The sequence below is a fragment of the Dendrobates tinctorius genome, unplaced genomic scaffold (genome assembly GCF_039654945.1).
Source record: "Dendrobates tinctorius isolate UK_male_01 unplaced genomic scaffold, ASM3965494v1 ptg000011l, whole genome shotgun sequence".
Classification (NCBI taxonomy): Eukaryota; Metazoa; Chordata; class Amphibia; order Anura; family Dendrobatidae; genus Dendrobates; species Dendrobates tinctorius.
In genome coordinates this window covers 28,566,243-28,710,421 of record NW_027361679.1, presented here as the reverse complement: position 1 = coordinate 28,710,421, position 144,179 = coordinate 28,566,243, and positions in this window count along the sequence as shown.

Below are 144,179 nucleotides of genomic sequence, written 5' to 3'. Positions count from 1 at the left end.
AAATCAGGTCCCCTACTGTATGACACTAGGAACAGAAGATTTCAACTTCTTAATTTCAACCCAACCAAATGACAAGTGTGATATGGCAGGTTGTCTAACTTTTTTCAACTGAAAAATTTTCATTTTTTTAAATGTGTCTTAGGTCGGCATGCAGGTTCATATCACCGCCACAAAATGGCAACATGGGAAACAGCAGGCTGTTTCACATTTAGCAACAGAAAAAATATAAATTTCTTATGTGCCTTAGGTCTGTAGACAGTTTTATATCACCATTTAGAGGAATGCGGAGGGCACCATCAATAGTAAGATTAATTAGGAGGGATCCAACCACAGTATGTCAAAAAATTAACATATAAATCACCAGCAGAAGCAAAGAAGACATACATCAAAAGCAGGGATCACCACAGAAAAATTATCAATTTTATTACATGAGATATACAAGACACCAAAAAATGATTAAAAACATTTAAAATAGACAAAGGTTATTAGCATAACCTATAACCCTGGGAGCAATAACAAGCCCTACAAAACACCACCCGGTTATATACATTTAATGTGTGTGGCAAGTCCATATAACAGATATAATATGTATAATACCCTAAGCCCTATACAAAGGATCTAGATATATAATATGGCAAGGTACATCAATTTAAATACACCAAGAGCCAAATCCTAAATGCAGATATTTATGAGTATGCATCCGGGGGGCAAAAAGACACACAATGTGTATGGTTGGCTTTATGCAGCAAATGTAACCTACATGCAAATATTTAGGTATGGGGATGGAGGAAACAGGGTTATAAGTATATGAAAATACACACCATAAAAGTTCTAAATCAATCAGAATGGAGTATTGTGGCATCAAATAATGGTCCAGTATAGTGAACTATAATAAAGGTCACTATATTAACCCGTGTTCAAAAATTCAAAGAGGAACTATAGGGTTAATCAAAACCAGAGAGAGTAGCAAGATAAGAAATACACCTCCCCTCCCATATACTTTACCACCCAAGGCAGCAGGCAGATAGAATAATGACGGACATGCTCATTGAGTACAAATAACCATCATGCATAAAAATGGTGTAGGAGGACCAGGGATTGCTCCCATAACCCGACGCGTGTCGTCACAACTGTGACTTCATCAGGGGCACAATGAGGTGATGGCACTTGTAAATCCGCTGAGTTTAAATATGCACAGCGATACTCATTAGTTGTTACAGCTGCGGAGACTCACAGCAAGGAGGATGCTTCAGGTGGCAGCATGTAATCACTGAGGCGGAAAGTGCAGAGGCGCATATGCTAAACTAATACCATGGAGACCACAGATGCTATATGAAACCAGCGTCTGCCCGAGACAAAGGTAGTGAGTCTCAGTATCTTACGCCTGCACAACAGCGCTGGAAGGTCCTGTCTCTGTCTTTTAGAAGGTGGTCATGTGACCTATTCTGGCAGGTCCTAATGCTGAAAAATAACGCCGCTTAAACCACTCTATTCTTCCATTATAAACATGAAATAAAGTAGGTGAACCAGTTATCAAGAATTCCATGCATATGATTAAAGTGTGGCATTGAAATTATAACAGTTTTGCGCTACTTTGGCAAATGGGATTATCTGTTATAACCATATGAGACAAAAATTAGATAAGCACAAGTAGCGGCAGCATAAAACACTCATCTAACAATAGGTCAGAAAAAAAGAAAATTAGTACTAATTCTGATGGCTCTATGAGTATCTTTGACCCATACAAGCATACTGATTTAAGGAAAAAATCTAATTTTAATCCGTTACAAGAATACTCAGAAGCATTTGAAGCATTCCAGAATAATGTTATACATGAAATCAGAAAAGTATCCGATAGGAGATGTATTAAATTTAAACATAATCTGTCATATAAGGAAAGAAAAGCTACAGTCATATGTTAAAGTTTGGGCACCCCTATTAATGTTAACCTTTTTTCTTTATAACAATTTTGGTTTTTGCAACAGGTATTTCAGTTTCATATATCTAATAACTGATGGACTCAGTTATATTTCTGGATTCAAATGAGGTTTATTGTACTAACAGAAAATGTGCAATCTGCATTTAAACAAAATTTGACCGGTGCAAAAGTATGGGCACCCTTATCATTTTCTTGATTTGAACACTCCTAACTACTTTTTACTGACTTCCTGAAGCACTAAATTGGTTTTGTAACCTCATTGAGCTTTGAACTTCATAGCCAGGTGTATCAAATCATGAGAAAAGGTATTTAAAGTGGCCACTTGCAAGTAGTTCTTCTATTTGATTCTCCTATGAAGAGTGGCATCATGGGCTCCTCAAAACAACTCTCAAATGATCTGAAAACAAAGATTATTCAACATAGCTTTTCAGGGGAAGGATACAAAAAGTTGTCTCAGAGATTTAACCTGTCAGTTTCCACTGTGAGGAACATAGTAAGGAAATGGAAGAACACAGGTACAGTTCTTGTTAAGCCCAGAAGTGGCAGGCCAAGAAAAATATCAGAAAGGCAGAGAAGAAGAATGGTGAGAACAGTCAAGGACAATCCACAGACCACCTCCAAAGACCTGCAGCATCATCTTGCTGCAGATGGTGTCACTGTGCATCGGTCAACAATACAGCGCACTTTGCACAAGGAGAAGCTGTATGGGAGAGTGATGCGAAAGAAGCCGTTTCTGCAAGCACGCCACAAACAGAGTCGCTTGAGGTCTGCAAAAGCACATTAAGACAAGCCAGTTACATTTTGGAAGAAGGTCCTGTGGACTGATGAAACAAAGATTGAGTTGTTTGGTCATACAAAAAGGCGTTATGCATGCGCTGTATTGTTGACCGATGCACAGTGACACCATCTGCAGCAAGATGATGCTGCAGGTCTTTGGAGGTGGTCTGTGGATTGTCCTTGACTGTTCTCACCATTCTTCTTCTCTGCCTTTCTGATATTTTTCTTGGCCTGCCACTTCTGGGCTTAACAAGAACTGTACCTGTGTTCTTACATTTCCTTACTATGTTCCTCACAGTGGAAGCTGACAGGTTAAATCTCTGAGACAACTATTTGTATCCTTCCCCTGAAAAGCTTTGTTGAATAATCTTTGTTTTCAGATCATTTGAGAGTTGTTTTGAGGAGCCCATGATGCCACTCTTCATAGGAGAATCAAATAGGAGAACTACTTGCAAGTGGCCACTTTAAATACCTTTTCTCACGATTTGATACACCTGGCTATGAAGTTCAAAGCTCAATGAGGTTACAAAACCAATTTAGTGCTTCAGGAAGTCAGTAAAAAGTAGTTAGGAGTGTTCAAATCAAGAAAATGATAAGGGTGCCCATACTTTTGCACCGGTCAAATTTTGTTTAAATGCAGATTGCACATTTTCTGTTAGTACAATAAACCTCATTTGAATCCAGAAATATAACTGAGTCCATCAGTTATTAGATATATGAAACTGAAATACCTGTTGCAAAAACCAAAATTGTTATAAAGAAAAAAGGTTAACATTAATAGGGGTGCCCAAACTTTTACATATGACTGTATTAGACAACTTCAGGAAAACCGGGAGATTACTATCAGACCGGCGGATAAAGGTGGGGGGATAGTTATATTGAATACATCAGATTATGACAGAGAAACACTCCGGATTCTGGATGATAAGCAAACTTATAAACTATTAAGACATGATCCTTCTAATGAGTATTCAGTTGAGATGCGGGATTTGGTTAAGAAGGGTTTTGAAAAGGGCATTCTGAATAAAAAAGAAATGGATTTTATTAGTACACCCCATCCCAGAGTGCCCTACTTTTACTATCTACCAAAGGTGCATAAAGACATTAACAATCCACCTGGGAGACCTATCATATCTGCGATTGGAGGTTTAACATCAAATTTATCCAAATTTGTGGACTGTCATCTACAAAGATTGATACCTGAGCTCCCGGCGTATCTTAAGGCTAGCACCCATATTTTAGACATTTTAAAGAATATAAAATGGCGTGACCATTACATTATGGGTACACTCGATATCACTTCTTTGTACACTGTTATCCAGCACCAAAAGGGCTGTGAAGCAGTGAAATATTTCCTGACGATGGATGGCAGATTACCTAGTGATCAAATTGAATACCTTCTTGAGTGTATCAATTTTATTTTAACTCATAATTTTTTTCGGTACGGTATGAACTACTACTCCCAGCAGTGGGGTACAACCATGGCACCAGGTTCGCTCCTAGTTATGCTAATCTGTAAGTTGGGAGATGGGAACAAGAAACCATCTATCCTGACGGCAGGCTACGGGCGAATCTGGTGCTATGGCATCGATTCATAGACGATATTATTTTTATATGGTCTGGTGGTCCTCTTTTATTGGAACAATTTTTTAATTCATTAAATAAAAATTCTTATTTTTTAAATTTTTCTATGACCACTAGTTCAAAAGAAATTAATTTTTTAGACTTAAAATTTTTTATAGAAAATGATGTTATTGGCACACAATTATACCATAAGCCCACCGATTTCTAATAATTTTATTTCACTTGACAGCTGTCATTTACCTAGCTGGCTGCTGAATGTTCCAAAAAGCCAATTCATCAGAGCTTATCGCAATTGTTCTAGAAGGGAGGATTTTAATAGAGAGGCAGAGACAATGATGAGAATGTTCTCTAATAAAGGTTATGATCCAATTTCTTTGCAAAAAACAAAAGAATTAGTGGAGAAGATACCAAGGGATCAATTACTGGAACAACGGAAGATAAGAAATGATGATTCCATTATGGAAGAAATCCCCATAATTACACAATATAATGCTAACAGTATAATCCTCAAAAAAATTGTTAAGAGACATTGGAATATTCTGAGGAATGATAAAGTTATAGGGGAATCTCTACCACTACACCCTAGGTTTATTTTTAGGAAGGAGCAAAATCTGGGCAATATGATAGCCCCTCCTATCTCCAAGCCTCTGAGCAATGCTACATCAAACTCAGAAAAACTACCAGTTGGCTTTTTTCCTTGTAGAAAGTGTGGCCCTTGTAAAAAATTGGTTCCTAAGAAGCAATTAGTGATTACAAATAAATTTGCGGAGGTACAAATGAAAGATTTTATAACATGCGACACTACAGGGGTCATATATGGTATTACATGTCCCTGTGGGAAACTGTATATCGGGCGCACTATACACCCGATGCATGTTCGGATAGCTGAACATTTGTGTAACATTGGAAACAGATTTACGGGTCACCCACTTTCACATCATTTTATTAATTATCATGGTGGCTCTATTAAGAACATTAAAATAACCGGCATTAGAGTGGTTAAAAAAGTTGGAGGAAAGGGAACTTTATTCAACAAATGTCGAGGGAAGAAAGTAGATTGATATTTGAAATGAATACACTGGTCCCCAACGGCTTAAATAGTGAGATTGTATTGTTTGCTTTTAATGTATGAATATAGAGGCAGGACACCGTGGGTATATAAGCGCTCATCTAATTCCTGTGGACCATCTCTGAGGAAGGAATCCGATGATTCCGAAACGCGTAAGATAGCTTTTTGGTCTAATCCGCGCTTATTAGCCAGTCACGTGGTTTCCCACGTGACCGTGACATCACGCAAGGTCCTGCGGGCTCTGTTACCTTGCTGGCTTTGTACCTACACGCGTCGCTCCTTTTGCCGTTCACCAGCGGCCGCCACGTGGTTAGGTGGACGTCTGTTACCGGCCGGGACAACGTCCAGTACTCACGGTTCTGACCTGCGCCTCCAGAACTTGAAAGTCGTCACCTTCATCATCTTTCCTCCGTCTGAACTGTTGCCTATACATGGGGAACTGTGCTCCGAGGACTTGGAATACGGCTTCCTTACAACTGTTGCCGTATGAACTGTTGCCTCTGCATTAGGACACTATTGGAATGCAGGTACTGCTCTGTATGTTTTGTGACTAATTTTACTGCTGCTTTTTTCAACTATTGCTGGATGGCACTTTTCTTCTTATAAGAAGGGGAGGGTGTATTTAGCATATAAACATACTCTTATTTGCATCTTTTTTCCCTGGTTTACACTGCTAGCGCAAATAGTTATTACATATTAATTGATCTTTATTTTAGGACAAAGGAGGTGGCTTTGTCCATATTTGCAGCTGTAGGTATCGGCATTTACCGCTTTGCGCCTCTGTGTATATGTTTTTATTATATGAATATAATTTAAGTCACAACTTCTGCTCATTATATTATTTAAATGCCAAGACATGTCAAGTACTTTTCTTTATGATATTCACTTCACTTCATACATTACTGGTAACATTAAAATATCTATTTTTTATTAACGCAATAATATTAGAATTGAGCAAATGTGTTCAGTGATACTTGCATTTCACTGGAGTATCTTGGTTCTCATATGTGCTCGGCACTCGTCGAGCATTAGCCGTTGCTCAATTTCAAACTCAAATCCTCGCCTTGCATTTTTGGTGCTTATTATTTAGCCAGTAAGCATGTCGGGATTATCTGCGAGTCACTGTAAAGCCGTAGCCATCTTGGTAGTGGCATTACTGTGATTGGATGGCCATGTGACATCATCAGGGGTTAAAAGGGACAGACACCGCCATGCTCTGCACACTGACACCATTGCATAGCTCTGTGATACAAAAAGGGGAGAAGCCAGTGCTGCTTGTGGTCAGAATGCAATACATAAAGTGCATATGCACATATTGATTTCTAACTGTATTTCAAAATGAGACATTTAGCAAAAAAATTGATCAATATTTTAGCCACCCCACCACACCAAGGCATTCTCATATATTTGTTGTGCCATTATGGCCTCCTAAATGCATTAAAAGCAGGACCATATTAAATACAAACTGTACCTGAAGCGTTTCTGAATCACTCCCATGGAGCCAGAAAAGGCAAGTGCAGATAAAGGTTGACCAGGTCCGGACACAGACATTTCAGGTTTAACCTCCATACTGCCTGACCAGCACCACAGATGAAGGGTGATATAGGTCCAGACACAGGTGCACAATCAAACAGAGCCTGGGGCAGGGCAGGGCTGATGTGTGTGTGCCCAGCAGCCTGGATCAATCACAATGAACACAGAAAGAAGGGCGAACATAACCCAGCGCACACGGCAACAGTGGTGGTCAGACTCAAACGAATATCAAATAAAAAAGGGGAGAAGCCAGCACTGCTTGTGGTCTGAACGCAATACATAAAGTGCATATGCACATATTGATTTTTAACTGTATTTCAAAATGAGACATTTAGCAAAAAATTGATCAATATTTTGAGCCACCCTGCCATGCCAAGACATTCTCATATGGGGCAGTCCTACTCTACGTTTTTTATATTTGCTGTGCCATTACGGCCTCCTTCATCTGTGTTTGCTGGTCAGGCAGGTGTGGAGGTTAAACCTGAGATGTCTATATCCAGACCTGGTTGGCCTTTACCTGCGCTTGATCTCTCTGGCTCCATGGGAGTGATTCAGAAATGTTTCAGGTACAGATTGTATCCAATATGGTCTTGCTTTTAATACATTTAGGAGGTCGCAATGGCACAGCGAATATAAAAAACGTAGAGTAGGACTGCCCCACATGAGATTGCCTTGACACGGTGGGGTGGCTCAAATGATTGATCAATTTTTTGACAAATATCTCATTTTGAATACAGTCAGAAATTAATATGTGCGTATGCACTTTATGTATGGCATTCTGACCACAGGCAGCACTGGCTTCTCTCCTTTTTTTACTTGATGTTGGTTTGTGGTTGACCGCCACTATTGCCGTGCGCGCTGGGTTATGTTCGCCATTTTTTCTGTGTTCACTGTGATTGAACTAGGCTGCTGTGCACACACAGCAGCCCTGCCCTGCTCCAAGCTCTATTTAATTATGCACCTGTATCTGGACCTGTATCGCCCTTCATCTGTGTTTGCTGGTCATGAAGGTGTGGAGGTTAAACCTGAGATGTCTATATCCAGACCTGGTTGGCCTTTATCTGCGCTTGCTCGCTCTGGCTCCATGGGAGTGATTCAGAAATGTTTCAGGTACAGATTGCATTCAATATGGTCTTGCTTTTAATACATTTAGGAGGTCGCAATGGCACAGTGAATATAAAAAACATAGAGTAGGACTGCCTGACATGAGATTGCATTGGCGCGGCGGGGTGGCTCAAATGATTGATCATTTTTTTGCCAAATATCTCATTTTAAATAGTCAGAAATTAATATGTGCATATGCACTTTATGTATTGCGTTCTGACCACAGGCAGCGCTGGCTTCTCTCCTTTTTTTACTTGATAGCTCTGTGATAGTCATTATTGGAGGAAGCGAGTGCATTTTCAGACCAGTGTGTGCACAGTTTAACTAATCAAAGCCCTGTATTGATACTTTTGCTGAAGCTGAACTATCCCACTAACAGTCCTTTAAAGGCTAATTTTGTGCTTTGCTATTTGTATCAGATACAATCTGTATTTATCCTAGGGAGGGCAATAGAGTTGCAGGAGCAGGCAGAGTGGCTGAATACAGTCACTAGGCAGGGATTATGGCTTTGCAGTCGATCCTACAGATATAGCTGTGGCAGTTGAGCACATTTTTATTTTTTGAGTGAAAAGATTGATTATATTGTCATGCATAGTGTATTGGGTGCTTTGTGGTACATTTCTGTGTTATATAACACTCACAAAAAGAACAGAAACATTTTTATATATTTACTTACTAATCCATAAACTATTATGTGATCTATGGTACATTTTGGTGTTTTATAACTGTCCAAAAAAGCATTGAAAAATGCTTATATATTCAATCACTCATTCTTATACTATTATGTGGTCTGTGGTACATTTTGGTTTATAACAATCCCAAAAAGTTTTAAAACATTTATGAGAAATAAATTAATCATCCAGATAATATTTTATCATCTGTTGTATATTTTGATGGTGCATAAGACTCCAAAAAAGCATTGGAAAATTTGTCTGGATTCAATTAGTCATCCATACAGTATTAAGTGATTTCTGTTAAGTGTTGGTAGCATATAAGACTCCAAAAAGGAGTTTAGAAACTTGTCTGGATTCAATTAGACATCCAAAAAGTATTAGGTGCTCTCTGTGACATTTTGGTGGTGTATAAGACTGATAAAAAGCATTGAAAAATTTGTCTGGATTCAGTTAGTCATTCATAGAGTATTAGGTGCTCTCAGTTACATTTTGGTGATACATAAGACTACAAAAAAGCCTTGAAAAATTCGTCTGGATGCAATCAGTTATCCATGCAGTATTTGGTGCTTTCTGTTAAATTTTGGTGGCATATACGTAACACAAAAAAATGTAGAAAAATGTTTCTGTATTCAATCAGTCATCCATAGATTAGTAGATCCTCTCTGTTACAATGTGGTGGTTCATAAGACTCCAAAAAAGCATTGCTCTTTTATTATGCATAACACCGTCACTTATTATGTACCATCCTTGCTAGTTATACAGTGGGTACGGAAAGTGTTCAGACCCCTTTAAATTTTTCACTCTTTGTTTCATTGCAGCCATTTGATAAATTCAATAAATTTCATTTTTTTCTCATTAATATACACTCTGCACCCCATCTTGACTGAAAAAAACAAATGTAGAAATTTTTGCAAATTTATTAAAAAATAAAAACTGAAATATAACATGGTCATAAGTATTAAGACCCTTTGCTCAGACACTCAGCTGTGTTAAATTAAACTGATAGGACTTGATTTGTAAAGACACACACCTGTTTATATAAGACCTCAGAGCTCACAGTACATGTCACCAGATGAGAATCATGAGGTCAAAGGAACTTGCCCAAGAGCTCAGAGACAGAATTGTGGCAAGGCACAGATCTGGCCAAGGTTACAAAAGAATTTCTGCAGTACTCCAGAAGTTTTCCTAGACCTGGCCGTCCAGCAAAACTGAGCAATCGGGGGAGAAGAGCCTTGGTGAGAGAGATAAGCAGAAACCCAAAATCATTGTGGCAACTATCACTGCAGTCCTCTAGCAGTCGGGTCTTTATGTCAGAGTGGCCTGACGGAAGCCTCTCCTCAGAAAGACATAAGAAAGGCTGCAATGAAACAAAGAGTGAAAAATTTAAAGGGGTTTGAATACGTTCCGTACTCATTGTATATAATTCCGTTCCTAATTATATAGCTTCCTCTACTGTAATGCACAGTGCTGTCCCTTACATAGCGTATTCCTGTTATAATATATATATATATACACCATATTTTTCGCTTTATAAGACACACCTGATTATAAGACGCACCCCCAAATTTGGTGAAGAAAAAGAGGAAAATTTTTTTTTATGTTAAATGGAGGTGTGTCATATAATGCCAGGGTCCATCTTTCAAATCATATACCATATATGTCCCTCATCCTGGTATCTATATAACCCCCATACTGGCACATTGCCCCCTTGTGCTGGCACGTAGCCCCCCATCCCATCCTGGATATGGCCCCCCGGTCACTATATGCCCCTCTGCTGGCACTCACATGGCCCCTTTCTCTCTATATGCCTCCCTGCTGGTATGCACACTGCCCCCGCATCCCTATATTCCCCCTGCTGGTATTCACACGGCCCCTTCATCCCTATATTTCCCCCTGCTGGCACACATTGTCCCCCTGTCCATATATTCCCCCGTGCTGGCACACATTGTCCCCCGTCCATATATCCCCCGTGCTGGCACACATTGTCCCCCATCCATATATTCCGCCCTGCTGGCACACATTGTCCCCCCATCCATGTATTCCCCCCCGCTGGCACACATTGTCCCCCCATCCATATATTCCCCCCTGCTGGCACACATTGTCCCCCCTTCCCTATATTCCCCCCTGCTGGCACACATTGTCCCCCTCATCCCTATATTCCTCCCTGCTGGCATACATGGCCCCTCGTTCATATATTCCCCCCTGCTGGCACACATTGTCCCCCCGTCCTTATATTCCCCCTGCTGTCACACATGGCCCCATCCCTATATTTCCCCCCTGCAGGCAAGCACATGATAAAATAATAAACAGTTAACTCACCTTCTGATGATGGCTCCTGCTCCCAGCTCCCCCTGTGGCTTTCCTGTGTCTGCTGAGATCCTCCTCCTGCAAGGGCACACAGCTGCTGCTCATTCAGGCAGCTCATTGTAGCTACAGGAACTTCCATGATGTGACCAATAGGACCTGCGGTCACGTGACTCGCAGTGCACACTGGGAGTCACGTGATCGCAGGCCCTATTGGTCACATCATGGAAGGTCCTGAAGCGATGAACTGCCTGAATGAGCAGCTGCTGCCGTGCGCCCTGCAGGAGGAGGATCTCAGCAGACACAGGAAAGCCACGGGGGGAGCTGGGAGCAGGAGCCATCATCGGCAGGTGACTATAGTGACAGGGCGGGAGGGGGGGAGAGTGCAGGCACATGTAATATGCACCATTCCCCTGTCTGCCAACTTGGTGCTGTTTCAGCACCGAGGTTATGGACAGCAGGTGCAGTGAATATTACATGAACCTAATGAGTGGGAGCACTGATCACCTGCTGTCTATGCAGCCCGCAGCCAGCCCACCCCAACCCCCTGACACCACGACAGAGAAGCCCCCCCCACTCTATAGCACAGCAGCACACAGATTCGCATTATAAGATGCACCCCCCCACTTTCCCCCTAAATTTGGGGGAACAAAAGTGCGTCTTATAATCCGGAAAATACAGTATATATATATATATATATATATATATATATAGTTCTGGCAAAAATTAAGAGACCACTGCACAGGTTTTTTAAAATCAGCTTCTTTACATGTCTGACAGCCATTCCATATCAGTGTCAGTTGAATTCCAACCAGAGTACACCTCATTCTTCTTAATGTGCTTCTGATTAGGTGATCAACTGAACAAGATCTTATTTAAATACAGAAAGTTTAAAAAAATCCTGCTGTGGTGTTCACAATCCTCTTGCAATAGGACAAGCTGGATGGCAAAACAAGTGCTGGAAATATCCCAAAATTTATAAGATTAAAAATTTTTTTTAACCATGCCAAAGGAGTTGAAAAGAAAAGTCTCGAGTGAGGAAAAGAAGGGCTCAATTCTGGCTTTACTAGCAGAGGGATACAGTAAGTGTCATGTTGCCTCCATCCTTAAAATTTCTAAGAAGGCTAAGAAGGCAGTCTATTACAACAAGGTCAAGCAGCAGATATTGGGGACAACAAAGCTACAAACCGGCAGAGGGCAAAAACAACTCTTCACTGACCGGGATGACCGTCATCTTATTCAAATTTCACTCAGCAACTGCAGGATGGCTGACCTATAAAAGGAATGGAAATTGGCAGCTTGGGTGAAGTGCACGGCAATAACAGTTCCTAACAGACTCCTAGAGGCAGGGCTCAAGTCATGTAAAGCTAGAAAAAAGCCTTTCATCAATGAGAAGCAAAGGAGAGTCAGGCAGAAGTTTGCCAAAGACCTTAAGGATTTGACCATATAGGACTGGAGTAAGGTAATCTTCTCTGATGAGTCTAATTTTCAGCTTTGCCCAACACCTGGTTGTCTAATAATTAGACAGAGACCTGGAAAGGCGTACAAGCCACAGTGTCTTGCACCCACTATGAAATTTGGTAGAGGATCAGTGATGATCTAGGATTGCTTCAGCAAGGCTGGAATTGGGCAGGTTAAACTTTGCAAAGGATGCATGAATCAAGCCGCATACAAGGTTATCCTGGAAAAACAGTTGATTCCTTCTGCTCAGGCAATGTTCCCTAACTCTGAGGACTAGTTTTTCCAGCAGGACAATGCACTATGCCACACAGCTAGGTCAATCAATTTGTGAATGAAGGACCACCACATCAAATCCCTGTCATGGCCAGCCCAATCTTCAGACCTGAACCTCATTGAAAACCTCTGGAATGTAATCAATAGAAAGATCGATATTCACAAGCAAGCAAACAAAGAAGAACTGCTTATATTTTTGTTCCAGGAGTGGCATCAGGTCACCCAAAAGCAGTGTGAAAGACTGGTGGAAAGCATGCCAAGACTCATGAAAGCTGTTATTAAAAATCATGGTTATTCTTCAAAATATTGATTTCTGAACTCTTCCTGAGTTACCACATTAATATTGTTGCTTCTAAATGATTATGAACTTGTTTTCTTAGCAATATTTGAGGTCTGCAAGCACTACATTTTTTGTTATTTTGACCTTTTCTCATTTTTTGGAAAATAAATACAAAATGTAGTGCTTGGAAATTTGAAGACATATTGTCAGTAGTTTAGAGAATAAAAGAGCAATTTACATTTTACTCAAAAATATATCTATAAAGAGAAAAATCAGACAAACTGAAAATTTTGCAGTGGTCTCTTAATTATATATATATACTAGACGGAGGCCCAATGCTATCGCATCGGGAGGGTGGTAATGTAACAATGGGAGCAGGCTTTTCAGCGTTATAATTAGAGTTGAGCGATACCGTCCGATACTTCAAAGTATCGGATCGGAATGGATCGGCCGATCTTAAAAAAAAGTATCGGTATCGCCGATTCCGATACCGGAAGTCCCTTTCAAGTCTATGGGACTTCCGGTATCGGAATAAGAAAAACCCTGTTTTTGCCTTGTACAGCCTCTCTGGGGTCTGTACGGGCCTTTTGGGGGGCTGTGCCGGCCTGCCAGGGGGTCTGTGCAGGCTCCGGTGGTCTGTGCCGGCCTGCCGGGGGGCTGTGCCGGCCTGCCGGTGGTCTGTGCAGGCTCCGGTGGGCTGTGCCGGCCTGCCGGGGGGCTGTGCCGGCCTGCCGGGGGGCTGTGCAGGCTCCGGGGGGCTGTGCCGGCCTGCCGGGGGGCTGTGCCGGCCTGCCGGTGGTCTGTGCAGGCTCCGGGGGGCTGTGCCGGCCTGCCGGTGGTCTGTGCAGGCTTCGGGGGTCTGTGCAGGCATCGTCCGATGGGACTACAAGTCCCATCGGGCGATGCCTGCTACCATGACAGTGATTGACACATTAGCCAATGATAGGACAGTAGTAGTCCCATCATCCGGCTAATGTGTTGAATGTAAAAAAAAAAAAATTACATGCTACATACATGCTACATACATACAACATGCATACTACATGTAACATACATACTACATATATACTACATGCAACATGCATATTACATACATGCTACATTCATACTACATACTACATACATGCTACATTCATACTACATATATACTACATGCAACATACATACTACATATATACTACATGCATGCTACATGTATACTACATATATACTACATGCTACATACATACTACATATACACTACATGCATGCTACATACATACTACATGCTACATACATACCACATAAATACTACATACATACTACATACATACTACATGCATGCTACATGCATGCTACATGCTACATACATAACACATATATACTACATGCATGCTACATACATACTACATGCTACATACATACCACATACATACTACATACATACTACATACATACTACATGCATGCTACATACATACTACATATATACTACATGCATGCTACATACATACTGCATGCTACATACATACTACATACATACTACATACATACTACATGCATGCTACATACATACTACATACATACTACATGCTACATACATACCACATATATACTACATACATACTACATGCATGCTACATACAATACACACATAGACATACAGTACATATAACATAGAGTAACATACTTACCAATACTTGTCACATTGTTCCCCGAAGCCATTGTCTTTTACGGAATAAATATTAACATAACAAACCACAAAAATACTCACCCACGATCCGGAGCAGTCCACGAGTGTGTCCCATGACGATCTTGGGTATCCTTCCGCACTGTATTCCTCCGCCACTTAAAAAAAAAAAGTCCCACGCAGCAATGGCATAAAGTGAGACTAGGGACTTTTTTTTTTAAGTGGCGGAGGAATACAGTGCGGAAGGATACCTACCTTCCGTCATTGGATTCCTGCAGCCAGTAGAGAACGGCAGCATCAGCTGATTCTGCAGTTCTCTACCCAAGATCGTCGTGGGACACACTCGTGGACTGCTTCGGATCGTGGGTGAGTATTTTTGTGGTTTGTTATGTTAATATTTATTCCGTAAAAGACAATGGCTTCGGGGAACAATGTGACAAGTATTGGTAAGTATGTTACTCTATGTTATATGTACTGTATGTCTATGTATGTATTGTATGTAGCATGCATGTAGTATGTATGTAGTATATATGTGGTATGTATGTAGCATGTAGTATGTATGTAGCATGCATGTAGTATATATGTAGTATGTATGTAGCATGTAGTATGTATGTAGCATGCATGTAGTATATATGTGTTATGTATGTAGCATGTAGCATGCATGTAGCATGCATGTAGTATGTATGTAGTATGTATGTGGTATGTATGTAGCATGTAGCATGCATGTAGTATGTATGTAGTATATATGTGGTATGTATGTAGCATGTAGTATGTATGTAGCATGCAGTATGTATGTAGCATGCATGTAGTATATATGTATGTAGTATGTATGTAGCATGTAGTATGTATGTAGCATGTAGTATATATGTAGTATGTATGTAGCATGTAGTATGTATGTAGCATGCATGTAGTATATATGTGTTATGTATGTAGCATGTAGCATGCATGTAGCATGCATGTAGTATGTATGTAGTATGTATGTGGTATGTATGTAGCATGTAGCATGCATGTAGTATGTATGTAGTATATATGTGGTATGTATGTAGCATGTAGTATGTATGTAGCATGCAGTATGTATGTAGCATGCATGTAGTATATATGTAGTATGTATGTAGCATGTAGTATGTATGTAGCATGCATGTAGTATATATGTAGTATGTATGTAGCATGCAGTATGTATGTAGCATGCATGTAGTATATATGTAGTATGTATGTAGCATGTAGTATGTATGTAGCATGCATGTAGTATATATGTGTTATGTATGTAGCATGTAGCATGCATGTAGCATGCATGTAGTATGTATGTAGTATGTATGTGGTATGTATGTAGCATGTAGCATGCATGTAGCATGTATGTAGTATATATGTGGTATGTATGTAGCATGTAGTATGTATGTAGCATGCAGTATGTATGTAGCATGCATGTAGTATATATGTAGTATGTATGTAGCATGTAGTATGTATGTAGCATGCATGTAGTATATATGTAGTATGTATGTAGCATGTAGTATGTATGTAGCATGCATGTAGTATATATGTGTTATGTATGTAGCATGTAGCATGCATGTAGCATGCATGTAGTATATATGTAGTATGTATGTAGCATGCAGTATGTATGTAGCATGCATGTAGTATATATGTAGTATGTATGTAGCATGTAGTATGTATGTAGCATGCATGTAGTATATATGTGTTATGTATGCAGCATGTAGCATGCATGTAGCATGCATGTAGTATGTATGTAGTATGTATGTAGTATGTATGTGGTATGTATGTAGCATGTAGCATGCATGTAGTATGTATGTAGTATATATGTGGTATGTACACTCACTGGCCACTTTATTAGGTACACCTGTCCAACTGTGTGTTAAGACTTAATTTCTAATCAGCCAATCACATGGCGGCAACTCAGTGCATTTAGGCATGTAGACATGGTCAAGACAATCTCCTGCAGTTCAAACCGAGCATCAGTATGGGGAAGAAAGGTGATTTGAGTGCCTTTGAACGTGGCATGATTGTTGGTGCCAGAAGGGCTGGTCTGAGTATTTCAGAAACTGCTGATCTACTGGGATTTTCACGCACAACCATCTCTAGGGTTTACAGAGAATGGTCCGAAAAAGAAAAAAAATCCAGTGAGCGGCAGTTCTGTGGCCGGAAATGCCTTGTTGATGCCAGAGGTCAGAGGAGAATGGGCAGACTGGTTCGAGCTGATAGAAAGGCAACAGTGACTCAAATTGCCACCCGTTACAACCAAGGTAGGCAGAAGAGCATCTCTGAACGCACAGTGCGTCGAACTTTGAGGCAGATGGGCTACAGCAGCAGAAGACCACACTGGGTACCACTCCTCTCAGCTAAGAACAGGAAACTGAGGCTACAATTTGCACAAGCTCATCGAAATTGGCCAGTAGAAGATTGGAAAAACGTTGCCTGGTCTGATGAGCCTCGATTTCTGCTGCGACATTCGGATGGTAGGGTCAGAATTTGGCGTAAACAACATGAAAGCATGGATCCATCCTGCCTTGTATCAACGGTTCAGGCTGGTGGTGGTGGTGTCATGGTGTGGGGAATTTTTTCTTGGCACTCTTTGGGCCCCTTGGTACCAATTGAGCATCGTTGCAACGCCACAGCCTACCTGAGTATTGTTGCTGACCATGTCCATCCCTTTATGACCACAATGTACCCAACATCTGATGGCTACTTTCAGCAGGATAATGCGCCATGTCATAAAGCTCGAATCATCTCAGATTGGTTTCTTGAACATGACAATGAGTTCACTGTACTCAAATGGCCTCCTCAGTCACCAGATCTCAATCCAATAGAGCATCTTTGGGATGTGGTGGAACGGGAGATTCGCATCAGGGATGTGCAGCCGACAAATCTGCGCCAACTGTGTGATGCCATCATGTCAATATGGTCCAAAATCTCTGAGGAATGCTTCCAGCACCTTGTTGAATCTCTGCCACAAAGAATTGAGGCAGTTCTGAAGGCAAAAGGGGGTCCAACCCGTTACTAGCATGGTGTACCTAATAAAGTGGCCAGTGAGTGTATGTAGCATGTAGTATGTATGTAGCATGCAGTATGTATGTAGCATGCACGTAGTATATATGTAGTATGTATGTAGCATGTAGTATGTATGTAGCATGCATGTAGTATATATGTAGTATGTATGTAGCATGCAGTATGTATGTAGCATGCATGTAGTATATATGTAGTATATATGTAGTATGTATGTAGCATGTAGTATGTATGTAGCATGCATGTAGTATATATGTAGTATGTATGTTGCATGTAGTATGTATGTAGCATGCATGTATTATATATGTGTTATGTATGTAGCATGTAGCATGCATGTAGCATGCATGTAGTATGTATGTAGTATGTATGTAGTATGTATGTGGTATGTATGTAGCATGTAGCATGCATGTAGTATGCATGTAGTATATATGTGGTATGTATGTAGCATGTAGTATGTATGTAGCATGCAGTATGTATGTAGCATGCATGTAGTATATATGTAGTATGTATGTAGCATGTAGTATGTATGTAGCATGCATGTAATATATATGTAGTATGTATGTAGCATGTAGTATGTATGTAGCATGCATGTAGTATATATGTGGTATGTATGTAGCATGTAGTATGTATGTAGCATGCATGTAGTATGTATGTAGTATGTATGTAGTATTTTTTTTTTTTTTAACATTTAACACATTAGCCGGATGATGGGACTACTACTGTCCCATCATTGGCTAATGTGTCAATCACTGTCATGGTAGCAGGCATCGCCAGATGGGACTTGTAGTCCCATCGGACGATGCTTGCACAGACCCCCGGACATCAGCACAGCCCCCCGGCAGGCCGGCACAGCCCCCCCGGCAGGCCGGTACAGACCCCCACAGGGTGCACAGACCACCGGCAGGCCGGCACAGCCCCCCGGCAGGCCGGTACAGACCCCGGGCAGTCCACACAGCCCCCCGGCAGGCCGGCACAGCCCCCCGGCAGGCCGGCAGAGACCCCCGGAAGTCCCGAAATGACGGCGCATCATGATGCGCACACACCGCGCATCATGATGACGTCATTTCGGCTGTCAATCAACTTTGAACTTCCGATTCCGATGCCGACTTCCGATATTGAAAAAATATCGGAAGTCGGTATCGGAATTCCGATACAGCAAGTATCGGCCGATACCCGATACTTGCGGTATCGGAATGCTCAACACTAGTTATAATGCCTTGTAATGTTTTCATTTCCTGTTTTGTCCAGATGTCACCTTATCCCAGAATTCCAAGCGGAGGAAGTTCACCGACCGCCATATTGTGACACCCAAGTGATGGGTGTCCCAATATGGAAACTGCTGCTGGTACCAACCTATTGCGTGGTACCACTAGCAGAACACCATCGCACCACATACACACACATACTTTATATGCCGTACGCACCACACACACTCACACTCACACAATCATATTCACACACTCTCACACACACTCACATTCACACTCTCACACACTCACTCTCACAGTCACACTCACACACTCACACTCAATTACACTCAAGCAGCCTCTTGCGCGGTACCACCAGTGGAAAACTGTTGCACTGCGCGTGCGTGAATTCCACACAGGCGCAGTGAATCATTTGGCTGATCCCGGCGGCAAATGCATGACATGTCTACAGGCAGAGGAAGCCGGTCACAGTAAAGTAGTTTTCCCATGAACGAAAGTTCATTTTAAAAATTGTCTGTGTCTGACCGTGTACGGAGCATACCAATCTCCTGGGCAGGGGAGGAAGCAAAAGACAATACTGACATTACAGCAGGGGATCTCAGAGGATACATTTTGTGAGGTAAAATATTTCACTGACTGTTGTTAAACAATATTTTACCTCACAAAATGTATCCTCTGCAATCTCCTGCTGTAATGTCTGCAGAAGCTGTGGTATCTTATGTACACAATCAGACACAGGGGTGAGAGAGAGAGAGCACATGGGGGGACAGATCAAATGGGACAGCACATGAGGGGAGAACACAGCACAGGAAGGAGAGAGACAACAGACAAGGGGAATAGCACATGGGGTAGACAAGTCAAAGAAGAGAGCACAGAGAAGAAAGAAGTCAGCACATGGGGAAAGAGAGAGTGTATAGGTGGGTGCACACATCGTGACTAGTGTTGAGCATTCCGATACCGCAAGTATCGGGTATCGGCCGATACTTGCTGTATCGGAATTCCGATACCGACTTCCGATATTTTTTCAATATCGGAATTCGGCATCGGAATCGGAAGTTCAGTTGATTGACGGCCTGACGTCATCATGATGCGCGGTGTGTGCGCATCATGATGCGCCGTCATTTCGGGCCTTCCGGGGGTCTCTGCCGGCCTGCCGGGGGGCTGTGCCGGCCTGCCGGGGGGCTGTGTGGACTGCCCGGGGTCTGTACCGGCCTGCCGGGGGGCTGTGCCGGCCTGCCGGTGGTCTGTGCACCCTGTGGGGGTCTGTACCGGCCTGCCGGGGGGCTGTGCCGGCCTGCCGGGGGGCTGTGCTGATGTCCGGGGGTCTGTGCAAGCATCGTCCGATGGGACTACAAGTCCCATCGGGCGATGCCTGCTACCATGACAGTGATTGACACATTAGCCAATGATGGGACAGTAGTAGTCCCATCATCCGGCTAATGTGTTAAATGTTAAAAAAAAAAAAAAAAATACTACATACATACTACATACATACTACATATATACTACATGCATACTACATACATACTACATGCATGCTACATACATACTACATACTACATATATACTACATACATACTACATACATACTACATGCATGCTACATACATACTACATATATACTACATACATACTACATGCTACATACATACTACATACATACTACATGCATACTACATATATACTACATACATACTACATACATGCTGCATGCTACATATATACTACATGCTACATACATACTACATGCATGCTACATACATACTACATATATACTACATGCATGCTACATACATACTACATACTACATATATACTACATACATACTACATATATACTACATACATACTGCATGCTACATACATGCTACATACATACTACATACATACTACATACATACTACATGCATGCTACATGCATGCTACATGCATGCTACATACATACTACATGCATGCTACATACATACCACATACATACTACATGCTACATACATACCACATATATACTACATACATACAATACATTCATACAATACATACATAGACATACAGTACATATAACATAGAGTAACATACTTACCAATACTTGTCACATTGTTCCCCGAAGCCATTGTCTATTCCGGGATAAATATTAACATAACAAACCACAAAAATACTCACCCACGATCCGAAGCAGTCCACGAGTGTGTCCCACGACGATCTTGGGTAGAGAACTGCAGCATCAGATGATGCTGCCGTTCTCTACGGGCTGTAGGAATCCAATGACGGAAGGTAGGTATCCTTCCGCACTGTATTCCTCCGCCACTTAAAAAAAAAAAGTCCCTAGTCTCACTTTATGCCATTGCTGTGTGGGAATTTCCCACACAGCAATGGCATAAAGTGAGACTAGGGACTTTTTTTTTTTAAGTGGCGGAGGAATACAGTGCGGAAGGATACCTACCTTCCGTCATTGGATTCCTACAGCCCGTAGAGAACGGCAGCATCATCTGATGCTGCAGTTCTCTACCCAAGATCGTCGTGGGACACACTCGTGGACTGCTTCGGATCGTGGGTGAGTATTTTTGTGGTTTGTTATGTTAATATTTATCCCGGAATAGACAATGGCTTCGGGGAACAATGTGACAAGTATTGGTAAGTATGTTACTCTATGTTATATGTACTGTATGTCTATGTATGTATTGTATGAATGTATTGTATGTATGTAGTATATATGTGGTATGTATGTAGCATGTAGTATGTATGTGGTATGTATGTAGCATGCATGTAGTATGTATGTAGCATGCATGTAGTATGTATGTAGTATGTATGTAGTATGTATGTAGTATATATGTAGTATGTAGTATGAATGTAGTATATATGTAGTATGTATGTAGTATGTATGTAGCATGCATGTAGTATATATGTAGTATGTAGCATGTAGTATGTATGTAGCATGCATGTAGTATGTAGCATGTAGTATGTATGTAGCATGCATGTAGTATATATGTGTTATGTATGTAGCATGTAGCATGCATGTAGTATGTAGTATATATGTGGTATGTATGTAGCATGCAGTATGTATGTAGCATGCATGTAGTATATATGTAGTATGTATGTTGCATGTAGTATTTATGTAGTATGAATGTAGCATGTATGTAGTATGTAGTATGAATGTAGCATGTATGTAGTATGCATGTTGTATGTATGTAGCATGTAATTTTTTTTTTTTTTTTTTTTTTACATTTAACACATTAGCCGGATGATGGGACTACTACTGTCCCATCATTGGCTAATGTGTCAATCACTGTCATGGTAGCAGGCATCGCCCGATGGGACTTGTAGTCCCATCGGACGATGCCTGCACAGCCCCCCGGAGCCTGCACAGCCCCCCGGCAGGCCGGCACAGCCCCCCGGCAGGCCGGCACAGCCCCCCGGAGCCTGCACAACCCCCCGGCAGGCCGGCACAGCCCCCCGGCAGGCCGGCACAGCCCCCCGGAGCCTGCACAGACCACCGGCAGGCCGGCACAGACCACCGGAGCCTGCACAGACCCCCTGGCAGGCCGGCACAGCCCCCCGAAAGGCCCGTACAGACCCCAGAGAGGCTGTACAAGGGCAGGAAAGGGTTTTTCTTATTCCGATACCGGAAGTCCCATAGACTTGAATGGGACTTCCGGTATCGGAATCGGCGATACCGATACTTTTTTTAAAGATCGGCCGATACCATCCGATACGATACTTTGAAGTATCGGACGGTATCGCTCAACTCTAATCGTGACATTACCGCCCTCCCGATGTGGTAGCATCAAGCCTCCATCTAGTATTGACATAAGGAACATCTCGACTAGCTACTGAATCTTGACCTGAAATTGCTTTGATGATCAACCCCTGCAACTACATGGTCAGTAAACTTTAACTTAAAGAAAGTAAAACGTTATTCAGATAGTTAAGCAGAAAGTAAGCTGCATAGAAAGAGGACAACATAAGATTTGGTGCCTAGTGTTTCAACCTACATGAAACACTAGGCACCACAGATTGTGACACCAGTGCTCTCCCCTACACTGTCAGCACTGTCCTCCAAGTATGATTGGCACAGTATAAGTAGGAAAATATGGAATGATACTAGGTAGTATATCACAACTACAGTAAAGTTTTTAAAATCCATTAGAGAATGGCTGTCTGATCCTGATATTAAAATGTGCATTTTATGAGTCCTGCTAAAAAGTAAAAGAGCTCATGAGAAAAAACATTTTCATCTTCTGCCCTTCCAGACTGACTGAGAAGATGCAACTTGTTTTGAGCATTGTAAGCTTTCAGCTGCAGGAGAGGCATTGATGAGATTTTCAATCAAGGTAGGTGGCAAAGACTGAGTTTCATAAAAAAGTTCACAGCTATTCTGACATGGATTGTCAAGCCAAGTACACCAGGTGTAATAGGGTGCTGTGAAATCTTGTTCATATGGATTAAGGACTTGATAGTATAGCATAAGCTACAAAGCCATAACTAATAATGAACACCAAAATCAAAGTGGTTCATATAGTATTGTAATTGCTAGAGATTGTTTGACAGAATCTGACTCCTAGCACTCAAGTAAACTGAATTTCTAACAGGAATCAATGTTCCGCCAGACATTTCCTCTACAGTGGCACTAGATGAATGTTCATGCTTAGAATGCTTGCGCAAAAAGTCTTTCTGTTATGGCTCATATGTAAGGGTCCAATAAACAATTAGTGACTGAGCCAATTTTGACCTTAAAGACTAAGCCAAATTTTACAATTCTGACCATTGTCACTTTATATGGTAATAACTCTGGAACACTTCAACGGATCCCACTGATTCTGAGAAAGTTATTTTGTGATATATTGTGCATCTTGATGGTGGTAACATTTCTTTGATATTACTTAGGTTTATTTCTGAAAAAAAACAGAAATTTGGTAAACATTTAGAACATTTTGCAATTTTCAAACTTTTCATTTCATCATTTCAAACATTTCAATTTACAAAATCATTTTTTAGGGACCACATCACATTTGAAATGACTTTGGGGGGAATCATATGACAGAAAGTACCCAAAATTGACCCAATTCTAAAAGCTGAACTCCTGAAGGTGTTCAAGACCACATTCCAGAAATTTATTAACCCTTTAGTTGCTTTTTGAGAAATGAACAATATGGAAGCAAAAAAATTAACTTTTTTCACGCAAAAAAATTACATTAGAAATAAACTTTTTTTATTTTCACAAGGGTAACAAGAGAAAATGGATCTCAAAATTTCTTGTGCAATTTCTCCTGAGTATGCCAATAATCCATTTGTGGGGGGAAATCTAGTGTTTGGGCACACAGAAGAGCTTGTTTGAGAAGGAGCACCATTTGACTATTTGAACACAAAATTCGCTGTAATCGAGAGCGGATGCCATGTCACATTGGAGAGAGTGGAAACCCCACACAAGTGACCTCATTTTGGAAACTACATGTCTTATGGATTTTATTCAGGGGTATAGTGATCATTCTTAACCCACATATATTACAGAGAATTTGATAACATTAGGTTGTCATATTGAATATGTCATCATTAGTGTGGAGCTCGTTACTCCAGTTTGTATTGGGTGCTCAGGTATGCACTGAACATTGTGGGTGCTTGAGTGACATGTTTGAGTCCCCCGCACCCAAAAATAAACATGAGGGAATAACGTGCATACCCAAGCACCTGATGCAAACTCAAGTAGCGAGCACTTGCGCTTGACACTAACCGTCTTATCGTCATCATTTTTTATACTTTTGAAAAAACTCGAATTGTAACTCCAACCCTAATACAACTCTAACCCCAACCATAATACAAACCTAAGCCCAACTGTAACCCTAGCACAAACCTAGCGCCAATCTTAATCCTAACACAACCCTAATCCGAACCCCTAACCCTAATTCAACTCTAACCACAACCCTAACTTTAAGACAATCCTAACCCTGACACAACCCCAACCCTAACACTAATCCCAACTTCAAAGAATGGAAAAAATTAAAAAACAATTACCTTAGCATTTTTATCTAACTAAGGAGGTGACAAAGGGGATTTGGTTTACTACTTTTTTTATTTTGATCACCGTGATAAGGTCTATCATAGTGACCAAAAGAAGCCAATCGGAAAAATTCCCGACTGTTGCCAGGTAATGGCCGGCAGATTTTTTTTGGGGGGCACACTGTGCATGTGCCTGCAATGTTTTTTCCAGGAAGATTATGCTCATGGCCAGAGGACAGATCAGAGGAGAGAGAAATTAATTGCAAGTCAGACTTTTCTTTTGTGATCACCATTATTAGGTGAATAATGGTGATCACATGACTAGGGACAGTAAAAAGCAGCCCTGATCATTTTCTGATGCTGGAGGGCATTATACCCTTATTTCCCAGCAGTGTTAAAAAGCAGTGCTAAGGAATAGCTACCCTTAACTTAGAAGGCGTATTGGCAGTTGTTTCCTCATTAATGAATACACAAATAAGGGTGTTCTCCATTATTTTGACAATGTTTAATATATAAACATGTATTTCCAATCATCCCCATTAAATTAAAAACTTTCATACTTTATTAAATTACTTCATTTTTTTCAAGCTTCATTCCACAAGAATAAGAAAAAAGCTAACAATGGAATGGAAATGTTTGGTGACATTAAAAGACCGAGTTTTGTGCGTAAGAGTGTCAAAAGAATACTGAAAGACATTTACCTTAGAAAAATGTCACTTTGTAAAGAAACCAAAGAGAAGTGAATAGCAGTGATAGGAAAATGCTGAAATGAAAACTGCAACTAAAACTTTTCACCTGTGACTAAGGAAAGGAAACAGAATACTTTAGGAGGCATATAAAATGTGTATTTCAATATATTCTTGCTTTCTCATTGTCATATACTAGCAGTCATAATTTTTTTAATTCTACCTATTTTTTGTCAATGGTGTAGTGTGAGGGCTTGTTTTTTGGGGTTTGAGTTGTATTTGTCAGTGGTACTGTAACTAGTTATGGGAGAGCAACAAGTTCCACAGACTCTAAGCAAGGGCAACTTAGTGAAGTGGGGGCATTTTAGGTGTGGGGTGTAGCTAAGTACATAGATTAAAGACAATTTTATAGATTAACATATGCATATGGTTTGGTGTTTCCCTTACTACTAGTGATGAGCAAGCACTAAAATGCTTCGGTACTAGCTAGTTGAGTAGAGCAAATCGTAATCCTCGTGTGCTCAACCCAAGTAACACATATAATAGAAGTCAATGGGAAACTCAAGCATTTTTCTAGTGGCATTCCATTGAGGTCTGGAAGGGGTCTAAAAATGGCTGAAAAAGATTGACACATCCCTGAAATGGCATGAGAATAGCATGAGAAAGACCCCTGGAAGCATCTCTGAATCCCAGGTTGCTGCTGGGAACAATATTGTCAGAGTATTGCGCCACTTTTACGGACTAACAATAAAACATACAAAATCACAGTTAAAATGAATTTTACTAGAAAAAAATGTTAAGAAACATTCTTTCAAAGATAATGACTTGTATATAAGGCAAAGTAAATAGAAAAAAATGCTCCTCCACACTTTAGGCTGTTTTCGTACGTAGAGTTTTTGCTGCATTTTTTGATGTTTGGTGTAAAAAATATTCTACAGGAAATTTAATTTTATCTTACTACTACCTGAAGAGCCCGACATTGCCCAGGCGTAGTAACTAACTGTGGTTACTTATAACAGATTATAATGATTATATTGCACATAAATTGTAGCTATACAGTATGTCATCTCCTCTGGTGTATAGTGTATACCTGTGTGTCATCTCCTCCTGTATATAGTGTATACCTGTATGTCATCTCCTCTTGTATGTAGTATATACCTGTATGTCATCTCCCCTGTGTATAGTATATTCCTGGATTTCATCTCCTCCTGTAAATAGTATATACCTATATGTCATCTCCCCTGTAAATAGTACAGTCATGGCCAAAAGTTTTGAGAATGACACAAATATTAATTTTTACAAAGTCTACTGCTTCATTTTTTCTAATGGCAATTTGCATATACTCCAGAATGTTATAAAGAGTGATCAGCTTAACAGCAATTACTTGCAAAGTCAATATTTGCCTAGAAAATGAACTTTATCCCCCAAAAACACATTTCAACATCATTGCAGCCCTGCCTTAAAAGGACCAGCTAACATCATTTCAGTGATTGCTCCATTAACACAGGTGTGGGTGTTGATGAGGACAGGGCTGGAGATCAATCTGTCATGATTAAGTAAGAATGACACCACTGGACACTTTAAAAGGAGGCTGGTGCTTGGCATCATTGTTTCTCTTCTGTTAACCATGGTTATCTCTAAAGAAACACATTCAGTCATCATTGCACTGCACAAAAATGGCCTAACAGGGAAGAGTATCGCAGCTAGAAAGATTGCACCTCAGTCAACAATCTATCGCATCATCAAGAACTTCAAGGAGAGAGGTTGCCTTGTTGGCAAAAAGGCTCCAGGGCGCCCAAGAAAGACCAGCAAGCGCCAGGACCGTCTCTTAAAAGTGTTTCAGCTGCAGGATTGGGCTATCAGCAGTGCAGAGCTTGCTCAGGAATGGCAGCAGGCAGGTGTGAGTGAATCTGCACGCACTGTGAGGCGGAGACTCTTGGAGCAAGGCCTGGTCTCAAGGAGGGCAGCAAAGAAGCCACTTCTCTCCAGGAAAAACATCATGGACAGACTGATATTCTGCAAGAGGTACAGGGAGTGGACTGCTGAGGACTGGGGTAAAGTCATTTTCTCTGATGAATCCCCTTTTCGATTGTTTGGGACATCTGGAAAACGGCTTATTCGGAGAAGACCAGGTGAGCGCTACCACCAGTCTTGTCTCATGCCAACTGTGAAGCATCCTGAAACCATTCATGTGTGGGGTTGCTTCTCAGCCAAGGGAATGGGCTCTCTCTCAGTCTTGCCTAAAAACACAGCCATGAATAAAGAATGGTACCAGAATGTCCTCCAAGAGCAACTTCTCCCAACCGTCCAAGAGCAGTTTGGCGATCAACAATGCCTTTTTCAACATGATGGAGCACCTTGCCATAAAGCAAAGGTGATAACGAAATGGCTCAGGGAACAAAACATAGAGATTTTGGGACCATGGCCTGGAAACTCCCCAGATCTTAATCCCATTGAGAACTTGTGGTCAATCATCAAGAGACGGGTGGACAAACAAAAACCTTCAAATTCAGACAAAATAAAAGCATTGATTTTGCAAGAATGGACTGCTATCAGTCAGGATTTGATCCAGAAGTTGATTGAGAGCATGCCAGGGAGAATTGCTGAGGTCCTGAAGAAGAAGGGTCAACACTGCAAATATTGACTTGCTACTCATTCTAACTGTCAATATAACCTTTTGTTACTCATAATATGATTGCAATTATATTTCTGTATGTGATAAAAAAATCTGACAAACACACATAAAAACCAGAGGGCAGCAGATCATGTGAAAATATAATATTTGTGTCATTCTCAAAACTTTTGGCCATGACTGTATATACCTGTATGTCATCTCCCCCTGTATATAGTATATACCTGTATGTCATCTCCCCTGTATATAGTATATACCTGTATGTCATCTCCCCTGTATATAGTATATACCTGTATGTCATTGTTCCTTGATATAGTGTATACTTGTGTCATCTCCTCCTGTATATAGTATATACCTGTAAGTCATCTCCTCCTACATATAGTATATACTTGTACGTCATCTCCTGTATATAGTATATACCTGTATGTCACCTCCCCTGTATATAGTATATACTTGTATATTATCTTCTCCTGTATATACAGTAGTATATACTGTACTTGTATGTCATTTCATCCTGTATACAGTATATACCTGTGTGTCATCTCCTTTTGTATATAGTATACAACTGTATGTCATCTCCTCCTGTACATAGTATATACCTCTATGTCATCTCCTCCTGTATATAGTATATACCTGTATGTCATCTCCCCTGTATATAGTATATACTTGTATGTCATCTCCTCCTGTATATAGTATATACCTGTATGTCATCTCCTCCTGTATATAGTATATACCAGTATGTAATCTCCCCAGTATATAATATATACTTGTATGTCATCTTCTCCTGTATATAGTATATACTTGTATGTCATCTCCCCTGTATATAGTATATACTTGTATGTCATCTCCTCCTGTATAGGGTATATACTTGTATGTCATCTACTCCTGTATATAGTATATACCTGTATGTCATCTCCCCCTGTATATAGTATATACCTTTGTATCATTTCCCCTGCATATAGTATATATCCTCCTGCATGGCAGCGAAGTCTGGGGTCCTCACACCTACCCAGATTGGTCAAGGTGGGATTCCAGCACAACAGAAATATTCCACCTGGAATTCTGCAAGCACCTTCTCCAAGTCCATCGGAGCACCCCCAACAGTGCCTGCCAGGCCGAGCTGGGCAGATTCCCTCTATACCTAATGGTTCTAAAGAGGGCACTGTCATTCCGGGCTCACCTACGTAGGAGCAATCCAAGCTCCCATCACCATAAAGCCCTGACACATGTAGGTGAAACAGAAAAACCAGGACCCTTGGAACAGCACACCCAAACCCAACCTGACCAGAACACCAATCACAACAACCTGACAACAGCCAGAATCAGGAAGATGGTAGATGAAGGCCAGGAGAGGTACGTAAGTGACTGGAAGAATGACATCATCAGCTCACAGAAACTGACCATGTACCGGTGTCTACAGAGAGACTACAGACTGGCCTCATATCTGGAGAAACTCCCAGAGCCCAGAGACCACAAGATCCTGAGCCAATAAGACTCAGTGCCCACAGTCTGGCCATCGAATCCGGCCAACACAGGCTGAGCTACAAGCCCAGGAAGGAAAGACTGTGCCAATACTGTGACCAGGAGGACCTGGAGGATGAGACCCACTTCCTGCTACACTACCCCTAATACTCAGCAGTGAGAGACACTCACTTCAGGAGACTCTCACATCTCTTCCTGGATTTCATCACCATGAAGGAGGAAGAGAAAACATATATCCTGCTGGGGAAAAAGAGAGAGCAGTGGAGATAGCAGTGCAATATGTGAGCGAATGTCATAGACTGCGAGAAAGAGAACTATGATATGCCATGGACTTCTATGGCCCCCACTCTGGATCTGCCTCATGCCCCCCATCCACCTTCCCTATGCCATGGACTTCTATAGTCCCCACCCTGGATCTGCCCCCATCCCCCTTCCCTATGCAATGGACTTCTATAGCCCCATCCTGGATCTGCCCACATTCCCCCATCCACCTTCCCTATGCCATGGACTTCTATAGCCCCATCCTGGATCTGCCCCCATCCACCTTTCCTACAGCCCCTACCCAACATCTTACAGTCCCTATCCCTATTCCCTTTTGTACACTTGCTTTCTGTGCACAGATCACAATACAAAAATTGAATCTGTCAATGAGTCCATGGAAAAAAGAAGAAGCAAGGCTTGGAAGTTATAAGGCAATAATCCTTGACTAGATACCTATCATACACTATACCTATTTCCACACCTCACCCTACACGAAATGCAGATGAGAGCCATATTATTGTACAATATAGAAGGAATTTTAACCAGCCCTGAAAAGATATTTTTTCTTGTGCGTGGTGTGGATGCCATCACCACTAGGGGGGTACGTGTCTTAATTGTCTGTGGCCAAATCGAATCTCAGAGAGATTGTATGTGCATGGAGAAGGAAACACAAAGTCAAGAGAAAGTTTAGTCTCAAATGATTCTTCTGATTTATTGGTTGAACAGCTTCAGTATTTATACAAAAAAATTGAGAGGATTCAGCATTACCTCATTTGTTAATTATTGCAAGTCATTATTGATTACACATGCACTACGTTATTATCTTTATTGATATAAGAATTATCTCTCTAATGATTATCATGGTATCAGTTATTGCTGTGATGGCTATAGTTCTAATCGCACATAGTTAGGTCAAGCAGACATCTTGCATTTGCACGTACTACGTTGATCTTTGGCTTATGAAGGGTGCCATATCCCTCGTATAAAGGTACTTTTACTTCTGATAAGCTCAGATTATACAACCATCTCATAACCTGGTGAAAAAGTGCAATGAGTCTTGTGACAGATGAATCAGAAAACATGAAATTACATGTCTTAGCAGACATTTCAGCAAAGTGTCCATTTCTGAATAAAAGTTTGATTTTAAACACATCTTCATATATCATCCTTAACAGTGGCAGCAGCAAACTCTGTAGGAACACAAGTAAAACTGGCAGCTTTGATGAATTTCTGAGTACAAATCACTGAAAAGAACATTAATCGGTCAATGAATCCATGGAAAAAAACAACAGCAAGAATTTATTAAGTAATAATTCCTGACTAAATGCCTATCGAAAGCTATACCTACTGCTAAACCTCACCTTAGAGGAATTGCAGATAAGAGTGGTATTATTGTAAAATATAGATAGGATTTGAATTGGCCCAGAAAATATAATTTCTTCTACGTGGCAGCAACAAACTCTGGAGGAACGAAGGTAACAAAGGCAGCTTTGATGAATTTCTGAATACAGATCACCATAAAAAATGTTAATCTGCCAATGAGTCCATGGAAACAAGCAACAGCAAGGCTAAGAATTTATTATGAAATATTCCATGACTTTATGCCTGCTATATGCTATCCTTACAACCATACCTCACCATAGACAAAGTACAAATAAGAGTAGTATTATTATAGCATAATAGAATCTATTTATATTAGCCCTGAAAAAAGTGATTAGTTTAATGTAGAAGCATCAAGGACTGTTATTTCATCAACCCTGCTGGATAATATAGTGGAGAGTTTCACATCTACTCTGCCTTATATGGAGGAGACCAGGATCTTCTGTACTTACTGTACAAACTCTCTTGTCCCAGCTGTGAAATGCTGTATGCTGTGTGAGAACTCCCTATGTAATGACCATATGAAAGCCCACAACAAGGCACTGGATTTTATACTAATTGAACCCATTGGCTCTTTCAGTTTCCAAAAAATGTACTTCAACTAGATGGTGAATCGACAAAAAAATATTTTTTTCCATTACTAAGAAATGAGTTTTCTAGACTGTTAATGTGCATGCATTAAATGCATGGGCTGAAAAACATTTACCCCTAGGGATATACATATATATAAAGGAATGATAGAGATAAACCTCTAAAAATTGTTAATGCGGGCATTATAAACACCCTTAAAATTTTTATAGCGAGGATAGCATGATCACCCTGTTGATATGGTGGTGGATGACACTGATGTAGTTATTTACCAATAACTGGATTTCTCAGAGCCCATGACAGCACCACGGAGAGAGGGGATCCACCCATCAAGGACAGGAAACCTACAGATAAAAAGGCTACAGATCTCTCCCGCATCAGTTGTTTACAGAGCATGAGAGGACCTCCAGATTAATAACATAAATATTTAACATTACTATGAAGCTTAACAGAAGCATTTCATAACTACCTTTAAGTAACAACATTAACAAAACTAAGTGTGAATACCCACATGTGAAGGGAGGGTATGTACGGTGCCAACATGGGCTGTGAGAAATACCATTATCAGTAAGTAACTACGTCTTTCTCCTTCCTCCATGATGTCACCAAGGAGAGAATTGCAGAGATTGTACTTTAGGGAGGAACTACCGCTTCCAGAACCCTTCTCGAAAAGGTAAGGTCTGAAGAAGAGGCTAGATCCAGCCGATAGTGATTAAAGAATGTAGAGGGGGAAGACCACGTAGCGGCTCTACATATCTGTTCTACTGAGGTACCTGCTCTTTCTACCCAGGAGGCTGCGACTGCTCTTGTTGAAGGAGTTTTTAATTTCTCCAGGGCGGCCGCCCCATACGAGGAGTATGACAGGGTGATGGCATCCCTTATCCATCTTGCCAGCATGCCTTTAGAAGTTTTCTGCCCCTTTCGAGGACCCTGAAAGCACACAAAGAGAGACCTATCCTTCCTACACTCCCATCTAGCCACTAAGTACTGGACTAGGCACCTTCTGACATCTAGTTTGTGTAAGATTTTCTCTTCCTTAATTTTGTGGTTTGGACAAAAAGAAGGGAGGGAGATCTCCTGAGATCTGTGAAATCATGACGCCACTTTTGGAAGGTAGTCCGGGTCAGTTTTAAGAATAACCCTGTCATCTAAAATTTGCGTGAAGGAAATTCAGGCCGATAAAGCCTGAATGTCACTGACCCTACCAGCTGATGTGAGGGCTACGAGAAGTGATGCTTTAAAGGACAGGGCTCTCAGCAAATCCTCTGACAGGGGTTCAAAGGGAGGTTTGGTTAGGGCTGTAAGGACCAAGTTTAAATAACATGGAGAAGTACACCGAGAGGGGATGGGTCTAGACCTGGCCAACGCTTTGATGAACCTGGATATCCACCAATTCCTAGCCAGGTCATAATTGTACAAGGCCCCTAAAGCCATGACTTGAACTTTTAAAGCACTTGTGGCCAGCCCTGGTTCCTATCCCTTCTGCATAGATGGCTGTTAGTGGAACCCCCTTTCTAACTTGGAGCCTGAAGCTGAAGGGAATTTCCTCCAGGTCTTCCCATACAGTTTGGTGGTCACAGGCTTTCTACTTTGTAGCAATGTAAGACTAGATTTGGTCCAGAAGCTCCTGAAGTACCCAAGGGTCGGAGATGGACAGCATTGTCAGCCAAGAAATCCATGTCCTACTTGGTCAGAAGGGGGCTATTCAAATCACTCTTCCTCTGTCCTCGTGTATTTTCCTCAGAACTGCCAGAATCAGGGCAATTGGAGGAAAGGTATATCCTAGATGGTGGCCTCATGAAGACGTTCAATGCGAAGGGGTCTATTGAGCAGAAAGCATCTACCTTCCAGTTCTGACTGTTGGTGAACAGATCTATGGCCGGGTAACCCCACCTTTCTGCAATCTGATCAAACACTGCCTGATTCAGTTCCCACTCACCCTGTCTCAGCTGGGTCCGACTCAGGAAATCTGCCCTGCGATTCTCTACCCCCTTTATATGGAGTGCAATCAGAGACCTCAAGTTGTCCTTGGCTAACTGGAAAATGGACCTTGTTACTTCCATAAGCGGGTTCCTCCCTGGTGATTTAACCCTAGAACGCATAACCATAGAAATCTACACTTTCACATACCTGGGGCTTTTAGGCCTGTGTGCAAATAACATGGAATAACTCAAATAAAAATACTTTTCAAAGTTTATTTGAAAATTGCAAAGTAAGGATGAATTCTCACTAGCGCTGGGGTCCGCCAGGAGGGGATCCGTAATGGATCTGACCTCCTGGTGACCCCAGCTAAGGCTGGCGGAATCCCTGCATTCCGGCAGCCTTAACTGGAGTTACCAGGAGGTCAGATCCATTACGGATCCCCTCCTGGCGGACACCAGTGTCAGTTGGAATGCAGCCTAAGATGTGAATATTTCAAAACATTATAATTATGTGCAAAAAACAACAAAAAAGTAAGTACACGGGCTTAAAACGCCCAATATATGCATTCTATATAGTTCTTTATAATAACGATTTTTTTGTCTAAACGTTTTTTATATAAAAGTTGTAGTAAACATGGTGCAGGAATATTTCTTTTCAAACCTTCCTTTTCAACTTTACTGATGACAAGAGATGAGCGACTTTGCCTTTTTTCGGGTCGAGTCGGGTTTCATGAAACCCGACTTTCGCAAAAGTCGGGTAGAGAGAAATCGGCCGATTATCGTGAAAAGTCGAAGGCCGACTGAAACACGAAACCCAATGCAAGTCAATGGGGAAGAAAAGTCGGCAGTGAGTGGAGGACAGGAAACACACCTACAGTGCCCATTTTAATGCCAAAAACATCAATTCTTATTACTTATGCTTGTCAACCTTAATTTACTTTATAATAATAGTTAGGCATTTAAGAACTGGGAGTTATTTGGCTAAAGTTGTGGGGGGGTAGGGCTGGCTCCAGATTTTCGTGGGCCCAGGACCAAAGAGTGTCAATGGGCTCCTTTAACACATGCCACAATTCATGATCCTCTGATACAGCTGAGAAATCGCGGTATAGTACAATGAAAAATAATTCACTTCTTACATCACATGACTGATATCCATTTTAAATTCTCCAATAGCTCCAAAAACGGACAGTATATTACTCCATACAGTATTATGGCCACCGCATAGTGCGCTATACAGAGTAATGAGGCCCACATATTTCTCCATACAGAATCATTGGTCCCATATAATGTTCCATACAGTATATGATGAGCTCCACATAATGCTACAGTATATGTTGGTCCCCCATGGATGAAGCTCCACTGTCTTATGGGCCCAAATAATGCTCCATATATAATGGGCCCCATTTCTAATGCTCCAGTGTATAATGTGCCCTGTAAATGCTGCTCCAGTGTCTGATGTCCATCTTTGGAATGCTCCAGTGTATGGTGGGCCCCATATATCATTCCCCAGAGTATAGTGCTCCCCAAAAATTGCTCCCAACCTTTAAAACATTTAAATAAGTCTCCTCGCTAGGGAATCCCTGTACTAGTCTGGACTCCTCCTCGTCCCATCTTCCATCTCTCTGCACTTGGACTGTTTAGGCAGAGGGCGTACAGACGTGATGTCATCGCGCTCTCTGACCAGAATGTCACTGTCAGGAAACACGGAACACGTCACGGCGGTGGAGCAGGGAGAGGTAAGTATTTCAACTTTGCAAGTGCTGTGATCCTGAGCAAGCAGGGGGGACCACTCGTTGCCAACGGCACTGGCACAGGGCCCCTCATAGTACGGCAGTGTGTCTGACAGCGGGTGGTGGGCCCTCCCACCGGCAGAGACACTTTTGTATACTATGAGGGGCCCTGTGCCAGTGCCATCGCCCATGAGTATGCCCCCCCACCTGCTCAAGCAACCTGCACTTTCATCTGCATCTTCCTCTTTGTCACTGTGTAAGGTAGTATAGTATGCAGGAAAGAGAACCTGAGTTTCATCATGGTCAGATTCTGGCTGTGTAGAGTGCGAGGGGAATGTAGTGGTCTGGGTCAATGTACCAGAAGAATCATCTAGCAGTGGCTGGGCATCAGTGACTTGTGGCGCCCTCAGGAGTACGGTCACCACAGTGGCATTACCTTCCTCCTAGGGAGTGTGATGTCATGCTTGGGAGCAACAAAGGATCTCTCTAGCAATTAAACCAACACACAACACAGTTCCCACTCCAGGCCAGCAGGGAGACCTCTGAACCTGACTGCTGAGGAGCTGCTCTCTGTGGTCGGGAGGAGGGAAGTTAGGGCAGTCTGTGAAGGGAAGGGGAAGTGTGTGGATGTGAGAAGGGGAGCTGGAGGATGAGCAGAGTTAAGGTTCACTCCTAGCTGGAGCGCATGGTCTGGATTCCGGTATCTGAGTTTGTAGGTACACTGACGGTCCTGCAGCAGAAACCGGAGAAGTAGCTGCTGTAAATGCTCAGTTCCCAACTAAGGCTCGGAGGCCCCAGCAGCGACTTGTGTGAGCCAGAAGGAAAAGGCTATGGCAGCCTGCCATACGAGAAAGTTTCAAAAGAGAGTCAACAGGGGGAACTTTAGTGAACTCAGTATTGCGAGTACCTCAGATAAGCACTAGATTGGAGGCCACACTACCTATCTGCAGAGACAAAATTCCTAATTTGCTTCCAGGCTGACCAACTCCTTCTCCATCTGTACTCTGGGTCCTGTACGGCAATTACCAAGTACAGGTAAAGGAACTGCATGACTGTGTCTGTCATCTTTCTCCTGTACCTGGCGCACGGCTCTGCTACATCCTGCACTGCACACCATCTACCAACTCTTTCATCTGCCCTGCAACTACGGCCCTACCTGTGCAGGGCTTCTACATCTTAGCTGCACCACAACACCTGTCCCAGAGAAGCGACACCGCAGCGCTGGTCAATCTGATCAGAAACCACAGGTGGCGTCACGTATCATTCACCTATAAACGTTATTCACCCCTTTACATGGACGCCCATGCCCACGGACCGGGTCACCACCACCGTGACACATCCCTCTGAGACACCGGCCCGGTACCGATTAACCCCACTGCCCTGGCTGTCCACTCACACTCGATGTCAGATTCATCTTGGACTGGGGAATTCACAATTTGACTTGATAACCCAGGCATGGTATGTGAAAAGAGCTCCATGGAGTAATCTGTAGTGTGGCCTGCCGCATCCTTCACTTTTGGTAGGGGTGAAGGACACAAGGAAAGGTGTTGTTCCTGATCAGGAGCCTCCACTGACGACTCAGTGCTTTTATTTTTTGAAACTTCAGAAGTGGAGGCGATAGAGCTGGAGGCTGTGTCAGCAATGTAAGCCAAAACTTGTTACTGAAGCTCCGGCTTTAAAAGCGGTTTATCTACTCCCAGAAAAGGGGGCCTTCGAGGCCCTGTGGAGTCAGACAGTGACACAGGCTCAACACCTCCTGCCTTAGGTGCTATTGTGCTTTTCCCACTACCAGCAGATGCACCACCACCCCCACCACCATCAGTACCAGCTGGCAACCCCCCCGCCCACTTCCACAGCCTCTTCCATCATACTTCCTCATTTTTGGAAAAATGTACCCAAAATACCACCAGCTATATGGTACTGTAAAACAAGGTACAAGGTGTATATAGTATTGTGGAGAATTTGAATCTCCCTAGAGATTTTAGGAGGCTGAACTATTATCTCAGGCCCACTATAGATTACACCTCAATTTAACAGGCTGAAATTGGCTGGTGTATGACAAAGTACAAGGTGTGTATATAGTATTGGGGAGAATTGGAAGCTCCCTAGAGATTTTAGGAGGCTGAACTATTATCTCAGGCCCACTATAGATTACACCTCAATTTAACAGGCTGAAATAGGCAGGTGTATGACCATGCACAAGGTGTGTATATAGTATTGGGGAGAATTGGAAGCTCCCTAGAGATTTTAGGAGGCTGAACTCTTATCTCAGGCTCACTATAGATTACACCTCAGTTTAACAGGCTGAAATTGGCTGGTGTATGACAAAGTACAAGGTGTGTATATAGTATTGGGGAGAATTGGAAGCTCCCTAGAGATTTTAGGAGGCTGAACTATTATCTCAGGCCCACTATAGATTACACCTCAATTTAACAGGCTGAAGTAGGCAGGTGTATGACCATGCACAAGGTGTGTATATAGTATTGGGGAGAATTTGAATCTCCCTAGAGATTTTAGGAGGCTGACAATGATGCTCTCAGTCCAAGTATGGCAGCAGGCAGCCTAATAAGCAGGACTGCTGCACACAAAAGTGTGGAAAAATGAACGCTTCGTAACTGTGCAGAAAAGAGGAAGAAAAGTATTTTTGCTTTTAAAAAAGCAGTTTTCACAGCAGTGTGCAAACAGCAATGCAGCTATCAGGAAGCCTTATAAGGCAGCCTAATAACCAACAGAGCTGATGCACAAAAAATATAGCCTCCCCTGTCACTGCACACAAACTGTTGCATTAAACAGTGGAAATCACTAACAGCAGAAGCAGTTTTTTTGTTCTTCTTCCCTGCCTAATGCTCTCCCTTATTCAGAGTCAGCAGCTGCAACCTCTCCCTAATGCTAATATCGGCAGAAGTAAGATGGAGGGCTGGCGTGCATGCCTTTTTATAGCCCCTGTGACGCCACACAAAGCAAGCCAGTCACTTGCATGCCCTTCTCAAAGATGGTGGTGACCGATGCCCATGTCATCGCATTGCCCACAGTGTGCGTCCTCCATCATTGGCTGAGAAAGGGCGCTGGAAGCATCATTTGAAACGCGACTTTGGCGCTCTGGTCGCCGACCTCGTGGCCGACCTCACGCTATGGTTGGGTTTCATTTCATGTAACCCGACTTCAGCAAAAGTCTGCGACTTATGAATTTGACCGACCCGTTTCGCTCAACTCTACTGATGACCCCAACAATTTTCACATGTTATCTATTTGGAATAATGTTCCTTGCAGACATTTTGTCCACAAGTAGTACAGATACACTCAGATTTCCTTTCCTTCTTTGCTGGACAAATATAACAACGCTTTCTTTTTTTTTCTCTTGGCTCTGGATGTTCTTGAAAATGTATATCACATCGGATCATAGCTTCCATAGTTTGCCTTGGCAAGCATTTTGTGTTGCTTCACTCCATCATGGCAGGCGATAAAAGTTCATAGCAAAGTTCCATCAAGAATAGGCGTCTCTTGTCCTTCCTGTTGGCATGGAATTCTGGATGAGTTTCACTATAAACAATATAGGTATTGAGGGCTGACACATCAAGCATATTAGAAAAAATGACTACAGGCCAACGTTTTGTCTGCCTCTTGCACGAATACTCACCAATCATTTTGTCCATCTTGTCCATACCTCCTTTAGTTTTATTATAATGCAGGATGATTTCTGGTTTCTGTTTCCTGTCATTGGTGTCAATACTTCCATCATGATGCATGGTACTCAGTAATATCACAGATTTTTCTATATTTGCTTTATAAGGCACCATTGTCCCTTGATTGCAGAAACCAAAGACACTCTCATAAAGTGTTCACTGTGGATTGTGCTTCATGATTGGAAGAATTTCTCGGCGGTTTGGCTTCCTAGTACCGAAATGCTTGTAAAATAAAAATTTAGTAACAACTGGAAATTACTAGAAACTATATACCTGAGGAATACCTAGAGTTTCAGAATTCTAACTAAAGTAATCTTGCAGAAAATAGAAAACAATTAACCTAGCAGGCCTGCAAGGCCTCAGGTATGCATTCTATGGTTAAATAAGCTACCACAACCCGGTTGTCCGAAAATCCTCTCACATGGTTTGACTGAAGGGCGCTCAAGAATTCTAAGAGGGCCAACTTCACTGCCAATAGTTTCTTCATGTTTGAAGATGCTGATCTTAATTCTTCTGTCCAGACCCCCTGAGCTATCTGGTCATTCAGGTGAGCCCCCCAACCCCTGAGGCTTGCATCTGTTGTCAATACCAGAAAGATTGGAATTACCCCCCTGGGTTGTCTATCCTCATGCACCATTCTAGCGAGCATGCTGTTTTTGATTATATGGTTAAATGACCTTCTAAAATTTCTTCTAGAGAGTTATCTGCTGACAATATTTCTCACTGTAACGCTGGTGTCTACCTGAGTCCATTAAAAGGCCGGAATACAGGATGTCAAGGACCCTAGGAGGGACATCGTCTTCTGCAAAGTTGTAGAGGAGAGGTCCTTTGCTCAAGATACCAGCCCCACGATTTTCTGAACCTTCCCAGTCAGGTGGCGACACTCCTGTTTGCTTGAATCTAGTATGATACCCAGGTATACCTGTACCTGGCTCGGCACAATTTTGGATTTCCCTAGATTCAAAAGCCAGCCTAAGTTGGTTAAGGAGCTCATGACTCTCTCTAATTCATTCTTGCAATGTCGGGGGGAGTAGCCTATTATCAGGAAATCATCTAGATATGGGTCAATCAGGATATATTGTTCACTTATTGTGCCATCACCTCTGCCACTACCTTGGTGAATACCTATCAAGCTATGGCTAGACCAAAGGGAAGGGCTGTGAATTGATAGTGTCTTATCACCCCCTGTATTGGGACCGCCACCGTGAGGAATTTCCGATTGTCATTGTGGATGGGGACGTGATAGTATGCGTCTTTTAGGTCCAGAATAGTCATGAAACAGAATGCAGACAGCATTTTCACTGATGCCTTTATCGCTTCCATCTTGAAGGTTTGAATCTTCAGAAGCTTGTTCAGTTTTCTTAAATTTATGATCATTCTGAACGTTCCATCCGGGGTAGAATCCTTTGCCTTTTTCTTGCTGAGGGACCTCCTGAAGAACTGCTTTCCCTACCAGACCCAGAATATCCTGTTCTACAGCTAGCTGTTTGAGGATCTCCACAGTGTCACTATGAAAGATGGATGGGTAGGAGACTGGAAACAAAGTCTTAGACCTGATTTTTGTCAGGTCCAATATCCAAGAGCTGTTGGATATTTTTTTCCCAAGCTGGGAGAAAGAGAGTTAACCTTTCCCCCACCTGGGGAAATTGCGATGGCTTTTTATTGTCATTGGGGCCTCTGTTGAACAGGAATCTCTTGTTCTTACTTCTATCTTCCCACCTATCCTGGGTTCTTGGGGGCTTTCTCAATAAATTTCTTACTCCTAAGAGACCTCTTGTAAGATGGATTGGAGAGGATAGGGAAGTGCTGCTTTTTGTCCCCCGCTTTATCCAGAATATCATCCAGCGTGGGGCCAAACAAGAATTCGTCCTCGCCGGGGATGGAGTACATCTTTGACTTTGCCAGGAGATCTCCAAGCCAACACTTAAGCCAGAGGGCTCGCCGGGCTGCATTGGAGAAGGCTGCCGATCTAGCAGCTAGCCTGACCGAGTCCACTCATGCATCTGCCAGAAAGGCAGCAGCCCCCTTTATTCTAGGTATAGAACCTAATATAGTGTCTCTAGAGGTTTTCTCCCTCAGCTGTGATTCCAGCTAGTCCAGCCAGATGATTAGAGACCTGGCCATACAGGTGACAGCTACGCAGGTTTTAGCCCTCTTCTGGTGGCCTCCCATAAACCCTTCAGGAATGGATCTGCCTTTTTGTCCATGGAATCCTTTAACCCCTTTCTGACATCTGACGGCCCCTATGCCCATGGATGGGATAGTACGTCATAGCGATCATCGGCCGGGTGTCAGCTGATTATCACAGCTGACACCCAGCTCTATGTGTCAGGGGCGGTCATGGACCGCTCCCAACACATTAACCCTTGGCACACTGCAATCAAACACGATCGCAGTGTACCGGTGGTTTATGGAAGCATCGGCAGGGAGTGGGATCCCTCCGTGCTTCCCTGAGCCCCCCGGGCAGCGCGATGTGCTGCGCTGTTATGGGGTCCTCCTTCCCTGCAGGCCCCCGGAACCAATATGGCGGCAGGGACATTCGAGGGCCTGCAGGGAGCCGGCTTCCTCTGTGCCTGCAAAGCGCAGGCATGAGGAAGCCTTCTGCAGTGCCTGTGTCAGATCGCTGATCTGTCACAGTGATCTGTGATGTGTCAGATCAGCGATCTGTCACATGACAGTGATGTCCCCCCTGGGACAGTATAATAAAGTTAAAAAAAGTGTAAAAATAATTTATAAAAAATCGCTAAATAAATTAAAAAAAATATTCCCTAAAAAAAAACCCAATAAAAGTACACATATTTAGTTTTGCCACGTCCGTTATGACCTGTCCTATAAAACTGTCCCATTAGTTGACCCCTTTAGCGAACCCCTTAAAAAATAAAAATAAAAAACAAATCGAAAAATAATGCTTTATTATCATACCGCTGAACGAAAAGTGCAATAACGCGCAATCTAAAAGACGGATATAAATATCCATGGTACCGCTGAAAACATTATCTTGCCCCACAAAAAAAAGCTGCAACACAGCATCATCAGCGAAAAAATAAAAAAGTTATAGCTCGCAGAATAAAGCGATGCAAAAATAATTATTTTTTATATAAAATTGTTTTCATTGCATAAAAGCGCCAAAACATAAAAAAATTATAAATGAGGTATCGCTGTAATCGTACTGACCCGAAGAATTAAACCGCCTTATCAATGTCACCTTACGTGGAACGGTGTAAACGCACCCCCCAAAAAAATTCTTGAAATGCTGGTTTTTGTTCATTCTGCGTCCTAAAAATCGGAATAAAAAGCGATCAAAAAATGTCACGTGCCCGAAAATGGTACCAATAAAAACATCAACTCGTCCCGCAAAAAATGAGGCCTCACATGAGTTGGTGGGTCAAAATATGGAAAAATTATAGCTCTCAAAATGTGGTGATGCAAAAAATATTTTTACAATAAAAAGCGTCTTTTAGCATATGACAGCTGCCAAACATAAAAACCTGCCATAAATAGTAAATCAAACCCCCCTTAATCACTCCCTTAGTTAGGGAAAAATAATAAAATTAAAAAAGTATTTATTTCCATTTTACCATTAGGGCTAGGGCTAGGGCTAGGGCTAGGGCTGAGATTTGGGTTAGGGGTGTGTTGGGGTTAGGATTGGAGTTAGAATTGGGGGGTTTCCACTGTTTGGGCACATCAGATGCTCTCCAAACGCAACATGGCATCTGATCTCAATTCCAGCCAATTCTGCGTTGAAATAGTCAAAAGGTGTTCCTTCCCTTCCAAGCTCTGTCATGCGCCCAAACAGTGTTTTACCCCCACATATAGGGTATCAGCCTGCTCAGGACAAAGTGCAAAACATCTTTTTGGGTCCAATTTCTCCTGTTACCCTTAGGGAAATAAAAAATTGGGGGCAAAAATATCATGTTTGTGGAAAAAAATATGATATTTTTTATTTTCATGCCCGGGCTTTATAAATTTCTGTGAAGCACTTGGGGATTCAAAGTGCTCACCACACATCTAGATAAGTTCCATGGGGGGTCTAGTTTCCAAAATGGGGTCACATGTGGGGAGTTTCAACAGTTTAGGCACATCAGAGGCTCTCCAAACGCGACATGACACCCGCAGACCATTCCATCAAAGTCTGCATTCCAAAACGTCACTACTTCCCTTCCGAGCCCCGACGTGTCCCCATACAGTAGTTTTCTCCCACATATAGGGTATCAGCGTACTCAAGACAAATTGGACAACAACTTTGGGCATCCAACTTCTCCTGTTACCCTTGGGAAAATAAAATAATTGGGGACTAAAAGATTACATTTGTGGAAAAAATATGATTTTTTTATTTTCACACCCGGGCGTTATAAACTTCTGCGAAGCATTGGGTGGTTCAAAGTGCTCAACACACATCTAGATAAGTTCCATGGGGGGTTCTAGTTTCCAAAATGGGGTCACTTGTGGGGAGTTTACACTGTTTAGGTACATCAAGGGCTCTCCAAAGGCAACATGACACCCGCAGACCATTCCATCAAAGTCTGCAATCCAAAACATCACTACTTCCCTTCTGAGCCCCGACGTGTGCCCATACAGTAGTTTTCTCCCACATATGGGGTATCAGCGTACTAAGGACAAATTGAACAACAACTTTTGGGGTCCATTTTCTTCTGTTACCCTTGGAGAAATAAAAAAATTGGGGACTAAAAGATCATGTTTGTGGAAAAAATATGATTTATTTATTTTCACGCCCGGGCGTTATAAACTTCTGTGAAGCCCTTGGGGTTCAAAGTGCTCACCACACATCTAGTTAAGTTCCTAGTTTCCAAAATCCTGTCATTTGTGGGGGGTTTCCACTGTTTAGGCACATCAGGGGCTTTCCAAACACGGCATGGTGACCAATCCCAATTCCAGCCAAAAAAGTCAAATGGCGCTGCTTCCCTTCCGAGCTCTGCCATGTGCCCAAATAGTGGCTTACCCCCACATGTGGGGTATCATCATACTCAGTACAAATTGCACAATAACTTTTGTTGTCTTGTTACCCTTGGGAAAATAAAAATTGGGGATGAAAAGATCATTTTTTGTGGAAAAAATATGATTTTTTAATTGTACGGCTGTACGTTATAAACTTCTGTGAAGCCCTTGTGGGTTCAAAGTTCTCACCACATATATAGGTATGTTCCTTGGGGGGGTCTAGGTTCCAAAATGGGGTCACTTGTGGGGGGTTTCCACTGTTTAGGTACATCAGTGGCTCTCCAAACGTGACATGGTGTCCGATCCGAATTCCAGCCAATTTTGCATTGAAAAAATAAAACAGCGCTCCTTCCCTTCTGAGCTCTGCCATGCACCAAAACAGTGGTCCCCCCCCCACATATCAGGTATTAGCGTACTCAGGACAAATTGCACAATAACTTTTGTAGTCCAATTTCTCCTGTTACCCTTGGTAAAATAAAAAAAATGGACGTGAAGTAACTTTTTTGTGAAAAAAAGTTAAATGTTCATTTTTTTTAAACATTCAAAAAATTCCTGTGAAGCACCTGAAGGGTTAATAAACTTCTTGAATGTGGTTTTGAGTACCATGAGGGGTGCAATTTTTAGAATGGTGTCACTTTTGGGTATTTTCTATCACATAGACCCCTCAAAGTGACTTCAAATGTGATGCGGTCCGTAAAAATAAAATGGTGTTGCAAAAATGAGAAATCGCTGGTCAATTTTTAACCCTTATAACTTCCTAATAAAAAAAAATTTGGTTCCAAAATTGTGCTGATGTAAAGTAATCATATGTGAAATGTTACTTATTAAGTTTTTTGTGTGAAATTTTCAAAATTTTTGCTAAATTTCCGTTTTTTTCACAAATAAACACAAGTTATGTGAATGAAATTTTACCACTGACATGAAGTACAATATGTAATGAGAAAACATTGTCAGAATCAGTAGGATCCATGGAAACATTTCAGAGTTATTACCTCATAAATGGACAGTGGTCAGAATTGTAATAATCGGCCGTGCAAACCACCCTTGGGGATAAAGGGGTTAACACCCCCATATCCTTTTGGAGGCTTTGGCAATTGCAACATCAAGTTTAGGCACCTTCTCCTAAAAAGAATACGCTGAGTCCTTAAATGGATATTTCCTTTTATGGGCAAGAAGGTCCTTCCTTTCTGAATTTTCCACTCCCTTTTAATCAAGGATTGGATTTTCTCATTTAGTGGAAAGGACCTCCTCTATTTTTGCTGTAGCCCACCAAACATAATGCCCTCTACCTATTTTTAGGGTGAGGGTCTACCAGTCCCATGGTGGCTCTGACGAGGCTATATGTTTCCTCTAAAAGAAAATAGCTGCGTCCACTTCTACCCCAGGAGGATGACGAAGATGATTATGATGATGAACTGGATGTATCTGAGTCCCCTCACTCACTCTTCATACTACTAGACCCGGGTTCAGGGGACCTGTGTCTGGTTTTCCGTCATTTTTCCCCACATCCTGAAGGGACCTGAAGGTGTTTTCTACCTGCATTTTAATTAAAGACCTAAGATATGAGGAAAATCCCGGGGTCTCTTTACAGATTGTCTGTTCTAGGCAGGAGTCTTTTTTCCCATGTAGTGGGTAACTCTCCCATACAGAGTGCACAGATCATATGCTTAGTTTTGCTTAATTACAAAGTGGACTATCGCTTAGATCACTTAACATGCTGACAGCAGGAGGGGTACAGGGTTTGCAGGAGGAACAATTCTTGTAGATGGATTCCTCTTGCACTCAATGCCACACTGGAGGAGCCCTTGATGCGCTGGGATCCCAAATACCCACTTCCACTGTTACAACATTTTTTCCAGGACAAGCATTCTGGAAATGTGGCCATTTAGTATTGTAGACTGTATGTGCATGGCTGTGTATTTGCGCTTGCGTTCCAAGGACTGGGGTATGGCCAATTGAAAGCTGCCCTGGGACAAGGACGTGGACATTGCTGCTGATGGTGGTTGCAAGTGTGCAATGACAGGTGCAGGATGGAAGGCATCTTCACCTACATCATGGACAGGGGATTGCGTGCACGTAGAACAGGGCTAGAGACAGTGGTGACACTCGCAGACACTGTTTCTGGATCCTGGCATTCGGCCCAACTAGTCAGGTGTTTTGCTGTCAAGAGCCTGATCATGCTGGTAGTGGTCAGGCAGGTAGTTGTGCTGCTCCTGCTGATATTGGCTTGGCAGATATTGCAAATGGCCTTTTTTGGGTTAACTGGACTTTCTTTCAAAAAGTTCTACACTTGGGAACACCTAACCCTTGGCTAGGCAATTTCCCCCGTGTTGGTGCTCAAGGGAACAATTGCCCAACTTGTATTTCTAGCCTCCTTGCTGCCTCTTCCTGTCTGTTTTGGTGTGGGGAATACTCCCCTATGCACCACTGTCCTTACTTTGGGGATGTAACATCCTCAGGTTAGGTCAGTGACTTCATCGTCCACCAAATGGTCCTCCTCCTGTCTTGCTGACATAACAACACCACTTTTTGGCAATTGTCTCATCTTCATCCAGCTCTTCCGACAGTAATTGCATTTTCCCACCATTGCCTTCTTATGAACGTTGCTGCTCAAATATTTGGGCATCGCTCATGCGATCTCCTCATGTCCTGCTTGAAATAGGCAGGGTTTGAGGCTGGAATCTCTAAATGGAAATGTGAACAGCTCTTCGGAGTGTTTAAGTGTGGAATCACTTATCTCCAAGCACTTGCATGATGGGAAGGAGAATCAGCGTGCGAATTATGTGGTACAAAATTGTGGTTACTGAGACTGGACTGTGTGGAAGACAGGGTGGTGCCTGCAAAGTGTTTGGAAGCATTATCTGCTGTTCATCCAACAACATTTTAACACTGGTCTGGCTTCAAGTGAGACAAAGTGAGACAGGAAGCTATATCGACATGATGTATGTGTTTGTTGTGCTCCCACAACACACACAGTTTCACCTTGCCCACGGCATCGGTCTCTGCTCTCAACATGAACATCACATCCACGTCCCCATCCCTTACCATGCGCCTTGCCCATTTTAAATTATGTATGATTTATCCCTGTTTAGAAATTACAATTGCAGTATTAAAATGGCAGGAAAATTTGCCCATTTCAGATGGACATCTTAGTCTGCAGCATTAATATACCAATGCTATTTGCAACCAAACAATATTTTTTTGTTTTAGAAGCACACATGTAGCACAATAAATGGCGTATAAAATTTCACCGCTGAAAAAAATTGTAGTATTACAATTACAGATGAACGTATAAGACTGCAGTTTCAATACAGTGATGTTGTTTCTAACCAAACTACTTTTTTTGAGGCACAACCGTAGCATGATAAATGTATAAAATGTAACTGCTAAAAAAAAATTTGCAGTATTACAATGCCAGCAAGATTTTCCTACTTCATATGGAAGTATAAGACTGCAGTATCAATATAGCAATGCTATTTGTAACTAAACAATGTTTTTTTTGGTGTTTTGAGGCACAACTCTAGCACAATAAATGCCATATAAAAGTTCACTGCTGAGAAAAATTGCAGTATTACAATATCTGGAAAATTTGCCTGCTTGAGATGGACGTATAAGACTACAGTATAATTATAGCAAGACGTATGCATGCCTTGAACAGTCATTTACGTGAGAATATACCTGCTCTAGATGTCAGTGACTTATATATTTGAAAACACAGATAATGGCTCTAAATATGCAGCTTGCAGCACTCTGGAGCATTGCAAACCTTGAGGGTAGTTTAGAGCTCACTGAGCATGCTATGGCTGGGACCAGTAACATAGAGGAGGGTGTAGATGGGGAAGATCAGAACCCAGAAGTGTCAGGGTGCCTAGTCCTGATCTGGCACAACCTAGTAAATATAGCTTCTTTGGCTGATATAATTGATATAAGCTCTCGACTGAAATCACAATATCAGGATGTTGCTCCTAGCAATCAGGAAAATGATTGCTATGGGAAGGAGGGAAATACAGATGCAGCAAAGGTCAGACAGATTTAAATCAACAAGGAGACATGATCCATATATTATAAAGTGCTAATACAACATAATAATCCATATATTGCTGCTTGTGAGGAGAAAACAAGTGATCAGAAATAAGCACAATGACTAGTGATGAGCGAGCATGTTCGCCACTACTAGGTACTCACCCAAGTATCGTTGTACTCGCGGTACTCGGCACACACCGAGCATTTACGGGATTATTCAGGCCTCCATAGAATTTGTTTTGTTGTGTCTTGTCTTAGCCTATTTGTTGACACAATTTAGCTGGGAAAAAAAATTAAAAAAATACAGGCCACATATTGAACAGTCTGGTATCTCCGTCAGATGCCTGATCTATCTGTGGGCAACAAATTGTGGCATTTGAGGCCTCCATTCTCCTTTTTTGGCTGTGTCTTACTGTAATAGTATACAGTATTTTTCTGTAAAAAAACAAACATACAGGCCACATAATGAACAATGTGGTATTTCCGTCAGATGCCTGATCTCTCTGTGGGCTACAAATTGTGGCCTTTCAGGCCTCCATTCTACTGTATTAGTGATGCCCAAATATTTAGGCAGCCACGGTCACACGAAGGCGGCAGTGGGAACGTGTCACAAGAGTTGGACGATGATGAGACACAATTGCCAGCAACTCAGGAGGAGGACCAGGGTGCAGAAGTGGAAATCGAGGTGGTGGATGATATAATAACTGACCCAACCTGGCAGGAGGACATACAGAGTGAGGACAGCAGCACACAGGGGGAGGGAGGCATAGCACCCCAACAGGCAGGAAGAAGCAGTGCTGTGGTCACAGACAGAAGGCGGGCAACCGTTAACCGTAACACCAACACAACGGAAGTTGGCAGTACAACGGTTAGGTCTTCCCGAGTCTGGTTGCCTTTAAAAGACTCTGCCGATAACCCCAAACAGGCCATTTGCACCACCTGCCATGCCCACATCAGCAGGGGTAGCAAAACTAACAGCCTGACCACCACCAGCATGATCAGGCAGATGGCAGCAAACCACTTGACTTTGTGGGCAGAACCCTAGGCTCCAGGAACAGTGTCTGTGGGTGAAAACACTGCTTCTTCCACTGTTGTGCGTGCAAGCCAATACCCTCTCCAAGATGCATGCGAATATGCCTCCAGCCCTTCACCTGTCGCTGTCCACACTCAACTACCACCATCATCAGGCAGGTCCACGTCTTAGTCCCAGCACAGCCTTCTGTTGTCCATACCCCAGTCATTGGAATGCAAGTGTAAACACACAGCCATCGCCCCACAGGCCACAGTACTAAATTCACTAATTTCTTGTCTGCTGCCGGTCAAAAAGTTGCCTTTTAGGCTTGTGCAGACAAAAGCTTTCCACAACCTGATGGCGGCGGCCATCAACAAGGTACTGGGTCCCCAGCCGTCACTATTTCTCCCGGTGTGCCATCAAAGCATTACACAAGCACGTCTTCTTCAACATAACCCATGCCCTGAACAATGCTGTTGCTGGGAAAGTCCACCTAACCACGGAAATGTGGACAACTGCTTGTGGGCAGGGATGGGACATCTCGCTAATGGCACACTGGATTAACATAGTGGAAGCCGAGACCCAGACGGACCTTGGAATGGAACACGTCCTCCCGACGCAGAGGATTGCAGGCCCTACGTAAATCATGGTTGCCCCCACAGTCTACAGTTCCTGCACCTCATCCTCCTCCTCCTCTTCAGCCTCCATCTCCAAAATGACCACATCAGTCACAAGCTGGAAGCACTGCAGCACTGCCTCAGCCAAGCATTAACAGGTTGTACTGAAGCTGATATTATTAGGTGACAAACTGCACAATGTTGAAGAGTTGTGGACAGCTCTGAAAGAGCAGGCAGATGTGTGGCTGACACTGCTGAACCTACAGTCAGGCATGGTCATGTGTGACAATGGTCACAACCTGATGGTGGCCCTGAGGCAAGGCAAGCTCACAAACATACCATGCCTGGCCCATGTGCTTAACCTCATCGGTCATCGGTTTCTCAAAAGCTACCCGGAGCTGCCTGATCTGCTTGTCAAGGTACACCACCTGTGTGCCCAATTTAGAAAGTCAGCTCTAGCTTTCGCCACCCCTGCCGTGCTTCAGCATGATTTGCAGCTTCCGGCTCACCAACTGGTATGTGATGTCCCCAAGCAATGAAGCTCAACACTGCACATGTCGGAAAGGATTTGTGACCAGAAGAGTGCAGCTGTTGACTACCAGAATCAACAAGGCCATTGATATTCAGTTCAGAATTCACACATAAGATCTCAGCAGTGGACATGGATGTCAGACCTATGTAGCATCCTACAAAACTTTGAGGAGTCTACCAAGATGGTGAGCGGCGATGATGCCATAACTAGTGTCACCATTCCACTTCTCAGTCTTCTGAAACGCTGTCTGCTCACAATCAAAGAGGTTGCATTGCAGGCTGAGCATGATGAGATGTAGCAAGGAAGCATACAGGGTGATTACACACTGCCCAACCTCATGTCATCCCAACATGGATTGGTTGACAATGAGGAAGAGGAGGAAGAGGAAGGTCAGGAGCTACTTTTATGCGCTATAGATGGTAACTGTTATACCATCTGTTCACCATGTATGGCAAGAGGACAGGGAGGAGGAGGAAGAGGAGAGCATGGTCAGTCATCCACTTGGTGAGGACACAAAAGTCTTGCCTGTTAGCATTCTGTCACGTATGGCTGACTTTATGTTGCACTGCCTTTCGCGTGACCCTCGTATTGTCAAAATTTTGGCTGACAGTCATTACTGGTTGGTGACACTTCTAGGCCCACGCTACAAGGATAGCTTTCAATCTCTTCATCCAGAGGCAGACAGGGGTACTAATTTGGTGCAGTACCAGAAGGCCCTTGTTGCAGAATTACTAAGAAAATTCCCATCTGAAAACGCTGGTGGTAGAGGTCACAGTTGGTTGGACAACCAAGGAGTACAGGCAAGAGAGACACAAATCCAATCCAGCAGAGGCAGGGGAACACTGGCAATGTTCTGGGAAAGTTTTCTCAGACTCTGCCATTGTAGTGTCCATGATGCGCAGCATACTTTCACAAGGAGTGCAAAAATTTGGGAAGATGGTGAGGGAGTACCTTGCTGACCATACCAATGTCTTCCAAGATTCCTTTGTGCCTTTTAATTACTGGGTCTCAAAGCTGGATATGTTGCATGAACTGGCTCTCTACGCCTTGTGGGTCCTGGCCTGTCCTGCCGCTAGCATTTTGTCAGAGCGCGTTTTTTAGTGCCACTGGTGGAATTAAAACTGAAAGTGCATCTGCCTGTCAACGGAAAATGCGGACAGACTGACTCTTATAAAAATGAACAAGGGCTGGATTGGGGCAGACTTCTCTACACCACCACATGAGAACAGTGAAACCTAACCTCAAATCCAGTGTCTTTTTTGGGAGGTATATTCTGAAGCAATTCTTCACACCCACACATGGGTATAAGCTTCCTGATTTTGGATATTTGCTGTTATTCTCCTCCTCATCATCATCATCCACCAACATTAGATCACCATGGTGACTGTGGTCCATTATGCAACAGCCTCTAGAAATTTTTGCAAGGGTGTCTATGATGTCCATTCCAAAAATGTTTACACTCTATGTTGAGGTGTCCCAACAGGGGAAAATGTTTTTCTGCCCATACACTAAGTGTATGGGCATTAGAAGTATAGGAGACTCGCTCCTGTACTGGGAAAACAGTTTTAGTAGGTCATCCTCCACGTCTATTCTGACATCACCACAAGATCACCAGAGTAGTCATGATCCATGATGCAACAGCCACTATACTTTTTTGCAAGGGGGTTTATGATGACCGTAAAAAAAATATTTACAGAGTAGGTTGATGTGTACCCCCCAGGGAGAAATGTTTGTCAGTCCATACATTTAGTGTATGGCCATTAAAGTATACGAAACCCGCTCCTGTAAACTGGGAAAACATTTTGCTGAGACCATCGTCGACATTTCTTCCATGAGGGATTGGAGTGTGTGCAAATTTTGGGCACACCTTGTATTCACTTCATGGGCAAACTTTAGGTGACTTAAAAAAATCAGAATAATGAGAACTTTGGTTTCATGTGGTCATCCAGTACGTGTGTTCAAAGGCTTATTGGGGTACGTGTAACTTTGGTGCAGAGCAGGCCTTGCATTCAATGCATAAGCAAACAGAATGGGAGTACCAAATGAATACTGGGAACTATGGTTGCATGTGGCCATCCAGTATGTGGCTTCAAAGGCTTATTGGGCTGCATGTAACTTTGGTGCAGGGCAGGCTTTGCCTTCAATGCATAAGCAAACAATATGGAAGTACCAAATCAATACTGGTAACTATGGTTGCATGTGGTCATCAATAACGTCTGTTCAATGGGTTGTTGGGGTGCATCCAAATTTTGGGCAGCCCTGCCACTCACTGCATACACAATAACAGTATAAGGGACCCACTGTTTAATAATGGGAACAACAAAGCATAGTCGGCTGATGGCTCTCTAAGAAAATGGAGGGCCGACTGCTGGCCCTCTAAAAATAGACTTTGTGACTTTCAGAGTTCCTCTTTCATAAATGAAACAGGATGTGTTTGATGATGTGTCACACACCACATGGAAAAAGAAGGTTGTAAACTGTTAAAATGACATTTCCAAGTGAATGCATTTGTCGTGATTGAAAGCAATGCTAAAGTTGAAAAACGCATCAAAAACGCTATGTGTGAACACAGCCCAAGTGGTTGAGGACATTTTTTGTTTTGGGTTAAATATTTTGCCTTATGTAAAAGTCATTATCATGGAAAGTATGTTCCTTAACCTATTTCCCAGGAAAATACATTTTTGTTTCGTTTTTGTATGTATTTTGGTGCGCCTGTAAAAATGGCGTAAGACTCTGACAACATTGCACACAGCTGTGACATGGGAGTCAGAAATGCTTCCAGGGGCATTCCTCATGATATTCCCATATTATTTAAGCACTGTTTCTATCATTTTCACACATTTTTAGACTTTATAAGGTCCCACGGGGGGTGGTCACGGAAAAATTGTTGGTTTTCCCATAGATTTACATTAGGTTCTTTGCTCTGGCAGAGTACCCAAATATTCCAATTGCTTGACCCAAACAACGAGTACCCGACAATTTTAGTGCTCGCTCATCACTAACAATGACCAAAAATTAAGAAAAATATCAATTACAATCTATATAAAAACACAAATACACAAAAAATGTATTGAAATAAAACAAATGCCTCTAATGCAATTGACACATCAGGCTAGGGACCCCTTTATACATTTAGAAAATATTATTGTGAAGCATAGGCTTTTAGAGGATGAATAAAGTGCATAGTGGATATGAGGTAATTTAGACCAATTGCATATTTATGTGAATATCTTCCAGAAAATTATATATCACTGAATAATATAAAGAATTATAGTAAAGTGTTTTGTGCAAAGGAGGGGAAAATCACCATATATAGGCTATCAAAATAATGATAAAGTATCTCTTGTATTATGTATATATGGGGCTTGTATTAAATCCTTATTCCAGAATAGCAACAAGCCAAAAAAAATCCGGGGGTTAAAATGCATAAAAACCCCAAGTGTAAACAGCACATTGAATTCTCCCATAGAAATCAATAGGAAGAGTTTTTCAAAAATAATTTTTTTAATGAGAATTTTCTCCAAAAACGTCCCCAAAAACTCAGGGTAAACATCGTCTTAGACGAGTGTAGCTGTATTAGTTTGCTACACGTCTCAACCCTATATTTAATTGTAAGATGACTACTTTAGCTGCACTTTTTGTTGAATCATTCAAGAATATAATGCGTATATGAACAGTTCGTCATTGTTGAGAAAAAAATTAAGAACATTTATCAAATTAATTATAATCTCCATGGATCATTGGTAATTTACTGGTTATTCACCTTAATCAAAGTAGCTGACAGGATTTTGCAAATGCCGATGGCACAAATTTTTTAAAGTTCAGTCATCTCTAACATTGGTATAATGCGTGGCGATTAAACTTATATTCTAAATGACATCTATGACATTGATATATTATTGCACGGAATTACCCTTTAAAGGTCTTATAATGATTCACAGAGTATATGAGCAAACCATTGTGCTTCAAATACATGTATAACAGAAGAAAACACACCTATAGAACTTACAGTGCTGTGCAAATTAATTGGGACAAAGCATTTTTTTTACGTAAAATCGTAAGTTCGTTACCAGTCAGTGATTCAAACCAGTTTTAACTGCTTTGAACAGGTGTGAGTGCCTGTTCAAAGCAGTTAAAACTGGTTTGAATCACTGACTGGTAACGAACTTACGAAAAAAAATGCTTTGTCCCAATTAATTTGCACAGCACTGTACATATCTTATCATTATCCATAGAAGGTAAAGTAATGCATATGTTCCCTCCTGTATTCTCAAGTACATTTATTAACTTCTTAGGGCCCCGTCACACATAGCGACTCACTAGTGATCCCGACAACGATATGAACTTGTCAGGATCGCTGGTGTGTCACTACATGATTGCTGGTGAGCTGCCAAAGAGGCAGATCTCAGCAGCGATTAGGACAGCGACACGCGGGTAGCAAGCGACACACGACGCTTAGTTACCCGCAGTGTACTATAAGATACCAGCGTGCTGGTGCAGGGAGCTGGTAACCAAGGTAAGCATCGGGTTTCCAAGCGCCACGCGGCACATAGAAAACCAATGTTTACCTTGGTTACCAGCTCCCTGCACCAGCGCGCTGGTATCTAATGTGCACATTGGGTTTCTAAACGCCACGCGGTGCTTAGAAACCCGATGTTTACCTTGGTTACCAGCTCCAGCTTGCTGATCGCTGGTCTCCCACCTGCCACATGCAGCGATGCGTGCTGGTCAGCGGGAGAGCAACGATCAAAAAATGTCCAGGCCATTCGAGCACGATCAGCGATACCCGGCAGGGGGGCCGGTTGCTGATAAGTGTCACACACAGCGATCTCGCTGGTGAGATCGCTGTTGTGCCAAAAAACTTGTGACTCAGCAGCGATCTCACTAGCAAGATTGCTGTGTGTGACGGGGGCTTTACACAGGTTTTCCCATCTAAGGTTATGCTATGCTGTTAGATGTTTCTGGGATCCGCATTTATCTGGACAGCAGAGGCTTCCTTATGCTTACCAAACACCCGCTGTGAAGAGGTGACAGTGTGGAGGGACTTCAGAGCTCAGCTTATCAAAAGAAGTAGGGAGTAATTTCCACTAAGCACTTAGGAAATTGTGTATAATTAAAATTCAAAGTGTTTAAAAAACATAAAAGTGCATAAAAAGTCAGTGCACTGTGTCATCAAACAGGCTTTTTTTTTACTAACAGTTATCACCATCTATTTTTCTGTAGCTACACACTCGAACAATAATATTGCAATACCAAAAAGGTAAACATAGTGAAATTATGGAAATCACAGGATTAATGTTAATGATATACAATTAATGAAAACCTGGGAACAAAACTGAATGTCACACACAGATATACAGACGTTTTCATTCCTTGGCATGCTATCAAAGAGGCTATTTATTTGGTTATTGAAGGAAAGCTGAACAAACTTGGCCAGACAAATCAACCTTCACAGTTGCTGACTATTGATGGGCAAGCACTAAAATGCTCTGCTGCTCGTTTCTCAGGTCGAGCAAATTGGAATGATCGGGTGCTCGACCCGAGCAATTAGCCCAATCTTAGTCTATGGAAAACTCGAGCATTTTTCCAGCGGCCCCCCCGGCGGTCTGCAGAGGGACTAGAAATTGCAGAAAAAGATGGGAACAGTGCTCAAATTACATGGGAACAGCATGGGGAAGACCCCTGGAAGCATTTCTGACTCTCAGGTAACTGCTGTGAACAATGTTGTCAGAGTCTTACGCCACTTTTACAAACTCACAATAAAACATACAAAATCAAAACCAAAATGGATTTTCCAGGGAAATATGTTAAGGAACATCTTTTCGAGGGTAATGACTTTTATTTAAGGCAAAATAAATAACCAAAACAAAAATGTTCCACCACATCTTGGGCTATGTTCACAAAAGTAGCATTTTTGATGCGTTTTTGAACTTTAACATTGTTTCAACCAAGACAAATGCATTCACTAGGAAATGTCATTTTAACATTTTACAACCTTATCTGGCCATGTGGTGTGTGTCACATCATCAGATACATCCTGTTTCATTTATGAAGGAAGGACTCTGAAATTCACAAAGCCTATTTTTATAGGCAGCCTTTACTGTTCTTAAAGAGCCAGCAGTCGGCCCTCACTATTCTTAGAGAGCCATCAGCCAGCTATGCTTTGTTGGTCCCATTATTAAACAGTGGGTCGCCTATACTGTTATTGGGTAATGGCAGTGAGTGGCAGCACTGCCCAAAATTTGGACGCACCCCAATACCCCTTTGAAGAGACCTACAGGAGGGCCTCCTGAAAACAATTTTCCCATCATTAGGAAGTGGATCTCCCATAATGTTTTCCTATGTAGTGAATGCAAGGGCTGCCAAATATTTGGAGGCACTCCAGTGCCCCTTTGAAGAGATTTGGACGAGAGCCTCATAAAAAAAAAATTCCCATTAGAAAGGAGCAGGTCTCCTAGACTTGTAATGCCCATGCATTAAGTGTATGGGCTGACAAGCATTTACCCCTGGGGGGTATACATGAACATACTGTATACAAATTTTTTTTATGGCATCATAAACACCCTTTAAAAAATTACATGGGTGTTGTATCATGGACTACGGTCACCCTGTTGATATGGTGGTAGAGGATGAGGATGAGCAGAAGGAGGAGGACAGCAGCAAACAGCCAAAATCAAGAATCGTATACCCATGTGTGGGTGTGAAGAGGTGCATGGGAATAAGCCTCTTAAAAAAACACTGGATTTGTGTTTATGTTATGCTGCTATCATTCGGTGGTGTTGAAAAGTCTGGCCCAATCCAGCCATTGTTCATTTTTATAAGAGTCAGCCTGTCTGCATTTTCAACTGACAGGCAGATGCACTTATCAGTTATAATTTCACCAGCGGCACTAAATACCCACTCTGACAAAGCGCTAGCGGCAGGGCCAGGACCTCCAAGGTCTAGAGAGCCAGTTCATGCTACGAGTCAAGCTTGGATACCCAATAAGTATAAGGCACAGAGGAATCATGGAGGACGTTGGTACGGTCAGCAAGGTACTCCCACAGCATCTTCCAAAACTTTGAACTCCTTGTGAGTGTACCCCACGCCTCAGGGCCTGTGCGATGGGAGGGTCTGAGAAAACTCTCCCAGAACTTTGACAGTGTTCCCTTGCCTCTGGATTAGAGTTTGTGTCTCTCGCCTGTATCCCTTGGTTGTCTAACCAACTGTGCCACTTGGCACCAGCGTTTTCAGATGGGAATTTTTTTAATAGTTCAGCATAAATGACCTTCTGGTACTGCCCAATTTAGTAGAACTGTCCACATCGGGAATAAGAGATAGAAAGTTCTCCTTGTAGCATGGGTCTAGAAGTGTCACCAACCAGGAATGACTGTCACCCAAAATTTTGAGAACGCAAGAGTCATGGGAAAGGCAGCAAAACATAAACTCAGCCATGCTTGCCAGACTGCTAACAGGCAAGACTTCCGTGTCCGCACCAAGAGGATGACTGACCATGCTCTCCTCAAACCATCCATGTTGAACAGATGGCATGACAATTGTGCAGGTAGTACTGACTATAGCGCATGAAATTAGCTCCTGTTCTTCCTCCTCCTCCTCCTGCTCCTCTAACTCATTGTCACCCAATCCACATTGGGATGAGATGACACTGGGCTGTGTGTAACCACCCTGTATGATTTCTTGCTCCATCTCATTGTGATCTGCCTGCAAGGCATTCTATTTGATTGTGAGCAAAGAGCATTTCAGAACACAGAGAAGCATGATGGTGATGCTAATTATGGCGTCATCGCAACTCACCATCTTGGTGGAGTCCTCAAAGTTTTGAAGGATGGTACATATGTCTGACATACATGTCCAATCCTGAGGTCTTATGTGTGGAGTCTGAACTGAATACAGATGGCATTGTTGATGCTGGTGGTCAACAACCGCCTCTTCTGCTCAGAAATCCTTTCCAATATGTGCAGTGTAGAGTTCCAATGCGTGGGGACATCACACACCAGTCTGTGAACTGGAAGCTGCAAATGCTGCTGAAGCACCGCAGGGGCAGCAGAAGGCATAGCTGACATTCTAAAATGGGCACACAGGTGGCGTACTATGACAAGCTGGTCCAGCAGATCTGGGTAGGCTTTGAGAAACCGTTGAACCATGAGTTTAAACAAATGGGCCAGGCATCATACATGTGTGAGCTCTCCTCGCCTCAGAGCCACCACCAGATTCCAGCCATTGTCACACGACCATGCCTGGCTGTAGGTTCAGCGGTGTCAGCCACAGATCTACCTGCTCTTTCAGAACAGTCCACAACGCTTCAGAATTGTGCGGTTTGTCACCTATATATATTAGCTTTAGCACAGCCTGTTGACGCTTGGCTGAGGCAGTACTGCAGTGCTTCCAGCTTGTGACTGATGTGGTCATTTCAGAGATGGAGGCTAAAGAGGAGAAAGAGGAGGAGGATGAGGTGCAGGAGCTGTAGACTCTGGGGGCAACCCTTATTGACCCAGGAGAACGTGTTCCACCCCATGTTCCGACTGAGTCCCGGCTTCCACTGTGTTAACCCAGTGTGCCGTCAGCGAGATGTACCATCACTGCCCACAAGTAGTTGTCTACATGTCCATGCTTAGGTGGACTTTCCCAGTAATTGCATTGTTGAAGGCAAGGCTAATGTTGTAGGACGCGTGCTTGTGTAATGTGGGGATGGCACACCGAGAGAAGTAGTGATGGCTTGGGACCGAGTATTGAGGGACAGCCACCGCCATCAGGTTGTGGAAAGCTTCCATGTCCATAAACATAAAAGGCAACATTTTGAGCTCAAGCAGTTGAAAAATCTGGGAATTTAGTATGGCCTATGGATTGATGGCTTTGCGCTTGAGTTCCAAGGACTAGAGTATGGACAATTGAACGCTGGGCTGGGGCAAGGACGTGGACATGCTTGCTGATGGTGCTAGTTGAGAGTGTGCAACAACAGGTGCAGGGCAGGAGGCATCTTCGCATGAGCCATGGAAATGGGATTGGCTTGCAAGCATAACAGTGGAAGAAGCTGTGGTGTCACCCACAGACACTGTTCCTGGACCCTGGGGTTTGGCCCACAAACTCGGGTGCTTTGCTGCCATGTGTCTGATTCCTGCCTGTTGGTGTGCTACTTCTCCCTCCCCCTGTGTTCTGTTGTTCTCATTCTGCATGTCCTCCTGCCAGGATCGGTCAGTTACTATATCTTCCACAACCTTGTCTTCCACTTATGCACCCTGGTCCTCCTCCTGACTTTCTGGCTATTGTGTCTCATCACCGTACGCCTCTTGTGACACTTTCCCACCGTTGCCTTTGTGTGACCATGGCTGCTCAAATATTTGGGCATTGCTACATGTGATCTTCTCTTGGCCTGCTTCAAGTTGACCGGGCGAGAGGCCTGAATCTATAAATGGAAAAGTGAGCAGTTCTTTGAAGTGTCCAAGTGTGGGATCAGTTGTTTCTGGGCACTCAGAATGGTGGGTGGAAGGAGGATCAGGGTGAGGAATATGTGGCCAAGACTCATGGCTACTAAGACTTGACTGTGTGGAAGACAGGGTGGTGGTTGTGGCAAAATGACTGGAAGCGGCAAAATGACTGGAAGCATTATCCACTATTCAACCAACAACCTTTTGACACTGCTCTGGGTTCAATAGTGGTGTGCTGCGGTCCTCTAGTAATTGGGACAGGAAGGTTGAGTGAGAACATGTGGGTGTTTGTTGTGGCACAATTTTAGCTTGCCCACGGCCTCGGCCTCTGCATGCACCATTACCATCACGTCCAATTCCCCATCCCTTGCCATGCGCCGTGCCCATTTTAAATGGAGGACAATATTTTCTGCGTTCACTACTAATGGCTGAATTTGGAGCGAACTTATATATGATTCGTTGTACGGAAAACCACAGTTTTAAATAGCTGGCCTGTAGGTAACTATTTTTAACAGCAAATTGGTGTCAATAATTTCGCTAACACACTGCAACAAAATTTAAATGAAGGCCAGAAATGGCAGAATTTTGAGCGCACTTTTTATATGTGATCCGAGTGATGGACAAACCACAGTTTTAAATAGCTTGCCTGTATGTAGCTATTTTTACAGCAAATTGATGTCAATAACTTCACTAACACACTAAATCAGCTACAGGATCAGCTAGTGATCTAATCCACATAAACCTAACCATTCAAGTACAATAGGATCATAGCATGGCGACGAGTGTACTTATAAAACTTAACCTTTAATGGGTATATTAAAAACAACAGCCAATGTATATCTCGGTAAAACAGCTGAAAAAGAAAGAGCGCAATAGGGTCTTACCCGAGTAGAGCTTAATATGAAATCAATTCATTATACTCACCTGATACAGGGGAGATTCAGACATATAGAAGTAGGTAGTCAGCCTGCTGCACATCCAAAGGGCCACGCTGTGACCACAAATCATCACTGGTGTGGGAGTACACGCGAGAAGTGTCAGACAGCAGCAAGTATCACACATCTGGGAGTTGAGCACAAGTTACACGCGACTTCCATTCAGATCTGTGGCAAATGATAGCTGTGTCTATCTGTACATGTCATCCCCTGAGGAAGAAGTATAAACTTCGAAACGCGTTGGGAAATAAAAGTACAGTTCATAAAACCTGGAAGGATTGATTTGTCAAGCAGCGCACGTTTAATCCATAAACTTTCTCTTATAAAATCTAATGTATATCTCGGACATACATACATACATTTTTTCCAAAGTGCAAGTGCTCATGATTAACAGTGCTCTATTTAAAAAATGGTTGGATCTCACCAATACATGTTCTCGTTCATTCCCTTCTCAGATCTGTCCAACCTTAAGGGGAATGGATGGCTGGAGGAGGGGGGAAATATATGAGTGGAATATTCCCTGTATTACTCCTTGTTGTTCCCCTGCTTTGCTCCCACCCTAATAAGGGCAGTACCCAAGTATAGACCTATTTAAGGGTAGCCCATATGAACCATGTAACCTCCCAACGAGTTTCTTCCCCTGTTCAGGGGATTCATCAGGGGAGAGAAGATAGATATGTGGGTGCTTACAGTGGCAAGTTAAACTCGATTAGCTGACTAGTAGTGTCAGTGCTCCTGTCTCCTGTCTAGAGATAAATGGTTTCATCAATTCAGAGTGCATATTATCCTTATATGGAGTCAGTGGGAGGTCCCCTGTTAGTGCGACATCTGATGTCATATCCCATCAAGGGATGATTAAGAGGTTCACTGTGAACATATGTGTATCCGGTGACATCACTTCCAGTCACCTGACCTCAGGTCCTTCAGTTGAAGTGGGTCAGTCTGGTGACATCACTTCCGATCATCTGCCCTCAGGTCTTTCAATCAAAGTGCGTCAGTCTGTTTATCTGGTGACATCACTTCCGGTCACCTTGTCACAGGTCCTGCTGCTGGAGCAGCTTACCGCAGGGCCTTCATTTGGATCCCAGCTTAACTACCATATATTTCACACAACTGCCACACAAATTAACCATATTACCATCAACTACCCTGCGGAGAGTAGGTTATGAATCAGGAGGAAGATTATGGCACACCTAAATCTGACAATTAGGCTTGATAATAAGAGAAACATGCTTAAGGAACTACTCACAATAGATATATCTGGCAAAATCTTCACAGCTCAATAGTGTAGATGCATTTTAGTTTACACCGTTACTATAAATTACAGAGACCATGAATTCTTTATACTGAGTCTTGCTGCAAATGCAACCCAGTTTCAAGATGAGGGTATTTGTACACAACCACAAATCTGTTTTCTTAAGCTCAATTTCCCATATCTTCAACCAACACTTCAAGTCAGGCCCGCCTAGTGTAAAAAGTAAATATGATTTGAAAAGAGAGAGGGGGGAAAAAGGGTTTGGGGGGGTTAAAATAGAGGTGTCACATGTCAGAAAATAGAGAGAGAGATTTAATTCTTATCATTTTCTCTGTATTTATAAAAAACAACTTAATTGTTCATTCGGGCTGTGGTGTATCTAGCCGAAAAATCTACCTGCATTTTCTTTGTAACACCATGTTGTCAAAATTTCCACCTCTGATTCGTGGGTCCACTTTATCAATGCCCAAAAACCTAATGGCCTCACAATTTCCCCCATGGTAGCTATTCATTTGTTTTGCTAAGGGTGTATCTCTGCCATTTCGCATGTCCCCCTACCCTTCTTCTGAATTCCCTGAATTAACTATTTTTGATAGCAAACTCACTAACACACTGCAGCAAAATTTAAATGGAGTCCTGAAATGGCAGAATTTTGAGCGCACTTTTATGTGATCCGTGTGACGGACAAACAACAGTTTTAAATAGCTGGCCTTTAGGTAACTATTCTTAACAGCAAACTGGTGTCAATAACTTCGCTAACACACTGCAACAAAATTTAAATGAAGGCCAGAAATGGCAGAATTTTGAGCGCACTTTTTATATGTGATCCATGTGAAGGACAAACCACAGTTTTAAACAGAGGGATTTTTAGCTCTCTAGTATGTAAAGGATCTGGCAGTATTCTGCAGTGTCAACAAGCAAATGGAGCAGAAAAGCAATGTTCTCTGGATTGCTTTTTAAGCAAATAATCATAATTAAGATCCCAAAAAATTATTCTGGGTCCCTGATACCTGGGACTATGTGTAGAAATAGCTTTAAAAGCAGCAGCAGACAGAACTGAAATGGACCCTCTTGCTATATGCATTGCTGTCTGCCACATACACTGCCTGCCTGCCTAACACTGATATCTATGCAGCTGTATTAGTCCTCAGAAGGACTGTTAGTTGAGATGGATTTGAGTCTGTTAAATATTAATATTTGGTTGTTAATTTCTTATTACACTCAGTTCGGTACATTGCTTTCGCTGACACTACATGCTATTTTTGTAAGTTTAACTCATGGTAAATGTCAACTCCACCACATATGTAAGTTTAGCTCATGGTAAATGTCAACTCCATATATATATAGACCATGTGCTTTGAGAGATGTATATTTAAGGTGGGGGCTTACTCTAGAGGGGGCTCTCTCTCCTTCCCTATCACCATGAGACACACATTTGAGGAGTCATCTGTGCTGGGCCACGACACTAAGGACAGCTGGTATGTAATCTAATCACCATCCAGAGAAGCTACAGGCTGGAGACAGAAGTCTTTTGCATTCAGAGTCCAGAGTTCCAGGAAAGATGGATACATGTTGCTTTGCTATGAACAAATGGACAATCTCTTCACCTATTTTTATGTTTTTCTGTAATAATCTTTTCTTTGATGGAAGAATCCAAATAAACCACTACATTTTTTTATAAGAACATTGTCATATTTTAGTATCACATCTGGTAACAAATCCTGAGTATTATACAAGAATACGCATTTTTTAACAGTGTCTAATATATTGTGGTATACCTACTGTTAGGAATCTGTGTCCTGCCATACATATGCAGAGATCCAGATCCTCACATTTGTCTCCAGAGGCTAAGTCCTTTCAGCCAGCTTCTGAGCATGCTCATGGAATGAGTTCCCATTGGAGTTCAGGAGTCAGGTGCTCAGGTCCTGCTCCTGATTCCATTGGTTCAGCTCAGGGCTCTGGAGATTTCCGGCAGGTCCCGTACGCTATAAAAAGTGTGCATGGCCGTTCCGTCATGCGCTAGTATTTTCATACTGCTGCTGTATGTATGGTGATGGATGCTTGGACTGGTGACTGACTTATTATGAAACCCCTTCCCTCTGATATTACGATTGTGTGAGTGATTGGGCAGCCGCCAGTAGCAGCGCCAGCGCCAGCGCGCCTAGCTCCATCTTAGTCAGCAGCTTAGCGTCTGCATTGCGCCAGCCGTTTGCAGCGTCTTGCCTGCGGCTCTCGCCGCGCTGCAGTTGCAGCCTATACCCGCATCCGCAGTTGCGACGTCTCGTGTCTTATCAAACTGTAGGTCTAGAGGGAGTAGTCCTTCTGCCTAAGGCTACTTCTGTGACTGTAAATACCGTGACACTTTCGCTGAGACTCTGTGAGTCTAAAAACAGACTCAGCGTTATTACACATGTATGTATGCTTGCAGCTCTGTGGGTGAAACAGAGTTTGTATGTGCTTGCAGCTCTGTGAGTGAAACAGAGCTTGTGTATGCTTGCAGCTCTGGGAGTGCAACAGAGCTTGTCTTTGTGTTTGCAGCTCTGTGAGTAAAACTGAGCTCGCTCCAGCATTACTTTATATGTCTTTATGCTTGCAGCTCTGTGTGTTCAACAGAGCTTGCTTTCTGCATCTGGGTCTCATCCAAACCCTGTGCACTTCACCGCCTGATAGCTCTGCAACCGTCTAGCAGCGGTTTCACCAACTACCGCACGGTGGACCCCAAGCGGTGAATGCACTTTATTTATAATTTTATTTAGTGCGCTCCACCGCTCATAACAACTACACTAAGACAAAAGGAAATCTCTCCCTAACTCAGCAGCACCTCTCCCTACACTGCCTGATTCCAGAGTAGACTGTGATGAGCATGCTGGTACCAGGTCTGATATAGACCTGATGATGCTGTGCAGCCAGCCAATCACTGTAATGCCACAACAACATGGCTGCGGCATTACAGTGTATGGCAGACAATCCCTGCAAGTTCATTGGCTCTCTAAAGAGAGCCAAACATGCAGGGTGATGACCCGATCTCCCACTGAGCAACCCCAGAAATACTCGGCGAGCTCCAAGCATCTCGAGCAGTGAGATGCTTGGGCAGGTAACGAATAGTGGCAAGCATGCTCGCTCATCACTATTGCTGATCAATGATGTCCCAGATGGACTTGATGGGAGATAAGACTAAAAATGCAGTAGGCCATGGTAACCACTTCTCCAATGTGTCCCAGGAGCCATTTTGTAACACAACAACGTCATCCCATATATGGCTAAGTGGTTGTCTCACCAAAAAAGTACATTTTAATCAATTGATTTTGAATTAAAAATAAGTTCCACAATTGGATGTGTTAAAAAAATTCCTGTGTTGAGATAATCTTATAAATGTGCCCCTGTTGTGTACTGTGTAATGGCTGTGGATGACTGTGCAGGGACATACGGTAGTCTGATAATACCATAGCTCCTAGGCAGGGGAGGAAGCAAAAGATGGTATTGCAGTACATTACAACATGGGATAGCAGCTGATCCTTTTGTGGAGATAAAACATTCCATGCTAGTTTTTAAACAATATTTTACCTCAATGAAAGAATCAGTTTCGATCACCACCTGAAGTGTCTGTATACTCTTGTACTTCCTCCCCTGTCTAGGAGCTGTAGTAAGCCTTTAAAATGGCCACTACTTTCTGTGCATGATCTTTAACAGTACCTTCTAATTGGCCGCATTAGCTATCTGATACCATAGCTGCATGGCATTACGGGGAAGTCCCTGGGCCATGTCTTGCATCATGTAAGCTCGCTCTCTGGCTTAAGCAATCTTCCTACAATGTGTGAAATGGCATTCATTTTTAGGCTATGTGCCCACGTTGCTTTTTTGATGCAGAATATTCCTGAGCTGTTTTAAATATATGTATACCAGAAGATTCTATACACCTACTCAGACATCCATGGAACAAGATTTTAACACATATATATCCTCCTGTTTCATTCTGTCTTCTCAATAATAGTTTTTAACTTAAAGTGTTACTTCCAATCCTAGTAAATGCCATAAATACCAGACGACGTTCCCACCAGACACTTCCATATTTGAATGATCACTTGTGTTTGTATATTGTATGAAATGATGTTTAATTTCCCAAATCAGTTCCCACAATCCATCTCACCTGATCCTCTACTCAGTCTTATATATTCAGATGCCTTCTAGGGGGCACATGTGCGGGTCAGGCACGTGTGTCTCCCTGCAGCATAAGTATCACGGCAGCAAAAGTATCTCGAAAATGCAGTTATTACTACGGCAGTTAGTCTCGGCAGGAGTCAGGACTCCACACTATCTACCTGTCTCTTTTGGGTATGTCTGCTGAGTAAGCCCTTCTTATTACTTGGACTTAGCTTCTCTCAACCTATCTTATTTCTTCACCATGTTTACATATGCCCTCACAGTGTTTGCTCCTTTAGTCCTCACTCTCCTTCACTATCCTCAAACCCCAGCACCCTCTAACCAAATAATCATCTCCCCTTCCCTCTTTCCTCCCCACCTGACCTCCTCTGCTGAACTGCTCCTCAACCTCAAATCTGTCCAAATGAAACATAAAACAAGCTGCCCACTCTCCTTCTCCCTTTCTCTGCTTCTCCTCACTGCTGGCGACATATCTCCCAATCCTGGACCCCCACAGCTCTCACCCCCCCTACTTCCCCTTCCTACCGCTCCCTTTTTAATAAGAACTACCACAACCTTTCCAACTTAAAACCTGTGCCATTGACACCCAACTCCCTGCTCCCTCTCTCGGGAGCATTTTGGAATGCCCGCTCCATATGCAATAAGCTCCATGTGATTCATGGCCTCTTTCTCTCTCACAATCTTGCCTTCCTCGGCCTCACAGAAACATGGCTGACACCCTCTGATACCGCCTTCCCTGCTGCGCTGTGTTACGGCGGCCTCCACTTTACCCACACTCCTCGCCCTGGCAACAGACACGGTGGAGGAGTGGGTCTTCTCCCTTCTTCCAACTGCACCTTCAACCCAATTCCACCGCTTCCCTCCCTAATCCTCCCCTCTTTTGAAGTCCACTCTGTCCGCATCTACTCTCCCTCCAACCTCCAAGTGGCCGTCATATACCGACCTCCAGGCCCGACCACTGCCTTCATTGACCAATTCTCTACCTGGCTTCTTCATTTTCTTTCAACTGACACCCCCACTATCATCATGGGTGACTTCAACATCCCCACTGATACCCTTCAGTCAGCAGCCTCCAAACTCCTGTCCCTTACTTCATCCTCTGGACTTACTCAGTGGTCCTCCTCAGCCACCCACACAGATGGACACACATTAGACCTGGTCTTCACCCGTCTCTGCTCTCTTTCTAATTTCACCAACTCCCCTCTCCCTCTGTCTGACCATCATCTACTCACTTTCTCATCCCTGTCCTCCTCACCTGGCATCCATGTCCAGCAACATGCACACCTCCGCAGAAACCTTGCACACCTAGACACCCACGCGCTCTCTGACTCTATTCTACCACTGGCATCCATATCCTCACTCCATGACACAGACAGTGCCACTGCTTTCTACAATGCCACTCTCACATCAGCTATTGACACGGTTGCCCCTCTCGTTCATGGCAGAATGCAACGTATCAACAGACAACCCTGGCACAATAACACCACTAAAAAGCTCTGTCAAGTGTCCAGGATTGCAGAATGGCGCTGGAAGAAAACAAATTCGCAAGATGACTTCACTACATTCAAACAGGCAACACTCAATTTCAAATCTGCCCTCACCTCTGCTAAACAGGCCTACTTCACAACCCTTGTATCTTCCCTATCTTACAACCCAAAACAGTTATTCAAAACTTTTAACTCCCTCCTCCGCCCACCACTACCTCCTCCAACCTCCCTCATCTCTGCCGAGGACTTTGCCACACACTTCAAAAACAAGATTGACCAAACAAGGCAAGTATTCATCACTCAACCACCACAACCCCTTTGTATAACAGACCAATGCCCAAACCCCATAACCTCACTACCCAACATCACTGAAGGTGAACTTAATCGCCTCTTCTCCAAAATGCACCTCACAACCTGTGCACTTGACCCCATCCCATCCCACCTCCTCCCCAACCTCACCACCACACTTATCCCATCCCTAACCCACCTCTTCAACCTATCACTAACGTCTGGTACCTTCTCTTCTGCTTTCAAGCATGCCACAATCACGCCTGTCCTTAAAAAGCCAACCCTGGACCCAACTGCTATGTCCAGCTATCGCCCAATATCGTTGCTCCCATTCGCTTCCAAAATCCTGGAACAGCATGTCCACGCTGAACTTTCCTCCCACCTATCATCTAACTCGCTCTTTGACAATCTACAATCTGGTTTCCGCCCCCATCACTCCACTGAGACAGCCCTGACCAAAATTACTAATGACCTACTTACAGCCAAATCAAATGGACAATACTCTATACTCCTGCTTCTAGACCTGTCCTCTGTATTTGACACAGTTGACCACTGCCTCCTACTACAGATCCTCTCCTCCTTCGGCATCAAAGGCCTTGCCCTATCCTGGATCTCCTCATACCTTTCCAACCGCACATTCAGCGTCTCCCACTCCCACACCACCTCCTCATCCCACCCTCTCTCTGTTGGAGTCCCCCAAGGCTCTGTTTTAGGACCCCTACACTTCTCAATCTATACACTTGGTCTGGGGCAACTCATAAAGTCCCACGGATTCCACTACCACCTTTATGCTGATGACACTCAGATCTACCTCTCTGGCCCGGACGTCACCTCTCTGCTGTCCAGAATCCCAGAGTGTCTATCAGCCATATCCTCCTTCTTCTCCTCTCGCTTCCTCAAACTCAATGTAGACAAATCTGAACACATCATCTTTCCTCCATCTCACAGATCTTCTTTACCCGACCTAGCTATAACAATTAATGACATCACACTTTCCCCAGTACCAGAAGTCCGCTGCCTCGGAGTAACCTTTGACTCTGCCCAGTCCTTCAAACCGCACATCCAAGCTCTTTCTACCTCCTGTCGCCTCCAGCTCAAAAATATTTCCAGAATCCGTCCTTTCCTCAACCCGCAATCTACTAAAATGCTTGTGCATGCCCTCATCATCTCCCGCCTCGACTACTGCAACATCCTTTTCTGTGGTCTCCGTGCTAACACCCTCGCACCTCTCCAGTCCATCCTTAACTCTGCCGCCCGACTAATTCATCTCTCTCCTCGCTACTCCTCCGATTCTCCCCTCTGCAAATCTCTTCACTGGCTCCCATTCCCTCAGCATATCCAGTTCAAATTACTAATTCTGACGTACAAAGCCATCTATAACCTGTCTCCCCCATATGTCTCTGAACTAATCTCCCGATACCTTCCCCCACGTAATCTCCAGTCCTCCCAAGACCTCCTTCTCTCCTCCACACTTATTCGCTCCTCACCCAACCGCCTCCAAGACTTCTCCCGAATAGCCCCTATTCTCTGGAATTCTTTGCCCCAACAAGTCCGACTATCAACCACATTTGGATCCTTCAGACGGAACCTGAAAACCCACCTCTTCAAGAAAGCCTACAGCCTGCAATGACCCCGCTACCTCCTTCTCTCTCACCACTACCGGTGATATCACCTCAACCAACACCGGAACTGCTGCAACCCATCAACCTACTGTCTCCTTCCCCACCATCCTGTAGCATGTAAGCCCGAAAGGGCAGGGTCCTCTCTCCACTCTGTATCAGTGTGTCATTGTTAGTTTGTTTACTGTAAGTGATATCTGTAATTTGTATGTAACCCCTTCTCATGTACAGCACCATGGAATCAATGGTGCTATATAAATAAATAATAATAATAATAATAATAATAATAGTAATAATAATAATAAGAATTTAAATTATGGTAATATTTGCAATTATTTTGATTGACATGGTAATACATAATGTCTATTACCATTAAAAATGTTTTATTTCATAAAATTATTTATTAAAAATGTCTATTGTATTTTTTTTCTTTTGCCTCATTTTTGTATAATTTTAAAATATTTTAGCATTTTTTTTATTCTGATTTGGTGCTTTTTTTAAATGTAAAGCCATATGATATAACATTACAACTTGTGAACTGACATCTTTTAGGGCAGGGTTCCCCAACTCCAGTCCTCAAGGCCCACCAACAGATCATGTTTTCAGGATTTCCTTTGTATTGCTCAGGTGATAATTGCTTCACCTGTGCAATACAAAGGAAATCCTGAAAACATGATCTGTTGGTGGGCCTTGAGGACTGGAGTTGGGGATCCCTGTTTTAGGGTCCTGTTTCACTTAGGGTCCTGTTTCACTTAGCGACGCACCAGCGATCCCGACAATGATACGAGCTGGTAGGGATTGCTGGTGTGTCGCTAAATGATCGCTAGAAAGCTGCCAAACAGGCAGATCTTTTCAGCGATTCAGCAATGATCCAGTGATCAAACACAGCGATGCGCGCTGGCCAGCGAGACGCCAACGACAAAAAAATGGCCCAGGACATTCCTGCACGATCAACGATATCCAGCAAGTGGCCAGTTGCTGTCGCGTGTCACATGTAGCAAGATCGCAAGCGAGATCGCTGTTGCGTCACAAAATCGGTGACACATTAGCGATCTCGTTAGCGATCTCGCTATGTAAGATGGGGCCTTTAGAGCATACTGTACCTAAGGTGCAAATGCTCTACAGGAGCCTATACTGTATAACTCGATACTGGCTGTCACAATGCTATATTAATGTGCAGATATAATTCATATTGGCACTCAAGGTGAAGTGGTGCTCGTATCCAGGGATGGCGTCCATAATGCACAAAAGAACGACACTCTCTTGTATTCATGATATACTGTATATGACTTATTCCATAATTTTTTTGAAACATCAAATGTGATGCATTGGAGAAAGGCTTTTGTTAAGCCTAAACGCGTCACATTGAGAAGAATATGGAATAAATCTTATGTATCACAGATACAAATGAGTGCCGGTCTTTTGTGCTATATGAATGCTATATTAATGGTGAGGTAAGAAAGGGAGCCCCCTCGTATGTCAGCACCATTGATTGTGGTGCATAAAGGTTTAAGCAACTTACATCAGGGTTTCTATGATCCTGGCCATTAATTCAAAATAGTGTCTGTCAATCACAAATATCATATTAGGGCAAAGCTCTACTCGCTATACAAACACCATCATACATATGCGCAAAGTGAATGAGGGAAAGTGACCTAAGTGCACTGTACATATTCATTATTTTGTTGGAAGACCTTAATATTAATGCTGCATGTCATTCGTAGAACAACTACCGTAACAAAAATGTTAAATGAAACACTATTCATTTTCTCAAGAATGATACCTAAAGTCATTGCGTTCTCCAATCAGCTTCAGACGTGGAATATATCAACCACACAGTCTTGTTTAATGAGCAGATGGTGTTTATCCTTTATATTAAGGCTCTACATAGTGCTGTCCTGATACTGAAGATATTGAAGATAACAGAAGGCATCAACTTAAGCTCCCCTCCATTCTTGGAATTCTTCTTAAGCACATAACTTGACTAAATCTATAGCATCATACATTAATTCAACTTTAAACATATTGTTTCTGTTAGTATCCAAAGTCTCTGCCCTACAACTCAATTTATATTTGAGCAATACAATTTTTAGAGCAAATAAGTGAAAAATTAAAGAGCAAAATCACAGTACCTTAAGTAATATTAGCAACATCGTTTAAAAAATATTGTATTATTTCATTGCAATCACTATTATTTAAGGTTTTATTTAAGTAATGTAGATAGCATTGTTATGTTATTATACTTATTTAGATATAGATTTTTACTTAAGCGATATATGGTAAGTAAAATAAGAAAAAGATGTCTCCAATAATTTAGAGGTAAAAAACGTTGTAACTAAAGGTGTTAAGTCCCTGGTGTTTCATTAAGTCTTAATGAAGTAAACCTAAAGAATTGATAGACGTTACATTTCGTTTTTAAGCCAAATGTCACTTTTATGTGCTCAGCATGGCAACATAAACTAATTGCTTCGTTGCAAGGATTCATTGATTTTTTAAGAGAATGACCTATCTTTAAAGTGCATTTCACTTGAGTGAATTATATCTTTTATCCTCTGTTGTAAAATGATAAGGATTGAAAAATAGCTATCTGATGAATATAAGAGCAGATGTTTCCCTCAATAAGTTAATGTTCTCCTGGACAACAAACAATGTCTCCTAGGCACACACAATTTATATGTAAAAGATAGCTATATCAGTGCTAACAATGGCAATTCAGCACTTCTTATATCACAATATTGAACCAAAATAACATTGAAAGAAAGAAAAGGAAAAGATTTCATTACATAAAACATTTGTGAAACCATTTTTGTTTAAATGAAAAATTATGCATTCTTATGTACTGTAACATATTCCCATTTGGCCAAGTTTATTGTTTGGTATTATATAAAACTGTCAGTTCTATATCAATATGTATTTTTATACCAAATATTGAAATGGAAATTGGAACCCAATTGTACTTTTTTGGCATATCAGGCCAAGCTCAGATGTAATTGAAAAGAGAAACATTCCAATCAGGCATACAATTAACAATGGCTGCTACAATTATTTATTTTTTTTGTTTTTCATCTCCACATTCCAAGTGCCATAACTTTTTTTTAAAAATTTTTGCCTGTCAGATTTATAAGAGCTTGTATTATGTAGGTCACATATTTTGTAAATTGCATCCTTTAAATGGGCTTCTCCACTACTTCTACAAGACAATACCACAGTACAAAAAGCTAATGTGCAACAGCTCTGCACATGTAAGGGTATGACAAAAATGTTGTTATGGTACTGCTACACTTAGAGTGTATTACCACTCATATGAAGGGTATTGCTACACCTACTGGTGTATTATCTTAGAAGTTAAATCTATAATGTACTGTATATATATATGTTTTGCTATGTCTTTATGTATATTGTCTTATATCTTGTTGCTGCCATGTACATAGGTTGTCCACTGTGGTTTATAGAGAGAGCATAGCGCCTTCATTTGGCCACAAGATTGGGGGCATTTCAGTACACACAGTTCTTAGACTAATAGACAAGTCAGGACATGTTTAGCTCGGGAGGGGCTTGCTGTAAGTGAAGCTGCAGGATTTCCTGTACTGAGTCAGTCGAGTTATGGAGCTGGAGCAGCTCAGTTGGGGCCCAATGTTTGAAGCTTAAGCCCAGTCATCCAGGGCCAGTGGGAAGAAGACTGCAACAGTGACAGCAGGGTGAGCTGTTGTGAATTCCCTGGCTCAGACTTCTGAGCCGAAGCTCCCCCTGCTCCCTCCGGTGGTTACTGGAGGTAGTGGAGCTGGTCAGATTGACAGAGATCTGCCACCTGATGATGATGATGATGATCTGGGGTTACGGATTGGAGTATTTAAGTCTGCAGACTTCCTGCAATCCCTGCTGGTGATTGCTTTCCTGTGCATTCAGAGGTCTTAAGTCTCATGCTCTGTTCCTGCGTTGTTAAGCTAAGTGATTAATTTGCTAATCCTTTGCATCTGATCTGGTTTTGTCTATCTCTGCTTGTTGTATAGGTTCAGCTTGCTCCCTCTAGGAGCTGTGCTGGACCACCGCTCCATATGTTACTGCTTGTGTCAGTTTGTTCAGTCCCCGTGTTATATTGGTCTCTTTTGCTTTAATTCCAGTTAATACTGGAGTGCTAATATTGTGGGGGGCGAAGTCGTGTGACTTCAGTGTTTTTTGTACATCAGATGTGTTGGATTTTTCAGGGTTTTTTGCGTGATTGCAGACAGTGTCTTTCCTTTCCTATCCTGTCTAGTCAGTTTGGGCCCCATCATTTGCTCAGTCTATTTTTCTGCCTGCGTTTGTGTTTCATCTTGTCTCACCGACAATATATGTTTGGGGGCTATCTATTCCTTTGGGGTCTGCTCCGGGGCAGTTTATATTTCACCTTTCTTGCTTTAGGCTTAGTTAGCTCTCCGGCTGTGCTGTGGTGTCTGGGGCATCGTAGGTACACTCAACGGCTACTGGTAGTTGTGTGGATAGGATCAGGGGTCTGCAATTTGCTTAGTTACCCACCTATCTAGTTTTCTGGTGGCTTAGCCTGTTCCTGCCATCCTCCTCGGTGACCCATTCATAACAGAATCACCAGCCTTACTGTAGACTCTAGGGTATTCTAAAGAAGCAAAGAATTGTAAAAAAAGAAAAAAGTGTCAGAATTTTTTTTTTGTATATTTTTTCCTCTTTTTTCTCTGGGGCTGTAGGAGGATTTTTTGTCTAAATGGAGACTAAGCAATTGTCCGATCGTGTTGAGCAGCTCGCTGCTGAAGTGTGGGGAATTTCTGCCTATCTTGCTCAATCATCTGCTGTCGAGCCAAAAATCCCTACTCCTGATGATTTTTCTGGGGATCGGTCAAAATTTTTGAATTTTAAGAATAATTGTAAACTATTTTTTGCTTTGAAACCTAACTCATCGGGGAGCTCTGTGCAGCAGGTTAAAATTATCATCTCCCTGCTGCATGGCGATCCCCAGGATTGGGCTTTTTCTTTGACACCCGGAGATCCTATTCTGGCTAATGTGGATGCATTTTTTCAAGCCCTGGGGTTGTTGTATGGTGAATCTAATGCTATTGATCAAGCTGAGAAAACCTTATTGGCATTGAAAAAGAGTGAGGATTCTGCAGAGTTATATTGTCAAAAATTCCGAAAGTGGGTGGTCCTTACTAAATGGAATGATGATGCCCTAGCAGCTCTCTTTCGGAAGGGTCTGGCAGAAACCGTAAAAGATGTTAAGGTGGGATTTCCTGTCCCCTCTGGTCTTGACAACTCTATGTCATTGGCCATTCATATTGATCGGCATTTATGTGAACGTAAAACTACATGAGAGGCGTTACAGCCTTTCGAACGATCTTCTGAACCCATGCAATGCGATAGGGTTTTGTCTAGGGCGCAACATCAGGAGTTTTGAAGGCGTAATAAGTTGTGTTTTTTCTGTGGGGACGCCTCTCATACTATTTCTGACTGCCCTAAATGAGAAAAGCACTTTGCTCACGCATTTGTGGTGGGCAATGTACAGCCTAAGTTCCTTTTTTGCGATTACCTTGATCTGCTCCTTGTCTACATTTTCCGCTAAGGCTTTTGTTGATTCTGGAACAGCTTTGAAGCTGATGGATTTTGACTTTGCCAAAAGCTGTGGTTTTCCCATGATACCCCTGTGGACTCCTATCCTATACTTAAATATAAGTATAAGTATAGCAGCGGACGAGTCATGTATAAACTAGAAAGATAAAACTAATCTACTTTATTTCAAAACTTATTAAAAAGGACTATAGTCCCTATTAAAAATGCACATGTACAAAGACACAAACAACAACAAGACACAAAAAACCACTCTTAGAGATGCGGACAATAAGATACCAAAACTTTAGTTGGATTTTCTAGTCTAAATATCTTCATACAAATCTCCTATTCAAAGACAATTAAACTGAATCTCTCCTTTATATATCTTTTTCCGTTTGAAATAGTTTGGGACTGACAACACTCCACTGTAAGTTCTGTGATGTTGTAAACTGTCTATGGTCTGTCTAGTGTCCAGAAATCAATATGGTAATTGAAAATCCACATCTACCGTTATTACTCGTAATGATCATAGACAAGTTATAATAGTGACAACCTGAAAAGTAAAAGTGGCATAATGTGCAGTCTGAGATTCTTAACTCTATGTAAACATATTCATTGCTCATATAGCATGTACTTCATCACTTTTTTCATAGTCTCAGAATTTGCATTTATATCACATACAGTATCATGGAGAGGTCTCACCCATAACCATTTCAGTGATGAGTTCCTAAATGCACATTACGCTCCCTTCTTCCTACTCGTTTCACTGTTCTCCAGATCATCAGGGGAGTTTCTGGGTAAGGCTCAATGCCTCCATATTAAAAAAAATGCCATCACTGAGGCTGCTCACTTGTTTGCTTTTTATATCATGCACTCCTTTGAACATCCCTGCCTCCTGCAGGTGGCCGGATAATTGTCAGTGACCACTTCCTGTTTTTCGGTTTCTAAGGGGAAGTATACAGCGCTTGCACGCTTCCTACATACCTCTCATTCAATCCTACTACACAAGTGCGCCCAGTACTTCCTGTAATTGGGCTGTCACACAAAAATATCCACACATCGAGGGCGCGCACCACGCATGTGCGCTCCCTAAGTAGCGTTCATCTAATCAAATAGTGTAATGAATGAGTCACCGTAGGAGGCAAAAGCAGAAATACAAGCTAAGTCCAGAATACCAGAGAAGTTGGCAACTATCAGATTGCAGACCCCTGAACCTATCAACACAACTAGCAGTAGCCGTGGGGGGTTCCTACGATGCCCTAGACCCCTCGAACACAGCCGGAGAATTACATAGGCCTAAAGAAAGAAAGGGGAAATCTAAACTGCCCCAGAGCAGACCCCAAAGCAATAGGCAGCCCCCAACATATAATGACGGTGAAGCAAGATGAAAATACTAACACAGACAGAAAGATAGACTGAGCAAAGACGGGGCCCAAAACTACCTAGATAGGAAAGGACAGGAAGGCTGCTGTCTGCAATCTGCCAAAACCCTATCAAAGAAATAAGCCAACAAGCTGATATGAAAAAGGCCCTGAAGCAGCTAGGCTTCAAAAACTAAATCAGCACTCAGGTATATTCAGAAGACAGAGCTAAATGAATTCAGCACACCCCAGCAGGGAATGGCAGAAATCCAGAAAAACAAAGCAAAACAAAGTCAAAGCACCAAAGCAAAAGGCCGAGCATCAAACTTAGCTTTAGAGGAGCAGGAATTCAGACTGGTCTCCAAGGATCCCACAGAGAAATCACCCGCAGGGCAGAAGGGCGTCGGCAGCCTTATATCCAGTCAGTAACTCCACTCAGCCAGTCATCATCATCAGCCTCAGGTGTTTGATAATCAGGCTCACTACCTTTCTTTACCAGAAGAGGGAGTTCCTCGGGGTCAGTAATGAATGTGAAAATGAACTCACAACAGTACCTCCCCCTTGAGGAGGGGTCACCGAACCCTCAACTATGCCACCAGGGCGATCAGGGTGAGCCCGATGAAAGGCACGCACCAATCTTTTGGCATGAATATCAGAGGCAGAGACCCAGGAATTATCCTCCTGACCATAACCCTTCCACTTAACCAAATACTGGAGTCTCCGTCTAGCCAGACGGGAATCCAGTACTTTCTCTACCTCATATTCCATGTTACCTTCAACCAATACAGGGTCTGGAGGTGCCACCCCCGGAACAACAGGTTCAACAAACCTCTTCAACAAAGATTTATGGAACACATTATGGATTTTAAATGTGACAGGAAGAGCCAAACGAAAAGAGACCGGATTAATAATCTCCACAATCTTGTAAGGTCCAATAAATCTAGGCTTAAACTTAGGAGAAGCCACCTTCATAGCAATATTTTTTGATGATAACCACACCATATCACCAACCTTAAACTGGGGACCAATGGTCCTATGTCGGTTGGAAAACCGCTGGGCCTTTTCCTGGGAGAGAGATAACTTATCCACCACTTGGTCCCAGATCTGGTGCATTCTCTCCACCACAGTGTCAACACCTGGGCAGGCAGAGGGCTCCACCTGCCCTGAAGAAAATCGAGGATGAAACCCAAAGTTACAAAAAAAAGGTGACATCAAAGTGGCAGAACTAGCTCTATTATTTAAAGCAAATTCGGCCAAGGGCAAAAATGAAACCCAATCATCCTGATCAGCAGAAATAAAACATCTCAAATATGACTCCAAGGTCTGGTTTGTTCTCTCTGTCTGCCCATTGGTCTGAGGGTGAAAAGCAGAGGAGAAGGACAACTGAATTCCCAGCCTGGAACAGAAAGTTCTCCAAAATCTAGACACAAACTGGACTCCTCTGTCAGATACAATGTTGTCAGGAATCCCGTGCAAATGAACCACCTGTTGTAAAAACAGGGGCACCAACTCAGAGGAAGACGGCAACTTAGGGAGTGGTACAAGATGAACCATCTTAGAGAACCTATCACAAATCACCCAAATAACAGTCATCCTCTGAGAGACAGGCATATCAGAGATGAAATCCATTGAAATATGGGTCCATGGCCTCTTGGGGACAGGCAAAGGCATCATCAACCCACTAGAGCGAGAACACGATTTAGACCGGGAGCACGTCCCACAGGACTGCACAAAATTCCTGACATCACGAGACAAGGAGGGCCACCAAAAAAACCGACTCACCAGATCTCTAGTACCAAAAATACCTGGATGACCAGCCAAAGCAGAGCAATGAACTTCAGACATCACTCTCTTCTTCCACTGGTCAGGAACATACAACTTTCCACTGGGACAACGCTCATGTTTGTCCTCCTGGAACTCTTCCAGAGCACGTCTCAAATCAGGCGAGATGGCAGAAAGAACTACCCCTTCGCCTAAGATGGTAGCAGGCTTGGTCACCACAGGAGAATCAGCAAAGAAGCTCCTAGAGAGGGCGTCAGCCTTGACGTTCTTGGTTCCAGGAAGAAAAGAAACCACAAAATCAAAACGTGTAAAAAACAAGGCCCACCTAGCCTGTCTAGGGTTCAAGCGCTTAGCCGACTCTAGGTAAATCAAATTCTTGTGGTCAGTGAGGACCACGACTTGATGCTTATCTCCCTCCAACCAATGTCTCCACTCCTCAAATGCCCATTTCATGGCCAACAGTTCCCTATTCCCCACATCATAGTTACGTTCAGATGGAGAGAACTTTCGGGAAAAGAAAGCACAGGGATTCATTTTAGACGTTACAGGATCCTTTTGGGACAAAACAGCTCCTGCACCAATCTCAGAAGCATCCACCTCTACCTGGAATGGAAGTGAGACATCAGGTTGCCGCAAAACCGGGGCGGAGGTGAATCTTCGCTTCAGCTCCTGAAAGGAAGAAACAGCCTCCGGAGACCAATTTAACACATCAGCACCCTTCTTAGTCAAATCAGTCAATGGCTTGGCAATACTAGAAAATTTTGCTATAAATTTCCGATAAAAATTAGCAAAACCCAAAAACTTCTGGAGGGCCTTCAAAGAAGTGGGCTGAACACAATCGTGAATGGCCTGTACCTTTCCCGGGTCCATTTCAATAGTTGACGGGGACAAAATAAATCCCAAAAAAGAAATCCTCTGTACTCCAAAAAGGCATTTAGATCCTTTGACATACAGGGAATTCTCCCTCAAGATCTGGAACACAGTCCGAATATGTTCCACATGAGAATCCCAATCCTTGGAGAAAATCAAAATATCATCCAGATAGATAATCAAAAATTTATCGACAAAATCTCGGAAAAAATCGTTCATGAAGCACTGGAAGACAGAAGGGGCATTAGTGAGCCCAAAAGGCATCACCAGGTACTCAAAATGTCCCTCCGGAGTATTAAACGCCATCTTCCATTCATCCCCATGCTTAATGCGAATAAGATTATACGCCCCCCTGAGGTCAAGCTTGGTAAACCAGCAAGCACCTTTAACTCTGGAGAATAGATCAGAAATCAGGGGTAACAGATACTGATATTTAACAGTAATTTTGTTGAGGCCACGATAATCAATACAACGTCTTAATGATCCATCCTTTTTGGCTACAAAAAAAAAAACGGCACCTAAGGGTGACGAGGATGGTCTAATATGACCCTTCTCCAACGTCTCCTTAATATAGGATCGCATAGCCTCGTGCTCGGGTACAGATAAATTGAAGAGCCGACCCTTGGGAAATTTACACCCCGGGCTCAGTTCAATTGCACAGTCATAACTCCTATGAGGAGGCAGAGACGCAGACTCATTCTCACTAAATACATCATAAAAGTCCGCCAAATAATCAGGAACATCATGCAACTGAGGGGAGGTGGAAAACACCGGAGCCTCGCTAAATGCACACCGACAACCCCAACTCACCACAGACACAGATTTCCAATCCAAAACTGGATTATGAATCTGTAACCAGGGAAACCCCAGAACAATAGTATCATGCAGATTATGCAACACCAAAAATCTGCAATTTTCTTGATGGTCTGGGGTGACCCGCATTACTACCTGGGTCCAAAACTGGGGTTTATTTTTAGCCAAAGGAGTAGCATCAATCCCCCTCAAAGGGATAGGCGTCTGCAGAGGTGTTATCGGAAATCCACAACGTTTAGCAAAATCCAAGTCCATTAGGTTTAGGGCTGCTCCCGAATCCACAAAAGCCTTGGCGGAAAATGTGGACAGGGAGCAGATCAGAGTAATAGTCAGAAGAAACTTAGGTTGAACACCCCCAACAGAAAACGTGTGTGCAAAGCGTTTCTCTCGTTTAGGACAGACAGAAATAATATGCGAGGCATCGCCACAGAAAAAACACAACTTATTACGCCTTCTGAACTCCTGACGCTGCTCTCTGGAAAAAACTCTATCACATTGCATAGGTTCAGACATTTGTTTAACAGGTGGCAACACCTCTCATGCAGCTTTGCGTTCGCGCAAACACTGATCAACCTGAATGGCTAATGACATAGAATCGTCAAGACCAGAGGGAAGAGGAAATCCCACCATAGTATCTTTTACGGCTTCTGACAACCCCTTCCGAAAGAGAGCAGCCAAGGCATTATCATTCCAGGTAGTAAGTACTGCCCACTTTCGGAATTTTTGACAGTACAATTCTGCAGAATCACGACCCTGGCTCAATGCCAGCAGGGTCTTTTCAGCCTGCTCAATGGCATTAGGTTCGTCATACAACAACCCCAAAGCTTGAAAGATTACGTTCACATTAGTCAGAATAGGATCATCTGGTTTCAAAGAAAACGCCCAATCCTGGGGATTGCCACGCAGCAAAGAGATGACAATTTTAACCTGCTGCACGGAGCTCCCTGACGAGTTAGGCTTCAAGGCAAAAAATAATTTACAATTATTTTTGAAATTCAAAAATTTAGACCGATCCCCAAAAAATACATCAGGTGTAGGAATCTTTGGTTCAGCAGCATGTGAATGAGCAAGGTAGGCGGAAATTCCCCGCACTTCCGCAGCGAGCTGCTCCACACGATCAGACAATTGCTTTATCTCCATTGAGAGAAAAAAAAAAATTCCCCCTACGGCCTCAGAGATATAGAGGAAAAAATATACACACTTTTTTTTTTTTTTTTTTACAATTCTTTCCTGCTATTGAGTACCCTAGGATCTGCGGTATGGCGGGTGATTCTATTATGAATGAGTCACCGTAGGAGGCAAAAGCAGAAATACAAGCTAAGTCCAGAAAACCAGAGAAGTTGGCAACTATCAGATTGCAGACCCCTGAACCTATCAACACAATTAGCAGTAGCTGTGGGGGGTTCCTACGATGCCCTAGACCCCTCGAACACAGCCGGAGAATTACATAGGCCTAAAGAAAGAAAGGGGAAATCTAAACTGCCCCAGAGCAGACCCCAAAGCAATAGGCAGCCCCCAACATATAATGACGGTGAAGCAAGATGAAAATACTAACACAGACAGAAAGATAGACTGAGCAAAGAAGGGGCCCAAAACTACCTAGATAGGAAAGGACAGGAAGGCTGCTGTCTGCAATCTGCCAAAACCCTATCAAAGAAATAAGCCAACAAGCTGATATGAAAAAGGCCCTGAAGCAGCTAGGCTTCAAAAACTAAATCAGCACTCAGGTATATTCAGAAGACAGGGCTAAATGAATTCAGCACACCTCAGCAGGGAATGGCAGAAATCCAGAAAAACAAAGCAAAACAAAGTCAAAGCACCAAAGCAAAAGGCCGAGCAGCAAACTTAGCTTTAGAGGAGCAGGAATTCAGACTGGTCTCCAAGGATCCCACAGAGAAATCACCCACAGGGCAGAAGGGCGTCGGCAGCCTTATATCCAGTCAGTAACTCCACTCAGCCAGTCATCATCATCATCAGCCTCAGGTGTTTGATAATCAGGCTCACTACCTTTCTTTCCCAGAAGAGGGAGTTCCTCGGGCCTCAGTAATGAAGGGGAAAATGAACTCACAACAAAATAGGTTGCGCAGTAATGCACGGCGTCCACGTACCAAAGGGGCGCACTGCGCCTGCGCGCCTCCAAAATAACATCTCCTATGCAAAGTTCACTTTGCTCCACTGCGCAAGTGCGCCCAGTACCTCCTATCATCGGGTCATCTCGCCGGAGCACCCATGCATCGGGGGAGTATCGCGCATGCGCATTCCCTATGAAACATTCCAAAAACCACATTTAGTTAGATAGATTGCGTAGTCACTCCTCTCGCGCTCTCATGTCCATATATCAATGGTATATACACCGCCTGCGCACTCCCCACATAACGTTCAGCAGCTCTTATTCAATCAAGTCAATTATATGGTATCTGTTTCTTTTTCCCGCAATCTTATATTCACATATTCTTATATTAACAGCTTTTATTCAATCAGGTCAATTATATAGTATTTGATTCTTTTTCCTGCAATCTTATATTCACATGGTTAGCGTAGTTTGACATTGTTTGGCGCATATGTACAATACGGTTTAACAATAACCATTACACCCGCGCCCACACTATATCTCTAAGGGATCCCAAAGAGAAATAAAGTAAATTATGAGGAGCATATTTTCATAAAACTGCATATTTTCTTTAATGTAGTATACTTCTTGGATCACCGAGTGGCCACCCCATACTTGATTTCCATATTTTTATATACGGGTAGCAGTCATCTTAGACAATCATGAATTTCCCCCAAGATATTGTTCGTTTATTTTTCAACCTATTAGAGTATATCAGGAGTATCATAACCTCCTTTTTTTAAAAAAAAACCTAGGACAATGTACAGGACTTGACATAATTTTGACACATTCAACTTGATTCAAAAAAGAACTTCTTGCCTTCTCCTTTTTCCTTTATTTAGTGTTCTTTGTTTTTTTTTTAAAGAATGGTTATTCAATTTCTAACTGCATCATGGAAGGATAAAGTATGTATCATTTTTCTCAAGAAAGAGTATTAAACCTTTTAGCTAACCACCTGAGTAACCCCACGACACTTTAACCTCTATGCAGGGATCTGGTTTTATGTGGAGCACAATGGAGAGTAACCACTGGATAAACACTAGAGTCAAAAGGTAGAAAAAAATCATGTCGGAGAAAAAGGGGGGAGGGGGGTCTACAAATAAGCCGCGAAGGATAGTTGGTCATTTAGGCCTGTTGGTTGGAGCATCTTCAGCCAAAAGATCCATTTACATTCCTTCTGGAGAATTAATTTATCCCAATCTCCTCCTCTACAGGGATAAGGGACTTTTTCAATCCCTATAAATTGAATTTTCTTATAATCTCCTTGGTGTACCGTATTAATGTGGTTCGCTATTGCTGTATCTCTTCAATTCACCACATCCCCAATGTGTTCACGGATCCTTTTAATGAACTCCCTCCTTGTTTTCCCCACATACTCCATCCCACATGTGCATGTTGCCTTATAAATCACGCCCGTAGTGCGGCAATTGATGAGTTCTGTTTTATAGTATTTATTTTGTCATTATTCGTACTCCTAAAGATCTTCCCTTGTGTTACTGACTGACATGCTAAGCAACTCCCGCATTTATAGCACCCTTTGACCTCCCTTTCCAACCATGTACGTGCCGAGGCCTCTCTAAAGTGACTATGCACTAGTCTGTCTGAAAGTTATGTGGGGAGTGCGCAGGCACAGTACAGTATATACCATTGATATATGGACATGAGAGCGCGAGAGGAGTGACTACGCAATCTATCTAACTAAATGTGGTCTTTGGAATGTTTCATAGATTCATAAAGTCCCTTATCCCTGCAGAGGAGGAGATTGGGATAAATTAATTCTCCAGAAGGAATGTAAATGGATCTTTTGGCTGAAGACGCTCCAACCAACAGGCCTAAATGACCAACTATCCTTCGAGGCATATTTGTAGACATCCCCCCCTTTTCTTTGACATGATTTTTCTCTACCATGTGACTCGAGTGTTTACCCAGAGGTTACTCTCCATTGTGCTCCACATAAAAACAGATCCCTATATAGGGGTTACAGGGTCGTGGGGTTACTCAGGAGGTTAGCTAAAAGGTTTAATACTCTTTTTTGAGAAAAATTATACATATTTTATCCCTCCATGATGCAGTTAAAAATTGAATAACCTTTTTTTTTTAAAAAAACAAAGAAGACTAAATAAAGGAAAAAGTAGAAGGCAATAAGTTCTTTTCTGAATCAAGTTGAATGTGTCAAAATTATGTCAAGTACTGTACATTGTCCTAGGTGATCCATGTTGGTTTTTTAAAAAAAGGAGGTTATGATAAAGTTTGATACTCCTGATATACTCTAATAGATTGAAAAATAAACGAACAATATCTGGGGGGATATTCATGATTGACTAAGATGACTCGCGAGATTTCGCCGACGCCATTTTGGATCCCGACGTCGTCCACGCCGGCGACATGTTCTTCCGACAACGCCATCTTGACTATCGTGGGATTTCACGATACTCAAGATGGCGTCGCCAGAAGAACATGTCGCCGGCGTGGACAACGTCTGGATCCAGGATGGCGCCGGCGGAAGAAGATGTCGGGGATCGTGGAGCAGCGGCGATGACGGCGTGAGTATGAGAGACGGAGTGAGAGAAGGGGTCGTATGTGGAGTGAAAGAGTGAGTGGAGATGGTGAAAGGTGAGAGGAGTGTGTGTGTTGAGGGTTAACATGGAAAGAGGTGTGATGCTATCGCATCCTCCCGATGCGATGGCATCGGGCCATAATCTAGTACCATATAATTGACCTGATTGAATAAAAGCTGTGAATATAAGAATATGTGAATATAAGATTGCGGGAAAAAGAAACAGATACCATATAATTGACTTCATTGAATAAGAGCTGCTGAACGTTATGTGGGGAGTGCGCAGGCGCAGTATATACCATTGATATATGGATATGAGAGCGTGAGAGGAGTGACTACGCAATCTATCTAACTAAATGTGGTCTTTGGAATGTTTCATAGGGAACGTGCATGCGCGATACTCCCCCGATGCATGGGTGCTCCGGCGCGATGACCCGATGACAGGAGGTACTGGGCGCACTTGCGCAGTGGAGCAAAGTGAACTTTGCATAGGAGATGTTATTTTGGAGGCACGCAGGCGCAGTGCGCCCCTTTGGTATGTGGACTCCGTGCGTTACTATGCAACCTATTTGATTAACTCAACGCTACTTAGGGAGCGCACATGCGCGGTGCGCGCCCTCAATGTGTGGATGTTTTTGTGTGACAGCCCGATTACAGGAAGTACTGGGCGCACTTGCATAGTAGTATTGAATGAGAGGTATGTAGGAAGCTCGCAAGCGCTGTATACTTCCCCATAGAAACTGAAAAACAGGAAGTGGTCACTGACAATTATCCGCCCACCTGCAAGAGAAAGGGATGTTCAAAGGAGCGCATGACATAAAAAGCAAACAAGTGAGCAGCCTCAGTGATGGCATTTTTTTGAATATGGAGGCATTGAGCCTAACCCAGAAACTCCCCTGATGATCTGGAGAACAGTGAAACGCGTAGGGAGAAGGGAGCATTATGTGCATGGAGGAACTCATCACTGAAATGGTTATGGGTGAGACCTCTCCATGATATGTGATATATATGCAAATTCTGCGACTATGAAAAAAGTGATGAAGTACATGCTAAATGAGCAATGAATATGTTTACATAGAGTTAAGAATCTCAGACTGCACGTTTTGCCACTTATACTTTTCAGGTTGTCACTATTATAACTTGTTTATGATCATTACGAGCAATAACGGTAGATGTGGATTTTCAATTACCATATTGATTTCTGGACACTAGACAGACCATAGACAGTTTACAACATCACAGAACTTACAGTGGAGTGTTGTCAGTCCCAAACTATTTCAAATGGAAAAAGCTATATGAAGGAGAGATTCAGTTTAATTGTCTTTGAATAGGAGATTTGTATGAAGACATTTAGACTAGAAAATCCGACTAAAGTTTTGGTATCTTATTGTCCGCATCTCTAAGAGCGTTTTTTTGTGTCTTGTTGTTTGTGTCTTTGTACATGTGCATTTTTAATAGGGACTATAGTCCTTTTTAATAAGTTTTGAAATAAAGTAGATTAGTTTTATCTTTCTAGTTTATACATGACTGGTCCATTGGTTGGAGGGAGCTAGACATCATGTTGTGGTCCTCACCGACCACAAGATTTTGATTTATCTTGAATCAGCCAAGCACTTGAATCCTAGACAAGCTAGGTGGGCCTTGTTTTTCACGCATTTTTTTTCTGGGCACTAAGAATGTTAAGGCGGACGCCCTTTCCAGGAGTTTCTTTGCGGATTCTCTTGATGTGACCGAGCCTACTACCATTCTAAGTGAGGGTGTAGTTCTTTGTGCCATCTCTCCTGATTTGAGATGTGCCCTGGAGGAATTTCAGGAGGATAAACCTGAACGATGCCCTATGGGAAAATTGTATGTCCCTGACCAGTGGAAGAAAAGAGTAATGTCTGAAATTCATTGCTCTGCGTTGGCTGGTCATCCAGGTATCTTTGGTACCAGAGATTTGGTGAGTCCATCTTTTTGGTGGCCTGCATTATCTCATGATGTCAGGAATTTTGTGCAGTCCCCAAGCCCTGTTCTCGTGCTAGTGGTTTGTTGATGCCCCTGCCAGTGCCCAGGACACCGTGGACGCATATCTCAATGGATTTCATTTCTGATCTCCCTGTCTCTCAGAGAATAACTGTTATTTGGGTGATCTGTGATAGATTTTCTAAAATGGTCCATCTTGTACCACTCCCAAAGTTGCCATCTTCTTCTGAGTTGGTGCCCGTGTTTTTACAACAAGTGGTTCGTCTGCACGGGATTCCTGAGAACATTGTGTTGGACAGAGGAGTCCAGTTTGTTTCCAGATTTTGGAGAGCTTTTTGTTCCAAACTGGGAATTCAGTTGTCTTTCTCCTCTGCATTTCATCCTCAGACCAATGGGCAGACTGAGAGAACAACCCAAACTTTGGAGTCCTATTTGAGATGTTTCATATCTGCTGATCAGGATTATTGGGTCTCATTTTTGCTATTGGCCGAATTCGCACTAAACAATAGGGCTAGTTCTGCCACTTTGATGTGTCCTTTCCTTTGTAACTTTGGGTTTCATCCTCAATTTTCTTCGGGGCAGGTGGAAGCTTCTGCTTGCCCAGGTGTGGATTCCATGGTAGAGAGAATGCAGCAAATTTGGGACCAAGTAGTGGATAAGTTGTCCCACTGGATAAGGCCCAACGGTTTTCCAACCAGCATAGGACCATTGGTCCCCGGTTTAAAGTGGGTGATATGGTTTGGTTGTCCTCAAAAAATTATTCCCATGAAGGTTGCATCTCCAAAATTCAAGCCAAGGTTTATTGAACCTTATAAGATTTTGGAAATCCTTAACCCCCTTTTTTTCCATTTGGCTCTTCCAGTTACGTTTAAGATTCATAACGTTTTTCATAAATCTTTGATGAAACGGTTTGTGGAGCCAGTGGTTCCCATGGCGGCACCCCCTGACCCTGTACTGGTTGAGGGTAATTTGGAGTATGAGGTAGAGAAGATATTGGATTCTCATCTGGCTAGATGGAGACTTCAGTACTTGGTCAAGTGGAAGGGTTATGGCCAAGAGGATAATTCTTGGGTCTCTGCTGCTGACATCCATGCCAAGAGATTGATTCGTGCCTTTCACCGGGCCCATCCTGATCGGCCTGGTGGCGTGAATGAGAGTTCAGTGACCCCTCTTCAAGGAGGGGTACTGTTGTGAATTCTCTGGCTCAGACTTCTGAGCCGAAGCTCCCTCCGGTTGGTTACTGGAGGTAGTGGAGCTGGTCAGATTGACAGATATCTGCCACCTGATGATGATGATGACGATTGGAGATCTGGGGTTATGGATTGGAGTATTTAAGTCTGCAGACTTCCTGCAATCCCTGCTGGTGATTGCTTTCCTGTGCATTCAGAGGTCTTATGTCTCCTGCCCTGTTCCTGCATTGTTCAGCTAAGTGATTCATTTGCTAATCCTTTGCATCTGATCTGGTTTTGTCTATCTCTGCTTGTTGTGGGGGTTCAGCTTGCTCCTGCTGGGGGCTGTTCTGGACCACTGCTCCATATGTTACTGCTTGTGTCAGGTTGTTCAGTCCCCTGTTATATTGGTCTCTTTTGCTTTGCTTCCAGTTAATACCAGAGTGCTGATATAGTGGGGGCGAAGTCGTGTGACTTCAGTGTTTTTTGTACATCAAATGTGCTGGATTTTTCAGGGTTTTTTGCGTGATTGCAGACAGTGTCTTTCCTTTCCTATCCTGTCTAGTCAGTTTGTGCCCCATCATTTGCACAGTCTATTTTTCTACCTGTGTGTGTTTCATCTTGTCTCACCAACAATATATGTTTGGGGGCTATCTATTCCTTTGATGTCTGCTCTGGGCAGTTTAGATTTCACCTTTCTTGCTTTAGGCTTAGTTAGCTCTCCGGCTGTGCTGAGGCGTCTAGGGCATTGTAGGTATGCTCCACGGCTACTGCTAGTTGTGTGGATAGGATCAGGGGTCTGCAATCCACTTAGTTACCAACCTCTCTGGTTTTCTGGTGGCTTAGACTGTTCCTGCCATCCTCCTCGGTGACCCATTAATAACAGAGAGCAGTGTAAGTGCAAGGCCGGTGCTCTAATTGTTGACACAGCAAAAAGGACGGGCAGGTCACTCACCATGTGGCATATTTCATCCTGAGTGCATTCTCTCACAGCCGGGATGAGACGGCTAAGGAAACCACCGGTGAAAGTGAGTCTGGATGGGGAGGATGCTGAGGGCCTGTGTGTCACGGTCCGACCCGAGTACGTGCTGTGCGACAGTGAGAGAAGTACAGGGAAAGTGGAAGATATGTACTGTTTGAAACAGTGCTGTAACAGAACTGGAGTCCTGAAGTCAGCAAAGTTGTTAAGATTATCTCAGCATAAGAAATTTTTGTGTAACACATTCAATTGTGGAACTTATTTTTATTTTTTTATTTCAAGATTTATTAGTTGAAATGTTATTTTGTTTTTAAAACCACCCCTTTACCAATTATATGTTACTGTCAATAGTGACTATGGCACTAAGGCCAGGATCACACAGCCGAGTCTCGCATGTTAATACCCGGCACTGCCATCAGCACTTGGGAGCGGAGCGTGTGGCCATATAACAATACATGGAGCCACACGCTCCGCTCCTGAGTGCTGGCGGTAGTGCCAGGTATTAACATGCGAGACTCGTCCGTGTTTCTCGCATGTGTGATCCCCGCCTAAGGCAGAGTTGGGAGCTCCTTCTGTTTTACAAATGTAAAAAAATTCCTAAAATATTGCAGAATTGCTAAAAAAAATAAAAAAAAGATTTTAAGGTTTTTAAATACTGCATTTTTCGGACTATAACACGCAACGGACCATAAGATACACCCCAATTTTCAGAAGGAAAATAGGGAAAAAATTATAATATGTCAAATGGGGGTCCGTCTTACAGTCCGAATTCAGCTTACCTGGGAAGGGATCCGGTACAGGTGGAGGAGTGGTCACAGGGGTCATTCAGTGGTCCAGGCTCGTGCGGTGGCGGCTCTGTGCTGGGGTAGGTTGGTTGTGCTGGAGCAGCTGGGCTGTACTGGGGCAGCTGGGCTGGGCTGTGCTGGGGAAGGTGGGCTGTACTGGGGCAGCTGTGCTGGGGCTGGGGCAGCTGTGCTGGGGCTGGGGCAAGTGGGCTGTGCTGGGGCAGCTGGGCTGTGGCAGCTGTGCTGGGTCAGCTGGGCTGTGCTGGGGCAGCTGTGCTGGGGCTGGGGCAGGTGGGCTGTGCTGGGGCAGCTGTGCTGGGGCTGGGGCAGCTGTGCTGTGCTGGGGCAGCTGTGCTGGGACAGGTGGGCTCTGTGGGGTGAGGGTGGCGGCTCTCTGTGCTCAGGTGCAGGGGCGGTGGCTCCGCCGGCATTTCCTCCAAGCCCATAGGCCCCCGCACATCCCTTGCTGGCTGCTGCCATGTTGCGGTGGCCTTCGGGAGCATGGATGCCGGAAAGATGGCCGCCGGTCCGGGAACGGCGCATGCGCAGGTTCAGATCTCATCCCGAGATCTCAGGGGAGGAGATTCAAATCTCGGCAACGAGATCTCGTCTCCTGAGATCTCGGGGCGAGATCTGAACCTGCGCATGCGCTGTCCCCGGACCGGCGGCCATCTTTCCGGCGTCCATGCTCCCGGAGGCCACCGCAACATGGTGGCGGCCAGCAAGGGATGTGCGGGGGCCTCCGGGCTTGGAGGAAATGCCGGCGGAGCCACCGCCCCTGCACCGGAGCACAGAGAGCCGCTATCCCTGCACCGGAGCACAGCCCGCTGCCACCACCGCACTACAGAGCCCCGCGGCACCCGCACCAGCCTCGGAGGTAGGAACATTGTAACCATAAGACGCACCCCCCACTTCCCCCAAAATTTTTTGGGGAAAAAGTGCGTCTTATGGTCCGAAAAATACGGTATATTATATTGCATTATTAAACATTTAGCTTATTCCTCCAAAACAACCTGCAGTGGTTGCAATATAATTGACTTGAAACATTGTCACTGTGCTGTGTTAAATGGAACATATAGATATGGTGATACGCTGCAGGTTAATTAACGTGCCCAGTGCCTGCCCTTAAGAGAAGGCTGTGGGGAGCAAATGAACTTTGTTCTTCCAGGCAGCATTCCAGTTTCAGTCACTGGGGCTGCAGCGGCGCTGACTCAATCACCGCTCTGCGTATGGAGAGCGATGGCTGTAACCGTGCCCCGTCCCTGACTGACAGCCTGCCCCAGTGCAGAGCCATTGTCAGTTAGGGCCGGGGGCATGGTTACAGCCTCCGCTCTCCGTACTCAGAGTGTGACTGAACCAGTGCAGGTGCTGCCCCCATGACTGAAACCGAAATGCTGTCAGGGAGAATAAAGTTCATTTTCTCCTCACAGCGTTCTGGTAAGTGCAAGTGGCGGGCAGATTAATAGTGCTATTAACCCCATATCTGGAGATTAATAGTGTTTTTTTTCTGGTGATAGGGTACCTTTTAATGCAAGCTAGGTTTTTCTGCATCAAGGGTTGCAATCCGATAGTCATGTAGTTAACTCTTCCTACACCAGAAGTAAAAAAACTACAGTAGCAGTAGATGGAAGGTGAAATATGGAAGACATCAACAGACCATTGTTTTTTTAGGACCACAACATGCCTTTCCCTGTGTAAAATGAAATGTGTTTAGACACAGAAAATAGCTGCTGAGACAGACTCCATTTTGAGTGCATAAGTGTTAGAGAAAATTACTGTATATGAAAATTGTTATAAGTTCCTTATGTTCTTGGTATTGGTGATGTTCCTCACCGTTTCAGAATGTTTTCTTATTCCTATAATCATAACTACAGGAGCACCTGTTTGTGCCATTCCATTTCGACAATTGCTATGACAAGATGTAGTTCACACAAACTGCTACGAAAATTGCTACTGCATTTACAAATATATATTTGATACTAGTAAAACACTATTACATATGACTAAAATTGTGAATCTTTAAGGAATGTACCTTAGCATCAAGGAATATAATACTAAAATTTATACTATTTACCCCTCCATAACATACTGCATCTGTTTACATGCATACATGTCATTCAAATCCCATAGTTACAGAATTTAATAAAAATCTGATAAGATATTTGTTAATAAATAAAATTACTGCATCAAGTGTAACACCACTAAAGAATAACAAGGTGTGGATTGGAAAAGGGCTGTACAATATTTACTATAAATTTTTTACGTGCTATGTGCTTGGGGATGAATTTTATTTTATTTTCATCATGTCCTTTATTTATTTATTTTTCCACAGTGGAAAAGTAAAAAAATATGCGTCGGTTCTTCACATTTTCTTATTTTTGTTTTTATAACCACAAAAGACTATAAAAATACATTTGAAAATGTGATCCCCTTTCAGTAATTATTTTTACATATTGGACATGATTTGTATTATTAGATGGAGGTAGAGCTGATAACTAGAGATGAGCGAATCTGTTCGGAAAACTTTTTGCCAATCTCAAATTTGGCATGGATATGTGTTCACTGTCATGAACATTTTTACTCAAAGTCGGCAAAAATTGGTCACAGTTTGGTAAATCATCGTGTTTCCACTAAAGCTTTTGTTATTACTTTGGCTACAATAGTGGTGCTGTAAGATGAGCGGGGAGATGTGATTGATGAAGGGAGGAGGTGTGGAGAGATTAGAGGAGCGGCATGCTCTTTTTTTCTCTTAACTTTATGTGTGTTGATTCCGGAAACAAATAAACCACTTTTAAAGCTGGAGCTTCAGGAACAAGCTTTGGCTTACATTGCTGGCACAGCCTCCAGCTCTCTCACCTCCTCTTCTGAAGTTTCAAAAAATAAAAGCACTGAGTCGTCATTGGAGGCTCCTGGTCAGGAACAACACCTTTCCTTGTGTCCTTCACCCCTACCAAAAGTGAAGGATGCGGCAGGCCACACTACAGATTACTCCATGGAGCTCTTTTCACATACCATGCCTGGGTTATCAAGTCAAATCGTGAATTCCCCAGTCCAAGATGAATCTGACATGGAGTGCACTGATGCACAGCCACTGCTAGATTTTTCTGCTGGTACATTCACTCAGAGCACTACATTGTCCTCGCAGTGTACAGAGGCAGAATCAGACCCTGATGAAACTCAGGTGCCCCTTCCCGCATACTATACCACCTTACACGGTGACACAGAGGAAGGCGCACATGAAATTGAAGAGGAGGTGATGGATGTCCCAGTTGTTGACCCAGATTGGCATCCATTGGGGGAAGAGGGTGCCACTGCCAATAGCTCAGAAGAGGAGGAGGAGGATCTGCAGCAGGCAACGACATCGCAACAGCTGATATCTGGCATGACCGTAGCAGTCCAAAAACGTGTTACAAAAACCAAAAGAGTTGCAGGACAGCTTGGCCCGACGTTCAAATTAGCACAGCGTGCAAGGTCTCAAAATGTCTTCCATAGTAGGAAGAGTGCAGTGTGGCACTTTTTTGAATAAAATCCTAATGATCAGGCAAAGGTTATCTGTAAGAAGTGCGCAAAGACCTTTAGCCGAGGGAAAAATCTGAGAAATTTGAATACCAGTTGCATGCTTAGACATTTAGCCACCATGCACTTGCAATATTACACAGGGAGAAATGGAGTACGAGTCCAATATCATAAAAAATGACAAGATTTATTAAACATATAGTACTGACAAATTACATACATATATGACAAAACTGAAGGATCAGATAATGTCCGCTGCTTATTTGTCCTACAGATTACAATATAAAGTGCTTAGTGCTTATAATGGATATGGGCCATACTTAAGGGATAAAAAGGTAAAGAGAGATCCTAACAGGTGCGCATCCTGAAAAAATCCCACTATCCCATGCAATAGTTGCATGGGATAGTGGGATTTTTTCAGGATGCCACCTGTTAGTATCTCTCTTTACCTTTTTATCCCTTAAGTATGGCCCATATCCATTATAAGCACTAAGCACTTTATATTGTAATCTGTAGGACAAATAAGCAGCGGACATTATCTGATCCTTCAGTTTTGTCATATATGTATGTAATTTGTCAGTACCATATGTTTAATAAATCTTGTCATTTTTTATGGACTCGTACTCCATTTCTCCCTGTGTAATACTGTTATGCTGGAGTGTCCATTCCTCATTCCCATTGAGTCGGCACTACAAAGTGGGCGACTCTATTGGGATATATATTTGGTTCCGTATGGTGTTGTTTTATATGCTTGCTATCTGTGTTTTCACAGTTACCAATAAGGAACATATGGATTTCCGTGAACGCGAGAAAGCGTGGCAGACTGAACTTGATAAAGTTTTCAATGAAGGAACTGGTATTAATACGGATTGTAAATTTGGTGACACTAGTACATTGATTATTAAATATAAAGAGCTACTCAACAAACGTACACGGTTATGGTGGAATAAGGCATTCATGGATAAATACCTGATCTGTGGCCTCATACCAAGAGGCTTACGGATACAGGTGTTTCCATCTTTCAATATCAATGACAGTGATTTTGTCAACCAGTGGGAGGATGCTGCTTCCACATGCTCAAGGAAATATATGGAGCTACTGTCTAAATATAATGAAAAACAACTGAATGAATTGGATGTAGAAATTGGATCTATACAGGATGAGGTGAATAAAAATCTTACTGGTGAGATGGTAGCCAAGGTGAAATTGGAGGTGGAGACATCTTTAAAAAAATGGGAAACGGAGATTGTTCAGAGAAAAACTAAAAAATATCAGCGTGATCTTACTGATCGACAACAAGATCGGATGTATAAATGGCGTTCCCGCCAAACGAATAGTAATAATAAAAATCCCATAAGAGGAAGGTCCACCTCATTTTCATCGGTATCATCATTGGAAGAATCCATGAACGGTCCAGATGGTGTACGGTCTTTGTGGGATAGGAGGGATCATGTGAGAGATGGACGTTGGAAGAATGGAAAAACCAACAAAAGAAAAATGGTTAATTCGCCAAAGAGTGATAAAAAAGCTCGTACAAATACATTAGAGGTAATTAACCTCTCCTCACATGCGCTCTCTGATCTTCACAAAAGTGTATTACAACTTGGTTTATCGTTCTCTCCAGTAAATAATTTTGATTATTTTATTATTTTACAGCGGTAAAGGATCTCCACCTGTTTTCCCGAAAGATCATCCTTAGAAAATTACATTCACGCCCTTTGTCAGATCAAAGTCTATCGGTCTCAGAAGCTGAGGCAATACGCACTCTAGAAGAATTGGAGAGTGAGTCTCACGGAGATTCGGTAAGTGGATCTTTACCCCCTATTGCAGCCAGATGCACCACGTTTCCCCCTTTCTCACTATGTCCCCTGGTTGAGATATTTACAAGGTTGGTGACTGAAGATCTTAAAACCATCACCAATTATAAAAAAAAGTGATAATTTGACCCCACAACAAAGAGAGGCTCTATGTGAAATTGGAAGTTGGGATGACATAGTTATTAAATCGGCTGACAAGGGGGGAAACGTGGTGCTTTGGCCTGTAGATAAATATGAAAAAGAGGCCTTTAGACAATTGAGAAATAAAGAAAATTACTCTCAGTTGCCAAACAGTCCTCTTAAGATCTTTCAGAATGAATTACATAATATTCTTGAAATGGCACATGGAAGAGGCATTATAACTAAAAAAGTTTTGCAGGGCCTGTTGGTTCATACTCCGGTGATTCCCACTTTTTATCTTCTCCACAAGGTCCACAAGTATCATGTGCTTCATCCTGGACATCCCATTGTGTCTGGCATGGGGGGGCTATGCGACCCAGCCTGCAAATTCATTGAATACTATTTACATCCGCAGGTTGAGACGCTGCCCTCCTCTGTCAGAGACACGAATGATGTCCTTAGGAGATTGGATGGCCTGTTTGTGGATGTGGATATGATTTTGGTGACAGCAGATGTCGAATCGCTGTACACCAGTATTCGACATGTGGATGGACTGAGGGCTTCCAGATTTTTCCTGGAAACAAGTAATTTAGATCCGGACATGCGTGAGTTGGTCTTGGAGCTGTTGGAGTTCGTTCTTACCCACAATTTCTTTACTTTTAAGGATAGATACTTTTTACAGAGACAGGGCACCGCAATGGGAGCGGCTTGTGCGCCATGCTACGCTAATCTATTTTTGGGTTATTGGGAGAGGGAGATTTTCTTGGATGGCGCACTGGCCGCTCCCCAGATTGCAGGATGGTTCAGATATATTGATGATGTTCTATTCATCTGGCAAGGCCCTGTCTCTGAATTACATGACTTTGTGGGTGTTCTGAACCAGAACAGCTTCAACATCCATCTCACGTATGTTTTTCACCATCATCAAATTACATTTCTTGATGTTATGTTAAAAGTACAGGATGATGGCTTTATCCATACTGATTTATATCGAAAGGAGACTTCTGTGAATGCCCTTTTGCACGCATCCTCGTCACATCCGCATTCCACGATCAGGTCTATTCCAGTTGGACAATTTCTGCGTGCCAGGAGGATTTGCTCAACTGATGCCATATTTGAGGCTCAAGCGGTGGACCTTGGGGAAAGATTTGCCCAAAGAGGTTATAGTGGGAAATGCATTAGGAGAGGTTACTGGCGGGCCAAAAAGTCTTCTAGGGCTGATCTCTTGGGAAACAGGTGAAAAAAATCCAAACCTAAAACGGATGGAGAAGTAAGGCTAGTTTCACACTTGCTTTTTTTTGCAGCGCGTTTTTCCCGCAAAAAAACGCATTGAAAAAACGCATACATAAGCATACAACTGCTGCGTTTTTTTCAAGCATTTTTATGAGCATGCATGAAAAAAACGCAGCGTTTTTATGCGTTTGTATGCGTTTTTAGCGCGTTTTTACCGCGTTTGCGTTTTTTTCCAACATTTTTAGGTGGCCCCTCACACTACCCAAACCATGACTTTACTAACCCTAACCCTGACCCTAACCCTAACCCTGACCCTAACCCTAACCCTGACCCTAACCCTAACCCTAACCCTGACCTTAACCCTTAACCAAATCATACTTAACCCTAACCCAAACCCTAAACCCTAACTAACCCTAACCCTAACCCTAACCCTGACCCTAACCCTAACCCTAACCCTGACCCTAACCCTAACCCTAACCCTAACCCTGACCCTAACCCTAACCCTAACCCTGACCCTAACCCTTAACAAAACCATACTTAACCCTAACCCTGACCCTAACCCTAACCCTAACCCTAACCCTAATCCTGACCCTAACCCTGACCCTAACCCTAACCCTAACCCTAACCCTGACCCTAACCCTTAACAAAACCATACTTAACCCTAATCCTGACCCTAACCATGACCCTAATCCTTAACAAAACCATACTTAACCCTAACCCTGACCCTAACCCTAACCCTAACCCTGACCCTGACCATAACCCTAACCCTAAACCCCCTTAACTAACCCTAACTCTAACCCAAACCCCTAAATTCCATGGTTTAAAAAAAAAAACGCATATGCAAAAAAACGCATACATGAGCATGCCAGTGCGCACATATGCGCATCCATAGGCTATAATGGCCATTTTTAGCGCAAAACGTGCGCATATGTGCGCATGCGCTTTTTTGCAGGGCCAAAAAATGCAACATGCTGCGTCTGGAAAATCCAATCGCACACCCCAAAAAAACGCAGCGCATGAAAATCGCATACATGCGCTGACCAGTGCGCAGGTATGCGCACCCATGTTAAATATAGGGGAAAAAACGCATGCGCAGGTGTGCGTTTTTTTCCAGCGCTAAAAAACGCAAATGTGAAACCAGCCTAAGATATATATCAACGTACAAACATAAATGGGACCTGATGAGATCCATTTTGAATCGACATTGGGCGGTTCTGAGGACTGATCCAATTCTACGTGAGTGCCTTTCTGAACGCCCCCTTATGACTGCGCGGAGGTGTAACACCCTTAAGAATATGTTAGTTAGAAGTCATTATACCACTAAAAGCACAGATTTTTTTCAGGCTGGCACACCCAGAAATGGATTTTTTCCATGTGGTGGGTGCCTAGCATGTAGGAATCTTCGGAGATCATTTTCGTTCACTTCATCGGATGGCCGTCGAGAATTTAAAATCAGAGGTTATATCACGTGTAATACCACTTATGTGGTTTATTATACAATTTGCCCGTGTGGGCTAATATATGTTGGATTAACTACACGTGAACTACGTGTCCGCATAAGAGAACATGTGAGAGATTTAATGGCCGCCCGTGAAGTGGAGGATATTAATGCTCTCAAACCCATTCCGAGACATTTTCGGTTGAAACACAAATGTGACCCGAGTGGACTACAAGCGTGGGGTATTGACAGGATCCGTGCGGGAATAAGAGGGGGTGACATGAAACGTGTTTTAGCTCAAAGGGAATGCCGGTGGATTACGGTTCTTGATACCATCACACCGGCTGGACTCAATGAGCAGTTGAGTTTCAGCTCATATTTGTAAATTTTGTGTTGTGTTATTATTTTTTTGTGTTTTTATTCATATATGTATGTATGTTTATTGTATTGGTTTGTTTCCCTATTCAGTTATCTCTAATTGGACACCGTAATTTCAAGGACGTTGAGTGGGGAAGATTTGGAGGGACCTCTAGTGTTATATCCTGGGCTTAAGAACATTATATCAAGTTGGGTGAATGGGACTATAAGTCAATTAAAAAGAAAAAGAAGAAAAAAAGACAAAAAAAGAAAAGAAGATAAATAATATTCATATTCACGTTTGTGTATCATATTATTCTTATATACAGTGGGGCAAAAAAGTATTTAGTCAGTCAGCAATAGTGCAAGTTCCACCACTTAAAAAGATGAGAGGCGTCTGTAATTTACATCATAGGTAGACCTCAACTATGGGAGACAAACTGAGAAAAAAAAATCCAGAAAATCACATTGTCTGTTTTTTTTTCCTTTTATTTGCATATTATGGTGGAAAATAATTATTTGGTCAGAAACAAAATTTAATCTCAATACTTTGTGATATATCCTTTGTTGGCAATGACAGAGGTCAAACGTTTTCTGTAAGTCTTCACAAGGTTGCCACACACTGTTGTTGGTATGTTGGCCCATTCCTCCATGCAGATCTCCTCTAGAGCAGTGATGTTTTTGGCTTTTCGCTTGGCAACACGGACTTTCAACTCCCTCCAAAGGTTTTCTATAGGGTTGAGATCTGGAGACTGGCTAGGCCACTCCAGGACCTTGAAATGCTTCTTACGAAGCCACTCCTTCGTTGCCCTGGCGGTGTGCTTTGGATCATTGTCATGTTGAAAGACCCAGCCACGTTTCATCATCAATGCCCTTGCTGATGGAAGGAGGTTTTCACTCAAAATCTCATGATACATGGCCCCATTCATTCTTTCATGTACCCGGATCAGTCGTCCTGGCCCCTTTGCAGAGAAACAGCCCCAAAGCATGATGTTTCCACCACCATGCTTTACAGTAGGTATGGTGTTTGATGAATGCAACTCAGTATTCTTTTTCCTCCAAACACGACAAGTTGTGTTTCTACCAAACAGTTCCAGTTTGGTTTCATCAGACCATAGGACATTCTCCCAAAACTCCTCTGGATCATCCAAATGCTCTCTAGCAAACTTCAGACGGGCCCGGACATGTACAGGCTTAAGCAGTGGGACACGTCTGGCACTGCAGGATCTGAGTCCATGGTGGCGTAGTGTGTTACTTTTGGTAGGCCTTGTTACATTGGTCCCAGCTCTCTGCAGTTCATTCACTAGGTCCCCCCGCGTGGTTCTGGGATTTTTGCTCACCGTTCTTGTGATCATTCTGACCCCACGGGGTGGGATTTTGCGTGGAGCACCAGATCGAGGGAGATTATCAGTGGTCTTGTATGTCTTCCATTTTCTAATTATTGCTCCCACAGTTGATTTCTTCACTCCAAGCTGGTTGGCTATTGCAGATTCAGTCTTCCCAGCCTGGTGCAGGGCTACAATTTTGTTTCTGGTGTCCTTTGACAGCTCTTTGGTCTTCACCATAGTGGAGTTTGGAGTCAGACTGTTTGAGGGTGTGCACAGGTGTCTTTTTATACTGATAACAAGTTTAAACAGGTGCCATTACTACAGGTAATGAGTGGAGGAAAGAGGAGACACTTAAAGAAGAAGTTACAGGTCTGTGAGAGCCAGAAATCTTGATTGCTTGTTTCTGACCAAATACTTATTTTCCACCATAATATGCAAACAAAAGGAAAAAAAAACAGACAATGTGATTTTCTGGATTTTTTTTTCTCAGTTTGTCTCCCATAGTTGAGGTCTACCTATGATGTAAATTACAGACGCCTCTCATCTTTTTAAGTGGTGGAACTTGCACTATTGCTGACTGACTAAATACTTTTTTGCCCCACTGTATATGTCACATGTTTTATTATGTGTGTACTTTTTTGAAAAGAAGATAAATAATATTCATATCCACGTTGGTGTATCATATTATTCTTATATATATGTCACATGTTTTATTATGTGTGTACTTCTTTGAAGTACTTCGCACTCTTTTTTATATATATAAAAAGATGACATAGTGGATAGTATAATCATTAAATGTCTATTATAATGGATTATATTTTATCAATCACCAATGTTCACATTTACTAACAATGATATAGTTGTCATTAGATTGTATTCATGTAATATTTCAGCATTCGTTCACACACGTATTCATTTTGCATAGCCACCATTCTTAGGATCCATTTCCCCCTCCTTAGATGTACTACCTAGACTGTGGCTCTAGTGCGCATGTCTGCAGTGCGTGCCCGTGGAGCATTGCTGAGGCGCACCAGTGACGCTTGCGGGTCAGTGACGTCACAGTGACGTCGTCTGATGCGCGACGCCACGCTGTCGCCGGTGGTGATGCAGCTTCCGGGGCAGGACACCGGACACACGCGCCACATGATTGAGCACCTGGTAACAGAATATATAACCCGGTCCCTTACACAACACATCACGGCACCTTGAGAAAGAGGCGAAACGCGCGTCGGTGGCGGCGCTGCTTGTTGTCCTGGTGGAGTTTAATATGGGTTAGCACTATTGCATGGGATAGTGGGATTTTTTCAGGATGCGCACCTGTTAGGATCTCTCTTTACCTTTTTATCCCTTAAGTATGGCCCATATCCATTATAAGCACTAAGCACTTTATATTGTAATCTGTAGGACTAATAAGCAGCGGACATTATCTGATCCTTCAGTTTTGTCATATATGTATGTAATTTGTCAGTACTATATGTTTAATAAATCTTGTTATTTTTTATGATATTGGACTCGTACTCCATTTCTCTCTGTGTAATATTGTTATGTTGGAGTGTCCATTCCTCATTCCCATTGAGTCGGCACTACAAAGTGGGCGACTCTATTGGGATATATATTTGGTTCCGTATGGTGTTGTTTTATATAACCATGCACTTGCAAGCCTGGACGGACTACCAAACCTCACGTACCACATGTGCATCTGCTCCGAATGAAGGTAGTCAGCAGCGCTACATTGCTTCCCCCATTTTAAGCCCACCGGTTAGCACACCACCAGCAGCAAATTTCGAGGTGTCGTCGCAAGGGCAAAGCAGTCATGGAATCACAATGTTATTGCTACAAAAGACTGAATCTAGGCCATCAGCAACACCACCAACACCATCACCAACCCTCTGTCAGTCCGCCTTGTCCACTGCTAGTTCCACCATATGCAGCTCTCAAGTCCAGCTCACCCTACCAGAAACTCTGAGTAGGACAAGAAAATACTCATCCTCTCATCCGCGTACACTGGCTTTGAACGCCCATATTGCCAAAATAATCTCGTTAGAGATGATGCCCTACCGGTTGTTTGAAAACAAAGCTTTCCGCGAGCTCATGGCCTATGCAGTACCACGCTATGACCTACCCAGCCGGCACTTATTTTCACGAAGAGCCATCCCAGCCCTCCACATGCATGTGAAAGACCGCATTGTCCATGCACTCAAGCAATCAGTGAGTGGAAAGGTGCACCTCACAACAGATGCATGGTCCAGTAGGCATGGCCAGGGCTGTTACGTGTCCATCACTGCACATTGGGTTAATGTGGTGGATGCAGGGTCCACAGGGGACAGCGGTGGTGGGACAGTGCTGCCTAGCCCACGGTATAGGAAACAGTTGGCTGTAGGCGTTCGATCCTCCTCCTCCTCCTCCAGAAGTGAAAGCTCGTCCACAGAGCGCAGTCGCACAAGCACTCCATCCATAGCTGCCAGTGTTGCACACGAGGTGTCCCACTATCGAACAGCTAGTGGTAAGTGTCAGCAGGCTGTGTTGAAGATGATGTGTTTGGGCGACAACAGACACACCGAGGCGGTACTGGCCAACTACTTGCAGCGACAAACTGAGTCATGGCTGGGCAGTCTACATCTTGAGGCAGGCAATGTAGTTAGTGATAACGGCCGGAATTTTGTGGCAGCCATAGCCCTTTCAAAACTCAGACTCATACCTTGCCTGGCTCACACCTTGAACCTGGTGGTGCAGGGCTTCCTCAATAATTATCCAGAGTTAACACCACTGCTCCATAAGGTGCGAAGACTGTGCTTGCACATCCGCCGGTCGCCCGTACACTCCAGTCGTATGCAGAAGCTGCAGCGATTGCTCCACCTTCCCAAGCACCGCCTAATTATCGACGTTGCAAGAAGGTGGAACTCCACCCTGCACATGGTTCAGAGGCTGTGCGATCAGAGGCAAGCTGTAATTCATTTGTGGGAGGATACACGGGCAGGCAGTTTGCAGGCAGACATGGAGTTGTCTGGTGTGCAGTGGTCGAAGCTGAAAGACCTCTGTAAAGTCCTTCAGTGTTTTGAGGAAAGCACACGGCAGGTAAGCGCAGACGACGCCATCATAAGCATGAGCATCCCACTTATGCGTCTGCTCATGCAAACTTTGATGCACATTAAGGTGCAGGCGTCTGCAGCCGAGGAGGAAGAGGAGGAGGGAAGCCTTGATGACAGTCAGCCATTGTCTGCTCAGGGAAGTCTCGTGGACGAGATGGAGGAAGAAGAGGAAGAGGAGGAGGATGATGGGGATGATTATTTTGGGGAGGAGGATGCTTCTCAGGGGGCAAGAAAAAATGTTGGAGTGGCAAGGTCAGGTACAGGGTTTGTGCGTGACTGGAGGGATGTGGATTTGCCAGAAAGTGCTCCTCCACCCAGCACTCGCAGTGCATCATTGACACCGGGAACATTGGCCCACATGTCAGATTATGCCTTGCAGATCCTAAAAAGGGACCCGCGCATTGCCAAAATGATGAACGATGACGACTACTGGTTGGCCAGCATCCTGGATCCACGCTATAAAGGCAAATTACAAAACATCATGCCACAGCAGAACCTTGACCTAATATTGGCTACTAAACAAGCAACTCTGGTTAACCGGTTGGTTGAGGCATTCCCAGCACACAGCAGCGGTGATGGTTCTCACACGAGCTGTATGGGCCGGGGGCAGCTTGGCAGAGGTGTTTGTGGTGCACACAGCAGAAGTGGTGTTGGAGACAGGGGTTTCATGACAATGTTGTGGACTGATTTTTCATGGACCACTCACACAACTGGTAATACTGCATCGATGGAAAGTGACAGGAGACAGCAGTTGTCAACTATGGTTAACAACTACTTTTCCTCCCATATCGATGTTCTCCCGTACAGGTCATTCCGCTTTGACTATTGGGCCGCTAAACTGGACACCTGGCCTGAATTGGCACAATATGCCTTACAGGAGCTCGCTTGCCCAGCTGCAAGTGTGCTATCGGAAAGAGTCTTCAGTGCAGCTGGATCAATCCTGCCAGAAAAAAGGACCCGTCTGTCAACCCAAAATGTGGATGATCTAACCTTCATTAAAATGAACCATGCATGGGTTTCCAAGGATTTTGTCCCACCTTCCCTTGATGACACATAGGTTGCCAGAAAAATGGCTTGCTTTGATCCTCCTCCTATTCCGCGAACTTGACCTATTTCGCCTTTTGCAGCAGCTGAATGACCCACATCTACATATGCCAGTTTGTAAACCTCCCTAAGTGGGCGCCCCCCCCCATGGCCGGGGTCACCACCTAGCGCACAAAACCGTGCCAGTGCCGTTGCCCTGGACAGGTGGGTAGGCCGACTCTTGGGCGCAGGCACTGCCATAGGGTCCCTCATAGTGCAATCAAGTGTCTCTGACAGTGGTGGTGCACACCCGCCGTCAGATACACCGCCGTACTATGAGGGGCCCAGTGCCAGTACCGACGCCCACGAGTGTGCCCCCCTTGCTTGGGCAGGGCCCCAGTATTTGCAATGTTTTCCTCTCCCTGCTCCTCCGCTGTGTAGTCTGGGCTGTCAAATCCTTCACTGGGACTGCCACTACAAATTGATTGAACTGAAAGATGATGGTTAAGATGTAGCTATGCCCTGTCCTGCTGGCCGGGCTCTAGCTCCAGATGATCAGTGGCTTCCATTTCTTATGGACATCGACTCACAATTTCATGCAGTGGTGGTTTATCATCAGCTTTCACAGTTTTCCTACTCACAAACGTGTGACATTCCGGCGCACATTTCAAAATGTGCCCTCTCATGCCAATCAAATAGAATCGCCTACGGCCTGTGGCTTCTGTCTTTTGCACTCAAAAGTTACGTGACAGATCATGATAGCCAGTGAGCACCATGCTTACATCGCTCCCTGTGATAAAAATTGGATTGAGATGAGTAACAGTGATGGAATCAACGGAAGGGGGATACAGCAAGACTTTATTCACACTGTCTCAACACACAAATTAATTGAGGGTCAGCATCGCCTATGAGAATTGTGACGGAAGTTTTTCCCGTGAATAATAATTCCTAGATTTCTGCAATCAATAGCCTTTATGTCACTAATTGCATGCATCTCATTTCCTATTGCGGAGAGGCTGGACTGTATTACTGAGACAGAAATATATATGAAGATTTAAAAATAACACCAAAAGTATATAGTTGTGTACGCCTCAAATGCATTTCCTTTTTTCCACTTTTTAGATTGCTGTGTTATCCATACTGAGAACACGGAGATTTTACATGTTTAAACTATGCTATATATACCTGCTATCCAGTGATAAAGTACCCTTTCTCAACTTTGTACAATCTGGTCAAATCCATACTGGGCCTGAGAACATCTGAGTCTGCCTCCTGATCTATAGACATATATTTTTAATGTGTAAACTAGGCTACATATATACGTGTTATCCGTTGAAACTGTACCCTTTATCAACTTTCTACAATGTTGTTGAATCCATACTGGGCCTGAGAACTGCTGCCGAGCTGTTAAGCAAGCTACAGCACCTGTGGTTTGGACATGTAATTTTTTCAGGAATAACTCCGGAATTGCGGTTGACCTGAACTTACTGGGAAATCATCGTTCGCGGGGAATAATCTGAATCCCAGATCCCCATCACTAACGGAGTTCAGCAGGTTATCTGCACCTGTAAGCGACAAAAGCTGGTCCTTTCAGTGTAGCGTGCATGCAGCCCCGGACATGTACTGGAATGCTAGACCTGTTATTGCTCGACCTCACGTGCCACAGCCTCACGTATCCCTCTAGTAAGTTTAACGCGTACCGCGGGGCCATGCCGGAGTCTCGGTCGTTAATGGAATAAAGCTGAGAAATCGCTAGCACAACTACAAATGGACATACCACACCACAGAATCGACAAAGCTTGCAATCTGTCCATCTTTTCTGTTGCTTGTATGGTAGTGGTTTCCCAGGTGCAGTCCAATTAAGCCACAGGCTCCACTCCTGGTGGTGCCCTTTTGGACATTCCTTTAAGGTTCAGCTTTGCAATCATAGTGCCCCCGGAAACCAAAAACTTTGCCTTCAGGGACGCTGTTTGGAGGTTCGTGGGAATAACGCCGCCCGATCAGCAGTCGGCATATGGGTCGCCCTCCCAGGGCTGTGGGGTACTCTGTACCGGGCCGGTGTCAGTGGGATGTGTCACAGCAGCGGTGACCCGGACGGTGGTCCTGGGCGCCCATGTAAATGGCGTGGTATAATGGTAAAGAGTTTATATAGATAGTTTGACACCACCTGTGGTGTTCGGCAACATAGATGTTAGGCCGACGCTGCATGCAGATCCTCTGGGACTGATGGTGTTGTGCAGCAAAGATGGTGAAGCTCCCCACAGGTGGAGCTGGAGTCCCAGGGAAGTGTAGATGTAGTGATGGGGGAAAGGCACAGGCGGTGTAGGTGCTGGTACCCAGATGTTGCGGTGCTGGAATAACTGTAGGACACCAGAGCGTGCAGTTCCAAAGCTTTACTCACAGTCTGCAGGTTACACAGATGCCTGCCTCCGTGCTGTGTCCTCCGGGTCAGGACCTCTGCCAACCTCCGGGACCAGAATGGAAAGATCCCTTCCAACACTCCGCCAACATGTACCTTCCTGAACGTCTCTTTTCTAGCGCTTGTGGGGGAAGCACTCACAGGACCGTGGTTCACTGAAACGCCTCCTGTCTAACAGATGTTCCTCAGACTTTACTTGTATGGCAGACAGCTGTAGCCTTTTCCTTCTGCCTTGCACACGTCGATCCTGGGGCCTCCGAGCGTTAGTTGGGTACAGAGCATTTATAGCTGCTACTTCCCCTGGTTTCTGCTGCAGGAACATCAGTGTTCCTACAACCTCGGAGACCGGAATCCGGACCATGCGCTCCAGCTAGGAGTGAGCCTTAACTCTGCTCATCCTCCAGCTCCCCTTCTCACGTCCACACACTTCCCCTTCCCTGCACAGAGTGCCCTAACTTACCTCCTCCCAACCACAGAGAGCAGCTCCTCAGCAGTCAGGTTCAGAGGTCTCCCTGCTGGCCTGGAGTGGGAAATGTGTTGTGTGTTGGTTTCACTGCTAGAGAGATCCTTCGTTGCTCCCAAGCTTGACAACACACTCCCTAGGAGGAAGGCAATGCCACAGTGGCGACCGTACTCCTGGGGGTGCCACAAGTGCACTGATGCCCAGCCACTGCTAGATGATTCAGCTGGTACATTGACCCAGACCACTACATTCCCCTCGCACTCTACACAGCCAGAATCTGACCCAGAGGAAACTCAGGTTCCCCTTCCTGCATACTATACCACCTTACACGGTGACAAAGAGGAAGGTGCAGATGAAAGTGCAGGTTCCTTGAGCAGGTGGGGGGGCATACTCATGGGCGATGGCACTGGCACAGGGCCCCTCATAGTACGCAAAAGTGTCTCTGCCGGTGGGAGGGCCCTCCGCCCACCGTCAGACACACTGCCGTACCATGAGGGGCCCTGTGCCAGTGCCGTCGCCAACAAGTGGGCCCCCCCTGCTGGCTCAGGATTACAGCACTTGCAAAGTTGAAATACTTACCTCTCCCTGCTCCACCACCGTGACGTCTTCCGCATTTCCTGACAGTGACATTCTGGTCAGAGAGCGCTATGACATCACGTCTGTACGCCCTCTGCCTAAACAGTCCAAGTGCAGTGAGATGGAAGATGGGGATGACGAGGAGCCCAGACTAGTACAGGGATTCCCTAGTGAGGAGACTTATTTAATTGTTTTCAATGTTGGGACAGCTATTTTTGGGGAGCACTATACTCTGGAGAATGATATATGAGGCCCACCATACACTGGAGGATTCCAAAGGTAGACATCAGACATTGGAGTAGTGTTTACAGGGCCCATTATGCACTGGAGCATTAGAAATGGGGCCCATTATTTGGAACATTGGAACTTCATCCATTGGGCCCATGATATACTGTAGCATTATGTGGAGCTCATCATATACTGTTTCAAACATTATATGGGACCAATGATTCTATATGGAGAAATATATGGGCCTCATTACTCTGTATAGCGCACTATGCAGTGGCCATAATACTGTATGGAGTAATATACTATCCATTTTTGGAGCTATTGGAGAATTTAAAATGGATATCAGTCATGAGATGTAAGAAGTGAAGTATTTTTCATTGTACTATACCGCTATTTCTCGGCCGTATCAGAGGATCATGAATTGTGGCATGTGTTAAAAGAGCCCAGTGACACTCTTTGGCCCAGGGCCCACGAAAATCTGGAGCCAGCCCTACCCCCCACAACTTTAGCCAAATAACCCCCAGTTTTCAATGCCTAACTATTATTATAAAGTAAATTAAGGTTGACAAGCTTAAGTAATAATAATTGATGTTTTTGCATTAAAATGGGCACTGTAGGTGTGTTTCCTGTCCTCCACCCCCTGCTGACCTTGGTTCCCCATTGACTTGCATTGGGTTTCGTGTTTCAGTTGGCCTTCGACTTTTCACGATAATCGTCCGATTTCGTTCTACCCAACTTTTGAGAAAGTCGGGTTTCATGAAACCCGACTCGACCCGAAAAAAGGCAAAGTCGCTCATCTCTACACCCAACCCATTCAACAGCAAACCATGACAAGAACAGAGAGGATGACGATGAGGTTGTAGATCCTACTTGGTGTGAACTCAGAGGTATGCACCTGGGTAGCTCAACAAAGAAGGCAAAGGAGGAGGAAGATGAGTAGGTTACTTTGTGTCTTCCCACACAGACATGAAGTGATGCAACCACAACAAGCACTGTATCCTCAACTTCCACTCTGGTTGTGGCTAGCACCAGTTGTGATTGCGCAGTTCACAGGGGTGGTAAGGGACACCTAGCCTGGGCCTTTTTTGAGATTGCAACACACATCTGTCAAATTTGCAAAAAAAATCATCAGTAGAGGCAAAAATTGCATTATTTTGACAAATACATGTATGCGCAGGCACATGCATGATCAACGTACCTTAGTGTGCAAATATGGGCTTTAACAATAACCTGCTGTTTCATCAACCCCATCTGCTGCTCCTTACTCCTCCATTACCATGCCAAGTCTTTTCACACAGGCTGGATAAACTACACTTGTTTATCTCCTACGGGGTGAGTAAGAGCCTATCAGCTGCTACAGATGTAGACATGACTGCTGCTTTTGTGTCACCTGGCACAACACATCTTTCTTAATCCACCATAACATCTCTGCCTGCCCCTCACTCACAGTCCAGCAGTTTGTCCCGTTCTCCATACTCCAACCTCTCTCAGCACAGCAGCCAGCCATCAGTCCTGCCGTTGTTGTGGATGGATTTACTTTTGATTTGGGTAGATTTACCCCTGTGCATACTGTGGCCTGTCCTAATTAGACAGAGTCTTATTGAGCGCTCAAAGAAGGAAAGACGCCAGACTTGGCTGGCAGCAATACCTCCCAGCAAAACTCTGCAAGTTTATTGAATATACTTGGTTCTATCAGTTGTACAGAAAAGGAGTGGTTACTCATTATCATAAAGGCTTTACTTCTTAGCTAATTGGTCAGTTTTAATGCATAAACATATATGGGCGTCGACCTAAGGTGACTTAAGCGTCAGATGATATACTGTTCTTTGTCGTACAATGTCAGCAATGTTCTGATATCGGCAGGCACATCTGGCCTAAACTTCCTCTTTCTATGTCTGGGACAAATATCACAAGACAATGCTATCATAAAATACCATCTGCTCCCCAGACTATCTCATGGGGGGGCAGTAGGTCATTTCCACCAACTAGTTACAAGGTTCAAACTGTGAATATGTATCTGTGTGCATATAAGAATATATAAGAGTACATGAGTATATAGCAGTATATGGAGTATATAGCCTATAGCAGGCAAGTGAGATCTATATGAAATACATATACATATATATTTCCATAACAATCCCCCCTTAGATATCACTTGCCCTAAAACCCTGCTCCTGGCCCAAAGCGCTGCAACTCTTTTATGCTGCCAGTGGACTGACATATGCCTAGTGCACACATCCTCCTCTATACAGACTTTTCGCAAATGGGCAGTCAGGAGATCTGTCCCTAAAGGGGGTGTGGTGCAATGTAATCAAAGTCTCTTAGCTAGCAGTCTATGCAGTCAGTGCATGTGTATTCTCCGTCAGGTAGGTAATTTATTCAGTCAGGGAGGTCATCCACAGCATCATTCCAGCTCAGGTGTATCTTCTGGTATGAAGGCCTTTTCCTGTAATGCAATGCGTCGATCCAGGTGAGGTTTTCTCTCCAGGTCGGCTGCGTCAGCACTTGGAGAAGGGCCATCGGATCTGGGATCGAGTGCTTCTCTTTACAGACGTTTTTTCACCAACACTCAGCAGTCTCCTGACTTCAGTACGTGCATACCAGGCACCGAATCTGGACCTGGCAATGAGGGAGGAAAACTCGAGAATGGACATTAGCAAAATTCTTGATAAATTCAATTACACATGCAGACAAAGTATCATATTGCATAGTCAACTGCTAAGTAAAGAATACCCCTAAACGGGTTTTTTACCCAAATAAAGTCTCATATTGATGACAGCTTCCTCTGAGCCTACGGGAGTGTCTAATGCCAGGGTTTGTCTGTCTCTTGGGCAAATTTTTTAGCATGCTGCTCTTAAGTGTCCCACCTGGTCTATGGTGTGGGATGGTGAGAAGTGTGTAGGTCTACGTCTGACCCTACTGCTGATCAGATCCCTTGTGTAAGGTTTGCTGTGTATGGGGGTCCCTGATCACTTGCTATTGCTTCTGGAAACCCCATATCTGCACACTATTTTTGAGAGTAGCTTCTTTGCAGTAGTCTTCGCCAACTGGTTCCTTACTGGGAAGTCTCCAGGCCAGATGATGTGGGGGAACTTTTCCCACTTGTCCGATGTTAAATTTGTCGGTGGCCGAACAGCTGCTGGGAATCTTCTCTGTTTAGGTGTGAGTTGAGTCCAATCAGGTCATTCATCTGTGTCTTCAATTCTGTGTGGGGGCCATGTGCCCATTGAACCACCGTAGGGTACACACTTTGAGATAGACTGGGTCTGTCTTGAAGTAGACAGTTTGAGGTAGACGGTTTGAGGTAGACTAGGTCTGTCTTGAGGTAGATGTTTTGATGTAGACGGTTTCTTGGAGCCCAGTGCTTTTGGCATCCAGCTCTCCTTCTACTCCTTCCGAGTCTGATCCTGTTACTTCTTGTACAGGTTTCAGGAAGTCATTTTGTCAGGTTTAGTGACTGGGCTGTGGTAATTGACATTCTCTGAGCTGATGGTGGGATTTTAGCTGAGGTTTCGTCTCTGTCCGGGCCTCCCTCTGTATGAAGACTCTGGTTAGACTGTGTCAGAGGAGGACTTGGGACTCTTTGCATTGGTACAGGTCCAGCCGGTATTCTCCGGGGATAAGGGGGAAGGTCAAGCTGTTGTAGCCTTGGGATGCCTTCGGACTCATGCAGCTCGTCTCGGGGGGACGGGGTAAGTGTTGCCGTGGACTGCTGACCGTAGGACTGTGCTGGAGAAGAAGCTTCCCCACGAGAGGGTGGTGGAGGACAATCTTCTGGTATGTTCTCCATCAAATACGTCCTTTCTGGTAAAGGTGGGCACCATTCTTCTGCCTCAGAATTCATATCCATGTCAGAGTCTTCGTCCTGGAAGTGATTCAGCTTGTTGACTGGTGGAGGAGGAGGCAGCACTTCTGTCCAATTCAGAGATGGCATCCTCAATGGTTTTCCCACTGACTTCTGTTTGCCAGGTTTTCTCGTCTTCAGTTGTCATGTAGTAGCCGTCCGGCTCTACGACCTCTCCCATCTTCCATATTGTCTTCCTCTGGCTGCTTCTTTTGCTGCCTCGTCTCCTGTTGATGCCCCGTGTCTCTACTGTGTTCAGTTTTCCGTGTGCCTTGGCCTTCAGCACTGCCACCACTTTTAGTAGTTGAAGAGCATCCAGCAGGTCTCTGATGGCTCCATGGTGCTTCACGGTCGATCCGCTTGCTGTGATGAAGTTTTTTGCAGCCCAGATGGGTCCTAAGTCAGGTGCCATGTCATGCGAGTACCTGGAAGTTTTCGTTCTTCGCAATCTGGCAGGTTTTTCGTCAGCTCTATCAGCTCCGTTTCTTGGGCTCTTGGGCTGACAACCTTCTGGACCATAGAATGTCTTGATTGCTGGTCGCTGCACATCCCGTGTGTAACTTTCCTTCATCATTTGCAAGGCTGGAGCCATGTACGGTATCTTGCAGAGTTTTCATCTGAGGGTCCGTATCCGCATCCCCCCTTGGGAGTGGGAGTAGAGACAGGTAACGGCTGAGAGCACTGAAGAGTGGTGAAGAGCAGCCTTGTCAGGAGGGCGTGTGCTGCGGGTATTGCTTTCATGCAGGAGGGCCCCCACCTTGCAACTGGATCCAGGCCAGCTGAGAGGTAGTCTAGAGGCCTCTGGTTTCCCTCCGTTAGTCTGTTTTAAGCCTGGCCAGTAGCATGACCTTCTCCATCTTGTTCCTTCTTTTTCCGTTTTGGTCAGGACGGGATGGCTTCTCGTACTCAGTGAGGCCTAGAGTTGGCGCAGAGACTATGAAGTCTTTCAGTTTCCTGTACGAGATGAAGGTTGCAATGCGTTGATGCAATTGTACAGAGGCTGCATTAAGCCTGGAGCACCAGGGATCCAAGTTCTGCAGTACGAGACTAGACTAAGGAAGGACTGCATCTTCGGAGTTGTTGGGGGAGCCACCTTCTCCTCCGCGGCCCTCCGGTCATCTGTCAAGTGTTTCGTCTAGTGGGCGATACAGAGTCTTCAGGAACTTGCTTTTGACACCACTGGACTCTGTTTTGCAGAACTTACGTTGCTGCTCTGCCAGGCAGAGTAGAGGAGACATGGAAAGGGCTGTGCAGGTAGCGGTGTCGATGACTTCTGCATGCTCCGCAATCCAGTTGGTGGGGACGGAGGGCAATGCTCTGGCGAGCTGTGAAAAGCTGTTCTGGGCCCTCTTGGGTCTCACTGTCCATTTGTTCCGCACCCCCCTTGTGCGTTTTCAGGAACTGGTCGTCCAGGTGAGGGGGAACACTGAGGGAAGCTTCGGGCAGATCCATTGCCGTGAGCACCGTTGCTGTGGCTGGCACGTTTGTCAGCAGAGTGTGCAGATCTGGCACAACTGGGGTTTCAAACACGGTTGCTTTGCTCACAGTCCTCAGGTTATACACCATTCAATCTGATCTGGTTCTCCTTTCACAGTCTTCCTCTTGATCTAGAGAAGCTGGGACTGCATGATGATTCCCGTGGGTGAGGCGGCTCAATCTGGCCTTGCTCTTCACAGTGCCGTGAGCGACTCCCATCTTCTGGCACAGGGCTGGCAGGAAACCAAACCATTTGCTGGGGTCCTTATTTTTCATCAGAGGTGACGTTCAGCTGAGCTTTCTTGTACTCACAGGGGGTCTTTTTGCTGGGGCATCTTCTTTACCAGCCAGCAGCAGCTCCTTTCACCCAGCTTGATTTCTGGTCAGCATCTTGTTAACCAATTTGAGGAGCTGAGTGGCTGTCTTCTGGTCCAGGGCCTGGATTAACTTCAGGGAGCACCTTCAGAATCTTGTCCAAGATGATCCTCTGGCGCTGGAGCCGGAAGCAGTGCAGCCATTCCACGAAGCGGGTGTGGTCCCTCTGGGTTGAGAGTTTTCCTGGCCCATGCCAAAGTTCTTAGGCCGTTTCTTGAACAGCAGTTCCACTTAGACCTCCAGCTGGTCAGAGTCAGTTTAGCTCTGGGTGATAAGCTGCGGATGCTGGGCCTTCGGAGCGTCCGGGGTTGTAGACTTGAGTGACACCCGCACTGGCGCAACTTGAAGTCTCCCTTGGGCCATAGGCTTCTGGGTGCTATGTCCAGTACCTCCTTGGGTAGGCTTGCACCGGTTGTTCGAGCGAGGCTCTTGTAGGGCCACCAGCATGATTGATTCTTCTTGGGTCTGAGGTGGGGAAGTGGTCAAGGTCACATCTTCATGGGACACTTTGGTCACCTTCAGTTCCTGCAGTAGGTCTGCGCTCATCAGGTGGGGTGGGCAGGTCTCCACCGTAAACTGGAACAAGATGGAGTGTCCTGGCTGTGTCCACATGCTCAGGGGCTTGCAAGCTGGGGAACGTCTGTCTTGACCTTAAATCCCCATACAAGACACAGAGTGTTCTGATAGACTGGTGGGGTCAGGGATTTTCACTTCTGACTGCACCAGTGTCCACAAGGAAAGATATAACAGCCCCCAGTGATTTGAGGTATTGGGTCCGCTGATGGGGTTTCACATGTCAGGGGCGTGACGTCTGGCGGACCTGGCTTGCCTCTGTCCTATGGACAGGGTTCTTCATTGTCTTCTGTGTTTCTTTCTTGGCCTACTCCTCTGCGGGATGACCTGGGTTGCCGGGGTGCTGTGCACTGGTTCCGGAAATGGCCAAAGTTGCCACAGTTGAAACACCTGACAGGTCTTCTGTCTCTGCAGGGTGGTTGCTCCTCCACGTCAGTGGCCATCACGGGAGGGCATGTCCTCCGTACTCCTGGGAGGGACTCAATTCTTCTGGCTACTGTAAGCAGGACATCTACTACTATTGTCCTGTACTCAGGCCTGGCCATTATCAGTAGTTTCTTGATTGGTTCTCTTAGTCCGTGCACAAAGGCCTGTGCCAACATTTGTCCGTGTACCTGATCATGAATAGTGAAGCCTAAAATTTGGAATACTTGCCTCACTCTGCCATGAAACCTGTCTAGAGACTCTGTCTCGGCTTGGCTCATGTTATGCAGGCTGAGTGCTTGTCTGGCGTTGGCCCACTCTCTAAGCTATTCAATTAGCTTTGATCCTGATTTCCAGGAATGCACATCTAATTCTGATGGAAGCTTGATGTGTTCCTTCATGATTTTAGAATACTGAACACCTGACTAGGGGTGAAGGGCACATAGTGTAAGAGTTCTGGCTCTATCTGCCCCTGCCTACTATGCAGCATAATCTCCTCTTCATGTTCATCAGAGGAGGAACTGTGCCACTGTGTGATTGTCTTTCTGTGTGTGTGTGTGTACTTCCCCCCCTTCTGAGACTGCAGCTCCGTTTGGCACATAGGATCTTCAGTCTCAGAGTTAGCAGGTGCAGTGTCTGATGGCCCACACCTCCCTTCTACTATCTGTTGTATCGGGAGGGCACCAGTGTTGTCATGTGTGGAGAGTGATTCACTTTCTTCTCCCGGTGACATACTGTAACTGTCTCTTTAGAGAGAGTCCCCTGTGGAACTAGGGACACTCCATTGTCTGGATCTGGCACTGGGCCAGCGGGTGACGATGAACTGAGAGGTGGGTGAGAAAGAAGAAGAAGAAGAAGAAGAAGAAGAAGAAGAAGAAGAAGAAGAAGAAAGGGTGGGGGAGATGGTGAAGACAAGGAGGAGGGCAAAGGAGACGGGTGCAGTGGATGAGAGGGATGAGAGGTGGGCGTTGGTGATGAAGATGAAAGGGAGGAGAGGTAGGAGAGAGAAAAGGAGGAGGAGGAGAAGGGATAGGAGGAGAGATAGGCGGAGGTGAAGAAGATAGAGGAGGGAGAGATGGTGAGGGAGGACGAGGTATAGGAGGAAAAATAGATGAGAGAGGGGAGGAGGTTGTGAAAATAGCGAAGATAGAGGGAGGAGGGAGATGGGAGGAGGGAAGAGTGAGGAGAGAGAAGATGGGGGGCGGACTGCTGCCCCCCCTGCCATCACGGAAGGCATTCTTCGACCTGTGGTCCTCCTCAGACGGCACAGATTACTATGAAAACACTTTTTCCTACACGTAAAACAAAAAAACAATCCTGTCTTGTTCACACTGTCTGCTAGCACCTACTGCGCTGTTAAATGCTCTGTCACTTTAAAAAATGCAGACTGCAATTGAGCTCAACTAGCTACTTCCCTTTTTTCCTTTCAATACATTATGCCATTGTACAGCATACGGAGCTGCCCGTAGAAACCGACATGCTTAACTTTCTGAATAACACCTACTGTGTCTGTTCCAAAAACTTCAAAAAAAAAAAGGTAAGTGATTAAACCTTTTAACACCTTGCAACCCCTTTTAACCTGCTTAAAAGGGAACAAAAAGAAAACAAGAATATGGAAAATCAAAAAATGGCAAGATAACACAGGAATTACCAAAGCAGGTAAAAATTCAAAACTATTTTTTTAACACAAAACTGGAAGAAAGAAGTGAAAACTAAAACTTAAAAAAAACTGATAAAATATGTCACAAAAACGTGGAAGAAAAACTCGGAAGAAAAATTAAGAGATAAAAAAAGGAAAAATTTTTCTTTTTTTTTTTTTTCCTTAAAAAGATTTTTTAAAGGATGAAACCCCCCCAAAAAATTGATAAAATCAAATAGTATACAAAACTTTAAACCAACAATAAAACGGTTAATGTAGAATGTAAGCACCCAACTTCCTCTTTTTTCTGCCTGTGTCTTTCAGTGACATGAAGAGGAAAAAAAAACAAACATTGATATGCTCAAAAAGACCCAGCTTTCCCAAAAATTCTCACACTGCAGTAACAAAAGCCTCTACCAAAAATGCAAAATAAAAGATAAAATAGGGAAAAACAGAGTCCAAAATATAACAATATGAAATATATATATATCTCAGGGACCACACCCTGCAGGCAAAAGAGGAAGTTTACAATAAAAAACGTCAAAACTCTTTCTGCTTCAGATCTTTGCGGAAACCTGCAATAAATTCACATATAGACGTCCGGGGAGAGAGATCGAAAGCCCTTCTGCGACACGTCAGACAGCTGCTGACAACCGGTAACTGCCAATCACCCATGGCGCTTTGGTTAGCACCGGGATGTATCACCCTCCGTCTGCTGGGAGACGGGAGCGGATATATCCCATTAGATTATCACCCCTCCGTGTGCACCCGAGAACCGTGATAATCTCTCCAGTGATCAGTCTGTGATATCCCCCCAGTCTGCCGCATCCGCGTGTGTGCGGGGACTGTGGCAGCCGCGAGATTCACCTGTGATGCCTCCCTGAAGCTGACACCTCTGTGTATGTGTGCGGGGACCGTGACAGCCATGGGGTGGGATTCACCTGTGATACCTCCTTGAAGCTGACACCTCCGTGTGTGTATGCAGGGACCGTGACAGCTTTTTCAGAGGAAACCACCTGTGATATCCCGTCTAAGTCAAAACCTCCGCATGGTGCGGGGACATGATCTGACTTAGTCAGAGAGACTCAGTCTTGTTATCGGCGTCTCAGCAGCTACAAATCAAGTCACAGTCTCCACCAACTCTCTCACCCGAATCTCAGACACACAGGATCACAGTAGACACTTAGCTTATCCCAGGGTTTGGATTTTCTCGTGGACTTTTCAACACTACCTGGGTTTGGTGACCACACTGACCGGCTAGAGTTGCTGACCCGGACTGGGCACAGGGAACATTCAGGTAAGATAACTAGATTTTCTTACCTTACTTATGGAGTTGCGCAAATCTCCGTTCCCATGAGCCAAGACCTTGGCCGGCACCTCTGTCCTCTCCGGTCAGCAGGATCCCCGTGCATTTTCGTCCACGGCCCCACGTTGGGCGCCACTTGTTGTGGATGGATTTACTTTTGATTTGGGTAGATTTACCCCTGTGCATACTGTGGCCTGTCCTAATTAGACAGAGTCTTATTGAGCGCTCAAAGAAGGAAAGACGCCAGACTTAGATGGCAACAATACCTCCCAGCAAAACTCTGCAAGTTTATTGAATATACTTGGTTTTATCAGTTGTACAGAAAAGGAGTGGTTACTCATTAACATAAAGGCTTTACTTCTTAGCTAATTGGTCAGTTTTAATGCATAAACATATATGGGCGTCGACCTAAGGTGACTTAAGCGTCAGATGATATACTGCTCTTTGTCATACAATGTCAGCAATGTTCTGATATCGGCTGGCACATCTGGCCTAAACTTCCTCTTTCTATGTCTGGGACAAATATCACAAGACAATGCTATCATAAAATACCATCTGCTCCCCAGACTATCTCATGGGGGGGCAGTAGGTCATTTCCACCATCTGTGTGCATATAAGAATATATAAGAGTACATGAGTATATAGCAGTATATGGAGTATAAAGCCTATAGCAGGCAAGTGAGATCTATATGAAATACATATACATATATATTTCCATAACACCGTTATGGTCACATAAAAAAATGTTTCCTCCTACACATGCCAAAGTTAAGAGAGGTACCCGCCTTTCCGCCTGGTGGGTACAGATGGTTTCAGAATGTTGATTGTCGTTGCAGTACTCCAGTCGCCATTACTTCTCTAAGAAAGCTGTGCCTGTGATACATCAGCAAGTCACTGACAACATTACTCATTCCATGAAAAAATCTATGTCTGTCAGGCTACATTTCACCACTGACACCTGGATGAGCAAACATGGGCATGAGCATTACATCTCACTGGCTGGGCACTGGGTGGCTCTGGTGGCTGTTGGGTCAGGTGCTCCACATGTCCTTCAATCCCCAAGGCTTGTGGGACGTATCTAACACTTCCACCATTGCTTTTGGCCCCACCACCTCCTCTAGGTCCTCCACCTGTGTCCTCAACCCTCCCTGAATCCGACACACATTTCAACAGTGCAGGTAGAAACCCCCCACCTTCATACTGCACAGTCATGGCTCACCACAATCAGGCAGTGTTTAAATTAACATGTCTTAGGAATCATAATCACACAGCTCAAGATTTGTGGACAGCTGTCCAGGCCGAGTTATAGCAATGGCTGTCGCTACTGAACCTAGAGGTGGGGAAGGACGGGTGTGGTGCGATAATGATCCAAACCTGGTGGCAGCCCTACTCCAGGGCAACCTAACATACATGTCTTGCCTGGTTAACGTACTCAACCTGGTGGTACAGCAATTTTTATACTGACTATATGTGCTGCTACAGAAAGCACGAACGCTGTGTGCTCACTTCTGACAATCGCACCCCACAGGTCATCGACTAGTATCACTACTGTTAGGGTTGCAGATCTCACTAAATATAAAATATAAGGAAGTGCGATCGCAACCCGGGGTTCACAGTGCAGAGATGGAAAACTGCTACTCAGTAATGACAGAGTACCAACAAAACACCGGCGGGCTAACTGCTGACCCGGTGTGTATGGGAGCGAACTCTGTTACTTCACAGAGCCACTGTAACAAATGCCGGAGCCTGTTAACATCACAGGACTCAGCAGAGTAAGTGCTAGTGTGCAGTCTCAGGACACAGCCCCAAAGCTGCTGGGTTAGAGTCCTTCTAGACCACTAGCACTCGGTGCCGCAACTGCGGTGCCAGGTAGAAGCTCAACTACCAGAAACCGCACTGAAGTGCATACAGTGCCGTACTGGCAGACGCCACTAACCAGCCCAGACTCAGGGCTGGAAAGCGCACTCTAATGGCACAGAAGTGCGCACGGCGCCATTTTGACAGGTGGTGCATTATAGCTTGGCGCACACTGGCGCTAGCGTGTGTGAGGAGCAGGGAGCAATGCGGCGCTAGGCAGTGTCACAACTCGGCGCTGACTGTAAACTCTAACCCTACCAACATGCGTATCAAAGGGAAGGGGTTTCAAAATAAGTCAGTCAGCATTTCACAAGCATCCATCAACACACACACACGTCTACCAAATACTGTGTATACTAGCGCATGGCCGAAAGGCAATGCAAACCTTTTATAGCAGTGTCCTTCCGGGACCTTCCTGATGGTCCAATCTGAACTGGAGAAGGACCTGAGCATGTGACCTCCGATCTCCAATGAGACATTGTTCCACAGGCATACTCAGTAGACCGAAAGGAGGACTTACCGTAGTCCCTGGAGTAGCTCGCTGCTGCCCAGCATGCGTTGCTATAGCTGAACTACAGGAAGAAGCAGAGCACGGATGTTCTCCATTGGCTCCCAGGTCCGAGCCTCTGGACCATGACCCTTCCAGTCCACTAAATAAGACTTTTTTCCTTGTACCAGCCTGCATCCCACAATGGCATTAACCTCAAACTCATCCGAGGACAGGTCTGATGTCCCGGCAGATGACTCGGATAAACTGGGACTTGTGGACAGGCTTAAGGAGGGACACGTGGAAGATGTCAGTGATAGCCAAGTGTGGTGGAAGGGCCAGACGGTAGACCACAGGGTTGATCTGCTCCAGGACCTTTAAGGGGCCAATGTAACAAGATGCGAATTTAGTGGACTCGACCCACAGCCTGATGTTACAGGCAGAGAGCCACACTAAGTCGCCGGTAGCAAAGGTCGGAGCGGGGCGCTGGTGCGTGCTGGCGGAGTCCCTCATTCTCTCCTTGGAGGCCCGGATGGCACCCTGAGTGTCCAAAATGTCACGTCCCTCCACTGCCCAGTCTGCCACCCTGGAATCGGTGGACGACACGGGCATAGGGACAGGGACGCGTGGATGCTGGCCGTAATTAAGGAGGAATGGGGTCTGACCGGTGGAATCGGCCACAGCATTGTTAAAAGCAAACTCCGCCCATGGTAGCAAGGATGCCCAGTCATCCTGCCTGGCCGAGACAAAATGTCGTAGGTATGTGACCAGGGTCTGGTTGGCTGTCTCTACCAACCCGTCCGTCTCAGGATGATAGGCCAAGGAGAGATTTAACTCAATACTGAGCAGATTGCAAAGCTTTCTCGAGAACCGAGATGCAAACTGGGGACCCTGGTCACTGACTATCTTGTCTGGCATGCCATGCAAGCAAAACACATGCTTAATGAACAATGTCGCCAGACCCCGTGCAGAAGGTAGCCGCGAAAGTGGCACCAGGTGCACCATCTTGGAGAAATTGTAGGTGACAACCCAAATAACCATGCTACCACTGGACTTGGGCAGGCCCACCATGAAGTCCATGCCGACCATTTCCCAGGGCCTGTCTGCCACCAGCAGGGGGTAAAGTAACCCAGCGGGCCTTTGCCGAGAAGACCTATTCTGGGTGGAAGAGATGCACACCTGAATATAGTCCCTGACATCACGGGCCATATGCGGCCACCAGCACGTCCTCGTCAGAAGCTCAGAGGTCCGTTTTGTCTAGAAATGTCCACTCACCCTGGATGAATGAGCCTAAGAGAGCACCTCCGGTTGCAGAAGGGCAGGGACAAATGTCTTGTCCAGATGTACTGACTCAAGGGCGACCGGAGCCACAGTCCTTAGGCTCTCGGATGGGACAATCAGCCGAGGCTCCTCCTCCTCCTCCGATGACACCACAGAGCGGGAGAGAGCATCGGCCCGGATGTTCTTCTCACCAGATAGGAAATGAAGGGTGAAGTGGAACTGGGAGAAGAACAAGGACCATCTGGCCTGGCGAGAATTTAGCCGCTGGGCCGTCTGCAAATACTCCAAGTTTTTGTGGTCTGTGAACACCTGGAAAGGGTGACGAGCCCCCTCCAGGAGGTGTCTCCACTCTGAAAAGGCCAACTTTATTGCTTGCAACTCCCTGTCCCCAATGGAATAATTTCTCTCCGCCGGTGTGAAGGTCTTGGAGAAAAAGAAGCAAGGGTGCTTCTGACCTTGCATGTCCTTCTGGATCAGGACCGCTCCAGCACCGACGGAAGAGGCATCCACCTCAAGAATAGAGTTGAGCGAAACAGGTCGGTCAGATTCAAAAATCGCAGACTTTCATCAAAGTCGGGTTTCGCCGATCGAAACCCGACCCTAGTGTGAGGTCGGCCATGAGGTCGCCGATCAGCGCGCCAAAGTCACGTTTCAAATAATGCTTTCAGCGCCTTTTCTCACCCAATGATGGAGGACACACTGTGGGGAACGCGATGACATGCGCAGTGGCCAGCATCATCTTAGAGAAGGGCATTGAAGTGATTGGCTGGCTGTGTGTGGCGTCACAGGGGGTATAAAAGGCTGTGAACGCCGACCGCCATCTTACTTCTGCCGATCTTACAATAGGGAGAGGTGCTGCTGCTGATTCTGAACAGGGAGAGCGTTAGGCAGGGAAGAAGAAAAAAAAACTGCTTCTGCTGATAGCGCTTTTCACTGTACAGTTAGTGTGCAGTGAAAGGTGAGGATTTTTGTTGTGTGCAGCAGCGCTGGTGGTGATTAGGCTGCCTTTTAAGGCTACCTGCTAGCTGCATTGCTGTGTGCAGACTGCTGTTCAAACTACTTTTTTCAAAGCACTCCAAATTTTATTATTTTGTCCTGGTGAGTTACTGAGCGTTCATTTTTTCAAACACCGTCTAGCGGTGTACGCTCCTCACACACTACCGTGTACCGGCTGGTATCACGGACAAATAGAAGCTATCTGGGTGTGACTCTGGAAGAAAAAGCCGAGGAGTTTGTCTGTTTTTCCAGACCTACACCTTAGGGTTGTGTCCGTTTTTCAAACAGTTTCCTTTAACTTCTGTTTGATTACAGTCAAAACTAGACAGAGACAGCGTGTGTCACTCCCTATACAAATACACGGAGCTTGACAATTTTACATACACACACCGTCTAGCGGTGTACGCTCCTCACACACTACCGTGTACCGGCTGGTATCACGGACAAATAGAAGCTATCTGGGTGTGACTCTGGAAAAAAAAAACGAGGAGTTTGTCCGTTTTTCCACACCTACACCTTAGAGTCGTGTCCATTTTTCAAACAGTTTCGTATATCTGCTATTTGATTACAGTCAAAACTAGACAGAGACAGCGTGTGTCAGTCCGTATACAAATACACGGAGCTTGACAATTTTACATACACAATTTTACATGAGCCTGCATCATCCTCTGGCCCAAGAAGGCCTGTAAGGTTGCCTTTTCTTGGAGTCGGAAAACCGCTTTTAAGCCGGAGCATCAGGAGCAGGTTTTGGCGTACATTGTCGAAACAGCCACCAGCTCTATTGCCTCCTCTTCTGAACGGTCGAAAACTGCAAGTCGTCAGTGCAGGGTTCTGGTCATAAAAAAACCCTTTCCTTGTGTCCTTCACCCCCACCAAAAGTTACGGATGCAGCAGCCCACACTTCAGATTACTCTATGAAGCTCTTTTCACATACCATGCCTGGGTTATCCAGTCAAAATCAGAATTCTCCAGTCCAAGATGAATCTTATATGGAGTGCACTGATGCACAGGCACTGCTAGATGATTCTGCTGGCACATTGACCCACAGCACTACATTGCCCTCGCAGTCTATTGAGCCAGAATCTGACCCTAATGAAACCCAGGTGCCCCTTCCCGCATACCATACCACATTACACGGTGACACAGAGGAATGTAAAGAGGAAGGTGCAGATGACTTTGAAGAGGAGGTGATGGATGACCCAGTTCTGGACCCGGATTGGCATCCATTGGGGGAGGAGGGTGGCGCTGGCAATAGCCAAGATAAGGAGAAGGATCCGCAGAAGGCATTGACATCGCAACAGTGGTTATCTAGCAGGCCCGTAGCTGTCCTAAAACGTGGAACAAAAACTAAAAGAGTTGCAGGACAGCTTGACCAGGCAGTCAACTTAGCACAGCGTGCAAGGCCAGAAAATGTTTACCATAGTAGGAAGAGTGCAGTGTGGCACTTCTTTGTCCAAAATCTTACTGACGAAGCAAAGGTTACCTGTAAGAAGTGCAGAAGGACCTTTAGTCGAGGTAAACAACTCAGAAATTTGAATACCAGTTGCATGCTTAGACATTTAATCAACATGCACTTGCAAGCGTGGACGGACTACAAAACCTCAGGTAGCACATGTGCACCTGCTCCGACTGAAGGTAGCCAACAACGCTCCATCGCTACCCCCACTGTAAGACCACCGCCACCATTAAGCACACCACCAGCACTAAATGTGGAGGTGTCGTCGAAAGGCCAAAGCACTCAGGGAATCACAATGGTTTTGCAACACAACACTGAATCTAGGCCATCACCACCAATACCATCACCAACCCCCTCTCACTCCATCCGGTCCACCGCTACTTCCACCATATGCAGCTCTCCAGTCCAGCTCACCCTACCAGACACTCTGAGTAGGACAAGAAAGTACTCATCCTCTCATCCGCGTACAATGTGTTTGAACGCCTACATTGCCAAACTAATCTCATTAGAGATGATGCCCTACCGTTTGGTTGAAAGCAAAGCTTTCCGCGACCTCATGGCCTACGCTGTCCCACGCTATGACCTACCCAGTCATCACTTCTTTTCTCGAAAAGCTATCCCTGCCCTCCACCTGCATGTGAAAGACCGCATTGTCCATGCATTAAAACAGTCAGTGAGTGTAAAGGTGCACCTCACAATGGATGCATGGACCAGTAGGCATGGCAAGGGCTGTTACGTGTCCATCACTGCGCACTGGGTTAATGTTGTGGATGCAGGCTCCACTGGGGACAGTGGCGGTGGAACAGTGCTGCCTAGCCCACGGTATAGGAAACAGTTGGCTGTAGGCTTTCGCTCCTCCTCCTCCTCGCCTATTAATGAAAGCTTGTCCACAGAGTGCAGTCGCACGAGCACTACATCCGCAGCTGGCAATGTTGCCCACGAGGTGTCCCACTATCGAACAGCTAGTGGTAAGCGTCAGCAGGCTGTGTTAAAGATGATGTCTGTGGGCGACAACAGACACACCGTGGAGGTACTGGCCGACTACTTGCAGTGACAGAGTCATGGCTGGGCAGTCTACATCTTGAGGCTGGCAAGGTAGTCAGTGATAACGGCCGTAATTTTTTGGCAGCCATAGCCCATGCACAACTCACACACATACCTTGCCTGGCTCACAATTTGAACCTGGTTGTGCAGTGCCTCCTTAATAATTATCTGGAGTTAACATCCCTGCTCCATAAGGTGCGAAGACTGTGCTCGCACATCTGTCGCTCAGCCGTACACTCCAGTCATATACAGAAGCTGCAGCGATTGCTCCACCTCCCCAAGCACCGCCTATAGACGTTGCAACAAGGTGGAATTCCACCCTGCACATGGTTGAGAGGCTGTGCGAACAGAGGCAGGCTGTAAAGCATTTGTGGGAAGAGACACGGGCATGCAGTTTGAGGGAAGACATGGAATTGTCAGGTGTGCAGTGGTCAAAGCTGAAAGACCTCTGTAAAGTCCTTAAGTGTTTTGAGGAATGCACACGGCTGGTAAGCACAGATGACGCCATCATAAGCATGAGCATCCCTCTTATGCGTCTGCTCATGCAAAGTTTGACGCACATTAAGGATCAGGCGCCTGCAGCGGAAGAAGAGGAGGGAAGCCTTGATGACAATCAGCCATTGTCTGGTCAGGGAACTGTCCTGGATGAGGAGGATGATGAAGAGGAAGAGGAGGAGGATCAGGATGAGGGGGATGATCATTTTGGGCAGGAGGATGTTTCTCAGGGGGCAAGAGAAGAGGATGTTTCTCAGGGGGCAAGAGAAAATGTTGGTGTTCTAAGGTCAGGGGTAGTGTTTGTGCGTGACTGTAGGGATGTGGATTTGCCAGAAACTGCTCCTCCACCCACCACGGGCAGTGCATCATTGACACCTGGAACATTGGCCCACATGTGCGATTATGCCTTGCGGATCCTAAAAAGGGACCCCCGCATTGACCAAATGATGAGGGATGACGACTATTGGCTGGCCAGCATCCTCGATCCACGCTACAAAGGCAAATTACGCAACATCATGCCACAGGAGAACCTAGAGATAATATTGGCAAACAAACAAGCAACTCTGGTAAACCGTTTGTTTGAGGTTTTCCCAGCACACAGCAGCGGTGCTGGCTCTCCCATGAGCTGTAGTCGGCACAATGGAAGAGGTGTTCGTGGTGCACACAGCAGAAGTGGCGTCAGAGACAGGGGTTTAATGACCATGTTGTGGAATGATTTCTCAAGTGCCGCTCACACGACTGCTAATACTGCATCGATTAAAAGTCACAGGAGGCAGCAGTTGTCAACTATGGTTGCAAACTACTTTTCCTCGCATATCGATGTTCTCCCTCACAGGTCATTCCCCTTTGACTATTGGGCCTCTAAACTGGACGCCTGGCCTGAATTGGCACAATATGCCTTACAGGAGCTCCCTTGCCCTGCTGCTAGTGTGTTATCTGAACGAGTCTTCAGTGCTGCTGGATCAATCTTGACAGAAAAAGGTCCTGTCTGTCAACCCAAAATGTTGATGATTTAACCTTCATTAAAATGAACCATGCATGGGTTTCAAAGGATTTTGTACCACTGTCCCCTGATGACACATAGGTTACCAGAAAAGGGCCTCGGTTTTTCCCTCCTCTTCCTCGGACTTGCCCAATTACGCCCTTTGCAGCAGCTGAATGTCCAGCCAACACATCTACATATGCCAATTTTTAAACCTCCATAACTGTGCTGCCCACCCCTCCCCCAACGGCTGGGGTCAAGACCTGGCACACCCGGGCAAGTGCCGTTGCTCTGAACAGGTGGATGGGCCCACAGATTGCCGACAGCAATGGCACAGGGCCCCTCATAGTACAATACAGTGTCTCAGACGGTGGGAGGGCCCACTCGCCGTCAGACACACCAGCGTACTATGAGGGGCCCTGTGCCAGTACCGTCGACCACAATTGTGCCTCCTCTGCTTGGTCATGGCCCCAGCACTTGAAAGTTGCAATACTTACCCCTCCCTGCTCCACCGCTGTGTAGTCTGGGCAGTTAAATCCTTCACAGGCACGGCCACTATAAATTTGGTGCATTGATCAATGATGGTTAAGATGTAGCTATGGTCAGTCCTGCTGGCCTCTACCTTCAGATGATCAATGGCTACCATTTGAAATGGACGTCAACTTACAAGCGGATGCAGTGGTGGTTTATGATTACCTTTCACAGTTGTGATAGTCACAGACGTGTGACATTCCTGCCACCATTTTTCAATGTCTCCTCTCATGCCAATCTAATAGAATCGCCTACGGCCTGTGGCTTCTGTCTTTAGCACTCCAAAATGACCAGACACATCATGTTAGGCAGTGAAGACCATGGGTACATCTCTCCCTGTGATCACAATTTGATGGAGACGAGTAACGGTGATGTGATCCACACTACTGCGATAAAGCAATCCTTTCTTCACAAAGAACCTTTTTCGCTTTCTCCACAGACACAGTAATTGAGGGTCTGCATCACCTCTGCAACATATACCGGGAGGTTTTCCCGCGATGAGTAATTCCAAAATTCCTGCTAACACTCGACTTTGCATCTATACATGTATCCATGTAGTTTCCAGTAGCGGAGATTCTTGACTGGCTTACTGAGATTGAAATATGTACGAACATTTAAAAGTACCACAACACTGTATACTGATGTAAGCTATTAATACCTTTTCCTTTTTCTACTTTATTTAATTCTGGTGTAATACATACTGAGCCTGTGAGTGTCTGTGTCTGACTCCGGAAGTATAGACGGAAATTTAACCCTTGACTGGACACACCTGGTATGTGCTGATACAGTACCTTGTTTCAAAAATTTGTATATAGATATCATCTGTAGGATAACCAACTGTGGGGGGGACCCTCTTCTTGCCGCAGACAAACACAAGACTAAGACAGAGTTTGTATTGAACAGGTCCATTTTTAGTGCCCATCCTTGTGTCGACAACAGCAATTCACCACAGCAGTTTCACATTTCTCTGTACACAGGCCCCGGTACCTTCACTTCCTTTGTAACTATAATCGTGGCGTCCTCTGTGGCTCTTCCACTGTGGCTGGCCTAGGCCCAACCACCACAGCGCTGCACCAGTCTGAGCACACCGTCCGTATGATAGCCCCAGGCCGTCTTCGTCTGCGGCTACCGTCCTCTGGGCCACCCCCCCATGACCGCCTCAACTGTCAGTCCTCTCTGGAGCCTTTCCACTGTCTCTATTTCCTCAGCAGAACTTCCTCTTTACTGTGCTCCCTTCGCTGACTGACTCTTCCAGAACCTTCCCTCAGCCGTTTACACTTCCAGCTCTGGTAACTCCGCCCACCAACACCTAACAGTTTCTCTGACCAATGGCAGTTACTCAGTCCCACTCCTATACTCTCCACTGTCCTCCAATGGGCAAGGTAAAACACTGCACCCTTTCTCTTTATCTTAGCGGTTTCACACCTACACTGCGCTACACCTGTGCTTCTCACTACAGGCTGGTTTGTCTGTAAGTCCACCTTCCCTACATCATCCATACTGAGTGAGCGTGTGTGGGTTACGCCTTCTATATATACGGTGAATCGGAGATACAAATTTTTATACCATACTCGATACAGCTTGTATTTTGTTATGCAGTACCTTTGTTCGACATTTATCATTACGGTCAAATCCATACTGTGCAATCATCTGAGAGTGGCTACAGGACTATTTATATGTAGATTTCAATTGTACCCTAAAAAATATATACTTGCTATCTTGTTATCCAGGAACTTTTTTACAACATTTTTTATTATGGTCAAAACCATAGTGAGTGAGTGTCTAATGGTGACTACGGAAACATATACCGATATTTTCAATTTGGCCAACACTGTATACAGCAGAACACTTCTGATACAGTAACCTTTTTAGCTATTTAGATTCTGGTGTAGTCCATAATGAGCCTGTAAATGTCTGTCTGTTAATCCGGCAATATATTTGGAACTTTAAGATTAACCCAACACTGTATACAGCTGTACGCTTGTGTTACATAACCCATTTACAGCTTTTCATATTCTTGTGTAATCCATACTGGGCCTGAGAGCGTTTGTGTCTGCCTCCTGAATTGCATATGGAGAATCAGAATGTTTACACTATACTATATATATACCTTGTGTCTGGTGATACTGTTCCTCTTTTTCAACTTGTTATTTTATTGGGTAATCCATACTGATCCTGTGAGCATCTGTGTATGCCTCATGAAATATACAAGGAGATTTACTGTTATCCATATACTATATAGAGCTGTACGCTTCTGATACAGTACCATATACAGTCATATGTAAAAGTTTGGGCACCCCTATTAATGTTAACCTTTTTTCTTTATAACAATTTTGGTTTTTGCAACAGCTATTTCAGTTTCATATATCTAATAACTGATGGACTCAGTTATATTTCTGGATTCAAATGAGGTTTATTGTACTAACAGAAAATGTGCAATCTGCATTTAAACAAAATTTGACCGGTGCAAAAGTATGGGCACCCTTATCATTTTCTTGATTTGAACACTCCTAACTACTTTTTACTGACTTCCTGAAGCACTAAATTGGTTTTGTAACCTCATTGAGGTTTGAACTTCATAGCCAGGTGTATCAAATCATGAGAAAAGGTATTTAAGGTGGCCACTTGCAAGTAGTTCTCCTATTTGATTCTCCTATGAAGAGTGGCATCATGGGCTCCTCAAAACAACTCTCAAATGATCTGAAAACAAAGATTATTCAACATAGCTTTTCAGGGGAAGGATACAAAAAGTTGTCTCAGAGATTTAACCTGTCAGTTTCCACTGTGAGGGACATAGTAAGGAAATGGAAGAACACAGGTACAGTTCTTGTTAAGCCCAGAAGTGGCAGGCCAAGAAAAATATCAGAAAGGCAGAGAAGGAGAATGGTGAGAACAGTCAAGGACAATCCACAGACCACCTCCAAAGACCTGCAGCATCATCTTGCTGCAGATGGTGTCACTGTGCATCGGTCAACAATACAGCGCATGCATAACGCCTTTTTGTATGACCAAACAACTCAATCTTTGTTTCATCAGTCCACAGGACCTTCTTCCAAAATGTACCTGGCTTGTCCAAATGTGCTTTTGCATATCTCAGGCGACTCTGTTTGTGGCGTGCTTTCAGAAACGGCTTCTTTCGCATCACTCTCCCATACAGCTTCTCCTTGTGCAAAGTGCGCTGTATTGTTGACCGATGCACAGTGACACCATCTGCAGCAAGATGATGCTGCAGGTCTTTGGAGGTGGTCTGTGGATTGTCCTTGACTGTTCTCACCATTCTTCTTCTCTGCCTTTCTGATATTTTTCTTGGTCTGCCACTTCTGGGCTTAACAAGAACTGTACCTGTGTTCTTCCATTTCCTTACTATGTTCCTCACAGTGGAAACTGACAGGTTAAATCTCTGAGACAACTTTTTGTATCCTTCCCCTGAAAAGCTATGTTGAATAATCTTTGTTTTCAGATCATTTGAGAGTTGTTTTTGAGGAGCCCATGATGCCACTCTTCATGGGAGAATCAAATAGGAGAACTACTTGCAAGTGGCCACCTTAAATACCTTTTCTCATGATTTGATACACCTGGCTATGAAGTTCAAAGCTCAATGAGGTTACAAAACCAATTTAGTGCTTCAGGAAGTCAGTAAAAAGTAGTTAGGAGTGTTCAAATCAAGAAAATGATAAGGGTGCCCATACTTTTGCACCGGTCAAATTTTGTTTAAATGCAGATTGCACATTTTCTGTTAGTACAATAAACCTCATTTGAATCCAGAAATATAACTGAGTCCATCAGTTATTAGATATATGAAACTGAAATAGCTGTTGCAAAAACCAAAATTGTTATAAAGAAAAAAGGTTAACATTAATAGGGGTGCCCAAACTTTTACATATGACTGTATCTGCTGGTATTTTGGATCCATTTTAAAAAACATGAGGAAGTATGGTGGAAGAGGACACGGATGTGGGCGTGGAGGGCCACCTGGTACTGATGGTGGTGGTGGTGCATCTGCTGGTAGAGCCAAAAACACAATAGCAGCTAAGGCAGGAGGTGTTGAGCCAGCGTCATGGTGTAGCTCTGGAAGACCTGTAAGGCTCCCTTTTCTGGGAGTAGGTAGACTGCTTTTAAAGCCGGAGTATCAGGAACTGTTTGTGGCTTACATTGCTGAAACAGCCTCCAGCTCTATCGCCTCCTCTTCTGAAGTTGTAAAAAATGCAAGCACTGAGTCATAACTGCAGGCTTCTGGTCAGGAGCAACCCCTTTCCTTGTGTCCTTCACCCACACCAAAAGTGAAGGATGTGGAAGCACACACCTCAGATTACTCCATGGAGCTCTTTTCACATACCATGCCTGGGTTAATTAAAAATAGGGCCCATCATGTACTGGAGCAATGTAAATGGTGCAGATCAGACACTGGAGCAGCATCTAAGGGGCACATTATACACTTTAGCATAACAAATGTGGCTCATTATATATGGAGCATTATTAGAGCCCATCATACACTGGAGCATCATCCATGAGGCCCATCATGCACTGGAGCAATGTAAATGGGGCAGATCAGACACTGCAGCAGCATCTAAGGGGCACATTATACACTGGAGCATTACAAATGTGGCACATTATATATGGAGCATTATTAGAGCCCATCATACACTGGATCATCATCCATGAGGCCCATCATGTACTGGAGCAATGTAAATGGGGCAGATCACACACTGGAGCAGCATCTAAGGGCACATTATACACTGGAGCATAACAAATGTGGCCTATTATATGTGGAGCATTATTAGAGCCCATCATACACTGGAGCATCATCCATGAGGCCTATCATGTACTAGAGCAATGTAAATGGGGCAGATCAGACACTGGTGCAGCATCTAAGGGGCACATTATACACTGGAGCATTACAAATGGGGCCCATTGTATATGGAGCATTATGTGGAGCTCATCATATACTGTATGGAACATTATATGTGACTAATTATTTGGTATGGAGTAATATATGGGGTTCATTATTCTGTATGGCGCACAATGTGGTGGCCATAACACTGTATGGAGTAATATACTGTCCATTTTTTGAGCTATTTTAGAATTTAAAATAGATAATATCAGACATGTCATGTAAGCAGTGAAGTATTTTTCATTGTACTATACCTATATTTCTGTGCCGTATAGGAGCATTATTAATTGTGATATGTGTTAAAAGGGTGCACTGACACTCTTTGGCCCAGGGCACACGAAAACCTGGCACAAGCCCTACCCCCCCACAACTTTAGACAAATAACCCCCAGTTTTCAATTTGTAACTATTATTATGAAGTAAATTAAGGTTGACAAGCTTCAGTTATAAGAATTGATGTTTTTGGCATTGAAATGGGCACTGCAGGTGTGCTTACTGTCCTCCACTCCCTGCCGACTTTGCTTCCCTATTGACTTGCATTGGGTTTCGTGTTTCAGTCGGTCTCCGACTTTTCCCTATAATCGGCCGATTTCGTTCGACCCGACTTTTGCGAAAGTTTGGTTTCATAAAACCCGACTCGACCCAAAAAAGGCAAAGTCGCTCATCTATACTCCAGAATGAAGGGTTTATCTACATCGGGGCAATGTAGAATGGGAGCGCTAGCGAAATGGGACTTAATGGAGGAGAAGGCCATGAAGACAGGTTCTGACCACGACTTGGGATTTGCACCCTTCGTGGTGAGGGCCACCAAGGGGGATACCAAAGTCGAGAAGTGGGGGATGAATTTATGAACCCCATAAAGCATTGCACCGCTTTGAGAGAATGGGGCTCCTGCCAATCCATCACTGCTTGTAGTGTGGCAGGATCCATGGCCAATCCCAGGGTGGAGATGATAAAGCCCAGGAAAAGCAAGGACTCCTGCTCAAACACAGACTTCTCCAACTTGGCATAGAGGGAGTTTGCCCGCAGAAGGTCAAAAACTTTGCAAACATCTCTCCGGTGGGAGTCGATATCTGGAGAGTAGGTGAGAATATCATTCTGATAGACTACTACCGAGGTGGTAAGCATATCCTGGAAGATATTGTTTACAAAGTCTTGGAAGATGGCAAGGGCATTACAGAGCCTGAAGGGCATCACCAGGTATTCATAGTGCCCATCCCTGGTGTTAAATGCCGTCTTCCATTCGTCACCCTTGCGGATGCGAATCAGGTTGTAAGCCCCCTGCAGAACGAGTTTGGTAAACACTCTTGCTCCCCGTAGCCTATCAAACAGCTCCAATATCATGGGCAGAGGGTACTTATTCTTAATGGTGATGGCATTAAGACCCCTGTAATTGATGCAAGGGCGCAATTCTCTGTTCTTCTTCTGGACAAAGAAGAATTCCGCCCCAGCTGGTGACACCGACTTCCTAATGAATCCTCTTGCCAGATTCTCCCTGATGTATTGAGGCATGGCCTCTGTATCCTGGAGAGAAAGAGGGTAGACTCGACCCCGAGGAGGCTCAGCACCAGGCAAGAGGTCAATAGGACAGTTATAGGGGCAAGTTGGTGGGAGGGTGTCCACCGCCCTCTTGGAGAACATGTCTGCATACTGTTGATAGTGTTTGGGGAGAGAGGAAAGATCTGCGGGGACTTCGGTGGACGCAACCTGAATGCATTCCCTCTGACATCTACCCTCACAGGCTTTACCCCAACCAAGAATCCTCCCTGAGGACCACTCTATATGGGGAGAGTGGAACCGTAACCAGGGAACCCCTAAAAGGACCTGATCGATACCCTCGTACCCTCGGGCATGACGAGGACGGATATTGTCTCCTGATGATACAGAGACACCGAGAGTATCAACGGGGCGGTCTGGTGGTTAATTTGAGGCGCTCCATTCACCACTCTGATGGTAACTGGCTGGGGTAGTAAAACTAGAGGAATTGTGTGCCATTGGACGAAGGCAGACGACATGAAATTGTCCTCTGCCCCGGAGTCCATGCAAACCTCCTCCGCCAGAGTGGAGCAGCCAAACTCAAGGGACCCCTCAAAGGACAGCTTGGAGGAAAACGTTGCAGTATCTAGTAGGCCTCCTCCAACAGCCACTAGACGCGAGCGTTTTCCTAGCTGCTGTGGGCACCTGTTGGCTGGGTGACCAGACTGCTGGCAACTGGGACAGACCACGGGTACTCGCGCCGATCGGGACCTGGATCCCACGCGAGAATCCCCCATGGCCTCTTGGAGCTCAGTCGCCCAATCGAGAGGTTCCAGAGGTTTAACAAAACTGGGTGCCAAGCTAAACCTCTGCCTACACTGGGACCGCTCAAACTTTCGCTCCGAAAAATGAAGGTCTATGCGGGTGGAGATGGTGATAAGCTCCTCCAGTGTGGCGGGAATCTCCCTGGTGGCCAAAGCATCTTTTACATGGCCATCGAGACCTCTCCAGAACACCGGAATGAGGGTCTTATCTGACCACTCCAGTTCTGAAGCAAGCGTCCAGAACTAGATGGCATAATGGCTGACCAGAGACGAGCTCTGCGATAATACCAGCAGCTGGAGCGCGGTATTATGGGTGACTCGCGGTCCCAAGAAGACCTGCTTCACAGTGCCCAAAAACTGCGAGGCACTCTGCACCACATGGTCACCACACTCCCACAGCGGTGTGGCCCACTCCAGAGCCCTGCCTGACAGGAGGGAAATAACAAATCCCACTTTAGCCCACTCGGAGGGGAATCGTGCAGCCAGGAGCTCTAGCTGTATGGTACATTGGCTGATGAATCCCCTACAAGAAGCACTATCGCCCAAGAACTTCTGGGGCAGCGGGAGGTGGGATAAAGTCAAGGCAGGGATGGCAGTGGACACACAGGAGACAGCCTTCGTGGCTGCCTGAACAGCGACCGCAGAAAGATCCACAGCTGAGGTTGAGCGCTCGAGAGCCGCCAACGTGCCCTCCAGCTGCTAGATGTACCGCTGCAGTTGCTGTTCATCCACCATTACTAGCCAGACCCTTGCACTAGTATAATGTTAGGGTTGTGGATCGCACTAAACATAAAATATAAGGAAATGCAATTGCAACCTAGGGTCCACTGTGCAGAGATGGAAAACTGCTGCTCAGTAATGGCGGAGTAACAACAAAACACCGGTGGGTTAACCGCTGACCCGGTGTGTATGGGAGCGAACTCTGTTACTACACAGAGCTGCTGTAACAAATGCCGGAGCCTGTTAATGTCACAGGACTCAGCAGAGTGAGCGCTAGTGTACAGTCTCAGGAAACAGCCCCAAAGATGCTGGGTTAGAGTCCTTCTAGACCACTAGCACTCAGCGCTGCAACTGCGGTGCCAGATAGAAGCTCAACTAACAGAAACAGCACTGAAGCGCATACAGTGCCGTACTGGCAGACGCCACTAACCAGCCCAGACTCAGGGCTAGAAAGCGCACTCTAATGGCACAGAAGTGTGCACGGCACTGCAGTAGATGCGGTACAGTGGTGCCTTACAGCTTGGCGCACACTGGTGCTAGCGTGTGTGAAGAGCAGGGAGCACTGCGGCGCTAAGCAGTGTCACAACTTGGCGCTGACTGTAAACTCTAACCCTACCAACATGCATATCAAAGGGAAGGGGTTTCATAGTAAGTCAGTCAGTGTTTCATAAGCATCCATCAACACACACATCTACCAAATACTGTGTACACTATCGCATGGCCGAGCGGCCATGCAAACCTTTTATAGCAGTGTCCTTCTGGGACCTTCCTGATGGTCCAATCCGAGCTGCAGAAGGACCTGAGCATGTGACCTCGGATCTCCATTGAGAGATTGTCCCACGGGCATACTTAGTAGACCGAAAGGAGGACTTAGTCCCTGAAGTAGCTTGCTGTTGATCAGCATGCGTTGCTATAGCTGGACCAGAAGTAGCAGCAGCAACCAAGCCCACAGTGCTAGTCTGAGCAGAGCGCCGGGCTCGACAAGTCTGCTGAGCAGGCTCCTCTGCAGCTGGAGACGAATGGGAGATCGCAGAAGGCAAGGCTTGAGATTCCTGCTGTGCAGCAACAGGAACCTGACGGGATAGGGAAATTATTTAAAATAACACAGGTTAATAAAAAGAAAAAAAGAATCTTTAATCAAGAGGCAGAAATCCAAGTTCAGGAAGTGGACATGGCGGTGTAGGTGGCAGAGGAGGAGATAGCCAACACTGTTTTTGTGGGTTTTTTTTGCTTTTCTTAGGGAACAGACTTAACCCCTTTCCAAGACCAGGCGTAATAGTACACCGAGGTTGGACACCCTCCCTTTGATGTGGGCTCTGTCACTGAGCCCACATCTTTCCCGGTACATGTCAGCTGTTTTGAACTGCTGCCATGTGCCTCTAACAGCCATGGGTAAAATCGTGATCCACCCCCGGCTGTTAACCAGCTAAATGCCGATGTCAAACTCTGACAACGGCATTTAACTTGTGCTTTCAGCAAGCACGCTGGAAATCCCTCGTGATCGCGGGTCACCGATGGGTTGGCATGACAATCAGAAGTCTCCTGCAGACCTCTATGGTTGTCACTGCCTGGTAGACGGCACTCAAAACAAGTGAGTAATACTGCAACACACAGGCGGTCTGATCATTGCCTGTATGTAGCAGAGCCGATCGGACAAGTGCAGTTTCTAGTCTCCCATGGAGACTATTGAAGCACGCAAAAAGTAAAAAAAGTTTTAAAAAATATTAAAAAAAATATAAAAGTTCAAATCCTCCCATTTTGCCTTTTCAAAATTAAACAAAAAAAATGAAACATAGAAATATTTGGTAACGCCACGTTCAGAATCACCCAATCAATATAAAAAAAGAATTAACCCGATCGCTAAATGTCGTAACGAGAAAAAAAATCAAACCACCAGTATTACATTTTTTTGGTTGCCTCAACATTGCTTTAAAATCCAATAATGGGTGATCAAAAGGTCGTAACTGTACCAAAATTGTATAATTTACAATGTCAAGCCATCAGTCAACCCAAGATCACGAAAAATAGAGATGCTATTGGTATCATAAAATGGCGCAATTTTTTTTTAACAAAGTTTGGAATTTTTTTCCTCCACTTAATTAAAAAAAGCCTAGACATGTCTGGTGTCTATGAACTCATAATGACCTGGAGAATCATAATCGCAGGTCAGTTTTATCATTTAGTAAACATGATAGAAAAAAAAATCAACTGTGGGATTGCACTTTTTTTGAGCTGTGAGGTCTAAGGCTGTGTGCACACGCTACGGATTTTGCTGCGGTTCCGCAGCGGTTTTGGCCGCTGCGGACCCGCAGCAGTTTTTGCTGCGGTGTACAGTACCATGATTCCCTATGGGAATCAAAAACCGCAGTGCAGACGGTGCGGAATTTTCCGCGCGGATTATCTGCGGTTTTCAATCCGCAGAAAGAATTGACATGTCAATTCTTTCTGCGGATTCTCCTGCGGTTTGCCATCTCCTCCATTGAGGAGATGAAAAACCGCAGGGCAAAACCGCAGAGCAATCCGCAGGTAAAACCGCAGGTCTTTTGACCTGCGGTTTCACCTGCGGATTTTACAAAATCCGCGCTGATGAATCCGCACATAATCCGCAGCGTGTGCACACAGCCTTATATAGACAGGTGTGTGGCTTTCCAAAACAATTCCTATCAGTTTAATTAAACACAGCTGGACTCCAATGAAAGGAGTAGAACCATCTCAAGGAGGATCACAAGGAAATGGACAGCATGTGACTTAAATTTGAGCTTCTGAGCAAAGGGTCTGAATACTTATGACTGTGATATTTCGGTTATTTTTTTTTTAATAAATTTGCAAAAATTTTTACATTTCAGTTTTTTTTCCAGTCAAGATGGTGTGCAGAGTGTAAATTAATGAGAAAAAAAATTAACTTTTGAATTTACCAAATGGCTACAATGAAACAAAGAGTGAAAAATTTTAAGAGATCTGAATACTTTCCATACCCACTGTACCTCTAGCCGTTAAGGGGATAAAAGAACATAGAATAAAAAAAAATACGAACCAGGAGGTAGAGGTCCAAATCGAGTATGAGGTTGAGGTGGAGAATGAGGTGTATGTGGAAGAGGCATAGGAGGGGGACATAGCCAACACTGGTTTTGTTTTTGTTTTTTTTTTTTTTTTTTTTGGGGAGGGTACTCTTAAAACAGGCAATGTAATAATCTGCTGGCCACTGTCTCTCTGTGTACAAGCCATGTAATACTCTGCACTTTTTTGGGTTGAAAACAATGAGGAGAGCATCAAATAGAGGACATGACCGTATTGCTGCTGGTGGTGATGTAGCTGCTGCAGGGAGAGAAAGGATGTGGTCGATCTGTGCTGCAGTTGGAGTCGGCATAAAATGGACAAACTTAGACTGCTAAAATATATATTAAAATGGGTACAGTAGTTCAACGCAGTATGTGAGGTAATTTTATTCATAAGAACTTCAGAAAGTTATGAAATGTACTATAAGTGTATGTTCTATGCCCGATCTAATCATGTAGGCTTTTAGGTGAAATTAATCTGTGCTGCTCTTTTGTATATGGGGGTAAAACACTGTTTGGGCACATGGCAGAGCTTGGAAGGGAAGGAGCACCATTTGACTTTTTCAACGCAGAATTGGCTGGAATTGAGATAAGACGTCATGCTGGATTTTGGTTTCGTTTTTGTATGTTTTATAAAGTGGCGTAAGACTCTGACAACATGGTTCACAGCTGTGACCTGGGAGTCAGAACTGCTTCCATGGGTCTTCCCCATGATGCTCCCATGTCATTTGAGCACTGTTCCCATCGATTTCCGATGTTTTTAGACCCTAAAAAGACCCCTGGGTTGGCTGTAGCAAAAATGCTCAGTTTTCACATAGACTTACATTGGGCTTGTTGCTCAGGTCGAGCACCTGAGCATTCCACTTTGCTCGATCCGAGCAGCGAGCACCTGAGCATTTTAGTGCTCACCAATCACTACTCTTTATGTACATGTTCAGTAATGAGACAGTGCTGTGGAGTCGGAGTCAGAGTCATGGAATCGGAGTCAGAAGTCAGGGAAATTGAGGAGTCGGAGGTTTGGTTTACCGACGCCATAGCTCTGCTTTCTACGTGCCCAAATGAAACACTTTACTCTGGTGCAAATGTGGCACTAGCAGGTACGCAGGATTCAGTGTCGAGACGCGAGATGGTTTTGTGTTTTTGGTAACAACTTTTATAGGTTTATAGGTAACTATCCTCAGGGATCGTCTAAGCAACCAACCAAAATAACAGGAATTGTCCTCGCAGGGACTCAATACAAGTCAACACGGAAATCTAAGAACACGACTAAGTCCGGCAAAGCCGGTCACTATAGGGCCGCGGTATGGCCGACTACGGATCCTTAACTATATAGTGTCAATTAACCGGCTCGACATCCCTCGGCGTCCCGGGCGATAGTTCTTCGGCGTAGCAGCTGCTGGGCCCAGCCTCTGAAGATCTTTCGTAGTCTTCGAGCGTTCCCACTCTCCGGTGAAGCAGGGGCACAACAGGCCCTGGAGGAGCCCTTGGACAGATGGGCCGCAGCCCTCAGATAGGAGCAAGCAGCGGCGATGCGGTGTGGCAGCTGGCAGGCCACCTGCGCAGCCAGCGACTGTAACGACGGACCCGCGGCGAGGAACGGCCCGGCCCTTGCCGCGGACTGGAGCGGGACAGTGGTGGCCACCGACGGCACAGAACTAGCCGCGGCCACAGGTAGAAGCAGGGCGGCTGCGGGCGGTGGGAGACAGGCTGCAGCCTCGGGCTGAAGTGAGGCGGCAGCGGCCACTGGTGTCCGCGGACAGGCCGCAGCTGCGGGCAGGAGCGAGGTAGCAACGGCCACTGGTGTCCACGGGCAGGCCGCAGCCACAGGCAGGAGCGAGGCGGCAACGGCCTCGAGTGACCGCGGGCAGGCCGCAGCCGCGGGCTGGAGGAAGGTGGCAGCGGCCGCTGGTCGACGCGGGGCAGCGGTTCTCGGACGGTTGTCTCTGCGCCATCCCACTGATGTCCAGGAGGAGTATCTCTCCTGTCTCTGGCCTTCTTCCTTCTCCTTCTGTCTCATTCTGCTGACTCATTGTGACTCACATTCCCCGACCCTTTTATATTGGCTCCTCCCCCAGCTCACCTGTCAGTCTCCACGGTCTGTCCCTGAACTCTGTCCCCCGGAAACAGTTTCCCCCGGAACCCAGGTGACGGTCCCCTTGGTTCCGACCCAGACACTCAGCGGGGACCCTCTCTCCCACACAAGTAGGTGACAGGTTGTTCTGTGTAATTTCGTAGGCATTGCCAGTTTTAGAGAAAGTGGGGCACCGTGCATAAGTGTAAAGTGGGGCCCCAAATGCTCACATATTGCACCATCACCCAAACATTTTGGTTGCATTTATATGCGCTGAGTTCAGGCCGTTAAATGTGCATGATCGACAACAATTAAGTCATTCAACGCTTGTTCCTGAGTTTTTTTACACTGGTTGAGGAACAATGATGGGCACGGATAGTCCTTGATACAGTATAATGCAGGTTCCATATAGTACATATAGTATAATGTACTCCCCGTGCTCCTTGATAGAGTATACTTCAGCCCCCTTCAGAGTACACTGCAGCCCCCCTCAGGGTATACTGCAACCCTTCTCAGAATATACTACAGCCACACACAGACAATATAATGCAGCTCCCCCACCACACAGTACTTTATAGTGCAGCTCCACAACACACAGTATCGTACAGATCCCCCCACACTCAGTATAGGGCAGCTCTCCCCACACACAGTATAGTGCAGATCCCCCACACAGTATAACACAGTTCCCACCCACGCACAGTATAGTGCAGCCCCTCCCCACACAGTATAGTGCAGCTCCACCCACACACAGTACAGCTCAGCTCCTCCCCACACACAGTACAGTGCAGTTCCCTCATACAAAGTATAGTGCCGCTCCCCCCACACAAAGTATAGTGCAGGTCACCCAAAACACAGTATAGTGCAGCTCCCCCAACAGAAAGTATACTGCAGTTCCCCAGCACACAGTATAGTGCAACTCCCCAACACACAGTGTAGTGCAGGTGTGGTGCCCCTGAGGCTCAGTCGCCACAGAGGTACTGCAATTTCTCCTAAGGTGTAGTGCCCCACCAACTAGGTAAGTTGGAAACTCCTTTCCACACTCCAACACCTGCACCCACACACAGGATAGATCAGCAATGGTCCAGATTGCGGCTCCATGCTTAGAGGATAGCAGAGCACCTTTCGTGGGTCCTTGCTTCGTAACACAAGATGTGCTGGGAGGTGGGTGGAGTTGAGATATATAAAAGGTTGGCAAAGTTTAGAATTAGAGGCCAGTCTGACAGGAGGTCAGTCTGGAGGTCAGTCAGATGGGGAGTCTGAGTCAGAGAGCAGGCTGACAAGAGGTCAGCCTGAGGGGAGCTCAAGGCGGAGGAAGACAGTCAGTCAGGCGACGCTGAGGACTGGTCTTAGTGGAACGAGCTCCCTAGGAAAGGAACAGAAGGAGAAAGACGTAGAACTGCAACCTAAGCTTCCATAAGAGAGAGAAGGAACAGCGCGGAACGAAGGAGTAGGAGAACAGAGAGGAGTTGTGGGTTGGAAAAGGAACCCTGCCTATAGGTTCTCAGCGCAAGGCTGGGGCCCAGTCCCCAAGGTTGTATGGACACTTATGGTTCTGCAGCAGACACCGGTGGAGTAGTTTGCTGTAAATGCATTACTCCCATCCAAGACTTGGGGCACAACAGCATCTGCATAGAGAGCCGGGACTCAGGATAAAGGGAGTCCCCGAAGTAGGCTACAGCTGTCTGCCATACAAGGAGAGTTGTTAGGAACATCTGACAGGAGGAACTTCAGAGTACCATGGTACTGGAGCTCTTCACACTAAAAGGTCGTTCAGGAAAGGTACATGTTGGCAGAGTGTTGGAGAGGAGAAGCCTGACTTGCCCGGGAGGTTGATTGAGTCTCTGTCCCGGAGGACACGGCATGGAGGCAGGCACCAGTGTGTACCATGAACTGTGAGTAAAGCTTTGGAACTACAAGCCCTGGTGTCTTCCATTCAATTGTGCGCCAACGCCGCCAGCACTGCTACATCTGGGTACCACATTCCTCACACCGCCTGCGCCTATACACTGCCCTGGGGTTACAGCTTCACCTGTAGGGAGCTACACCATCTATGCTGCAACACACCATCAGCCCCAGAGGATCTGCACGCAGCGTTGGCTTAACATCTTGCTTGCCAAACACCACAGGTGGCGTCACGAACTATCCCATTCCACTTAAACTACATTAACTACAAACTACCATTGATTTGGGCGCCCAGGGCCACGGACCGGGTCACCGCCGCTGTGGCACATGCCACTGACACCGGCCCAGTACCGACTACCCCACAGCCCTGGGATGGAGGGAGACCCAATTTTGGCATGACGAACAGAATGACGAGACCCAATGCCATCGGGTTCTGTGCGCCTGAAATTTGTGAGACTTTGTGCTTTTGAAAATGTGCAGAAGACTTGATTTAATAGATTGTAAAATGGTCATTAGAAATGGCCGCTGGCGCGGAGAAGAAGGGCGTGAAGAGATGGGAGGTCCTAGGAAAAGACCGCGAAGAGTATTGGGCCTTCCCTGCCTGAATTACTATGTGACAGCGACATGGCCCACCCCCCGAGGGGTTCGTATACTGGCTTGGTATGGAGGCGCTAGAAGAAGACGCCACCCCCGGAAGGAGGTGCAGAAGAAGCCAGTGGCGGGAAAGGGGCCAAGGCAGGAAGAAGAACGCCAGAATGCCATTTTGGAGAGTGAGGGAAGGAGGCCTGTGGAGCACGAGGAAACCGATCTCCCTGGCGCCATGGCTGACGGCTCCAACTCGAACTCCGGAATGAACCGCCAACAACTAGAAGACAAAATTGCTGAACTGACCACCCCTCTGCAGCTGAGGCAGAAGGCCTTGGAGCAGCTGAGATGGCAGCGCATCACAGAAAGGCCCACGCCTGTGGTACCCGCTCCACTGGTACCTGCTACCGCTGCACCGGACTGTTCCCCAACAGCATTGATTTTCACTTCCACGCTGTCTGTGCGGCTGAGTGCCACTTGCCCGAAGAAGTCACCGGAGGACCCTGGAGCTGAGACTGTGATCCCGCCTGGACCTGTTGCTGCCGCGTAGGTCCCAACCGAGGCCCCCTCGGACCCAGAGTCGCCACCGGCATCACCACCGCCGGCACCCGGACCGACCATCCCGGTGGTCCAGCCTGCACCGGATCAGAGGCTGCACCGCCAGGAGGCCGCAGGTACATCGGATGTCTCTCCACCTGGGAAGGCCCTGGGGTGCACTGCAGTTGCAGCAGCTGGCCAGGTCGTACTGGATCTGTCTGGGACCAGGATGCTAGTTCTGTGGGTGAGAGCATGTCCCGGGGAGAGTGGGAGGATGAAGAGAACTGGGCAGGAGGCCGGGCCACCATCCGACAGCTGGCAGCAGAATACAGGGATAGAGAGCAGACAAAGAAGGCTGTGCTGTGCCTGTTTCTGGGCCAGAAGGAGAGGGCCCATGCAGGTCATTATGGCCCCCGGGATGCAGCCGGATGGGGGCAAGTGCTGAATGTGAACAAGGAAAGGGGTTTTGGATTTATTGCGGACCCCAAGCGAATAAGTGATTTGTTCTTCAACCGGAGGGATGTTGAGCCACATATGAGAAAGGGACATCCTGACAGAGACCTGCAGCCTGGGGAGTATGTGACACTCACCCGGCATGAAGGGCTAAGGGGGTGGTATGCCCTGAATGTATGCCGTATCCCAGAAGAGTTGATTGAGAGGTACAAGCCGAAGCGACCAGTTGCTGCTCCTCCACCCACCGTTGCCACCCAGACTATTCAGGTACCTGCTCCCAGGAATCAGGCTGCTTCTCCATCAGCTCCAGTGTGGCAGCCCAGACCAAAGATCCCTGGCTTGACCCCTTGGGAAGAGGAGTACTTAAAGATTGCCAACGACTACTTTGAATCTGAGAACAGTTCCAGTTCAGCTTCCAAAACCCCAGGAGGGGATCAGCATTAGAAGATTTCTCAAAATTCTCGTTACCCAGGAGGGTTTGTTTGCACCTGTTGTGCCTTTTTTCTATTTTTCTATTTTTGCTATCATGTTTTGCTGGTAGCACCTTTAGTTGCCCTGTTTTTATTGGCAGCGTTCTTCAATTTTGAACTAGTGATCATGAACTTGGAGTGATCCAAAAACTTTTATTGTAAATAGTTGCACCTCTTTAGGTGCCCTCTCTTGGTTTTACATATAGAGATACTTTGCAAAGATAATGTTTTTGCATGGACACTTTTCGAAGATGATGTTTACCTCAAAGGACACTGCAAGAGATCCCGGTTGGGAGCGGTGTGCAGCACTTACAAGAAAAACTGTTGAATGTTTTACTGTGAAGTTTTCGATAATTTGTTTTACAAGAGTATTAGTAACTGAGAAATGGCTTTTATAGAAGAATTAGGAATGTCTGATCTAGAGATGAGTGATGTGAATAAAGAATTGAAAGTAGACAGGTGACGGACCAGGTACTTGCGGTCAGTGTCTTGCGTCTAGAAGAGACAGTGAAAGTAGAAAAATAAATGTGTACTAGAGAAGGAAAATGAGAGAAAAATGTGTTACAGAGAATAGCACTTTGAATTGAGAATTGCACTTAGAATTAAAAATTTTAGATAGAATTTAAGATAGAATTGTTTGTAACGTTCAAGATGAGTACCTCCTATACTAGGAAAATTAGTATAAGAAAAGTTTGTTATGCATTACAAAATTTTTGTATGTTTCTTTGCTGTCTACTTTGTTACCTTGCAGCCTGCGGATGTGCTGTGTTTAACGGGGGGGTATGTGGCACCCCTGAGGCTCAGTCGCCACAGAGGTACTGCACCTTCTCCTAAGGTGTAGTGCCCCACCAACTAGGTAAGTTGGGAACTCCTTTCCACACTGCAACACCTGCACCCACGCACAGGATAGTTCAGCAATGGACCAGATTGCGGCTCCATGCTTAGAGGAACAGCAGTGCACCTTCCGTGGGTCCTTGCTTCATAACACGAGATGTGCAGGGAGGTGGGTGGAGTTGAGATATATACAAGGTTGGGAAAGTTTAGAATTAGAGGCCAATCTGACAGGAGGTCAGTCTGGAGGTCAGTCAGATGGGGAGTGTGAATCAGAGAGCAGGCTGACAAGAGGTCAGCCTGAGGGGAGCTCAAGGAGGAGGGAGACAGTCAGTCAGGCGAGGCTGAGGAACGAGCTCCCTAGGAAAGGAACAGAAGGAGAAAGACGTAGAACTGCAACCTAAACTTCCATAAGAGAGAGAAGAAACAGAGTGGAATGAAGGAGTAGGAGAACAGAGAGGAGTTGTGGGTTGTAAGAGGAACCCTGCCTAT